At 51.8% G+C, this 141,783-nt stretch overlaps 2 protein-coding genes and 1 non-coding gene across 8 annotated transcripts in view; 1 reads left to right on the top strand and 2 right to left on the bottom strand.

Annotated features, from left to right (window-relative positions):
* The first annotated feature begins 17,366 nt into the window (after positions 1-17,366).
* On the top strand, positions 17,367-17,519 carry LOC120369596. Its single transcript, XR_005583268.1, has one exon. It is a non-coding gene; the product is annotated as a 5.8S ribosomal RNA (ribosomal RNA).
* A 21,540-nt stretch (positions 17,520-39,059) lies between these two features.
* Positions 39,060-86,699, bottom strand: LOC120368758 (TRAF interacting protein). 3 transcript variants are annotated; one of them, XM_039481263.1, is made up of 16 exons: positions 86,544-86,699; positions 85,059-85,219; positions 82,883-82,940; positions 81,420-81,503; positions 70,856-70,895; positions 67,425-67,552; positions 65,385-65,479; positions 64,572-64,685; positions 57,731-57,818; positions 54,612-54,701; positions 54,244-54,332; positions 44,735-44,890; positions 44,433-44,481; positions 42,983-43,108; positions 42,274-42,324; positions 39,060-41,559 (listed from the first exon to the last, which is right to left on the bottom strand). In XM_039481263.1, the coding sequence occupies exons 2-16, from the start codon at positions 85,154-85,156 to the stop codon at positions 41,428-41,430; spliced, it is 1,398 nt and encodes a 465-aa protein (XP_039337197.1). In that variant the 5' UTR covers positions 85,157-85,219; positions 86,544-86,699; the 3' UTR covers positions 39,060-41,427. The 3 variants fall into 3 exon arrangements, with proteins under 3 accessions (XP_039337197.1, XP_039337199.1, XP_039337200.1); XM_039481265.1 differs by lacking the exon at positions 86,544-86,699 and adding an exon at positions 86,109-86,129; XM_039481266.1 differs by lacking the exons at positions 67,425-67,552; positions 70,856-70,895.
* A 10,188-nt stretch (positions 86,700-96,887) lies between these two features.
* CAMKV (CaM kinase like vesicle associated) overlaps positions 96,888-141,783 on the bottom strand; it is a 49,028-nt gene continuing 4,132 nt past the window's right edge. The window contains exons 1-12 of one of the 4 annotated variants that reach the window (XM_039482777.1): positions 129,342-129,540; positions 127,311-127,379; positions 126,397-126,505; positions 108,709-108,840; positions 107,249-107,323; positions 106,050-106,188; positions 105,484-105,604; positions 103,730-103,805; positions 102,960-103,096; positions 99,311-99,389; positions 98,951-99,038; positions 96,888-97,185 (exon numbers count right to left, since the gene is read on the bottom strand). In XM_039482777.1, the coding sequence (XP_039338711.1) occupies positions 96,955-97,185; positions 98,951-99,038; positions 99,311-99,389; positions 102,960-103,096; positions 103,730-103,805; positions 105,484-105,604; positions 106,050-106,188; positions 107,249-107,323; positions 108,709-108,840; positions 126,397-126,491 (1,173 nt within the window). In that variant the 5' untranslated portion in view covers positions 126,492-126,505; positions 127,311-127,379; positions 129,342-129,540 and the 3' untranslated portion in view covers positions 96,888-96,954. Of the gene's footprint in view, positions 97,186-98,950; positions 99,039-99,310; positions 99,390-102,959; positions 103,097-103,729; positions 103,806-105,483; positions 105,605-106,049; positions 106,189-107,248; positions 107,324-108,708; positions 108,841-111,837; positions 112,009-126,396; positions 126,506-127,310; positions 127,380-129,341; positions 129,541-134,359; positions 134,426-141,783 lie in introns of those variants that run through there. The other 3 variants (XM_039482776.1, XM_039482775.1, XM_039482778.1) reach the window with 3 other exon arrangements.

Here is a 141,783-nt window from a genome sequence, read left to right on the forward strand (position 1 = left end):
AGGATTGGCAACAGCATAATTTGTGGGTAAGATCTGATGTGTATATTGACCTGGGTCTGGGGCTTGGTCCTTTGGGATCAAGAGAACTGTTTTCTTTTATTGGGGTGTTGGTTTTCATAACCATTCATCCCCAGGACGAGTGGCACTGGTGGTGATACTGGGAGACTGGAGTGCCTAAGGAAATTGCTTGTGTAACTTGTGGTTAGCCAGTGGGGTGAAACCGAAGTCCTCTTTGTCTGGCTGGTTTGGTTTGCCTTAGAGGTGGAAAAACCCCAGCCTAGGGCTGTAACTGCCTTGTTTAAGCAGTTGGTCCTGAATTGGCACTCTCAGTTGGGTCCCGCCAGAACCACACAGTCACACCCCCTCAAGGATTGAACTCACAATCTTGGGTTTAGCAGACCAATGCTCAAACCACTAAGCGATCCCTCCCCCCTGACAAATAGGGTGACCAGCTGTCCTGATTTTATAGAGACAGTCCAGATTTTGGGGTCTTTTTTCTTATATAAGCTCCTATTACCCCCCACCCCCATCCCGATTTTTCACATTTGCTATCTGGTCACCCTACTGCCAAGAATGCACACTGCTTTGAAGCTCCAACATGGAACCCCAGGGATTGTATCCCACCTTGGCAAGAGCCCTCTCGAGCCAGGATAGGGCTTCACCCCCCTTTTTGAAAGAGGCAGCAGGGTCCTTCTTTGCTGCATCTCCCGTGGGTCCGGCATCAGGTCCACCTGCCTCCCGTGATGCCAGCTGACCGGGCAGCTGGACTACCATGTCCGTGCTCCTGAATGCCCATTCATCTAGGTTTGAACCCATCGCTGATGCCATTGCCCACGACTGTGGGACTCCCAAGTCCATAGCTGTACCCCTCTGTTTCCTGAACATGATGTCACAATCCATCAATACAACTCTTAAGATCTGTTAATCACTTGAGATTTCACATTGCTCACGCCAGCACTGGGGCTTCCAATGTTACCCCACTGGGCCAGAGGGAGAGATGCTAAGCCTCCCTCCATATTGCTCGGCCTTCTACCACCAAGGGCCCATACACCAAATGCAAAACCCCTCCCAGGGCAGAGTGAGAAACCCTAAGTTCTCCTCTTTCCCTCAGCCCTTCTACAACTGAGGGTGTACGGACCAAGGATTCTCTCCCGGCACGAGGATCTCTAAGTCCTCCTCCTAGCACCCAGCACTTCTCCGACCGGGGGTTGAACTACCAGCACCCTTCCCCCACCGACCAGGGTGGAAAGTGGAATCTAAACCCCTCTCCGGGTCTCAGTTATGCTACAGCTGAGGTGGGGCACACCTGTAATCATAAATCCTCAACATGAAATACCAACAGTGCCGAGCAGAGCAAACATGAACTATCAAGGGCAGAACAGTTGGTGCGCAGGGCTCCCCACCTTGGCAATTCTTCACCAAAACTGTGACAGATTTTTGTTACCAATCTGCCTGAAGGCGTCAGTTGATCAGGCTAATGCCTCAGGATCTTTTCAGGGAGGAGATGACGAAGGTCTACATTTTAAAGCTTTATTGATAAAATAATAAAATAACAGCAGAGAGTTCTGGGAATACTCCCACGTCACTCAGGGGAAGAAAGAAAAGTTAATGCCCCAAGCCCTAACCCACTTTCCTACTCACACATGCACGACCCAGACTGGCCAAGTCCGGGTGTAACGTCAGAAGAAGAGAGGGGGGAGGTGAACAGGAGTGATGTCTTGGGCCCAGGCCATACAAGGATCTGCTGTGCTCTCGAAATTGCTCCAGCTCTCAGGAGGGTTTTAAGTCCTTGCTCCTCGGGGTGGGGGGTGGGTGCTCCGTTCAGGAACCTCTGGTCCTGGTGCCTTCTGTGTCTGTCCAACCTGGCCTTCCACGGTTTCTTCACCTTTCCCAGAACACGTGGTTTCAGGGCCATGAGACAGTTCTGTTTGTTCCTGGCTGGGTAAGGGATCCTATGGCTAGGCCAGCCCTAAGGTTAGAGTTTTTATGGCCACTTGGAGTTTTGATTCAGGTAGGCAAGTTGTAGTTAGTGTTAGTGCTTGTATGGGTAGAACTCCCAGCTCTTAGGGTTTCCTGCCCTAGGGTTAGAGTACCTATGCATAAGGGCTCCTCACCCTACAGTTTGGGTTCGAATGGGTAAGCCATTTGGCATTAGGGTCAGGGTCCTTATTGCTGAGGAGCCCTGCCCTAAGTTTAGGGTTCCTATGGGTAGGCCATGTGGTGTTTGGATTAGGGTTCCTTTGGGTAGGCGACTTGGCGTTAGGGTTAGTGCTCCTATGGAACGAGCTCCCCACCCTAGGCATAGGGTTCCTATGGGTAGGGCTCCCCGACCTAGGGTTAGATTTCCTATGGGTTCGGCTCCCTGCGCTAGGGTTAGGGATCCCATGGGTAGGATTCCCGACCCTAGTGTTAGCGTTCCTCTGGGTAAGCCACTCGAGTTTAGGGTAAGCGTTCCTATAGGTAGAGATCCCCGCCTAGTTTAGGTTTCCTATGGGTAGGCAACTTTGGAGTTAGAGTTACAGTTCCTATGTGTAGGTCTCTTTGAGCTAGGATTTGGCTGGAGTTAACCGAATGTTCTATAAGGAGGGCTCCCACCCTAGGGTTAGTGTTCCGATTAGATGAGTTTGTCACAAAAACTGATCAGTAATGACTATCTCGTTTGTTCTAATTTTCCCAAACCGATCTCTTCCAAACCATGAGCATACAGTTCTAAAGGCTTTAAGTTGTACATTGCATAAGAAATTTTTAATGTCCCCTCATCATTAAAGACTGTCTCTGTTATTTTGACGGAGCGCTCTATCTTAAATGCTCAGGAGAGAATCCTAATTGATTTATTTATTACCCGCAATGATGCGTTTGGCTTTGTTTGTAATTTTCACCAACCGATTTGTTCCAAATGATCAGGAAAGACTACTAATTCATATATAATGAAGACTGTACTGGCAATTCCTCACAAGCACTGATCATGAATAAGTTTTGCTTCCTTAATAATTTTCACAAAACGATTTAAAAGAGAAGCTAAGGAGAGACTGATTTAACATGAAAATTATCTGAGAAATTTGTCACTGGCAGTGATCAGTAAATTGTTTTGCTTTGTTAGTAATGTCCACGGACCAAAATCTTCCTAATTCTGAGTAAACGTTCCTTATGGCTATAAGATGTAGATTCCATGAAAAATTTGTCAGAAGACCTGATCAGTAATGACTTTCCCTGACGTAGGATTAGGGATGCTACGGGTAGGGTTTCCAGCACTAAGGTTAGAATTTTTATGGATAGGCCATTTGGAGTTTCAATTTATCAGACCTAAACCAACCCGGGCTTACCCGGCCACTTTGGTGACTCTAGATAACTTCAGGCCGATTGCATGCCCCCGAGGCAGCGACGATACACTTGGATGTCTGCTCTATCAACGTTCAATGGTACTTCCTGTGCCTACCATGGGGACCATGGGTAACAGGGGATCAGGGTTTGATTCCAGAGAGGAAGCCTGAGAAACGGCTACTACATCCAAGGGAGGCAGCAGGCACGCAAATTACCCACTCCCGACCCGGAGAGGTAGTGACAAAAAATAACAATACAGGACTCTTTCGAGGCCCTGTAACTGGAATGAGTACACTTTAAATCCTTTAACGAGGATCCATTCGTGGCATGTGTGGTGCCAGCAGCCACGGTAATTCCAGCTCCAATAGCATATATTAAATTTGCTGCAATTAAAAAGCTCACAGTTGGATCTTGGGATCTAGCTGGCGGTCTACTGCGAGGCGAGCTACCGCCTGTCCCAGCCCCTGCCTCTTGGCGCTCCCTTGAGGGTCTGAACTGAGTGTCCTGGGGGTCCGAAGTATTTACTTTGAAAAACTGAGAGTGTTCAAAGCAGGCTGGTGTGACGTTATTGATATAAATGGGGACTATATAGAACATGGGTTGCAACCAAGGTCCTGTAGTGGCTCCAAATCCTAAGTAAAGGGGGTCATATAAGGTGTCTAAGACCAGGTTCTGGGTTGCTGATTATAATTATGCTGTCTATATGTCTGTATCATTTTAGTTGAAGTTATGAATGTTGGCTCTATGCTGTCTGTATTTCAAGTTTGTGCTGTGCTTCTGGGGGAAGCCTCCCAGACAAGCTGGTGTTAGCTCTGCCTAGCCTGTTTGATGGCCCATTAAGGACCGTCAGCTACACAATGGACCCATGGAGAGAAGGCAGACACGCCTTGTGACTCAGCAAAGTATGCAGGGACTGGCCCATGTGACTCCAGGCTCCATTTTGCTGTAAATTTCCACAGTGAAGACAAAGAGATTCTTACGCCTGGAAAAGCCTATATAAGGCTGATGCTTCATCTCCATCTTGTCTTCAATCCTGCTTCTGACCTCTGGAGGAACTTTGCTACAAACTGAAGCTCTACACCAGGGACTGAGGACCCATCCCAGCGGGGGATGCATTCCAGAGACTTAAATTGAACCTGCAGTTTACTCCATCACTGCTGCAAGCCTGAACTAAGAACTTTGCCATTACTGTATGTAATTGATTCCATTTAACCAATTCTACCTCTCATCTCTACCTTTTCCCCTTTGTAAATAAACCTTTAGATTTTAGATTCTAAAGGATTGGCAACAGCATGATTTGTGGGTAAGATCTGATGTGCATATTGACCTGGGTCTGGGGCTTGATCCTTTGGGATTGAGAGAACCTTTTTCTTTTATTGGGGTGTTGGTTTTCATAACCATTCATCCCCAGGACGAGTGCACTGGTGGTGATGCTGGGAGACTGGAGTGTCTAAGGAAATTGCTTGTGTGACTTGTGGTTAGCCAGTGGGGTGAGACCAAAGTCCTTTTTGTCTGGCTGGTTTGGTTTGCCTTAGAGGTGGAAAAACCCCAGCCTAGGGCTGTAACTGCCCTGTTTGAGCAATTGGTCCTGATTTGGCACTCTCAGTTGGGTCCCGCCAGAATCGCTCCGTCACAGTGGCGTAGTCGTGCTTGGATCCACAGAACCAGGTCAATTAAGCTTTGGGTCAGAACCCCATGCTATCCAAATTTTAACTTTGGGATTGAGAGTTTGGTTGGTTAAAGATCAGTGACCATGAGACAGAAAGCATCAGGAAAAGCAAGGAAACTGCAAGCCTTGAGAGACAGCCTGCAGTTTGATTATGAGCAAGAACTGGCAAAAATTCGAATGGAAGAGAAGCAAGTCTTGGCCCAGCTGGAGAAAGAGGCGGCTGAGAGAAAGAGACAGGCAGCTGAGAGAAAGAGAGAGGCTGATGAGAGAAAGAGAGAGGCTGCTAAGAGAGAAGAAAAAGCTCGTAAGGGACGTCTGGAGCTGCTGGCTGCTGAGGAGGAGACTCGCAAGGTGCAGCAGGAGACTCACAAAATGCAACAAGAAACTGCTAGACTCCAGCTCCAAGTCAAAAAAGCAAGGGAAGAACGGCAGAGACTGTATCCTCTTGAAAATCCAGTTTGTAACAATGTTGGTATGTGGTATAACTCTGAGCAGTTGTCTGGGGGTAACCAAATGTACCCCAACAATGCCACCTTTTATGTCAATGCTGTTACTGTGTGTTCAGTAGGGGGTGGCCCCATAAATTGTGGCAGTGCTATGTATGAGAGTGTAAAAGTCAATGGTAAAAGCTGTTTAGGGCAAACTATGGCTTCTAACATCACTCTTGTTAAAGCAGATCTGGTCAAAGAGGAAGATTATTTACCAAATCAGAGTGTGAATGTTGTGATCCTCTGTGAGTTTACTGTTCGTGTGCCTTTAGCCAGAATCCACCTTGAGTGGAATGGGGCTCAGCATGAAGTGATAGCTGGCGTCAGAAAGTTATTGCCTAAAGATCTTTTAATTGGGGAAAATGTTAAAGCTTTGTTCAATCCAGGTAGCCAGTCACAGGAGAGGAATGATCTTAAACCTGTGTCTATTGTGAGCAATGATTTGCCTGAGGAGGGTTGCTCCAAAGGTTTGTCTGTGCAAAAAAGCAGTTTGTCTGGGAATGAAGTTTCTGAATGTCTGTCTAATGTCTCAGAAGTGAATCTGGAGTTAGATCAAGAGCAAAAAGATCTCATTGGGGAGGAAAATGTTTCTCAGGTTAAATCCCTAACTGAGGAGGGAGAGGGTAAATTTGTAATGGGTAATGGATTGGTGGCTAGTGCAGCTTGTAGAAGTAAACCTGAAATGGGTAACTGTGATTTGCTAAAAGTAGCTCAGTGTAGTGAAAAGAGCAGCAGCTTATCTGTTGGGAGAGGCAATGTGCCTGGTAGGGAAAGTTTGGAGGGGCCTAGGCAGCCTTGTGAGCTGATGGCTTTGTCTAATCAGCAGTTTGGGAAGGGAGGGATAGTGGAAGATGAGTGTCCATATCCCTTACCTGTTTCCTGTGTGGAGAAATGTGACAGTGGAGGGAATGTGCCTGTGTCTGTCAGGAGTATTGACTTGCCTATAAAGGAAGCTACCCCAGTCTCCAAGCAGTTGTCTGTGAACAGCCCTGTGTGCTGGGACAAGGGAAGTAAAATCCCAAGCTGTGTGTCTGGTAAAGGAGAATGTGTCTCCGGCTCTTCTGTGTCTGTGGAGCAGACAGAAGGTGCCTGTCAGCCTGTGATGGTTGAGGGTGATTCAGTTGTCTCGAAGTTGGTTGTAAATACAGCTAAAGCCCAGGAAGGGAATGGTCCTGAGTTTGGGTCTGCTGGGGAGAATGGCACTGTGACTAGGTTGCATCCAGTTAGGGCTTGTCTACACTACAGGACTATTTCGAATCTACTTAAGTCGAATTTGTGGATTCGACCTTAATAAGTCGAATTTGTGTATCCATACTAAATACACAAATTCGAACTTCTGAGTCCACATTCACGGGGCCAGCTTCGACTTTGGAAGCGGTGCACTGTGGGAAGCTATCCCACAGTTCCCGCACTCCCCGCTGCCCATTGGAATTGTGGGATTTCCCCCCAATGCATGCTGGGGGGAAAAATGTGTCGTCATTGAACCGTCAATCCCGCCCTCCCTCTCTTCCTTGAAAGCGCCGGCGGGAAATCTGTTCGCGCCCTTGTCTGGTCGGTTACAGCGCGGACGCCACAGCACTGCGAGCATGGAGCCCGCTGCGATCATCGCTGCACTTATGGCCGTTGTCAACTCCTCGCACGTTATCGTCCACCTCTTCCACAGTCAGATGCTGAGAAACCGGGCGAGGAGGCTCCGGCAGCACGGTGAGGAGAGTGGCGCAGACCTCTCACAAAGCAGGGTACGCCGGGCAGTGGAGATCATGGTGGCAATGGGTCAAGTTCATGGTGTGGAACGGCGATTCTGGGCCCGGGAAACAAGCACAGACTGGTGGGACCGCATAGTGCTGCAGGTCTGGGATGACACAGAGTGGCTGCGAAACTTCAGGATGCGTAAGGACACTTTCCTTGAACTGTGTGACTTGCTGTCCCCTGCCCTGAGGCGCCAGGACACAAGGATGCGAGCAGCCCTGACTGTGCAGAAGCGAGTGGCCATAGCCCTCTGGAAACTTGCCACGCCAGACAGCTACCGGTCAGTAGCGAACCACTTTGGCGTGGGCAAATCTACCGTGGGGATTGCTGTCATTCAAGTAGCCCACGCAATCGTTGAGCAACTGCTCTCAAAGGTAGTGACTGTCGGAAATGTCCAGGTCATCATAGATGGCTTCGCCGCGATGGGATTCCCAAACTGCGGTGGGGCTATAGATGGGACTCACATCCCTATCCTGGCACCAGCCCACCAGGCCAGCGAGTACATTAACCGAAAGGGCTACTTTTCAATGGTGCTGCAAGCTGTGGTGGACCATAGGGGACGTTTTACCAACATCAACGTCGGGTGGGCGGGCAAGGTTCATGGCGCGTGTGTTCAGGAACTCTGGTCTGTTTAGACGCCTCCAGGCAGGCACTTTCTTCCCGGACCACAAAATAACGGTTGGGGATGTGCAGATGCCTACAGTGATCCTCGGGGACCCGGCCTACCCGCTAATGCCCTGGCTCATGAAGCCCTATACAGGCGCCTTGGACACTGAAAAGGAACTCTTCAACTACCGGCTGAGCAAGTGCAGAATGGTGGTGGAGTGTGCTTTCGGACGTCTCAAGGTGAGATGGCGGACCTTACTGACTCGCTCGGACATCAGCGAGAATAATATCCCGTAGTTATTGCTGCTTGCTGTGTGCTCCACAATCTCTGTGAGAGCAAGGGCGAGACCTTTTGGCCGCTTGGGAGGTTGAGGCAAATCGCCTGGCTGCTGTTTATGATCAGCCAGACACCCGTGCTGAGAGAATATCCCAGCGGGAAGCGATATGCATCAGGGAGGCTTTGAAAGCGAGTTTCCTCGCAGAGCAGGGTAACCTGTGACTGTCCACTTGATTTTAAGAGAGCCTGATCATAAACCAAGTTTTCCCCACTTCCCAAGGACGTTTTAAAACTAAGGACATGTTTTAGTAATTAATAATAAATCTTTCGTTGACTTTGCATTTCTGTTTCTTCGTTGAAACATGGAAGCATTCTGTGCTGGTTAAGGTGTGCACTGATGGGTGGGTTTGCAGGAAGGGGCGAGGGGTGCCGTCCTTGGATAGGGGTTACCATGACGGCTGTGGGTTTGGGCGTTGGAAGGGTGAGGGTGTGGGGAAGGGTGAGTATCTGCCCCTGGATGAGGTCTCTTTTTGGGGCTTGGGGCACCGGGGAGGATCGTGACTACGGTCCAAATGCATGTGAAGGGAAGCCTGCCTTTACATTCGGGGATGTCAGGCACCAGGACCCTACACATCAAGGAAAGAGCCGGGGCAGCATACACCACACACACTGTCCCTGGTGCCTAGTGACTGCAGTCTGTGTGTGCCCTGCAGTTGACCCTGCCCCCAAGTCTGTACCCTGGTAATGTGGGCTATGCACTGTAATTAAAAATCCCCCCCCCCCACAAAGTCTTCTGACACGAGAAACGTGACGGAAACAGAGAGTAACAGCAAACCGCTTTTAATAATGTTATACACAGTGGGGGGTTGAAACTTGGATTTGGGACTGGGTGATCCTGTAACGGAAGAACTTCTACAAATTTACAGCGCGAGGTGTCTTGTACATTAGCGCTCTGCTGCGGTGCAGTGACAGTTCTCACGGCCCCTACCGCCCCTCCTTCTTGTCACTTTGGGTGAGGGGGGGACAGGACTTCTTGGCGTTGGAGGGCGGTTGCAGATGCACTGCAGGGGGGCTCTCTCCTCCTGCCTGTGGTCTTGCAGAACATCTACAAGGCGCCGGAGCGTGTCCGTTTGCTCCCTCATGAGACCAAGCAGCGTTTGAGTCGCCTGCTGGTCTTCCTGCCGCCACCTATCCTCCCGTTCCATGTGTGTGCGATGCTGCTGACACAGGCTCTCCCTCGACTGTCTCTGCTCTGCCGCCTCCGCTCTGGAGCTGGCCATCAGTTCCTGGAACATGTCGTCCCTTGTCTTTTTCTTTCGGCGTCTAATCTGAGCCAGCCTCTGCGAGGGGGATGGCGGGGCAGTCCGTGAAGGAGCCGAAGCTGTGTGATGCGAAAAAGTAGGTGATTTCCTTGAACAAATACATGTTTGCCAACAGTAAACACAGTCTAGTCATTCTCAGTTAAGAAGACCAAACAGGGAACCAAGTCTCAGGAGATCTCGGAACTAGTCCGAGATTTCGGAATACGCTCTCATTGGCGGCGCGATTGCACTGGATAGCGCACAAGCGAGGAGAGACAGCTGCATCCCTCTTGCACAAAGTCCTGGTAAGCCTTACAGTACAGACTGCTTATCAGATAGTGCTTAGCTGTGCTCTCCTGCTGGAGGCAATGTGCAAAGCAGAAAAGATGAGCGTTATGCGGCATCTCCCGCCAGTGAGCGCGAAAGACCCCTGTATGGTTTTCCTCTGAGGCCTGCAACACGTGGCTGTTAAGCGAGGGTCATTCTTATGCAAAGTAAAACTCTGTTAAGCGAGGGTCATTCTTATGCAAAGTAAAACTCTGTTAAGCGAGGGTCTTTCTTATGCAAAGTAAAAGTCTACCATGCACAATAGTAACAGTACACTAATTCCACTAATTAGATGCAGCACTTCCACAACGACATCACCCTGAGGCGTGTCAGGCGCACACAGAGAGCGCGGATGTTAATAGAAGCCCTGCACAGACCAGGACCCTACGCTGCCATGCTCGTAGAGGCGATGGTCCCCTCTACCTGAGGATGGCATGGCGCGGAAGAGTGTGCTTCAACGGAGCACCCAATAAAGCACCTCTCCCAAGAAACCTCTTGCTGAGGCTTTTCCAGCTGCTCTCTGAGAGCTTTTTTGAAATATCCCCAGAGGACTATTGCTCCATTGCTGTTTGTGTAGACCTGCTGTTTGTTTAGTTTCATATTTAAAAATGTTTATATAGTATTTCTATTTTTTATATAAATCCCTGTTTCTTAAAATAATAAATGTTTCCCTGTTTGTAGCACTTACCGCCTGATCCTTCCCCTGATTCCGAGTCCTGGTTAACGGGCGGGGACGGTTGGTAGGGGATCTCTGTGAGGGTGATGAAGAGATCCTGGCTGTCAGGGAAAGCGGGAGTGGGTTCGATGTCGCCTGCGCCGTCCTCTAAAGACCCTTCCTCATCTTCCCCATTGGCGAACAGGGAGGGGAACTGTCCCGTACACTATTCCGTCCTCGGAGTCCACCGTCACTGGTGGGGCACTGGTGGCAGACCCACCTAGAATGGCATGCAGTGCCTCGTAGAAGCGGCATGTCTGGGGCTGGGCTCCGGGCGTCCGTTTGCCGCTCTGACTTTTGATACCCTTGTCTTAGGTCCTTCACTTTCACGCGGCACTGCATCGCATCCCGGCTGTATCCTTTGTCTTTCATGGCTTTAGAGACCTTCTCGAAGGTCTTGGCGTTCCTTGTTGGAGCGCAGCTCCGAGAGCACAGACTCCTCGCCCCACACAGCGATCAGATCCTGGACTTCCCGGTCAGTCCATGCTGGGGACCTCTTTCTATTCTGGGATTGCCCGGACTCCTCTGCTGGAGAGCTCTGCATCGTTGCAGGTGCTGCGGAGCTCGCCCCGATGTGCAACCAGAACGTCAGATTCAAACCGCCCAGACAGGAAAATGAATTCAAATTTTCGCGGGTCATTTCCTGTGTGGCTGGCCAGAGAATCCAAGCTCGGACTGCTGTCCAGAGCGTCAACAGAGTGGTGCACTGTGGGATAGCTCCCGGAGCTGCTAAGTTCGATTAGCATCCACACCAAGCCTAATTCGAGCTAGCAAGTGCGAATTTAGCGTTACTCCACCTGCCGGGGTGGAGTACCAAATTCGAACTAAAGAGCCCTCTAGTTCGAATTAAATGGCTTCCTGGTGTGGACGGTTGAGCGGTTAGTTCGAATTAACGCTGATAAATTCGAATTAAAGTCCTAGTGTAGACCAGGCCTTAGTGTCTTAGCAAAATCCCAGAGAACAGACAATTCTGGTGCTTGTGGTTTGCCAGTTGCTAATGTGTGGTTGGAAAAGGGTGCAGCAACTCTGTCTGATCAGGGTGATACCCCAGCCAGGGCACAAGGAGAGCATAAAGGTGATTTAATTGTGTTACCGACTGACAGTTTGACAACTTGTAGCAAGAAGGAAAAGATTCCTGAACTTGTTCATGGCCAAGGGAAGGAGACTGCTTCTGACCTGTTATCTAGAAAGTCTGTAGCATCTGTGGTTGCTCAGGGAAGTGTTCCTTTAGAGCAAGCCCTAGGTGAAGAGGGGAAGGGCAGAATTTCTGAGAGGGGTGAATTGCTGCTTAGAGAAGCTCCTAGGGAAAGGAATCCTCATGGTAGCCTGTGCAAGCAGTTTACTGCAACTGAAGGGTGTAAAAGTGATTTAATCAAGAAAGTTTCAGTTCCTAACAGCCAGAAATTTTCTGTTGTGAATGGATCCACTGACTTTCCTTTTGAGAGATCCAGTGTGGGCAGCTTTGAAAAGGTCTCAGGTGGAGTAGAAGCTGTTAAGGAAGTTGAGCAGCCCTATAACCACCTGGCTGTGTGTGGCCAGCTTGTTGGTGGGGAGACAATGCTGTTGGGACAGGAATGTCTCCATGCTGAATCTGTAAGTGAGCAGTCTGTGCTTCAGGATCTGAGGACAGATTCAGTTACTGGTGTTTCAGAGCAGAACAGTTGTATGGCTAAATGCTTGAGGAGGCAGGGGAGAGCAAGCCAGCTCTCACCCTCAGACTCTTTGGATTTGTGTGGTATCTCTGTGAGACAAAGTCCAGCCTTGGAATCCATAGCAGCTGAAGAGTTAAAAGCTAGTGTCTGTGTTGATGCGAATTACTTGGCTGGCAGGGAGAAGACAGAATTGCTAATAGCTGTTAGCACAGAGGGCCCGCCCCATCAGCCAGTGAATTCTGTTAAGCAAGAGAAATCAGGGTTTAATCCAGAAGGAAAGAGAAGACTGAATTTTGCAAAGGGAAGCCACAGGTTAACCTTAAAATGCCCAAACTCCAATGGTATTGAGCCAAGGGTGTGGCATGACAAACATGATTGTAAATGGACACTTGCAATGAATTTGTTGTTATTGCTAATGCTAATTTTTGTAACTAATGTGTTGCTATGGCCAAGAACTGTAACAATGTACAATGTGCCTAATCTTTTGGAAAATCCCTTAAACATGTTGAAAGGAATACATGAAAACACACTTTATGTTAAAGGGCCTTGCTATACTGATGTTTCACAGTTAATGCATGTAAACAGTGTTGGAACTTTTCACAGGGGAAAATACATTCCAGGCCTGATGTGCTGTATGAAAGGGGAAACTGAGGCACACTACCATACTGCTTTCATGGCTAAATGCCAAGATTCCTGTACTATGAACAACCTCAATATCTACATTGGTTTAATGTTATTTGGGTTCAAAACATTGGCCAGAACTGGTATGGATAAAGTAGCTATTTTCTTTAGCTCTTGGCAAGATCACATGAAACATACAGGAACCATGCTGCAAAAGCTAACCAAGTTATACCTTGAGTTTGTAAAGAGATCCATTCATGTTATTGAACATGACTTTGATAAACCATTTCGGTTATACACTGGTACGGCCTCTAGCCCAACACTAGCTGTAGTGAGACAGACCCAAGGAAAGGGGGCTCTTGGGATGCAGTCAGCGATGTTTTGTCATCCCTTCCTGCATCAATTTTGCGTTGGGGGTGTGACGTTATTGATATAAATGGGGACCATATAGAACATGGGTTGCAACCAAGGTCCTGTAGTGGCTCCAAATCCTAAGTAAAGGGGGTCATATAAGGTGTCTAAGACCAGGTTCTGGGTTGCTGATTATAATTATGCTGTCTATATGTCTGTATCATTTTAGTTGAAGTTATGAATGTTGGCTCTATGCTGTCTGTATTTCAAGTTTGTGCTGTGCTTCTGGGGGAAGCCTCCCAGACAAGCTGGTGTTAGCTCTGCCTAGCCTGTTTGATGGCCCATTAAGGACCGTCAGCTACACAATGGACCCATGGAGAGAAGGCAGACACGCCTTGTGACTCAGCAAAGTATGCAGGGACTGGCCCATGTGACTCCAGGCTCCATTTTGCTGTAAATTTCCACAGTGAAGACAAAGAGATTCTTACGCCTGGAAAAGCCTATATAAGGCTGATGCTTCATCTCCATCTTGTCTTCAATCCTGCTTCTGACCTCTGGAGGAACTTTGCTACAAACTGAAGCTCTACACCAGGGACTGAGGACCCATCCCAGCGGGGGATGCATTCCAGAGACTTAAATTGAACCTGCAGTTTACTCCATCACTGCTGCAAGCCTGAACTAAGAACTTTGCCATTACTGTATGTAATTGATTCCATTTAACCAATTCTACCTCTCATCTCTACCTTTTTCCCTTTGTAAATAAACCTTTAGATTTTAGATTCTAAAGGATTGTCAACAGCGTGATTTGTGGGTAAGATCTGATGTGCATATTGACCTGGGTCTGGGGCTTGATCCTTTGGGATTGAGAGAACCTTTTTCTTTTATTGGGGTGTTGGTTTTCATAACCATTCATCCCCAGGACGAGTGCACTGGTGGTGATGCTGGGAGACTGGAGTGTCTAAGGAAATTGCTTGTGTGACTTGTGGTAAGCCAGTGGGGTGAGACCAAAGTCCTTTTTGTCTGGCTGGTTTGGTTTGCCTTAGAGGTGGAAAAACCCCAGCCTAGGGCTGTAACTGCCCTGTTTGAGCAATTGGTCCTGATTTGGCACTCTCAGTTGGGTCCCGCCAGAATCGCTCCGTCACAGCTGGTCACCGGAATACTCCAGTTAGGAATAATGGAATAGGACTCTGGTTCTATTTTGTTGGTTTTTGGAACTGGGGCCATTATTAAGAGGGATGGCTGGGGGCATTCGTATTGTGCCGCTAGAGGGGAAATTCTTGGACCAAAGCATTTGCCAAGAAAATTTTCATTAATCAGATATCTTTGTAATTCCGACCATAACAATGCCGACTACTGATCTGGCGGCGTTATCCCCATGACCCGCCGGATAGTTTACAGGAAACCTAAGTCTTTGAGTTCCGGGGGGGGTGTGGTTGCAAAGTTGAACCTTGTAGGAATTGACAGAAGGGCAGCACCAGGAGTGGAGCCTGCAGCTTAATTTGACTCAACAAGGGAAACCTCACCCGGCCCGGACACGGAAAGGATTGACAGATTGATAGCTCTTTCTCAGTTCTGTGGGTGGTGCTGCATAGCTGTTCTTAGTTGGTGGAGCGATTTGTCTGGTTAATGCCAATAATAAATGAGACTCTGGCATGCTAACTAGTTATGCGCCCCCCGCCCCCCGACTGGTCAGCGTCTAACTTCTTAGAGGGACAAGTGGCATTCAGCCACACGAGATTGAGAAATAACAGGTCTGTGATGCACTTAGATGTCCAGGGCTGCACGTGCGCTACACTGACTGGCTCAGTGTATGTCTATCCTATGCTGACAGGTGTGGGTAACCCATTGAACCCCATTTGTGATGGGGCTCGGGGATTGCAATTATTCCCCATGAACGAGGAATTCCCAGTAAGTGCAGGTCATAAGCTCGCATTGATTAAGTCCCTGCCCTTTGTACACACCTGCCATAGCTACTACCGATTGGATGGTTTAGTGAGGTCCTCAGATTGGCCCTACCCTGGGTCGGTCACGGTCCTGGTGGAGTGCTGAGAAGATGGTCGAACTTGACTATCTAGAGGAAGTAAAAGTTGTAACACGGTTTCCGTAGGTGAACGTGTGGAAGTATCATTAACGGGGTTGCACTTGGGTGGCTCAGGGTCCCCTGACAGTGGCACAGCTGATGACTGAGGCCTTGGGCACCTCCCCACATGCAGGATGGGAACCGAGTGGTGGGGTCCTGGGCCCGGGGAGGGCTGAGCGCCCCCTCCACGCTCACTCTGTCCCCCCTCCCAGGCGGCTGGGGTCAATGGAGTGCGGGTCTCCTCCAGCCTTGCTGGTCCACTGCCGAGCCACTGTCGCACCTTCCCCCACAATGTGTGTACCCGAGCTGCCCCCTCTGAGACGCTGCCCGCCTGTGCAGTCTGCCCCTGGTCACTGGTACCATCCTCCCTGTTGCTGTAGGTGACCAACCCTGGACAGGGAGCTCGACACAGGTGTGCGGCTGGGATGGCTCATGGGGTGGAAGGGGGTGCGCAAAAATGTTGGTGGCCCAAGTCACATCCTAGGCATGCCGGGAACAGAGGGAAACCCTGGATCCCTGGGAGCAGGCAAGGCCATGGCAGCAGTTTTTCAGTGCACCTTCTGTGACGATGCCCCCTGAGGTAATGCAGAGCTGGCTGGCAGGTGCCAGACACCACTCCGTGTGCTGTCCATCACTCGCCTATAGGCGATGTAGGCTGGAAGCGGTGGCAGCGGGGAGAACACCCCAGAGGGATTGGAAGCATTTCCCTCACCCGGGAGCCAGGTACCTTGCGCTCTCCACGAGCCTCACGGTCCAGGGAAGGCAGTGGTTCAAAGACTTGTGTGGCCTAAGGCAACCCGTGGATGCCCACGAGGGGGCCCGGGAGAGGGTGGAAGGTGGAATGCTGAGGAGGGAAGGACGTCTGAGGACGCCCATGCCCCCATCGGTACCCCCACACCACCCACCACCACCTCCCCGGTACACAGGAAGCCCAGGATGGAGAGGGGCTTCCCTGCCTCCCTCTCTGCGAGGGAAGGGCAAAAAGGGCTGGGGTAGGGGAGGGTCAGTCTGCACGTGGCCACGGCCGCCTGGCCTCTCTGAGCCAAGTGCCTGGACCGAACCACCTTTACTTGTGACCGTAATGTATGAAGGGCGGGCACTGAGGAGGGCTGCCCTGGCCGGGTGAGATGTCCTGGGGGACAGGTGGGCGGGCTGAGGCAGCGAGAGAAAGAGGAATCTGCGGCCCCCTCCGCTCCCACCCCAAAACCTGCCCAAGGTCCCCTTCGGGAACATCAGGCCAGAGACCCAACTGGAATACTGTGTGCAGTTCTGGTCTCCCATGTTTAAGAAGGATGAATTCAAACTGGAACAGGTACAGAGAAGGGCTACTAGGATGATCCAAGGAATGGAAAACCTGTCTTATGAAAGGAGACTCAAAGAGCTTGGCTTGTTTAGCCTAACCAAAAGAAGGCTGAGGGGAGATATGATTGCTCTTTATAAATATATCAGAGGGATAAATATCAGGGAGGGAGAGGAATTATTTAAGCTTAGTACCAATGTGGACACAAGAACAAATGGATATAAACTGGACACTAGGAAGTTTAGACTTGAAATTAGATGAAGGTTTCTAACCATTAGAGAAGTGAAGTTCTGGAACAGCCTTCCAAGGGGAGTAGTGGGGGCAAAAGACATATCTGGCTTCAAGACTAATCTTGATAAGTTTATGGAGGGGATGGTATGATGGGCTAGCCTAATTTTGGCAATTAATTGATCTTTAATTATTAGCAGGTAAATATGCCTGATGGGATGGTAGATGGGGTGGGATCTGAGTTACTACAGAGAATTTTTTCTTGGGGGCTGGCTGGTGAGTCTTGCCCACATGCTCAGGGTTTAACTGATCGCCATATTTGGGGTCAGGAAGGAATTTTCCTCCAGGGCAGACTGGCAGAGGCCCTGGAGGTTTTTTGCCTTTCTCTGCAGCGTGGGGTACGGGTCACTTGCTTGAGGATTCTCTGCACCTTGAGGTCTTTAAACCACAATTTGAGGACTTCAATAACTCAGACATAGGTTAGGGGTTTGTTACAGGAGTGAGTGGGTGAGATTCTGTGGCCTGCATTGTGCAGGAGGTCAGACTAGATGACCATAATGGTCCCTTCTGACCTTAAGTCTATGAATCTATGGTGCGGACAAGGAACGCCCCGCCACCAGCATGGCTTTGGCTGCCCAGGGGAAAAAGGCGCAAGCCTCCCAAAAATAAATGCCTCATGACAACTCTTAGCGGTGGATCACTTGGCTCATGAGTCAATGAAGAACGCAACTAGCTGCGAGAATTAAAGTGAATTGCAGGACACATTGATCATCGACACTTCGAACACACTTGCGGCCCCGGGTTCCTCCTGGGCCTACGACTGTCTGAGTGTTGCTTGAAGGTCAATCTCCCCTCGGATGCAGTGGCAGGTAACTTTTAAAAATATATATATATTATATCTAGGTTTTTTGTTTCTACTGGGGGCGCACATCCGCACATTACCTCAGACATGGCCCTCCTCCCCTGGTGGTGGAGGGACGTGAGCCACCCTGCCACTACCCTCTGTCGGGAGGGGAGCCCATGACTCTCCCCAATGTCTTCATCTCCCTAAGTTCAGACCCAATGCCCCAGAGTGCCTGCTTCAGGGAGCTTGTCCCATGCACCCTGTCACCCTATTCATTTTCCTGTTGCTCCTCTATGCCCCACTCATGCGGTGGGACAAGGGAGTTTCTGGGGGATGTTGTCTTGGGGGTCAGGGAACCAGGTCGGCTGTGGGTGCCGGCTCCCGGGTCCCGAGGGGAGATGGGCCTGCCCCATGTGGCTGTCTGTGGCAACACGGCTGCCCGCGGGGTCCTGGTTCCCTCTCCTTTCCTGGGTTACAATGGTGCCCAGGACCAGGGCGTTGTCGGAGTGAGGACGAGACTCTCCAGGAGGAGGAGGGTGACAGAAAGTCAGGGCAGAAGGAGCGGGTGGCAGGTGTGCATGACGGTGGAAGAGAAGAGGGTTTGTGAGGGAGCCCAGGTTTCGAACCCCCCCTCTATCTCCTCTGTCCGATGCCCCTGCTGGTCGTTTTCCCTCTCCCTGGCCAATGACCTCCCACATGCACTCCTGGTGCTGTCCATTCCACCTCTGCTCACCCCAGTGCCCGTGCCCATCTCGGCACATCTCTGTGCTCTCGCTCTCCTTCGCTGGGCCGTTCTTCCCCAAGCTCATTGGATCGGGCCTCCTCCAGGGCCGAAGCACGTCCACGGGGAGGGGCATCCACCATCCTCTCTGTGTCCCCAGCTGACTGTGACCTCAGATCAGACTTGGCAACTCGCTGAATTTAAGCATATTAGTCAGTGGAGGAAAAGAAACTAACCAGGATTCCCTCAGTAATGGCAAGTGAACAGGGAAGAGCCCAGCGCCAAATCCCTGTCCCGCGGTGGGGCGTGGGAAATGTGGCCTACAGAAGACCCACTCCCCACGTGCCGCTCTCAGGGGCCCAAGTCCTTCTGATCGAGGCACAGCCCGTGGACGGTGAGAGGCTAGTAGTGGCTCCCAGCGCACCAGGACCGAGTCTTCTTGGAGTCGGGTTGCTTGGGAATGCAGCCCAAAGCTGGTGGTAAACTCCATCTATGGCTAAATACTGGCACAAGACTAGTAGTCAACAAGTACCATAAGAGAAAGTTGAAAAGAACTTTTAAGAGAGAGTTCAAGAAGGCGTGAAACCGTTAAGAGGTAAACGGGTGGGGTCCGCGCAGTCTGCCCAGAGGATTCAACCCGGCAGGTTTGGTTGGCCAGCCCAGGATGATGGATCCCCCTCGCCCCCCTCCATGTGTGTGTGTGTGTGTGTGTGTGTCAGGAGGGGACCACCTCTTGGATGGCCCCGGCCCCCATCAGGTGCAGTTCCACTGAGGCAGTGTGCCGCGACCGGCTCTGGGTCAGCTGGGAAGGCCTGGCAGGAAGGTGGCTCGCTGCTTCAAGGCAGGGAGTGTTACAGCCCCCAGGCAGCAGCTCTCGCCACATCATGGGGCCGAGGGTGATGACCACTGCCACACCTTCCCCCGTGTCCCCTCTGCCCTCCCCTAATGGGTGGTGCGGTACGGGGGCTGTGAGGGGTACAGGTTTCCCTGCTCCTGGCGTGACTGTCAACCGGGGCAGACTGTCCTCAGTGTGCCCTGACTGCTCCACACCACCGGGCGGGGAGGGCCATGCCAGGGTGCCCAGGGTCTGCGGTGATATCGGCAACCCACCCAACACATCTTGAAACACAGACAAAGGAGTCTAACACATGCGTGAGTCACAGGCTCGAATGAAAGCCCATGTTGCAATGAAGGTGAGGGCCGGTGCACGCCAGCTGAGGTGGGATCCTGAGGCCGCTGAGTCACGGAGGGCGTATGACTGGCCTGTCTCGCCCACTCCGTTGGGGAGGTGAAGCATGAGCATACATGCTAGGACCTGAAAGATGGTGAGCTATGCCTGGGCAGGGCGAAGCCAGAGTAAACTCTGGTGGTGGTCTGTAGTGGTCCTGACATGCAAACCAGTTGTCTGACCTGGGTATACGGGCAAAAGACTAATTGAACCATCTAGTAGCTGGTTCCTGCTGAAGTTTTCTTCAGGATAGCTGGCACTCGTCCGTCTTCACAGTTTTATCTGGTAAAGTGAATGATTAGAGGTCTTGGGGACGAAATGATCTCAACCTAGTCTCAAACTTTAAATGGGTAAGAAGCCTGGCTCACTGGCGCGGAGCCGGGCGTGGAATGCGAGTGCCTAGCGGGCCACTTTTGGTAAGCAGAACTGGCCCTGTGGGATGAACTGAATGCCGGGTTAAGGCGCCCAATACCGATGCTCATCAGACCCCAGAAAAGGTGTTGGTTGATCTAGACAACAGGACGGTGGCCATGGAAGTTGGAATCCACTAAGGAGTGTGTAACAACTCACCTGCCAAATCAACTAGCCCTGAAAATGGATAGCACTGGAGTGTCAGGCCCATACCCGGCCGTCGCCAGCAATGAGAGCAGTGGGGGCTATGCCGTGATGAGTAGGAGGGCCGCTGTGGTGCACCTAGGAACCTAGGGCGTGGTCCCAAGTGGAGCCGCTGCAGGTGCAGATCTTGATGGTAGTAGCAAATATTCAAATGAGAACTTTGAAGGCTGAAGTAGAGGAGGCTCAACAGCAGTTGAACATGGGTCAGTCGGTCCTAAGAGATAGGTGAGCGCCATTCCGAAGGGATGGGCGATGGCCTCCGTTGCCCTCAGCTGATCAAAAGGGAGTTGGGTTCAGATCCCCAAATCCGGAGTGGCGGAGACGGGTGCCAGGAGGCGTCCAGTGCAGTAACGCAACAGATCCCAGAGAAGCCGGCGGGAGCCCTGGGGAGAGTTCTCTTTTCTTTGTGAAGGGCAGGGTGCCCTGGAATGGGTTTGCCCTAGGAGAGGGGCCCAAGCCTTGGAAAGTGTTGCGGTTCCGGCGGCATCCAGTGAGCTCTGGCTGGATAAGGAGTTCCACCTCTCCTCTTGAGGTTCACTGATTCTCTCACTAGTCTGAACCTTTTAGGGGGAAAAGGACATGCCTCCCCGCGGACAGGACCGGGCCCCTGGAAGTCTGGAAAAAAAAATTCCCAACGCCAGAGGCGGGGCTCTGATGGCCAGCCCAGGCCCCGGAGCTTGAAAAGGAAAAAAGGATTGGGCCCACGAGAGATGGGAGCAGAAGCCCTGATCAAAGTAACGACTTTCTCGTCAAAAACAATGAGGAGGCTGGTGGCACCCTAAAGAGTAACAGATTTATTTGGGCATAACCTTTCGTGGGTAAAAAAAACCATTTCTTTCTCTTTGTTCATAATTTTTTCCAACCAATCTCTTCCAAATTATGAGAATAGAACCTAAAGGCTTTAATACGTACATTCCATGTGAAATTTGTCACATGCAGTGTTTCTCTTTCATTGTAGTTTTCACAAACCAATCTTTTCCAAATGATCAGGACAGAATCCTAATTGTTCTAATTGGTATCTTAAGGCAATATATCACTGGAAAACTGATCACTCACTGCTCATTAATATTCTTGCATGATGTATATCCAGTTAATCTACAAGGATTATGCAACTATGCTGGAATTATGACTAAAATGTGTCTAAGCCAGGCATGTCGGGGCCGGGGGGGAGCATTGATAAACAGGTTTTCCAGACAAAGGACTGCAGTTCCACCTGCTTGACTGTGTCTCCCATGTAAATTGAGCAAGGTGTGATTAAAGAAAAAGAAAAGTACATTTTCATGCCAAACAAAGCCAAGGTGGGTATGTAGACTGCTTCTCCAGGAAGCCTTCCTGCCTCTTGAAGCAAGGTCAATGAAATGTGGGAGAGATACTTTTCAAAGGTTTACGTGACTATAAAGAGAGGAGCAGAGAACCCTTAAGTTAACCTTTGCCTGAGGACACAAATAAAACCAGTCCCTTGGACTCTAGTGGGATCCTTAAGATACCAATTAGAACAACAGTGAGCTGGGGTACACTGGACTGGTCAGGCCAGCTGATACTCACTGCTATATACCAGGGATCCCCTTGCCTTCTGGCATAGGAATGATCTTAGGGCCACACTGTGTGTAATTACTGGCCTGTAAGTAAGACATCAATCCCAGGCAAGATAATGGAGCATCTGATATGAGACTCAGTTAATAAAGCATGAAATAGTATACTATAATTAATGCTAAACACGACACATTTATGTAAAATAGATCCTGTCAAACTAATTTGATCTCTCTCTCTCTTTGATGAGATTACAAGTTTGGTTTATAGATATACCTTTCTAAAGATCTGCTCCAGGATTTATGTTGGGGAAGTTCTATGGTCTGTGTTATTCAGGTTGGTCTAGCAGGATGGTATCCAGTAATCCCATAGTGGAGCATACTGTGTGCTTTTAGGCTGTAGTTTAATGTGGATCCCTGCACAGTGATCACACACAACGTTCCCTCTAATTTTTTCCATCCACGTGCAGAATGAATGTTGTTATGTGCATCAATATTGAGGTAATGTGTGGATGTGCGCCCCCAGTAGAAACAAAAAACCTAGATATAATATATATATATTTTTAAAAGTTACCATACAGCTAATTACTCCAGCCAGGACAGGTTAGGCATTTTAGAACTCACTTCTCAAAGAATTAAATTTAAGTGTAAGAAAAAAATAAAAATGATGAAATGCATAGACCAGTCTAAAAACTAAAATAACACTCTAAAAGAATAAAATTACAGTGAATATATGTGCATTGCCAAGAAGTAACAACAACAATAATACAAATATGTGTTGGGAGGTGAGTGTGAAAGGCTCTATGTGTGTGACAGAGAGCAAGGGAGACACAGAGACTGTGTGTATGAGAGAGAAAGAGAGTGGGAGCATGCTGGCTGCTGGGGAAGTCTCTGAGAGACCGTGCACTGTCTCTTTAAGGCACTCACTCACTGCCAGACTGCAGCAGCTCTCCTGCTCCTGAGCCCTGTCCCCTCTTCCCCCTGCTCTGTGCAGATGGGGTACGGGGTGGGGAAGGGGGACACCCTGACATCAGCACCCATCCCCCCACTCTGCATAGCCAGCAGGAGGGTCCTAGGGGCAGCTGGCCAGGGGCTCCAAGGCAGAGGGCAGGAGTAACATGGCTACAAAGCAGAGTGCGGGGGGGGGGGGGGACACCTGAACACATGCTGCTAGATGTGCACAACTCTGCTGATGAAGTGCACGGTCCTTGATTCATTCCTGGGTGGCCGTGCAACTGCGCATCTTAGAGGGGAACACAGATCACACAACACTGCCTCACAATGAATAAGTACCATGTAACACGGTGTGTCTGGGCTCTGGGGCAAGCCCTGGGGCAGCTGAGATTAAAAGGGAAAACACCTTCACCAACTAACTGCTTTGGCTGAGTCAGGCACTCCCAACACAGGAAAGAAGCTTCTTCTTAGCTCACTTAGTTAGCAGATCAGCTGGAGTTAACTGGAGTTTGGAAGTATCATGTTCTCCTTCACGGGTTCACTGGCTCAGGGGTTTCATCATTACTGGGGAGATGGACATAAACTGACCCTCCACTGCAGCCTCCCCAACCCCCACAGCAGATCCAGGGTCAGGATGGGGCATTAATTTGATCCAGTCTCTCTCCAGAAAGCAAGTGCACAGAGCCCTATATCTAAGCCCCAGATTGCAGTTTGCAGCACTCACAGTCACTAGGTACCAAGGAACTGGGGGCACCCAGTGCCTGGGTCTGGCACCTCCCTTCACCCACATCAGTGATGGGAGAGTCTGAAATTAGGCACCTGGTGTAGCCTCAGTGAGGCTTTGTCTGTGAGCAATAGGAGAATGGGGGAGGCGAGGCAGATGGTGTGTGTGGGGGAGGACCAAGGTTTGGAGGCAGGGGCAGGGATTGGCAGCAGGGATGGGGTAGAAGGACTGTGATAGAGCCAGACCCAAATCTGGCTACAAGTGTGGAGTCAGGTGGGAAAACAATCAGCCCCTCTCAAGTTTGTGTCAGCTCAGCTCTCCTACTCTTCCTGCCTGTAGGTTTGCTATGGTTGCATACCCTGTTCCTGCTGGCCGCTACTACCTCACTGGGCTACGTGTGCTGCAGAGTGTGCGTGCTGGGGAGTCACACTGCCTCGCACACCTCAGCACACACCCAGGGTATAGGGAGAAGTTCCCATGTGGAGTCTCTGATGTTTGTTAAGGGATGAGCGCTGATTGAAGCTTTTCCCACACTTAGCACATGTGTATGGTCTCTCACCAGTGTGAATTCTCTGTTGTCTAATGCAGGTTGAGCTATCACTGAAGCTTTTCTCACACTCAGTACATGTATAGGGTCTCTCTCCTGTGTGGATTCTCTTGTGCGTGATAAGGGCTGATATCTGACTGAAGCTTTTCCCGCACTCACAGCACATGTGTGTGTGGGGGGGGGGTCTCACCTGTGTGGAGTCTCCGATGTGTGCTCATGGTTGCCTATTGAAGCTTTTCCTGCACTAAGAGCACATGTAGGCAGTGATGAGCTGCCAAACTGTTAACAACAGGTTCCCTCCTCCTCACCTCACCAGGGGGTCGTGCCTCCCCCGGGGGGTCGTGCCCCATCCAACCCCCCATGTTCCTTGACACACACCCCAGGGACCCCTGACCTATCCCCCCCTTCCCTGTCCCCTGACTGCCCCCTGCCACCTCATCCAACCCCTGCTCCTTCCTGACTCCCCCCTGGGACCCTTGCCCCCATTCAATCCCCCTGTTCCTTGCCCTCTGACCGCCCCGACCCCTATCCACCTCCCCACAATCCACTGAACACCCCCTCCCTGCTCCCTGCCCCCTTACCACACTGCCTAGGGCCCAGACCAGGTCCGCTCCCCTGGGACTGCGACTGGCAGCACGGGGCCTGACTCCCCAGGCCGGGCCGGAACCGCTTAGACGGCACCGGGACGGGTGCCGCGGGGCCTGACTCCCCGAGCCAGGCCGCCAGGCTGGAGCCGCTTGGCCGGCACCGGGACCGGCGCCGTGGGGCCTGACTCCCCGAGCCAGGCCAGAGCCGCTCAGCCGGGCCGGAGCCGCTTGGCCGGCACCGGGACCAGTGCCGTGGGGCCTGACGAGCTGGGGCCGGGGCCGGGTGGACAGCTGCCCGAGCCTTTGTTAAATTTAAAAGTTTCTTTAGAACCGGTTGTCCTGGAACAACTGGTTCTAAAAAGGCTTCTAAATTTAACAACCGGTTCCTGCGAACCGGTGCGAACCGGCTGGAGCTCACCACTGCATGTAGGGTGTCTCACCAATGTGGATTCTCCAATGGGTGATAAGGTTTGATCTGTAGTTGAAGCTTTTCCACACTCAGAGCATGTGTAGAGTGTCTCTCCCATGTTGATTCTCTCATGTCTGATAAGGTCTGAGTGGCTACTGAAGTTTTTCTCTGGCCTGAGCTGTCTCTCATAGGCATCTGACTGTGCACAACTCCAGGAAACATTCCCTTTGGATCTTCCTGGCAATGGCTCCTGTGGTTGTCAGATTCATGGGCAGAAAAAACGGTTACTTACCTTTGTAACTGTTGTTCTTCGAGATGTGTTGCTCATATCCATTCCAGTTAGGTGTGTGCGTGCCGCTTGCACTTTCGTCGGAAGACTTTTACCCTAGCAACCCCAGTGGGTCGGCTGAGCGCCCCCTGGAGTGGCGCCATAACGGCACCGCATATATACCTCAGCCGACCCACCTGACCCTCAGTTCCTTCTTGCCGGCTACTCCGACACTGGGGAAGGAGGGTGGGTGTGGAATGGATATGAGCAACACATCTCGAAGAACAACAGTTACAAAGGTAAGTAACGTTTTTTTCTTCTTCGAGTGATTGCTCATATCCATTCCAGTTAGGTGATTCCCAAGCCTTACCTAGGCGGTGGGGTCGGAGTGAGACGTGGCGGTATGCAGGACCGCAGAGCCAAAGGCTGCGTCACTTCTCGACTGTTGGACCAGGGCGTAGTGTGAGGCGAAAGTATGGACGGACAACCAGGTCGCCGCTCGGCATATCTCTTGTATTGGTACTTGCGCCAGAAAGGCAGCGGAGGACACCTGGGCCCTGGTAGAGTGGGCGGTGAGATGGCCCAAGGGAACATTAGCCAAGTTATAGCAGGTGCGAATGCACTCTGTGAGCCACGAGGAGATTCGCTGCGATGAGACAGGAAGACCTCGCATCCGGTCAGCAATTGCCACAAACAGTTGCGGGGATTTGCGGAATGGTCTTGTCTGATCAACATAGAAAGCCAACGCCCTGCGAACATTGAGGGAGTGAAGTCGTTGCTCTCTCGGAGATGCGTGAGGCTTTGGAAAGAAAACTGGCAGGAAGATATCCTGGTTATTGTGGAAGGCGGACACTACCTTCGGGAGAAACGCCGGATGTGGACGTAGCTGTACCTTGTCCTTATGGAAAACGGTGTATGGCGGGTCCACCATGAGCGCCCTGATTTCAGAGACCCACCTGGCGGATGTGATAGCCATGAGAAAAACCGTCTTCCATGAGAGGTACAGCAAGGAGCAGGTGGCCAGCGGCTAAAAGGGCGGAGACATGAGCCTGTTGAGGACCAGATTGAGGTCCCAGGTGGGAGTCGGATGACGCACCTGGGGGTAGAGACGATCAAGGCCCTTTCTGAAGCGAGTAGTCAGCGGGTGAGAGAACAGCGTATATCCCCCCTCACCGGGGTGGAAAGCGGAGATGGCTGCTAAATGCACTTTGATGGAGGACAGTGCAAGACCTTGTTGTTTTAGCGACCAGAGATAGTCAAGGACCATCGGAAGCGGGAGTTCCGAAGGAATAGCGTCACGCGTTTTGAGCCCAGCAAGCGAAGCGCTTCCACTTGGCCAGGTAGGTAGATCAAGTGGAAGGCTTTCTGCTGCTCAATAAAACACGCTGCACGGGAGCAGAGCAGAGCAACTCCATCTGGTCTAGCCACTGAGGAGCCACGCCGTGAGGTGGAGGGCCAGCAGGTCCGGGTGACGGAGATTGCCGTGATCTTGTGTTATAAGATCTGGGTGAAGCAGCAGAGGAATTGGGCTGGCTACCAATAGACAGAGCAGCGTGGTGAACCAGTGTTGCCTGGGCCACGCTGGCGCAATTAAGATGAGACGTGCCTTGTCCCATCGGAGCTTCAGCAGGACTCTGTGTATGAGGGGGAACGGGGGAAAGGCGTAGAACAGATGACGAGTCCATGGAAGGAGAAACGCGTCTGACAGAGAGCCCGGTGACAGGCCTTGAAAGGAGCAAAACTCTTGGCATTTGCGGTTTGATCGGGATGCAAACAGGTCTACATGGGGAAATCCCCACCGTTGGAAAATGGCATGAGCGATGTCCGCTCTCAGCGGCCACTCGTGGCAGAGAAAGGACCTGCTCAGGCGATCCGTGATGGTGTTCTTGATGCCAGGAAGGAACGACGCCACCAGATGTATCGAGTGGGCTATGCAGAATTCCCACAGTAGCATCGCCTCATCGCAGAGGGGGGATGAGCGGGTCCCGCCTTGCTTGTTGATATAGTACATGGCTGTTGTGTTGTCCGTAAAGACCGAGACACAACGGCCGTGGAGGCGAGTCTGGAACGCTCGGCAGGCCAGGCGTACTGCCCGGAGCTCCCTGACGTTGATGTGCATGTTCAATTCCTGCAGCGACCAAAGGCCTTGAGTCCGAAGATCGCCGAGATGGGCTCCCCATCCAAGGGACGAGGCGTCCATTGTCAGGGACAGGGAAGGCTGAGGAACCTGGAATGGGACCCCCGCACATACGTGGGAAGGGGTCAGCCACCAATCCAGGGATTGAAGGACACCCGCTGGAATGGTGAGTAGGGTATCCAGAGGGTCCCTGTGTGGGCGGTATCTGGAGTGGAGCCACAGCTGAAGTGGGCAGAGGCGGAGCCTGGCAAATGGAGTGACGTGTGTGAAAGCCGCCATGTGACTGAGGAGGCAGAGACAAGCACGGGCCGAGGTCATCCGAGAGGCCTGTAGGTCGCGGATTAGCTGCGTAAGGGCCTGGACCCGGAGCTCCGGAAGGAAGGCTCTGGCTAGAGAGGAGTCCAGGGTCGCGCCAATAAAATCCAACCTCTGAGTTGGAACTAAGGTGGACTTCTCTATGTTGAGAAGTAGGCCTAGGCGCGTGAATAAGTCCTTGATCTCTGCGACATGTTGCTGGACCGTGGCCTGCGAGTCCCCCCTGATAAGCCAGTCGTCCAGGTAGGGAAAAACGGAGATGCCGCGCTGACGGAGGTGGGCGGCGACAACGGCCATGCACTTTGTGAACACCCTTGGGGCCGTGGAGAGGCCAAAGGGGAGTACCGCAAACTGGAAGTGTAGGTGAGCGATTGTGAAACGGAGAAAGCGTCTGTGCGGTGGGAAGATGGCGATATGAAAATAAGCGTCCTTCATATCGAGGGCGGCATACCAGTCTCCTGGATCCAAAGTAGGGATAATGACCCCAAGGGATACCATGCGGAACTTCAACTTCAGCATGTATGCGTTGAGGCCTCGCAGGTCGAGAATGGGTCGAAGGCCTCCTTTGGACTTGGGGATCAAAAAATAACGGGAATAAAACCCCTTGCCCAGTTCCGCGTCCGGAACCTTCTCGACCGCTCCGATGGCTAGGAGCGAGTGCACCTCTTGTAAGAGGAGTTGCTCGTGAGAGGGGTCCCTGAAGAGGGACCGGGAAGGAGGGTGGGAAGGTGGAGGTGAAACGAATTGGAGTTGGTAACCACGTTCCACAGTGCGCAGGACCCAGGCATTGGTGGTCAACCGGGCCCACGCCGGGAGGAAATAGGAAAGGCGGTTGGAAAAAGGCAGGGAGGAATTTGGAGGAAGAGCTGGTATGCCATCCCCGGGCGCCTCTTCAAAAAGATGGTTTAGGCCCCTGTGGTTTAGAGGGGGTTCGCCCTTGGGACGGTTGGTTGCCAGGCCGTCGCCCACGGCCCCCACGACCCCGCCGCCGACCAGAGTCTTGCCTGTAGCGAGGCATATAGTAAGGGCGGTTAAACTGGGGATGGAACGGATGCCTCTGGGTAGCCGGGGTATGCATCCCCAAAGTGCGGATGATAACCCTGTTGTCCTTTAGATTTTGAAGCTTGGAGTCCGTCTTTTCTGAGAAGAGCTCCTTCGAATCAAAAGGAAGGTCCTGAATGGTGTATTGAACTTCAGGAGGAAGCGTTGAACTCTGCAGCCAAGAGATCCGGCGCATGGTAATACCCGAGGCTACAGTACGTGCCGCCGAGTCAGCCGCATCTAAGGAGGCCTGTAACGAGGTGCGGGCTACCTTTTTGTCTTCTTCTATGAAGGCTGCAAACTCCTGCCGGGAATCCTGAGGCAGGAGCTCTTTGTATTTCTCTACCTCAGCCCAAGTGTCATGGCCGTAGCGGTTTAGCAAGGCCTGCTGGTTAGCCACACGGATCTGCAGGGCACCGGCAGAGTAGACCTTGCGACCAAGCAAGTCCATGAGCTTGGCCTCCTTCGACTTAGGAGCCGGGCCTTGCTGGCCGTTGCGCTCTTTGTCGTTGACCGACTGCACCACTAAGGACGAGGGGGCAGGGTGCACATACAAATGTTCGTATCCCCTGGAAGGGACCATGTATCTGCGTTCCACCCCTCGGGCTGTGGGCGCAATAGATGACGGAGTCTGCCATAAGGTATCAGGGTTCGCCTGGATAGTCCTTATGAAGGGGAGAGCTATGCGGGTTGGAGAGTCCGCGGACAAAATGGTCACTGTTGGATCACTGACTTCCGATACCTCCTCAGCCTGCAGATCCATTCGCAGTGCCACCTTGCGAAGGAGCTCTTGGTGCGCCCGTAAGTCAATTGGCGGGGGACCCGCTGATGACGAGCCTGCCACCGCCTCATCCGGGGGAGAGGAGGAGGAAGAAGTGCCGGGCAGGATGGCGTCTTGGTCAGCATCCGGCCCCTGTGAAGGTTCCTGTCCGAGAGGTTCCTGGGCAGGCTGATTCCCTTCATCTGCACCGGATGGTACCTCAGTGTCAACTGGGGGGCGGCTTATAGTAGCCTCTGGGACGCGTGACTCGTGCGATACGGTACGCATAGGAGGCACAGGAGGACCTTGGCTTTGGTGGTAGGCCCAAGGGGTCCAATAACCCCACTGATTTGGGTCCTGGTCCGCGGGATGGGATTGCCGGAAAACTCCCGAAGGGACCTGAGAGTCATGGTCATCGACATAGTAGCTGTCGGCGTGTGAAGAGGCCGAAGCGTGTCGAGAGGGCCAAGGTGGAGCAGATAAGCCTTGCGCTGAAGTGCCCACAGATCTCATTTCCCGCCTTTGTGGTGAACGGTGCCGGGAGGCATCTCGGTATCGAGAGCAGGAGCGAGAATGGGACCTGCGACTGGCGTGGTACCGGGAGGTCGACCGGGATCTCCATGATCAGTGCCGGGAGCGACTCTGCGAGTAACGGCGGCCATATCGGTATCGAGAGCTTGATCGGTGCCGGGAGTGACAGGTCGGAGAGCGAGAGAACGACCGGTGCCGCGAGTCTGATCGGTGCCGCGTGGTTGAGCGGTGCCGTGACTGCGAGCGGCGGTGCGATCGACGCCCAGATCGGGATCGGCGCCGAGAGCGGGAACGGGTTCGGTGCTGGTCAGAGTCGGTGCCGGCACGTGGTTTAAACATGGACGGCTTGCCCATGGAGCGGGGCACCCGCACCGGCGGCGCCGGGGGCGGTGGCACAACGGGTTCTGTCATCGCGATGAGGTCCCGTGCCGCCTCGAAGGTCTCTGGAGTCAATGGCAGTGGCATCTCTACCGCGGCCGGAGCCGGGGAGGTTACAGGTGCCGGGCTCGACGGCCTCTCAGGGGCCGGAGTCGCCGGTGCCGGCAGAAGCATCTGCGGCGGAGGAACCGGTGCCGCGGCAGGTTTCGGTGCCGGGCGGTCCGGACGGGGCGCACTCTAGTGCTTCGGAGTCGGCGGTGCCGTGGAGGCAGCGGCCTTTCCCTTCTTCGCCTTCGGCGAGAGAGAGCGTCTTTGGGCCGGTTTCGGTGCCGATGGCGCTTTCGGTGGCACCGCAGAGTGGCCCGGCGCCGTGGCGGTGCTGCGAGAGTCCGTCGGGACAACGGGCGGTGCCGCGGCCGGAGGGGTTAAGGCTGCCTCCATTAGGAGCTGTTTAAGCCTAATGTCTCTTTCCCTCTTAGTGCGAGGCTTGAAAGCCTTGCAAATTGGGCACTTAGTAGATAAGTGCGACTCTCCTAAACACTTCAAACAGGAGCTATGAGGATCTCCTGTAGGCATAGACCTGCGGCAGGCCGAGCACGGCTTGAAACCCGGGGAGCCGGGCATATGCTCTGGTCCCGGGTGCGGGTGGGGCTAACCCCTGAACCCGCTAACTATCTAACACTAAACTGATTTTAAACTATCAAAAACAAGAAAACCTAAGCTAAGATAAGAACTATGTACAAATATTAACAGAGAAACTATGAGGAAGCTAGGGAAGCGGAGGTCAGACAAGCTGCACTCCGCTGTTCCAACGACCGACACGGGCGGTAAGAAGGAACTGAGGGTCGGGTGGGTCGGCTGAGGTATATATGCGGTGCCGTTATGGCGCCACTCCAGGGGGCGCTCAGCCAACCCACTGGGGTTGCTAGGGTAAAAGTCTTCCGATGAAAGTGCACACGGCGCGCACACACCTAACTGGAATGGATATGAGCAATCACTCGAAGAAGAACACCTGAAATACTTGCAAGCTGTCTTCCAGCATATAAGGGCGGCAGGATTAACCATGAAGGCCAAGAAGTGTCAAATAGGCCTGAACAGGGTACCTTGGACACCAGGTGGGTCAAGGAACTATCAATACCCTACAGGCTAAAGTAAATGCTATTCAAAATTGGCCTGTCCCTAAGTCAAAGAAGCAGGTCCAATCCTTCTTGGGCTTGGCCAGGTATTACAGATGATTTGTACCACACTACTGGTGGCACTACTGCCACCCCACTGACAAACCTAACCAGGAAAAAACAGCCAAATACAGTTCAGTGGACTGAGAAGTGTCAGAAAGCCTTTAATCAGCTTACTTCTGACCCGGTACTAAGGGCCCTGAATTTCGACCAACCTTTCATCGTAACCACAGATGCATCTGAGCAAGGTGTAGGAGCAGTTTTAATGCAGGAAGGCCCAGATTGACAATTCCATCCAGTATTACTCAAACTGTGGGTCCGGTTCCCTCTAATTTTTCCCACTTATGTGCGGAATGAATTTTTATATGTACACCAATATGGAAGTGATGTGGGTCAAGGGGTTTGGAGTGTGGGAGGGGGCTCAGGGCTGGGGCAGAAGGTTGGGGGGTGGGTTGGTGAGGGTTCCAGCTTGGGGTGTGGGCTCTGGGGTGGGGCCAGGGATGAGGGGCTCAGGGCTGGGGCAGAGGGTTGGGGTGCAGCTGGGTGCAGGCTCTGGGGTGGGGTCAGGGATGAGTGGGGTGTGGGAGGGGGCTCAGGGCTGGGGCAGAGGGTTGGGGTGCGTGGGTTGTGGGCTCTGGGGTGGGGCCCAGGATGAGGGGCTTGGGGTACAGGCTGGCCTGGGCTACAGTGGGGAAGAGAGGACTCCTCCCAGCTCTCTCTCCCTGCAGCAGCACCTGGGCTGGGGCGGGAGGGGCATGTCTCCCTGCCGTGGCAGCTCTGGCGGGGTTGGGCTAGGCCAGGCCAGAGGAAGGGCCCCTCTCTCTAGCCAATGGCTTCTAGCCCCAGCCATGGCACCTCTGGTGGGCCTGGCCTGGGCAAGGGGGCTCCTCTCCTCAGCAGCTCCACAGGAGGCTGGGCTGTGCCATGCTGGGGGACCTGCGTGACCTTAAATAGCCTGCTGCATGGCCACGCAGCTTACAGGAAACCTAGGTTCCAACCCAAAAGGGGTGGGGGCAAGTTTATTGTAAGTGGGCATGGTATATGGTACTGCCACCCTTACTTCTGTGCTGCTGCTGGGGGTGGAGCTGCCTTCAGAGCTGGGCACCCAGCCAGCAACCACCACTCTTTGGCTGCCCAGCTCTGAAGGCAGCTTCACCCCCAGCAGCACAGAAGTATGGGTAGCATGGTATTGGGGGGTGGGGCATGTCCGTTTTTCAGGGTGAGCGTCTTCAAAGCCTGAAATATTTTCAAAGGGGGTCCCAGCAAAAATGAGAACTCCAGCACTAGGCCATATAGTTGTTAGTGGCTGCTGCTTTTTTATCTCATTTCCAAGGTCCTTCCCCCAAGAGAACTTAGAGTCAAAAATTCACACAATACAGCTGTCCCAGCACCTCCCTGTTCTTTGTAAGCTACCATCCCCAATGCCACCATGCTCAGTGCTTTTTCATGGAAAAGGAGATGAGAATCTGTTGTAGGGGGTGCTGTGGAAAGAAAAGCAGCTGTCCAGCTCCACTCTGTTACCCCACACAATTTAGTGATCTCCTCCGCCCCTCGTCGTTTGGGTACTCAGGACGTAAGGGACCCAACTTTACTCCTCTGTGGGCTCCGGACTAACACCCATTCCCAGTGGGCTCTGGGCTTTATGGGTCTGCAGCGCCTTTTACCAGTGAAAAGCCATACACAGTAATATCCTTAACCTCTACTTATTAACAGTTACCAAAACAGAATGCACACACTAAGCATACAATGCTCACCACTCCCAATAAGGAAGATGAATTTTTCCTGGTGGCCAATCAGGGTCAGGTAGCTTTCGCATTATATGGTTGGCAGTGTGTTGAGGTCTGGCAGCTCTGATCTTGAGCTGTGTCCTGGAGTTAGGTTCCCAAGAACTTCCTTTTAGATCCCAGTTGAAATAGTTAAAACTTGGGTCCTACTTAGCTATACCTTAACTAATCATTTTAAACTAAAGTACTACAAAACAGTATTTTTCATCCATTATGAAACAATTATTTAACCAATCATACCCCACCACTTTAGTTGATTTAAATCTTGCAAAATTAGTTCTGCATCAGACAGAAACCATTAAAGAACCAGACAGAAACCATACAGAAAAAATAGAGAAGTAGGGACCATAAAGGCAAAACAATAGAAGTATAGATTTCACAATCACAACTGTTGATAAGTGGTTTCTTGCCAGACAGAATACTATCAAATAAAGTTTTCTTTAAACATCTTAAGATCTGTTTCTTTATCTGGTGATGGTGGGTACTCTTAGGACAGGAGCACCTTCTTAACAGCCCAATATTACATTGTTTTGGTGCAATAGACAGAATGTAAGGATGTGAATCTCTGTAACTTATCTCATGGCTGCTGCTTTTACTGCAGAAAGAGGCCTCAGACCTTACAACTGGAGCTTCAACAGCAGTTGAGGTTTGCTTGTGCATCTCTTCTTTTAACCATGTGTAAATGAAAACTGTCTTGGTTTAGGAATTTTGGTGGTGAAGTTTTGCCAGGAATGGCAGCAAGCAGGGATCATCTTGTGGTTGGCGCAAACTTGCATCACAGGGAGAAGGCAGGCAGCGTCTGATGGCCCAGAGTAGATCTGATAATGTGGACATGGCTGAAGCATGGAGGGTCTTGGAGGAGTCAACACTCTCTGACTCTTGGAACGGACCATTGTCAGCACAGAGGCCAAAGCCCTTCAAACACACGTGCCCTGTAGCGGGAGGTCTGAAGCCTCCTTCATCCCCATCTCTCCTGGCAGGAAGGCAGCAGACACAGCGTGACAGCTAGCGCTATTGACCCATGAAGATTTGAGCATACTGAGAGCATCATTTCCATTCTGCCAGCGCTCGAGGCCGTAACTGAAAAACAGGGCTCTAGGCTGTGTGCACACAGAGAAGATGCCAGCCCCTGCCCCACAGCACATAGGCATGACTCTGGGACGTAGGACTGGAAGGGACCTCCTAGGTCCTTGAGTGTAGTCCTTGTTAGCGCAGGCAGCCATGTCTCCTCAGCCTGTTCAGGAGTACATGGAGCAGACACTGACCAATGGGTTGCACAAAGGAGGGGGCAAAATGCACACAGATTTTGTCCAAAGGTGTCATTATTAATCACTGATTTGGACTGCAGTAGTGCCAGGAGCCCCACTTACGGAGCAGGACTCCACTGTGCTAGGCACTGTCCAAACATAGAACAAAAGAGATGGACTCTGCTCCAAGGAGTTTTAAGCACAAAGAATCAGGTTGTTCTAAGCCTGCTCCAAAGCCCTCTAAAGTCAGCTCCCACTGACCTCCCTGGGTGTAAGAGCAGGCCCTTAGTGCACAGGGTGTTAAGGGTTTTCCCTTCACCCCTCCCCTGGTTCTTGTTACGCAGACAGAAAGCAGAAGACCAGAAGTCTGAAGTGCAGGCAATGCGATGTTTATTGGGGTTAATTCAAGCAAGCATAGCCAAAGCTCTGATGCTGGCAGAGCCTTTTCCCAGTGTTCCAGTTCTAGTTTCCCCTTCCTTACCAGGCATAATTATACCTTGGTCCCACCCCTTAAAATGTATGGTCATGTTCCATTTTGGAGGGTCTTGGGTCAGGGGGCTTTGGTACCATCTCTTTTGTATCCTGGGGCAGGTGGGGGTAAGGAGTGAGGTTGTGCTTTGGTCAGGGACAGGCATTTCTTTGACTTTTAGTATTTCTTATACCTTTCCCCCCCCGCAACTCCCTTGACCCTCCCGACTGGTTGCTTGACCTTATCTCAGGGGAGGAGTTTGAAGCAGGACTGTCCTTCAAGTGTATGCTTGTATATTAAACTCCCACCTAGCCCAGCAACACTTTTGCTCTCTTATCTCCCCTCTCTCACCCACCATCTGCTTGTGGCAGATGTAACACACAGTGTCTTTGTTCTCACACAGTAGTAAGAATATAAAAATGCCAAAAAGTCAAATGGGCAAACAAGACCCAAAATTCTATCTCAGGCAAATATACAGGCCTGAATACTACATTGTCATCACTAATACTTCTAACACAGTGAATGAGAGTTTTGATCCTTAGCAGAGGCTGTGGCCCTTGCCTCAGATTCCAAGGCTAGAAGAGACCATTGTGATAATCTTGTCTGAACCCCTGGATGACACAGGCCTGAGACCTGCCACACAGTAATCTCTAGAGCAGAGCTTTGAATGTTTTCTTAAATCTTCATGTAAAAGTTGTCACTGATGGAAAATCCATCACAGCCCTGAGTAAATTGTTCCGATGGTTAATTCTCCTCACTGTTAAAAATGTACACCCTATTTGCAGTCTGAATTTGTCTAGGTTCAACTTCCAGCCATAGGATCGTGTTAGACTTTTCTCTGCTAGACTAAAGAGCCCCTTATTAAGTATATGTTCCGTGTGTAGGGGCTCATAGACTAATAAAATCATGCTGACCTTCTCTTTGTTAAGTTAAATAGATTGAGTTCCTTGAGTCTATTGCTAAGAGGCAGATTTTCCAATCCTTTAATGCTTCTCATTGCTCTTTGCTGACCCTTCTCCAATTTATCAACACCCTTCTTGAATTGTAGACACCAGAACTGGACACAAGATTCCAGCAGCAGTTGCACCAGTGCCAGAATACATCAGTAAAATAATCTCTCCTACTTGAGATTTATCTATGTACACATCCCAGGATCAAATTCTCTCTTTTGACCAGAGCATCACACAGGGAGTTCACATTCATCTGATTATCCATCCCCCACCCCACCCCCAATCCTTTTCAGAGTCACTGCTTCCCAGGATAGAGTCCCCCACCTGTAAATATGACTTATGTTCTTTGTTTCTAGATATATACACAACTAGAGTTTAAATTCAGCCAGAGCCAAGCTCTGGTAAATATTTTCAAACCCTCAGAGCAGAAGCCCCGAGCCCCGACACACCCCACAGAGCAGAAGCTCTGAGCCCTAGTGCACCCTATGGGGCTGATTGTGCAGATAGGAAGCTGAGACACAAAAAGACTAGTCACTTGCACAAGGCCACACAGAAAGTCTGGGGTAGAGCTGGGAATTACCCCAGCTGTACCCAATAGCAGGCTAGCATCCTAACCAGTTTAACCAGAGGCCTGGTGAAGTCTCCAGTCAAAGTCAGGACTGCATGTCTTGTCAAGAGAGCTGCTCTAGCATAAACAGCTGTTATGGGTTTGATGGAGAAGTCTCTGGGTGAGGTTCTTGGGCCTGTGCTCTGCCAGTCAGAGTAGGTCACAATGGTCCCTTTTGGCTTTAAAAGCTATTAATGAAACCACTGGATCATCTGTCCTCTAGCACACTTAGATGAAGTGGCCCTCCTTGGTCATCCAGGAGGCAATACCCACCTGCCTGTTGCAGACATTAAGTCAGGCATTGACATCCAGAGCAGCACTGTGCTGAAAAGGTTGGCGCAGAAGAACCTGACTTCACCTTCCCATGCAAAGGCCCCGTCCAGGCTAGAGTTAGGTCAATGTAAGGCAGCTTACCTTGACCTAGCTCTGTCAGCGTCTATACTACAGTGTGCCTCCTGCTGTGCTACACCAACCTAAAAACTCCACTTCTGCGAGAGGCATAGTGATTAGGTCAGCAAAGTTAGGTTGACTTAGTGTCAGTGTAGATGCTGGGTTAACTGGTCTGGCTGTCAGCCCCTAGCAGCTGAGAGCCCAAGCCCTGCCACCCCAGGGCTGACAGCACAAGCCCCACTGGGCTATGAGGTGGTGGTGGGGCTCCAACTGTCAGCTCTTGGGTGGCAAGGCTCCTGCTGTTAGTGGCCCACCTCAGTTGGTGCAAGTTCTCCTGATGAGGATGTTCACCACCAACAGAACAAGGGTAGTGTGGACATGAACAGCTGATTTCATTACTGTGGTGGCAGTAGCACCAACACAGGGTCAAGCTAACCTGCCCTCACCTGGGTTTAATTTACCTGTAATTCAGTGCTGAGCTGAGGGCCAGGTCTATCAAGCCTCTGAGGGCCTCCTTCCCAGCATTAGGAGCTGCCTGCAAGCTGAGGAAAGGAGATGGAGCCAGGCATCCTGACTCCCCACAGGACCGTTTCCAAGCTGGTGCAGAGTCCGTTTCAATTCCTGGAATGCCTGTTTGTCAGGCGCCTGCTACTGTGGGGTGAGTGCCTCAGTGCCGGCTGCACTGTGCTAAAGACTTCAGTGTCAGGCCACCCGATCCCCCTGCCTTGTAGCCAAACACCTCTCCCAGACCTGCTCCCTGGCTCCATCCCTGTGCTCCCAGTAGCTGCTCATCCTCCTCCATAGCCAGACTTGAGAGAGCAGCTGCTCAGCACCTGACTAGCCCCCATCCTTCTCCAAAGAGAGCTGGTTTGCTCCCCACCTTGATACCCTGCAGCATTTAACCTCCATGTGCCCCCCCGGGCCTCCTCATACTTCTATGTTACTCCTAATGCAGTCTTGGGATGCATCAGGTGAGGTATTTCCAGTAGAGATAAGAAGGTGTTAGTACTGTTATACAAGGCACTGGTGAGACCTCATCTGGAATAGTGTGTGCAGTTCTGGTCTCCCATGTTTAAGAAGGATAAATTCAAACTGGAACAGGTACAGAGAAGGGCTACTATAACGAGCCAAGGAATGGAAAACCTGTCTTATGAAAGCAAACTCAAAAGAGCTTGGCTTGTTTAGCCTAACCAAAAGAAGGCTGAGGGGAGATAGGATTGCTCTCTATAAATATATCTGAGGGATAAGTACCAGGGAGGGAGAGGAATTATTTAAGCTCAGTACCAATGTGGAAACAAGAACAAATTGATATAAACTGGCCCTCAGGGAGTTTAGACTTGAAATTAGACGAAGGTTTCTAACCATCAGAGGAGTGAAGTTCTGGAACAGCCTTCCAAGAGGAGCAGTGGGGGGTAAAAGACATATCTGGCTTCAAGACTAAGCTTGATAAGTTTATGGAGGAGATGGTATGATGGGATAGCCTAATTTTGGCAATTAACTGATCTTTGACTATTAGTGGTAAATATGCCCAATGGCCTGTGATGGGATGGTAGATGGGGTGGAATCTGAGTTACTACAGAGAATCCTTTCCTGAGTGTCTGGCTGGTGAGTCTTGCCCACATGCTCAGGGTTTAGCTGATTGTCCTATTTAGGGTCAGGAAGGAATTTTCCTCCAGGGCAGATTGGCAGAGGTCCTGGGTTTTTTTTGCCTTCCTCTGCAGCGTGGGGCATGGGTCACGGGTCACTTACTGGAGGATTGTCTGCATCTTGAAGTCTTTAAACCATGATTTGAGGACTTCAATGGCTCAACTATAGGTTAGGGGTTTATTGAGGGAGAGGGTGGGTGAGATTCTGTGGCCTGCGTTGTGCAGGTCAGATTAAACCATCATAAAGGTCCCTTCTGACCTTAAAGTCTATGACTCTATAATACTTTCCCGCCCTCCCTCCAGGCAAACTCCCCCACTGGTCATCTCCTCCTCACTGCCCCAGTGCTCCCTCCGCTGAGGGCGCAACCCATCAATCAGAGCTGCTGGGAGGGAGGGAAAATTAGGGAGCCATCCAGGATTCCAGCCCAATGCTCCTGTGCCACCTCATAGCCAAGGGACCGATTGCCTCCACTCCACATGTAGGGGTAGATGCTGGAAAGCCCCCCCACGCAGAGCTCCACTTCCACCCAAGGGTGCCAGACCACTCTGGAGCTGGAACGACCAACAGCTTTGAGCCTGACTTCTAGCCATTTATCTACCATGTCTCCACCACTGCAGATTCTCAGGTGCTAGCTTCATGCCCTGCCCAGTGCCCTTCTCCTGAGCAAGTCACTTCACCTTCTCCCTGCCTGCCTCTAGTGGAGCTAATGCCCACCTCTGCATTCATTGGGAACAGTGGCTGGTGTTCCATGGATGGTGGTGCTCCCCTTTCTCTGCTACTACAAACACCAGGGAGTAAGATACCAGGGCACAGCAGCTGCAATACTTTAATAGGCCCCACAGGACTTACCAGACTGGCTGAGAGCAGAGGCCCATGTAATTCAGGTCTCTGCCTCCATCAGTGGCCTGCACCAGCTGGCTCATAGGAATGTGCAAGAGTGTCTCAGCTACTTTCAAATTTTGTTCCCCAGTGAGAGCCTGGCTCCTTGAGTGCAATGGAGGGAGCAAGACCTTCGCTGAGAAGAGACAGCAGCAGCCACCTCAGGTTACAAATCAGATGGCTCCATATTGTACACCACATTTATTTAATAAAGGCACATGTTCTCAGGGACATACAGGAATCAGGGCACCCACACTGCATGGGTTGGGTACTGACACAAACAGCTGCTGATGCCGAAATCAGTGAAAAAGCTCTGCCTTTAATCCATTCATTTTGGTTTCCAGATAAGCCTGTACCAATGCTGGATCTGTCTGGCCAGCTCTCTAACTAGCCAATTCATTATAAACAGCACAATTTGAAGAGGGCTCCATTGTATCTGGGCAAGATCTGGAACAGAACCACATGGGAAATGTGAGACACCAGACTGAGCTTAAGGCCAATGACAGCAGAATAAAGCCCTCCCCTAGCAATCAGCAGCCCCATCATATTTCTTTCCCAGTAAGCATAACTGGGCTGATATTTTGTATTTAACACTCAAGCAGCAATAGGGAGGGATCCATCTCAGAGGAGCATTTGTAAACTCATCATATCATTTTAAAAAATTGATTAAATATATACAAATATAAGTTCCAAACTAAAGTTTGCAGAGCATCCAGAGAATCATACAGATGCCTGCCCCTTTAAGAGCCTGGTACAGAGACGTGAAGTTCTCAATTCTGGAAAATAAAGCTCTACAGACGTGGCAAGCTGGGAAAGGCTACCGGCTCCTGGTGCTGCTGAGCTAGAAACGCTAAGATCACCCCACCCCCACTGCCTCATTACAGACCCACCTCCTCATTAAACCTGTGCATGCCAAGCAGCTGCTTGGGGATCAGATAAAACAGTACAGTGCCGATTGCATGCCCATTGTACAGCAACAAATCACACACAGTTTTGCTCTATGGACAATCGGGAGGCTGGCTACCCGCTGGAATGGCAGAGACATCAACACAGAATGGTTGTCAGCCTGGATTCTGGCCTCGTCCCTTCCAAAGCAGTCTCCTGCTAGGCTAAGTCCCCAGCTGCCATGCCTGAGTGTGAGGTGTCAATGTGAGGTGTCTCCCCTGGCTATCAGATTAAAAACCAGATTCGTGCCTGAGGCAGACTCCTCCTTTCAGGTGAGGTTGCACGAGGCACGCTCTGGCCCAAAGACTCCAGGTTAGAGAGAGGATTGCTATGCCGCCTTACTAGCCAGGACAGCTGGAGATGAAACATCCAGCATGAGGAGACTGTGCATCCCCGCCCTGGAAATCAGCCCTGAATGCTACAGGCTAACAGACACTGGATCCCCTTCCTCCATCTTCATGTCTACGATGGTCCTGAAACCAAGCTAGAGTGCTCTGTCTCCCAAGGGGCCCATCACCACCAGAAGTGCTAAAGCCTCAGAGAACAAGGAAGCAGGGCGAGGAAATTCATTGTTTATTCTGTGCCAACAAAGGCTCCTGGGGGAAATGCAGCCTCGTAAGGCCAGGCCTGAACCAATCAGCAGCCAGGAGATTTCTAAGTCTGCTTTGTCCCACACTTTACTGCATTGCCTAGGAGTGAGGCCAAGATGAGTCAAACCAGGCGGAGTTGAGGGATCCACACACCCCACCCACAGGGAGTCCTGAGCTCTTGAGCACAAACCAGTGACCTTGCATGTCACACAAAGGCAGGCAGGTTGCTCAGTGCCAGGAGCCCCATCTCCCAGGACAGCTGGCAGCACATGGCACATCCTGCCTTGCCATGCTCACAGCGTAGTCAGCCTGGACTGGATCAACAGTGAACTACAAAAGGCCAGTTTCAGTCCATGGGAGAGTTCTGACTGACACTGCGTATTGATCCCAGCGCCTTGGTTCTGCAGAGATGTAGGTAAGCCACAAGACTTCTGCCCACGCATGCCTAAGTGACCAGGAAAACCTTCAGGTTTACTGAAGGAAGCTGTCCAGTTTTGCCTGGCTGGTGCCAGAGGAGGAAGCTGCTGCAGTTGTGGATGCTGGCCTGGAGACATTCCTCTTCCTGCTCTTTACAGCTAAGGGACGGATCTCCATTGGGTTTGTCTGAAGGGAAAACTGTCAGGGAAAACAAGTCTGAAAATGGGGAGCAGGGTGATTTATTACCAGCTCCAGGACAAGTTAGGCTAACTTTTAAATCAGGACCATGTGGAAGGGTCTCAGACCTGCCCAGAGAACATGGCCACACAAGTGACAGTCCAAGAGCTGACAATTATTACATAGTGATCAGATGACTCGATCCCCCATTCCTTGTGAATGACATGATTCACACACAGGTCAAATACAGCCCCAGGACCTGTGCCCACATACAGACAAGACCCACAGCAGCACAGTTATCTGAGCCACAAGTTCCCAGATTGATCAGGATCTTTTCAGTTTCCCTCAAGAGTTCCCAACCAATCTGTCTCCCTCCTCCTCCCCCAGTGCCTGGAAGACAAAAGAGCTGTGTAGTGGGAATACACACCAGAACAGTGTCTTTAATCAGACACGTAGTTAGATATTCTGCTCTCCCACCTGAGCCATGTTTGGTGTGCAGTTTAACTTGGTGCATAGAAAACAGATTACTTAAAATCAGCCTTTTCTGTGGGCAAAGTGCTTGCTTAAACAAGTTCCACCACGTGCTCCCTTAAAGAGTCCCCAGCCCATTCCCAAGCGAAGCCCACGCATTAATCACCCTAGATACTAGCCCCAAATGAGAGGGAAGCAAAGCAGAGCTTCCTGCCCGCTTATTTCCACAGCGCAGATGATGGGGAAGGATACGGGCTGTATGAACTTAGTTCTACCTCCTAAGCCATCATATCCCATTCTCACCTAGAAGAGAAGAGAGAAGATATAATACCATGCAAGGTCTGCCTCTTGGGCGATACTAGGTACTTCACCCAAGCTGGAAGTTTGCAGTGTACTGGAAGGGAGGGACAGTTCCAGGCACCTTATAACGTACAGAATATTTTGGCCAAAGCAGACTAGCAACTAAGGTGCCTGACCTGAGACAATAAAGAAGCCAGAGTTTCAGGAAATGCTGAGCAACTACCCTGTCAAGATCAGGACCCTTTGAGGGTCTCCAAGTTGGGTGCCCAAAGTCACTTTTGAAGAACTTGGCCATATTCTGATGGAAGCTCACACAATGGACAGAACCCCCCTTAAAGAAATAGGACCTTTAGTGGGAAATGTGGGGGAGACAGACAAGCTGCCGAGCTAGAGCAATGATGGTGGACAGGATCTCAGTGAAGGGCTATGGACATTTGACTAGCTTCACAGTCCATGAGGGAAGACAGAGGGCTCTAAAGGGAAGTCTCTAGCCACTTCTCACATCCACAAACACACAGGGAAAGCAAGAGTCTCGTTTTCATTCACTCCCACTTAGATCACTCAGGGGGCTAGGATGCCTATGACTGACCCTTGACAAGCCTCCACCACTGGTGGGCAGGGAGCAGCATCCTTGCTCTGATTGGCCAGGGCACATACTCACAGCTCCTGAGTTCTTGTGTGGCCCCAGCAGGCTGCCCACAGGTGGCTTCCTGGAAAGAACCGAGTTCCTGATGAATGCAGGAAAGAATTCTTCTAAAGGGTCCTCCTCTGGCTCACTTGCCCAGTTCTGTCCCAGGAAAGAGAGGAAAGGCAGCATGAGCAGCTTTACTCCCTGAATTTCATTTACAGAAACAGATAGCACTGAAAACTGTACCAAGCAGCTTAGGAATTATTGCTCATGTACCCATGGTTTACTCTTTTAAGGTGGACCATGGAACTGCAGCTTCTCAGCTAGTCAGTATCAATGTCTATGGTTTCTTGCTTTTAAGAACAAAGCTTAGGAGCAAGTGTTTGTGTTTCATGTGGCTAGTAAGACCAGCTCTTGTCAAAGTGTTTGCCCCCAGGATCCTTAGAGTTTAACACCACTGGTGTCATTGGCAATAGCAATAGTGTGTGTGCCAGGTGAGTGCACTGTAGAAATGCCCAGAAACTATTAAGAACAGGTGGTCTGCAAACCTAGAATAGCCCCTGGACTTGGGCAGCTGTGTTAGAGCATTTGTATGAACACTGTCTAGGCCAGTGGTTTTCAAACTTTTTTCCTCGTGACCCAGTTGAAGAAAAGTGTTGATGCCCGTGACCCCCAACATAATTATATCTTTTAAATAGAGTTTTCATAAAATCATAATATTGCAAAACATTCCAGCTTAACCCACTTTAAATAACACTAGACACTAGCCTTGGTAAGCCTATGGTAAGGAGTGTGGGAGGTGGGTGCGGGGGGTGAGGGATCTAGGGAGGTACCAAGGATGAGGAGTTTGGGCTGCAGGCAGGCTGCCCCAGGGCTGGGGCCAGAGGACTCCCCACAGCCCTCTCCCCATTGGCAGCAGCTAGCTCCGGGGGGAAGGAGCCCCTCTCTCCTTGCTGCCTGCTAGCAGGGGGAATACGGAGCTTCAGGGGAAGGGTCTCTCTCTCTCTCTCCCTGCCAGCAGGCAGCACGGAGCACAGAGCACCAGGGGAAGGGCCTCTCTCTTCCTCTGCACGGAGCTCCATGGGAAGGGTCCCTCTCTCCCAGCTGGCAGCAGCGAGCTCCAGGGCCGGGGGAGAGGCCTGTAGCAGCCCTGCAAGCCCCAACTTGCTCCTCTCCCCAGTTCCCGCCCACCCCCTACCTCTTTCCTCTCCAGGTCCCTGCTGCACGGCCCTTTAGAGCGGCTGCGCGGCAACAATCATTATAATTTGAATCAGCAGTGCCTGACATTCCGCAACCCAGTACTAGGTCGGGACCTGTACTTTGAAAAACACTGGTTTAGGTGATGCACCTTGGAGCATGTATTGCAGTACTAAGATGATGGTTGTACAGCCCAAGTGGAAGGATATTCTGGTCAATTTCTTAAGTCTATTACCAGATTGAGAAAAGCAGGGGGATCTAAGAGGCCAGTAATTGGTTACTTTACCTCCACTGTTTCCTTCAGAACTTTTTTTGCTAGGTTTGTCACAGGAGGCCTGTAAGAAATCAGATCAGTGAGTCAGACGTCTATCTGCTGTAGGTTCACTGCTTCAGAGGATTGCAGCAATTAGCAGAGAATTTGCAGGGGAGAGGAGCTGCTAGATGGAAGGCCAAACAAAGATTAATGTCTCCTAGTGCAATGAATCAAACGGGTAGAGATCCTGATGCTCAGCAGAAACGTGAGCATTAGAGTGACTGAAGCTTGGTCCCCTTGGTCCCACCTAGGACTGGAGAAAGGGGAGAACTCACGGCTTTTTATCCAGCTTGGGTTTTTTTGCAGGGGTTGTGACTGATTTGTGAGGCTGATGCTCAGGCGTCTCAACATCAAAGGTGGCATCCAGGTCGATCTTGTTGCTATGGGCCGGGCGGTGGAGCTTTGGGCTCAGCAGTTCCACAGGAGCAGGGCTGCAAGGCCATTTCAGACATGTCATCCATCACCATCAAGTTACATACCATCCACCAGACAGACAAGAGAGAGAGAGAGACCTTCACCCCAACGTTTTTAATTAGGATCCCAAAGTTGATAGATCTCCTAACAAATCTAGAGTAGTTATAATGACACTTCTCTAATGTTGGGTTACAACAGCAGCCACTAGGAGCAAAACTGGAGTTTCACTCATAACCTACCCCTTCATTTTGTTCCCTCAGAGCTTTCCAAATCACACCTGAGTCCCTCTCTTCTGGATACCTACAAACCCCTGTCCTCACATCAACCTAGTATAAGCGAGAGGGGATGAGAAAGATACAAAAACAAAAACAACAAAACCAGAGTTCTCTGAGATGGTTCTGCACATTCACACTTATGGAGACTGCAGCGCCTCCTTCTAGCAGGGTCAGCTAGGGCTCTCCCACACCATTCCGACACCACTGCAAAGCCAGAGACAGAACAAACAAGGACTCTGACAGAGAGGGGGAGGCAGATGGGAAGGGTAAGTATGCAGAGCCATCTCGAGGGATGCCGATTACAAGTAAGTTAAGGTCATTTCTTCGAGTGGCTCTGCATATTGCCCCACCTATAGTGGCAGTCTGAGGAGCAGTGCTCAAACTAACCTGGAGATGGGAGCAGAGTCCTAACTGAACAGAGACTGAAGCACTGCTTTAACAAATCCAGCATCTGCCCTAGAGACCAAGTTCAAACCATAGTGCCTGGTTACAGTGTGCACTGAAGTGCAGGTTGAAGCTCTGCAAATTTCAACGACTGGCACCTGCCTGTGACAAGCAAAGGGAATGTGATCACACTGAAGCAGGTACAGGAACTTTTGCTAATGAGTAACAATCAGCAATACACTGTTTAATCAAGGGAGAGGCTGGGGAAAAACAGTTACCTTTTCTGTAACTGGTGTTCTTTTAGATGAGTTGCTTATGTCTATTCCACAGTAGGTGTGCATGCTTGCCACATGCACCAATGCCAGATTTTCCCCAGCAGTACCCGTAGGGGGAGCGCTCCCCATGACCCCTGGAGTGGCACCTTCCTGGCACGTTATAAAGGGAGCTGCGCGCGCCCTCCACCCTGAGTTCCTTCGTGCGAGACAACTCCGACAGAGGGGAAGGAGGGTGGGATGTGGAATAGACATGAGCAACATCTCGAAGAACACCAGTTATGGAAAAGGTAACTGTCTTTTCTTCTTCGAGTGATTGCTCATCTGTATTCCACTATAGGTGATTCCAACCTATATCTGTTGGAGGTGGGTAGGAGTTCACAAGTTCCTAGGATGGAGGACAGCCCTGCCAAACCTGGTGTCGTCCCTGGGTTGGGAGACGATCGCATAGTGCGAGGTGAACATGTGAACTGAGGACCATACGGCAGCCCTACAAATGTTCTGGATGGGGATGTAGGCCACGAAGGCAGCAGACGAGGCCTGCGCCCGGGTCGAGTGTGCCCTCGCAATGGGCGGCGGGGGAATGCCCTCCAGCTCATAACAGGACTGGATGCATGAAGTGGTCCAGCTGGAAAGCCTGTGGGTAGAGATTGGCTAGCCCCTCGCCCGCTCAGCTGAGGCGACAAACAGTTATGAGGACTTTCTGAATGGCTTATTCCACTCGAGGTAGAAAGCCAAAGCCTGCTGCACATCGAGCGTGTGGAGGTAGTGTTCCTCACTGGACGCACAAGGCTTGGGGCAGAGGACCGGCAGAAAAATGTCGTGACTCATGTGGTATGCGGAGACAACCTTCGGGAGGGTTCATGTACAGGGGTTCAGAGGTCAGGGCCCTGAGCTCCGAGACTCGTCCAGCCAACGTGATAGCAACCAGAAATGCCATCTTCCACGACAGGTGAGACCAGGAGCACATGGCCAACGGCTCAAACAGGGGACCCGGTGAGACGAGCTAAGACCAGGTTTAAGTCCCACTGTGGAACCAGAGGTCTAGAGTACGGGAAGAGGCGACCGCAGAGATCCCAGTGGCAGCTTGCTTCTGGAGTGCAGGGCCGACATCTGCGGGGCTCTGAGCACTGGCATGGACATGATGTCCTGGGCTGCCTGGAGGGTTTTGAGTGTGGAAGGCATCCGGACAGGCCTGTTCCAAAGATGCCGGGCTACTCCGCTCTATGTGAGTCAGAGGCCTGGGGCCCAGTGGGGATTGAGGACTGCCCGACATGGGCTTAGCCTCTTTCCCAGACTTCCCTCGGTGCCGTTGCGAGGAGGGAGTCTTGGTCCTCTTGGCATGTCTCATGGATGGGGAGCGGTGCTGACTGGTCAAAGGCACTGGCTGATTGCCGCGTACCAACACCGTGGTGCCTGGTCAGAGCAGTGTGCTGGGATCGGTGTCAGCGCTGACTCCATCAGAATGGTCCGGAGCCTAATGTCTCTTTCCCTTTTGGTCCGCAGCTTAAACAATTTGCAAATTTTGCACCTTTCGCTGGTGTGGGTCTCTCTCAAACAGCACAGTCTATGTGCAGGTCACTCCTTGGCACAGAACACCAACAAGAACCGCACAACTTAAATCCTGGGTCTCGGGGCATGCCCCGGCCCAGGCTCACTGACTAACTAAAACTAACTAAACAGCTAATTAACTACAGGTACTAAACGAACGAACAGTTCTGGGAACAAGCTACAGCAAAGCTGGATCAGAGCCGTTCCAACACACCTTCACTGGCGGCAAGAAGGAACTGGGGGGGGGGGGGGCGTGCAGCTCCCCTTATACCGCACCAGGCAAGTGCCACTCCAGGTGTTGCGGGGGGTGCTCCCACCCCCTACGGGTACTGCTAGGGGAAAAACTTCTGGCACTGGTGCATGTAGCAAGCACGCACACCTACTGTGGAATACATATGAGCAATTACTCGAAGAAGAAACCATATAACCCATGTGGTGTTTAGCATACGGCACAATCTAGACGATTTATGACAATTTTTAGTTCTAAGTAGTAGGCGAGTGCCCGTCTGGTGCACACAGTGTGTAGGATGATTCCCCCTTATTAGAGTGCAGTTGGGGGGGGGGGGGGGGAGGGCAAATTACTTGTCTGACTGACATGAAAATCAGAGAGACAATTTCGGTGAGATAACACCTTCTATTGGACTGACTTCTGTTGGTGAGAGAGACAAGCTCATGCAGAGCTCTTTTGACCTGAAGAAGAGTTCTGTGTAAGCTTGAAAGCTTGTCTCTCTCATCAGCAAAGTAAGTCTACAAAACATATTATCTCACCCAATTTGTGTGTCTAATATTCTAGCACCAACACTGCTACAATAACACTGCCTATGAAAATCAGACACCACCTTTGGTAAGAACCTGGGATCAGGTCTGAGACCTACCTTGTCCTTATGAAAAGGAGTGGATGGTGGATCAGCCACAAGGCCATTCAATTCACTCACTTTCCTAGCTGACATGATGGCAATAACGAAAGCTGTTTTGATAGATAAATGCTAGAAAGAAACACTTAGTTAGAGGGGTATGGCCAACACCAAATTGAGATCCCAAGAACAGACAGCCTACACTTAATAAACTTTTCATAAACCTTTTGACCGAACGAAGAAACAGCAATCCACTACTAAATAAAGTATGATACACAGAATTGGCTGCCAAAGGGACTTTTAACAATGTTAGATAAGCCCCAGACTTCAAGTACATTAAGTATTCCAGAATACAAGGAATGAAAGCAGATACAGAGCAATCAGGTTTCCCCTTCTTCTATGCTTAAAATCTGGTCCTTTAAACACTAATAGCTCTAGTGGACTATTTTCTACAGTTAATTAGCCTGCCCTGAACAGACGAAGAACGTGACTACTCAAGAGCAAAGTTTGAGCACCCATGCTTTCAACTGAAGAGACGGTGGGTCTGGGTGAAAGATCTTGTCCTCCTGCTGAGATAGTAGGCTGGAGACAGAGGAAGACACTGAAAGACTTTGCCAAACAGTTGCAGAAGATCAGTAAACCACTGTTGATGGTGTCAGGCTGGGGCAATGAGAATTATCCTTGCCCTGCCCTGACATCTTTTTCACTACTTTCTGGATCAATAGCAAGGCACACATCAAATCCTTTCCCCATGCAAAAGGAAAGCATATGACAAGGATAGACTGTCCCTGCTCACTCTGCAGTGGAAGAGGTGACACTTTTTGTTGGAACTCATTGTGAACAGGTCCACCTCCAGTCAACCACACTGGAGAAAAGACAGTTACCTTTTCCATAACTGGTGTTCTTTGAGATGAGTTGCTCATGTCTATTCCACAATGGGTGTGCGTGCTCACCATATGCACTAGCAGCAAAGAATCCTGTGGCACCTTATAGACTAACAGATGTTTTGCAGCATGAGCTTTCGTGGGTGAATACCCACTTCTTCGGATGCAAGCAGATGCAAGTCTGCTTGCATCCGAAGAAGTGGGTATTCACCCACGAAAGCTCATGCTGCAAAACATCTGTTAGTCTATAAGGTGCCACAGGATTCTTTGCTGCTTCTACAGAACCAGACTAACACGGCTACCCCTCTGATACTTGACACCATATGCACTGGTGCTGGAAGTTTTTCCCCTAGCAGTACCCGTAGGAGTGCCCCTAGCGACCCCTGGAGTGGTGCCTCTATGGCACGGTATAAGGGGTGCTGCGCGCTCCCCCCACCCTCAGTTCCTTCTTGCGAGACAACTCTGACAGAGGAGAAGGAGGGTGGGATGTAGAATAGACATGAGCAACACATCTCGAAATACACCAGTTACGGAAAAGGTAACTGTCTTTTCTTCCTCAAATGATTGCTCACGTGTATTCCACAATAGGTGATTCCAAGCTATATCTGTTGGTGGTGGATAGGAGTTCACAAACTCTCAGGATGGAGCACAGCCCTGCTGAGCCCACCGGGAAAACCGAGACCACTTTGCCAAGTAGGCTCGACTCACGGGGGGTTGCCTGCTTTCCAAGAGGACGCGCTGAACCCCTTCCGAGCATGTCCTTTCTCCTGGCCTAATCATTGAGCAGCCACGCCGTGAGGTGTAGTGCCACTAGGTTGGGGTGGAGGAGGCGGCCCTGGTCCTGGGAGAGCAGGTCCAGGCGGGATGGCAATGGCCACGGTGGGGTGATCGCCAGGCTCGTGAGGGTCCCGTACCAATGTTGCCTGGGCCACGCCGGGGCAATCAGAAGGATCCGGGCCCTGTCCGTCTTTATCTTTTCCAGGACTTCACTGATCAGTGGGATCGGGGGGAAGGCACAGAGAAGCTGGCCTGACCAGGATAGAAGGAAGGCATCGGAGATAGCACCCATGCCCCTCCTCCTGCAGAGCAGAACTGGGGACACCGGCATTTCTGCCAGGTCATGAACAGGTCCACCTGGGGAGTTCCCCACTCTTGGAAAAGTCTGAGCACCACCTCTGGGTGTAGAGACCACTCGTGCTGATAGGAGAAGTCTTGGCTCAGGCGATCCATCCGTGAGTTCTGGGTGCCCAGTACATGGTAGGCCTGTAGGCAAATGTCATGGGCTATACAGAAGCCCCACAGCCTGAGGGCTTCCTGGCAGAGGAGCGGCCCCGCCTTGCCTGTTGACGTGAAATGTCAAGGCCGTGTTGTCCGTGAGAACCCTGACCTCCAGATGCAAATGGAAGGCCACGCACACCAGCCAGACTGCCCTGAGCTCCTTGACGTTTATATGCAGGGCAAGATCCTGCGTGGACCACAGACCTTGGGTCTGAATGTCCTCCACATGGGCTCCCCACCCCAGGTCTGGCTGGGATGATTTAGTTGGGGATTGGTCCTTCTTTGAGCAGGGGGTTGCACTAGATGACCTCCTGAGGTCCTTTTCAACCCTGATAGAATTATAGACTATGACCCTATACTGGAAGTGGTGTCTGGCTACCACAAAACAAAAGTATTTGTGATTACTATTATGAGTCAATATATGAAAACATGCATCTTTTAAGTCAAGAGCTGTGAACCGATCCATGACCTACAGAGAAGGGATTATGGAAGCTGAAGTCAATATACAGAACTGAAGCTTCCAAAAAAGTACTTGTTCAGATCCCTTCAGGGTAGTACTGGATGACCCCCCAACCCTCAATACTTTTTTGTACCAGAAAGTAACAGGAATAAGAGCCCTGACCCCTCACACATACAGGGATCTCCTTGACTGATCCTATCAGATGCAACTTTTCTACTTCTGCAAGAAGAATAGTCTTAAGGGTCCCCTCTAATGAGAGGGAAATGTAGGGGTAAGGGGTGTGGGGAGGCAATTTTTCGAATTATATGGCATAGGCCTTTTCTGTTTTCTCTAGCACCCATTGGTCTGATGTTATTTGCCTCCATGCATTGAGAAAGTAGGGTAGCCTGCCTCCAAAAAAGGGGGTAGATTGGTTCTTGACTCTCAATCATCTTGTCAAAACTCAGACTTGTTCTGAGCTGAAGACATGGATGAGGAAGCAGGTTGGTTAGAGCTAGACCTTGGTTTGAAAGGCCTCTTTCTAGGCTGACTCTGGAAGGCTGCTGGCTGTTGCCATGGTTGACATCTCTGATTCAATGAAAAATAAGGGGAACAAGAACTGCAATAAAGAAGCCTGTGTGCTCAATCCGCCTCTAGGTCAGCCTGTTCTTCTTTTAAGATGTCCCATACTGGAAAAAAAGGCCCAGAAGGGAATCAAACCCAGAAAATGGCTGTCAATCTCGCATCCTTTAGATTTCCAGCAGTTCACCTGTCTTTTCTCTGAAAAGACCCTCCTCTCTGAAGGGGAGATCCTCCCACTTACTCCTCGTGTCCAGAGCTAGAGAGGATAAACGAAGCCATGCATGCCTCCTAATGGCCCCAAAAGCAGCCAGTACTCTGGGAGCAAAATTTGAAGAGTCAAAGGAGGCCCAGAGGGAGTGCGTAGCTACATCTTGGCCCTCCATTAAAATGGCATTTGCTAACCTTATTCTGTCATCAGGTAAGACTTGTAAAAACAGTGTCATCTTCTCCTGTAAGTGGGCCATGACTGCCTGATAATTTGCCACCCTAATACTGAGGGACGATGGACAGAACTTTTCTCCCCAATGACTCAATCCTTTCTCCTTCCTTGTTGGCTGCAGTGGAGTGTGGCTGTCCAGATCTTGCCATGCGACCGGCAGCAGTCACCACTAGTGAATTTAGGGCTTGTCTCCACTTACTGTGATTGACACGCAGTTGATTTAGCGGGTCTTCACTAGACCCAGTAAATCAACTGCCAATCGCTCTCCTGTCAACCCACTGCAATGAGTCGACCTAAGGTACGTCGACTCCAGCTATTCATGTAGCTGGAGTCGCGTAACTTAGGTTGACTTAGCCCTGCCCTTAGGGATAGGATGGGTATGGAAGTAGGAGCTCCCCTCAGAGGGTATCTGATACAACTTGTCAGCTTTCTCAGAAACATGCTGACAAGCAGCAGACAAGGTCCACATGGATTTATCCGGCTGTAGCAGACCATCTAAGATAGGTAGGGATATTCTACTCCTTGAAGTAGCATTCAAGGATATCAAACACCAGGTGAGAAGTCTCTTCCACAGCCACTGCAGGAAGATTTACAGTGGATACCATACAATCTATTAAATTGTGGAACTGTGTAGCATCCTCAGGAGAGGAGGCTGAAGCCACCTCCACATTCATCTGGTGAAAAAATCAGGTTCATAATCTGTTTCCAAATGCTACTACTCAAAGAAGGGAGCTACCTCTTCATCTTCCTCCTCAGACAGCATTTCCAGTCTCACCATCTGTAGTGTCAGTCTGAGGATCTCTGGACTCTCAGATCCTTTGCAGAAGAAAAGTTACCTCTCTGCCTACACAGATAATAGCAGCAAAATTCCCAAGGTAGCCCCCCATAAGGCGATGGGCCCCAGGACAACAAGTTCCCCCAGCAACTAGGGTTCAGGAAGATGCCTGCAGGAGGCGGACTATAGGGTGGTATGAATTAAGCCACAGGTCTCTGCATTCTTCCTCTATTTTCCTCCTGGTAAAGATCCAGGTCTGTATCAGGTCTATGTATCAGACATAGAATGTACCAGGGATAACTGCTGATCTGGAGCAGAGAATGGAGATCCAGTTCTTTGTGGTGACCCTATAAGGCTCCTAGGAGGAGGAAGCACAAGGTGTTCACAGGAAGAACCAGCAGCGCCCTCTGATCTCTTCTTCCTATCACAAGACTGAAGCCACAGCTTTGGAACTGTAGTAGTTTTGGGAGAATCAGATGGATCTGAAAGTTTGATGCAGCGGCCATTTTGTCCCTATGCCTCTTTTCCTTCGGTAATGGGACAGACGGAAATGAAAGCATCAATGGCCCTGATTCTGACACACCAATCGAATCCATCTTCCTGGATTTGGAAGTGGAATTCAGAACTGACCCTGGTCTTGCAGCAGGAGTGCCATGGGGGTTGGGTATCTACGAGGCAGTAGGTACGGGACCTGTGAGGGTGGCCGAACTGTGTTTTGAACTCTCTTCCAGAACTGGGGCAGTCAGATCTGACCGTGTGGTCTTCAGTATGGACATGCATAGCCTCGGAGGCTTGACTGAGGGAGCTGCAGGAACCCAATCTGGCCCCAACAGTCTGTGGCCTCTTGGAAACCTTCGATCACTGGGAGCCACTGAAAGCGAGAGCCAAAATCGGTTTCTTCGACTCTGGATCTGAGGAGTGATGGGATACAAAGGGTCTAGCATTGAGAGCTTCCTTGACAAGGAGGAGTACAAACAAGTCTCCCTGTCCTTGAGGGCTCTGAGAGCGAAGGTCTGACAAGTCGAACACCCAGAAGGCGAGCACTCTTCTCCGAGGGACCACACGTGATTGTCAGATGCTGAGAAGCCAGCTGGGCAGGAAATGCACCTCCTAAATCCCAACCTCCTCTGCTTCGAGTCCACCAGATCTGTGAAACACACTCACTATAGTACAAAGCTAACACTAGCTCTCTAAAAGAGAACGACTCAGGCTCCAAAGAGCCAGGCAAGGTTCACATCCATGCAGGCCAAGAGTTGGAAGGAAGTGAGGTGGTGAGGGAGCTCCACCCCATCCAGTCTTGCCTTCAGCACATCAGTGACATAGAGGATGGGCGAGATGCAGGAGAGCTCTAGATGACCCTGCTAGAAGAAGATTCCAAGGTCAGGCATCACAGGCAGTGCAGTACGGAATATGAATGTGCAGAGCCACCTGAAGGGAACAAAGGTTAAGCTACCTCAATGCCTGCCCCACTTCACCCTCAGCTACTGCTTTCTGCTGCATCCCACACCCCAGCTTTCTGTTCCGATTTAGGCAGAAGGCTCTTTGGAGCCAAGATCTCATCCCTATCCATGTCTGTAGAGCACCCAGTATGCCTCTATATGCACTACACTGATTCCCAGGGAATGCATCCATCTAACCTTTCGAAGACCAGTCGGCTAAGCGTCTCGCTGGTTACAGACGGCACCTTCAGGGTCTCCTGCAGGATTCCAATCTTCTTCTTCAAACTCTGAAGAAAAAACAAAAAACCAATAACAGAGCACAGATGAGGAAATGGGAAGCTTGTGCCAGAGAGAGTTTGCATCCTCCTGCCCATAATACTCAGGAAAGCACACAGGCTGCAACACAGGGGACAGACAGAGTCTCAAACAGGATCAGGAGAGAGGCAACATAACAGGGACGGACAGTGAGCTAGGTGTCCAGCTAGAGCTGGCACAAGTCCTGGCTCTGCAGCTGTAGGCCATGGACTGCTACCAGCTACTGTAGGCTAAGGAGTGGAGGATCTCACCATAATCTCCTTGTCTGCGTTACTCAGATCCTTCTGGGTGCTTTTTAACTCCTCTTTCATCTTCTCCAACTCCAAGAATGTTTTCTGCAGCTGCAGAGTAAGAACAGTTCAACAGTGCAATGATAGGAAAAGATCCCAAGCACGTATCAGGTATACAGCAAGCACAAGCTATCTTTCCCAGTCAACTTTCAGGCCCTACTGTTTGAGAATTGAACTCCCTATAGTGGAGACACAGGGCAGCCACTCTAGATCGCCTAGATCAGTGTTCTTCAAAGTACGGGCTGCGAACTAGTACTGGGTTGCGGAATGTCAGGCACTGCTGATTTAAATTATAACAATTGTTGCTATGCAGCAGCTCTAAAGGGCCCCGCAGCAGGGACCTGGAGAGGAGAAAGGAAGGGTGTGGATGAGAACTGAGGAGGGGAGCAAGTTCGGGCTTGCAGGGCTGCTGCGTGCCTCTCCCCCGGCCCTGGAGCTCTGTGCCAGGCCAGGAGAGAGGGGCCCCTTCCCCCGGAGCTGTCAGCCAGGGGGGGGGGGGGGAGGAGAGTGGCAGGGGGAAGGGCAGGCCCCTCCCCTGGAGCTAACTGCCCTGCACCCCAAACTCCTCATCTGTAGCCCTGAGGATTAATCTGTTGGTCTGTATAAAATGTCTTTTTGATAAATTTAAGTATGTAATAGGCTTATAGATTTATAGATTTGCAGTAGCTGAAATGCAAGATACCTACAGGTCAGACATCCTGTATGACGCTAAGGCAACCTTTGGGACCCTTACTCAGAAAAGTAATAAGACAAAATACCTACGCAGATGTCTGGAGACCTTTAACTGAACCAATAACAGTAAAGGGTGGAAAAAGGGATTTTTGCCCACAAATCTAACAAGTACACCACAAATGCGTACATAACTGTCATTCATACGCACACACGTTAGCCTATGAGGCAGGTGTACCCTAACATTTCTGTGGGGGAAAGATGAAATTTGGGCATAGGAGGAAGGATTTCCGAATAATGCTCTATAAAAGTTGAAACAAATCACCATTAGGGAGGCGATACACCCATCTATCTGTTCCTGTCTACTTTTCATCGCCTCCACCCCCATCTACGTATCAATGCCACCCATCTACGAAGGCTATTAACTATTAATAGGCTGTAGTATTATTTCTTTTCAAAACTGTAAGTAAAAAGGAATCTAATTTCCCTTCTGCTTCATCCTCTAAAGCACCTAGTATATGTAGGGTTAAAACCAAAACGCAAACAATCTTAAAATAGCTTCCTCTATCAGAGGTGTGGAAAACACCCAAAGTGCTGCTGCACTACACAGAGTGAGCTTATAACAGTGTATTATCATAAATATATCTCTTAAAGAACTGTGATATTTTGTAACTTTGTAATCTTGAACTGTTTTAACATTTACTTATTGTTTCATTGATTTTAATAAAAGGTCTTTATGACTATATCTGTCTCAGTGTAAGCTCCTGTCACATACCCCGAAGTTCCTTTTATAAACTCTGTGAAGCCTGATTCAGGACGAACTTTATCTTCTGATCAAAACACATTGGTGAGCCAAACCCATACTAATTAATATCCAATAATTATTAATATTACTAATTAATTAAAATTAATCAAATAAAATTGAATTAAGTGGATTACGCTAACTCACCCCAAATCAGGCTACACATCCCTCACCCCAGAGCCCTCACCCCCCCATCCCAACCCTCTGCCCCAGCCCTGAGCCCCCTCCTGCACCTTGAGCCCCTCATCCCCAGCTCCACCCTAGAGCCCTCACCCCCACATCCCACCCTCTGCCCCACCCTGGGCCACCTCCCACACTCCTTACAATAGGCTTACTAAGACTAGTGTTAGTTATGTAAAGTGGAAGGTATTGCAATATTATGATTTTATGAAAACTCTAATTAAAAGATATAATTATGTTTGGTCACGGGCATCAACACTTTTCTTCAACTGGGTCACAAGAAAAAAAAAGTTTGAAAACCCCTAGCCTAGATCGCTGGCATACTCCTGTGTAAGCAAGCCATGCCTGTTCATTCCCTCAAGCTGCCTGCAGAGGGAATCCCATGGCCCAGCCTCCAGCAGAGAAGTTTCACAGGTGATTTCCTGAGCTTTCAGGCCTCATGGTGACAGCTTTTCCATGGTTTAACACATGGGTGGCAGCAGCTGCACTTTAGTTCAATCATTTGAATTTCTACAGGATTTGAGACATCAGATCAAAGGGAATCAGGACTGCCACGTTGGAGGACATTGATGATGGGGCCTCACCACTCCCACAGGGACAGCAGCTTTGCTGCATCAGCATTAGTACAACACAAACATGCCAGTCACTGCAACTTCACTAATTCAGGAAAGCAATTCTGTTTTAGGACCTTGGACTATGACATTATGGGACTTCAGTAGTACAGTGACTAAATCCCTGGCTACTCCTAGGCAAGGGCAGCTTGCATTCAATCCCTGCCACTCAAAATTACAATACAATACATCTGCTCTGCTGACATTGGAGGGCCGAGGGATTCCTATTTGGCAATGCACTCCCACCTCTAGTCTGGATCAGCAGCTACAGACCTCAACCAAATTATCAAGAGCTGCCACTGGCCAGGACAGGACCTGCCAGATCACCAGGGCTGGAAAGGCCACGACTGCTTGGATACCCAACAGCAAATTAACATTACCAATGTCACTTGAGCCCCCAAGCATACCTTGCAACAGCACCTATTTCAGACAGTGAGCTATATAGGGCAGGGATGGTAGCTTGCTGCAGGACACAAATGCCCTATACACAAGAGGGTAGAACATTCCATCGGGGTTAGTTATAGTATTTGTTCTGTTACAAGCTCTGGACTTGTAAAGAAGAGAGAGATTTACCTGGTTCCTTAACACCTTAGGATAACAGATTGGTCTATCTGTGGGGCTCTTCAAACACATGCTCCAAGCACAAGGAAGCACCAGCTGAATTTTTCAGTTTACCAAGCAGTGGCTAGAGTAACTGATACAGCTGGCTGGCAGGAGCAGCGCTTACTGTGAGCGAAGGGCAGAGGCTATAGTTGGACACGAACAGAACAGAGATCACCCAGACACCTTTGATGTGCAACTCCCTGCACTTTCCTTACCTTATTATTAGCAGAAAACAGCTCCTTTTTCAGCTTCTCAGTCATCTCACTAGATGCCTTCCGAGCCTCTTTCAGATTTTCATATTCCCTGGAAAGAGCCCAAACTACAGTCACTCTGGGCTTTTGAGATAGAGTTCTTAACTGGAGTCAGTGATCACATACTGCCTGCAGATACCTGATTCACAGCTCCACGGCTGCAGAAAAGAGTTACCTTTTCCGTAACTGGTGTTCGAGATGTGTTGCTCATGTCTATTCCACAATAGGTGTGCGCGCTCGTCACATGCACCGTTGCCAAAAAAAATTTTCCCCTAGCAGTACCTGTAGGGGAGTGCCCCTAGCATCCCCTTGAGTGGCGCCTCTATGGCGTGGTATAAGGGGCGCTGCGCGCTCCCCCCACCCTCAGTTCTTTCTTGCCAGACAACTCCGACAGAGGGGAAGAAGGGTGGGATGTGGAATAGACATGAGCAACACATCTCAAAGAACACCAGTTATGGAAAAGGTAACTGTCTTTTCTTCTGTGAGTGATTGTTCATGGGTATTCCACAATAGGTGATTCCAAGCTATATCTGTTGGAGGTGGGTAGGAGTTTCACAAACTCTCGGGATGGAGCACAGCCCTGCTGAACCCAGCGTCTTCCCTGATTTGGGAGACGATCGCATAATGCGAGCCGAACGTGTGAACTGAAGACCATGTGGCAGCCCTGCAAATGTCCTGAATGGGGACATGGGCTAAAAAGGCAGCCGACGAAGCTTGCACCCTAGTTGAGTGACCTCACAATTGACGGCAGAGGGATTCCCGTAAGGTCATAACAGGTACGGATGCACAAGGTGATCCAGTTGGAGAGCCTCTGAGTGGAGATCGGTCGACCCTTCATGCATTCAGCCAAGGCGATGAACAGCTGCAAAGACTTCCTGAAAGGCTTAGTCCATTCCAGGTAAAAGGCCAGAGCCTGTCTCACGTGAAGTGTGTGGAGGCGGCGTTTCTCATTGGACGCATAGGGCTTGGGGCAGAGGACCGGCAGGAAAATGTCCTGACCCATGTGGTAGACGGAGACCACCTTCAGGAGTAATTAAGGATGTGGGTGGAGCTGGACCTTATCCTTATGGAACACCGTGTACGGGGGCCCGGAGATCAGGGCCCTGAGTTCTGAGACCTGTCTAGCAGAAGTGATCGCCACCAGGAAGGCTACCTTCCATGAGAGGTGCGATCAGAAGCACGTAGCTAATGGCTAAAAGCGGGGACTAATGTACGGGAGGAGACGATCCAATCCCTTAAGGAATCGGCCATTCATAGCATGGGAGAATACCGTGTGCCCCTGCACCGGCAAGTGGAAGGCTGATATGGTCACCAAGTGCACCTTGACAGACGAGGGTGCCAGGCTCTTGGCTCTAAGGTGAAGGAGGTAGTCTAAAATGAGCTGGATCGGGGCAGTCACAGGGGAAACGTCTCACTCAGATGCCCATCGGGAAAACCAAGACCGCTTTGCCAAGTAGGCCTGACCCATGGAGGGTTGCCTGCTTTCCAAGAGGATGCCTGAACCCCTTCTGAGCACATCCTTTTCCCCTGGCCTAACCATTGAGCAGCCACGCCATGAGGTGGAGTGCCGCTAGGTTGGGGTGGAAGAGAGCAGGTCCTGGGAGAGCAGGTCCGGGCAGGTCAGCAACGGCAGGGTGACCGCCAGGCTCATGAGGGTTCCATACCAATGTTGCATGGGCCATGCAATGGCAATCAGGAGGACCCGGGCCCTGCGTGTCTTTAATTTTTCCAGGACCAGGCCGATCATTGGGATCGGGGGGGAAAGGCATAGAGAAGCTGGCCTGACCAGGATAGTAGGAAGGCAACAGAGCCCCCGCTTGGAGCAGAACTGGGGACACCGGTGGTTCTGCCAGGTCGCAAACAGGTTCGCCTGAGGAGATCTCCACTCTTGGAAAAGTCTGTGCACCACCTCTGGGTGTAGAGACCACTTGTGCTGAGAGGAGAAGTCTCGGCTCAGGCGATCTGCCCATGAGTTCCAGGTGTCCAGTAGGTGGTAGGCCTGTAGGCAAACATTGTGGGCTATACAGAAGTCGCACAGCTTGAGGGCTTCCTGGCAGAGGAGCGGGCCCTGTCTTCCCTTTTGATGTAAAACATTGAGGCCATGTTGTCCGCAAGAACCCTGACCACTCTGCCCTTCAGGTGCGAGCGGAAGGCCACGCACGTCAGCTGGACCGCCTTGACGTTTATATGCAGGACAAGGTCTTCCACAGACCACAGACCTTGGGTCTGATCGTCTCGCACATTGACGCATCAGACCTGGGGTGGGGAGCCCGACACTAGCTCCACCGTCGTTGGCCTGCCCCTGAATGGGACCCTGGTGAGCACATTCCCTGGGGAGGACCACCATTGTAGGGAGGCGATCATCGGCTCAGGCACAGTGAGGACCTTGTCCATCCTGTCTCTGGCCTGGGACCAACCAGAGCAGGAGGGGCCTCATCCTGAATCTGGCATTGCAAACCACATATGTGCATGCCGACATGTGACCAAGGAGCTGGAAACACGCTCTGGCTGTCGTCATGGGAAACTTTGTGACCGTGTTGATGAGTCCTTTCAGGGTCTCAAATCTGTCTGGTGGGAGGGAGGCACTGGACAACGTCACGTTCAGGACTGCCCCGATAAACTCTATGCGCTGTACCAGGACTAACGTGGACATGGGTGTCATTCACCAATAGTCCCCGGGTGGCACACGTGTGAACAGGAGCGCCACGTGATCCCGCACCTGCGACCGGGAGATGCTCTTGACCAGCAAGTCATCCAAATAGGGGAAGATCTGGACCCCCACAATGTCTGAGGTAGGCCGCCACAACAGACATGCACTTTCTGAATACCCTGGGAGCAGTGGACAGGCCAAACAGGAGGACCGTAAATTGGTAGTGCTCCTGCCCAACCGTGAAACAGAGGAAGCGCCTGTGCCCCTTGAATATATGAATATGGAAGTACGTGTCCTGCAGATCAAGGGCAGCATACCAGTCCCTGGGATCCAGGGAGGGGATGATGGAGGCCAGAGAGACCATGTGAAACTTGAGCTTTATCATGTACTGGTTCAGGCCTCGGAGGTCCAGGATGGGCCTGAGCCTCCCTTTGGCCATCAGGATAAGGAAATAGTGGGAGTAGTACCCCTTGCGTTTGAACTCCACTGGCAACACCTCCACCGCTCCTAAGCCAAGGAGCCGCCCCACCTACTGCTCTAGCAGGGCCTCGTGAGACAAGGGACGGGAGCAGAGGGTGGTTGGGTGGGGCAGAGGTAAACTGGAGGGTGTAGCTGTGGGAGACGGTGTTGAGCACCCAACAGTCCAAAGTCAGCCGCAACCACTCCGGGAGAAAAAGCACACAAGCGGTTGGAGAAGGGAAGCTTTATTGTGGGTGGATCCCTGGTGTGAACTGGTAGGTCACCCCCAGGTGTCCCATCAAAACTGATGTTTCCCTGCCTGTTTACCCTTGGAGGACCCAGGCAGAGGGGGAGAGGGGCAGACCGGGACTGCCTCTGTGGCCATTTCTTATAGTTCCGTGACTTTTTATAAGGGACCTCGTATTTAGAGTGGGTGGCCTGGGTGGGAGCCTGCTGAGGATTAAACTTGGGCCTAGCCGGAACATAGAGGCCAAGTGTCTTGAACGTAGTGCGGGAATCTTTCAGGCCGTGCAACTTCACGTCCATCTGTTCCACAAACAGGCCTTGCCATCAAATGGGAGGTCCTGCAAGGAGTTCTGCATCTCACTGGACAGTCCAGGCAGCAGGAGCCACGATGCCCTTCTCATGGACACCGTGGAGGCCACGGACCTTGCAGCTGTATCCACATCATCTGATGCTGCCTGCAGGGTTACCCTGGCAGCCGCTGTACCCTCCTCCATCAGAGCTTTGAACTCCTTCCTGTCACGCTCCTGGAGGGAGTCCTCAAATTTGGGCAGAGAGCCCCACAAATTAAACTCATACCGACTCAGGAGAGCCTGAAGGTTCACCACCCTTAACCTTTCTCAAATAAGTCCAGCCTCCTTGAGTCTTTATTTTTCAGAGTAGGGGCTGGCTGGAGCTGCCTCTCCCTGTGGTTGACTGATTCGACCATCAGGGAGTTGGGGGCAGGGTGGGTGTACAGGTATTCATGCCCCTTGGGGGGCACAAAGTATTTCCGTTCTGCCCGCTTAGAGATGGGGTGCAAGAAAGCTGGAGTTTGCCACAAGGCATTTGAAAGTTTTGCCACCCCTTTGTGGAAAGGAAGGGCCACCCTGCCCGGTACCATGGCTGATCGGATGTTGAAGAGGAAGTCCGAGGGTTCCTCCACCTCTTCAGCCTGAGGTTGAGGCTTGATGCTACCCTTTTCAATAGTTCCTGGTGGGCCTTAGAGTCCTCCTGCGGAACAGAGGGAGAAGGGGCCGTAATCGTCTCATCAGGGGAGGATGAGGATGCAGGCGCAGTACTCCGCATACCCACCGGTGCCGGAGGTCCCACAATTTGGTTGCCCTCCGGGCACGGAACCAAAGATGCATGTCCCACCGACTCCTTTCTGGGAGGCCGGGAAAGGTCATTCTGAGGTCCAGCTACTGAGCAAGCCCCTACATTGGTACTATGTTGCTGGCCAAGGAGCCCGGTGCCACTGCACTTGCTGTGGCACCGGCGGAGCAGGCTGTTCAGCCTGACTAGCCTGTTCCATCGACTGATGACTACCTGCCGCTGTCCCTGGACTGGAAGAAGCGGTGGTGTCGGGAATGGTGCCGACCATGAGACCGTGATCCTGACGTGGAGGAATGGTACCACTGGTAGCTGCTGCTCCACGATCTGCTCCGACAGGCGGATCTGCGCTAGTGAGGCACCAGTGATCAACACTCAGGACTGCAGGAGTGGTGCTGTGGTGGTGTCCTGGAGCGAGATGAAGAACGGAAACTGTGTCGACATTCGTATCGCTATGGTAGCCTCTGGGAGATGAGGACCTCCATTGCCATCTGTCTCGGTCTCGACAGGGCCTGCTCCTTTCGCAAGGTCTACGGTCCCTCGAGGTGGAGTGGTGCCTGGAACCCCTGTCAGTCGGAACCCAGCCAGACAACCTGGTGGGGGTCGACAGTGACCGGCGTGGACTACGCACGGGATGGTTGCTGAGCAGCGAACGGCATCGGGAACATTCCCTCGACCGCAAATGGTACCGACCAGGAGGTGACTGCGGCGATCCAAGCGGTGGTTTGCCTCTGGACCGGGGAGCCAACAGTGGTGGAGTCGGAGGCCAGGAGGCCAACAGGGACCGAGAACTGCCCAACATGAGTCTACTCTCTCCCCCGGTCCTGCTCCAGTGCCTCAGCAGAGAAGACCTCTTCTTAGCCTTCTTGGCGTGCCCTGCGGGCGGGGAGCAGTGCTGACTCGTGGAAGTCACTGAAGGGTCGCCGCGCACTGATGCTGCAGTACCCAGTGCCGACTTGGAGCAATGCACCGGAGTTGGGGTCAACGCAGACTCCATCAGAATGTCTCGGAGCCAAATGTCTCTTTCTTTCTTGGTCTGAGACTTGAAAGATCTGCAAATCTTGCCATGATCACTGAGATGGGTTTCCCCCAGACAGCGTAAACAGTCCATGTGAGGGTCACTCACTGGCACTGGCCACCTGCAAGTGTCACACGACTTAAAGCCCAGGGCATGGGGCATGCCCCGATCTGGGCACACTAAACTAACACTAATCTGAACTACTTCACCTACAGGTACTACTACTATGAATGAACAAGAGTTCTAGAGAAAGCTGCAGACAAGCTAGAGCAGAGCAGTTCCGATGCACCTTCGCTGGCAGCAAGAAGGAACTGAGGGTGGGGGGAGCGTGTAACTCCCCTTATACCATACCATAGAGACACCACTCCAGGGGTCGCTAGGGGTGCTCCCCTACGGGTACTGCTAGGGGAAAAACTTCCGGCACTGGTGCACATGGCGAGCACCTACTGTGGCATACACATGAGCAATCATTCGAAGAAGAACTTTAGGTGCAAGGCTGTTTTTACAAGAGTCCCCACGGGGGAGAAGCCAACGCTGGATAAACCAACACTAAACTGTAGCATGGCAACCACCAGCAGAGCACTGGGCAGGTAAGAGAACAGGCTTAGATGGAGACTGCACTCAAGTGACTGGAAGGGGCAAAAACGAAAGTCCCTGACTGCAAAATGGAAAGGGGATGTGATCTGGGGGGCCATGCAGCCTCCTTGCTGAAGGGGCGCATGTAGTACTGGTTAAGAAGTGAAGTTCAGAGGCACTTAGGGATATTTGCCATGCAAGCTTATTACCGATTACAATGCAGGTGCAATCATTCTGCCTGGCAGCACCATATAAAAGCGTGATCACTGAATTGCCATTTGATTGGAGATGGCGAAGATGCGGTGAAGACGCGTGAGCAGAAGGATCTCTTTGTAGGAGCTGGAGCCAGCGCAGAGAAGTATGGCAAAAACTTGGAAGCTGAACAATCGGAGCAATAGCAGCACTGCTATCAGGTACTACGTGCCGCATGAATGAGACATGGGATTGTGCCACCATCCCCAGGAGTATGTCAATGATTTGTTCCCTCAACTGCCATCCAATAATCACCACCTAGATGCACTGAACAGCTCTGAAAGCTGTTCCTATAGCAATGCATATGTCCACAGTATCAGTGGAAGAATTTCCGAGTGGCAGCCTCCAATCTAAGTCGCCTTGATTCTGTCAGTCGAAGCCCAGTGTAGTAACAAACAAGCAGTCACAGCAGCTAAACCATTGTACTTTTCTCCAGTACCCTGCAGAGGGAGCTCTATATATACATATCAAAGAGATGGAACAAACAAGTCTACTGCCAAGTTTTCAGCACCTACTTTTTCAGTGAGATGCAGTAGACTGCAAGCTGTTCCACTGCTGCCTGCCCTATTCCCATATCATGGATCATCTCCTCCACTTCCGGGCGCTGGCTCTGCAGGAGCATCTCAATCCTGAAACAGACACATCCTGTCAGGTTCCCACATAGCCATGAAGAGTGGAGCTGGGAAAGGAATTGGAGTGCTGTGTTGTTACCTGGGCCACTAGTGTGTTGATCCCCCACTACAATGACACACTGGGATGGAAGCGACAGCTGCCCACTAGCTGCCTCTTAGTGAGCTGGGCTGTTTGGGAGGAACAGTGGGGCAGCAATGGCTTAGCAAACGGGGGGGAGGGGGAATGGGGGGCAGTTGTGCTGTAGCGGATCGAGCACCAGGCTGGGAGTCAGAACTCCTGTGCTCTATTCCTTGTCATTGTCCCTGGGCAATTCACATCAATATCTACATGCCTTGGTTACCCCACCTGTAAGCCAAGCTCCCAGTGCTAGGGATGAAAAGCTCTAGCTAAGTGCCAAATGTTATTGTTTAGAGAGCAATAACTGCCCGGAGGTGCCAGGGGTGGGAAGAGGTGGTGATGAGTTTGGACAGGTCAGGACCAATGAGGACACACCAGCACTGATGCAGGAGGTTCCCAAACCCCAGCTCAACAGTGCAACAGCAGTGACATTTCCATCTGCACCAGGAACTGAGGCTGAACCCAAGTAGATCTGCTTTGGTAGCATTCAGACCTAAGAAAGTAAGCGACTCGGACCACTGAACAGCATGCTTGCCCCAGCCCACATATACGTACACAGCAGAGGCCCTGTATCTAACCTCTCCATGGTTTTCAGTTTATTTCTCAGCCTTCGGGCCTCCTCTTTTGCACCTTTGGTTTCTTCCTGCTGCTGCTCCAGGTACTTCATTTGTTTCTGAGACAGAGATAGGCACATTTGTGCAGTTAGCACAGCACATAGGGACTCCTATGGAGACATATAGCTAGCACGTGTACACTGAAATACCTGCACAACCTGCTCAGCAGTCAGGCTCCTCAAAACTCTCACCATCTTATCAGCCCAGAAGCAAGGTGCCCATAGGTTCCCACCCAGCTGCATCACTCACTCAGCTCCCAACACATGACAAGTTCTCAGTGCTGGCCATCAGATACTTCAGTCCATGAACTGCTTGATTCCATTGCTCCCACTAGGATTATTTGTGGAGAGTCATATGTGATCCTCTCCTTCCGTGTTCAGAAGTGACGAAGCCCCACAGGGAAGAATCTCCAGTTACCGCAGCCTTCTCCCCATTCAGACACTCCCTGTTCCCTCTGCACTAACCCTCCCATTTTGCTGAACTGCCATCTGTTACCAGATGTGAGAAGAAATCCTGCATGGGGCTTTGCTGGGAGTTCTCAGACACTTTACCAAGACAAACTCAACATGGTGCCCTCAGATTACACTGGAGGAGCATCTGGAGCTGTCTGAAGGTGCTGCCTGGTTTTCTAGGTATTCTCAAAATGACTGGCAGTAGGACATGGCCTGAGCGGGGTCAATTGAATATTACTATGTATAAGGGGCTCCCATGGGGATCACATGGTTTTTTAACACTCTTTCGGTTCACCTGTATTAATTCCCTAAGCTTTGATCTGCCTGGACAGTTTAACATATCAGCTTCAAAGGTTCCTGATGTCTTTCCTTCTTTTCATTGAGACACTGTTTGATCTGACTCCAGAGAGAAGATTGGCCAAAGACAGTGTCCTCTCCTCTTGGCAGAAGCTGGAGGGGTTTAATATGCATTCAGTCTCAGACCCTCCCACTGGCTCACCACATTACTAGATACAAAAGGAGGCCTGAGATGCCACTGTTCCTCTGCAAGGTCTCACCTTGCCTGGTTAGGATGTTTACCTTTCTCATACCAGTGACACCTTTTGCCGCTCCTGGCCAGCTCTCTCCACCACATTTGTACTACTGTTTCCACTTCCCTCACACTGCTCTAAACTGGCATGATACACTGTTCTCAGACTCCCTGGCCAGAACTGCCAACGTGACCATATTTGCCCCTCTGGCATCCAACTGTGGTCCCGAGGCACCAAGCAGGTTCATCGGTAACTGACGCAGTGCTAGCAGAAGAAAGGTCCGGCTTGAAGCTGGTGAATTTGGCCTCTGCCATGGATAGAAAGGCCTGCAACAGCATAGCAGAGGCTCCAAGGCTTATGCTTTAAACAGTCTGAGGAGAAACAGTGCACAGAACTCTGCTGGGAGATCTCAGACACTTTCAAGAGGACAAGACGCAATGAGCATGGTGCCGTTTTTAAGCAGGATTCTAACAAGCCACCCCATCCACAAATTGCTTAGGCTAAGCACAGAGAAAACCCAATGTCTTAACATGTCAAGTACCCCAACTGCTTTAGATTCATCCAATAAATGTATTGTTTCCCCAATATCTCACCCCTTCCAAGGTGCATGGGCCCAAGGGAAGTACCTCAGGAGATTACTGTCCCAGGGTGATGTGTGTTAGAACTGAAAAACATCGCCTTGAAATAGCACTGCTGCCCTAGAGAACTTTACCCCTTTGCCCCCGTGGCTCTTCTATAGCACCACCTCCTCAAGGAGCTCAGACAAGGTTAAAGGATTGTCTTAAATGAGAACGCAGCCCCACTGCTCTCCTTCCACTTCACATCTGGAGAGATGGGGCCCACACGCGTCACAGGGAGCTGGTTTCAGAGCCAGGAACAGAACTTAGACCTCCGAGCGTAGAGCCACCTGTCCTCTCTGCACAGGCCTGAGGACAGTGTGACCCAGAGGAAGAGCCAGTGAGACTGTAACCCTAGCCAGAAATGGGGAAGATCAGATGTACGCAGCCCATGGAGGAAAGTACCTTGAGAGTGGAGCACAGCATCTCTGTCTCACACAGGGCTTTCTGGAGTGACTCGATGGTGGCGTTGTGAACATCCACAGTTTCCCTCAGTGTGTCTATGATAGACTGGCAGTCTCGCTTCTCCTTCTCTGAAAGGAAATGCTCACATAGCACTTGGAATGCCTTGCCCTGGGCAGCCCTGAGACCCATGGGTCTGAGGGCAGATATGCAGCCAGAGTGACAGACAGGATACATACATTCAGACTGAGAAACTCTCAGAGACTTAGTCATTTCCCATCAGACCCTCTCCTCACTGAATGCAATGTGTCAGACAGGACCTGTGCTAAGCAATCCCTGAACCCAGCACCAGTAAACTTCAAACATTTCTTTACCAATCAAGAAATGTTCCCCTCAATGGCCTTTCAGCCCTGTCCTAGCTTTCCCAGTCAATGTGGACTGAGATAACTATCATGCACTATCCTCCAGCAGCGCCCAAAGGCAAGCTTGGGCGCAAGGAGCTGGCATCCTTGCAGGCCGAACAAAACATTTATAGAACTACAAAGTTCTGGTGAGCTGCCTCGACGCTGCTCTCCCAGCGAGAAGTCGTGTGTGCAGGGTACATGATTAGCTATGCTTGACAGCCACTGCTGTGCACAGGAACACAGTGCCTACGTGCAGAGCAATTACACTTCTGTGCAGTTATGCTGCTGTCACTCACCCTCACCACAGTCTGCGTGTCTCAGGGTGTGAGATCACAAACACACAAGCGAAGCAGCATTAAAGCACAGCTCTGCAGAATGCACTGGAGCTCTGAAAGGCCATGTGATACTTGATTAAGGCAGATTTATCACTCTGGAACATTTCCAGACCTTGCACATCACAAGGCCTTAAAATCCTGTTGTTCTGATCGCCCCTCCCCCAAACTAATATCCCCAATTCTGATGCCTTGGATGCCAGCAATAAAGCTTTTTGGCCTGGAAGGTGTATTAATGCCTGCCTTCAGCAACATAAAATAGAGGTGCACAGATCCTGCTGGAACTGAAGTGTGCTCTGGAGGGAGGCAGGAAAACCAGCTGGTGGTCAGACTGACCAGTATCATGAGCTAACAGAGCCAGCAGAGAACATTTTACATCACTGGAAAGCTCCTGTTTTGCAGCAGTATAAGGCAGTGGTCCCCACCTCTTGCAGTGCGACTACAGTCAGTCATGGACAGCACAGCAGCACTATTTTTGAGCACTGTTTAAATCCACTCATCCTCCCGGTTTCCATCAGCTCTCTGGTAGTAGCTGACCATTACTGGAGAGGGCCTCAAGGGCTTGCTCACCTTCCCAGCCCTGCAGCTTCAATCCCCGCCAGGGCCTGAGGCATTGCTGGCTTTGTGACATTGCCACCATCCCAAAAAAACAACTGAGCTGGAAACAGGATTATGGCCTCCCTGGGAAAGGAGGCAGAAGATGCCCAGCTGGGGCCAGGGGAAAGAAAGGGAGAAACTGGTGTGCGTACGTACCCTCACACAAACAAATCAGTGACAGCCACAAGATGGCCATAGGAAGTGGCTGGGTAAGTAGGCTGGTTTGTAAGTAAAGTGTTTTCCCACACTTGTTTGGGTGGTCATACTTATCCAGGAGCAGCATACCTTGGGGGGGGGGGGGGGGGAAGGGAGATGCATCCCACTGCACACACTTTCAGGCAGGACTTCCCCTGGTGCGGTGGCAGGAGGCTAGCTCTGCAGGACTGAAGCTTTCAGGGCCAACAAATGTTTAATTTCTGGTATTTGTGATGTGAAGAAAATGTTCCAATGTGACCATGGTGCAGCGATGCTTCCTGGGCTCTGCAGACAGATCCAGCACCTCAGCTACTGGTCTATGGTCTGTATAAGACTCTTCTCAACTACACATCTGCTCTTTAGAACCCCCTGTGACAGCTGTGAAACTGACAAGGCTATTTTCATTCTGCTGCTGGGGAAAGCTACAAGTAGAGGCAGATTCTTGAAAAAGGAGGAATGGAAGCTGGAGGCAGTGGGGGCAGAGTCCCTGAGGCTAGCAGGGCAGAAGGAATAGACTACACACAGTCAGGACACAGGACAGAAGAAAGCTTCTCCTTCTCAGCAGGGAGACCTCCAAGTCCAGCACCTCCTAGCTAACACAAAAAAGCAAATCTGCAAAGCAATTCCTTTGGAGAGCATTCTGGTAGGAGTCCCAGCACTCTTCTCCAGAAGGTGGGGCTCAGCTACTCAATATGTCACTGCCCCGGACTGCTTGCAAGGAGGGGACTTGATATAGGCATCTGATAGATTTTCTAACTTTTATCAGGCTAATAAATAGATCTAGTCAACTATTTCTGTCTGCCTTGCACGTGTGAGAGGGCAGAGAACCCAATAGGAAAGCAGACTCTTTGGAAATGGCTGAAACTCTCCCCACTCCAAGCTCCCTTTAAAGGTCTTTTTTGCTTATTGCAAACTCATGTCTCAGGATTTCTATCACTCAGACTGACTGACATTTTCCTTTGGCTGCTCATGACTCATATTCTGATGACAGGCTGCCTACAGACAATGCTTAAAACACATCGACAACATCCCCAGGGTTTTCGCTTTCCTGTCTCCATCAAACAGGCTCTAAAATTAAAGACCCCGAGCTCTTTAAAGAAATGAGAAAATAGAAATGCACATATCAAATTGCGCCTGCTCTTTTGGGGATGCAGTATCGCAGCAGCTGAATAAGTGCCAAAAGTTCTCCCATTTCCGTTTGGGCCCCAATTATACGCCCTCTTCTGCCACTTTACACTTGAAGAAATGAGCTACTAACATCTGGCTGTTGAATCTCCTGATAAACAGGCCTAACTCAATGAAACAATCTTTGCTTGCTGTTGATTCCCACCTGGAATAAGGGCTACACTGAGCCGTCAGTGGTATGTCAGCTAGGACAATCTTGCAAGGGACATAATTACAGAACAGCGGGGTGGGGGGGGATAGCTCAGAGGTTTGAGCACTGACCTGCTAAACCCAGGGTTGTGAGCTCAATCCTAAAGGGGGCCCATTTAGGAATCTGGGGCAAAAATCTGTCTGGGGATTGGTCCTGCTTTGAGCAGGGAGTTGGACTAGATGACCTCCTGAAGTCCCTTCCAACCCTGAGATTCTATGATTCTGTGTCACATAAATGCCCTAGCACTGAACAAAGTCTACAGGTCTCTCTACTCACTGGCCCAGCAAACTTAAGACTCATGATCCCCAGTTTGCTCTGTCCGACCGGTTTCGTATAGGCAGACCCAACTTGTACTGTAGGCTCAGACAGCACCCTCATATACTCAACTTTTCTGCTGCAAACTGACCTGAAAGCATCAGCACAAAACAAAACAGTAGCTTGAGAAAGTCCAGAGCCTGCCAATCCTATCTTCCTTCTCTCCACGCCCTTACTGCTGGGCAGAACACTCTTCTGTTTCCTTTCTGAACTCACCTTTCATGGACAGCTGTGCTTTCACCTTGTCCAGTTCATTCTGAAATGCAACAAAAAGAACCGGATGAGGAGCAGCACGACCCAGTAACCTTCACCTAATCTTAGAGGAAAGTTCTATGATTCCTAAATGCTTTCTCCTGGTGAGTTACATGACCAGGTGCTGAGAGCAGAACAAAATAGTGAGGAATGCCCTTGTTATATGCAACATTCCCAAGTGCTACTGCAGGACACACGGGAAGCACCTCAAACTGGTAGAGCTTCAGGGGAAGAACAAGACTGCCATAGAGAACATCCCAGTCTTATTTTATCCTTGTCACTCTCTCATTTCTCAGTGTCAATCATTTTTACTGAGTTGAACAACTCAGGAAGGCCTCTCGGGAAAACATTTGAAGTCAGAGGAAGAATTTTCATAACATCTTAACTAAACAAGGCAATAAGGCAAGGATCTCGCCAGACAGAACTAGATTGCTGATTATTTTTAACTAGAATTATGAGTTCAGTGGTTGAAGGGAATGAAATAGATGTAATGAAACTGGGCCACAGACACAGAACAATGGGTAGATTTGAACATGCCCAGCTAGACAGAAAATGAAGTGGGTGAGCAAGTGTCTAACAAAACCATATTCAGTGTTCATTCATATCAGCTTGGATATGGATGCTTATGTGAACTGACAATTAGCTTGCAGCACCATAAATAAAGGGCAACTATAAACTGATCAGTATCAAGTCAGGGGAGGTGGTGTCTGGCAAGTACCATAGGGATCCGGGGAAGATCACGTCTTATTAAATACCTTCATTAGCAATCTGGAGAAAATAGCATGTTAATTAAATTAACAAATATTAAATTGGTAGATGCTGTAAACCCAGTGAGGATACAACGGGGACCTACAAGGGGGTTGGAAAAGTGGGCAGAGAATAATGAAGTGAAGCCAATACATTTGGGGAAAAATCTGAAACATACTTAATGGGAAAAAGAAACCTAAAAAGCAGTAATATTGAGACACCTGCAGGGGACAGCAGACAGCAAGCTGGACAGGAGTTGCAATATAACTAGACAGCAAGAAATGCCAACACAACACAGAAGCTGCATATGCAGAGGCATCCTGTCAGAGGTAATAGCCCCTCTCTCTCTCTCTACATGGTACCTGGAATAGTGTGTTCAATTCTGTCATCTGTTTGCCAGAAAGATAGCGACAAACAGAGGAATTCAGAGAACAGCAACAAAAATGATCAGGGAGCTGGAGGGATGAGACTGACATTTGGCTAAGTGACAGCTAAGGGACGGGGAACAGAAGCCACAGGATTTACAGTTTATACCTATTTGAAAGGCGTAAACATCCTGGATGGAAAGAGGCTAGTTACTGTGAGGCACATGGCTATAATTAAGGGCTTGTCTGCACATGGAAATTGAGCAGATTTAACTATTGCAGAAGAGCTCCCCATGTGGACCCTATTTTGGAATAATTAGTGTGCTCAAACAGTGCACTAATTATTCCAGAATAAAGTGACTTATTCTAAAATAGAATGTCCCCTTTGGGAACTATTCTGGTCAATTTCTCATAAAGACAAGACCTAAGATAGGACTAGGAAAATTTAGGCTGAACAACAGGATAAGTGAGATATGTTGGGCTTTAGAATAGTCTCCAAAGGAAAAAGGAAACCCTGCCATCTTGGCTCCTCCTGCATTGACACAAAGATGAAACTGCGTAACCAAGGCTTTTCCCATCACCCAGTACCGACGGTTTACCATTCTGTACATGATAGTTGTACACAGGGGTTCTCAAACTGGGGGTCGGGACCCCTCGGGGGTCACAAGGTTATTACATGGGGGGTTGTAAGCTGTCAGCCTCCACCCCAAACCCTGATTTGCATCCAGCATTTATAATGGTGTTAAATATATATTAAAAAAGTGTTTTAATGTATAAGGGGGGTTGCACTTGCTATGTGAAAGGGGTCACCAGTACAAAAGTTTGAGAACTACTGGTCATACATATAAGCACTGCAAGTTAACCTTCCTCCAGAAGATCAACATTATACTTTTAAACTATTCTGAAAACATCACAGGGCAACAGGAAGCATTCAATGTGATGATATTGCTCAGCTTGCCCCTGTGCCCTGTTATTATAAACAGTAAACTGAGTTTAAACACTATGTGAAACAAATTAAACTATTTGCATACAAAGACATGCAGTTCTCTCCTGGTACTAAAGGGCCCTGCTTCTTGCTAATTAGCCAAGATGCATGCTGGGGAACAGATGGCTTGCTCCTGTAGTTGCAAGATTCGTTCTGTATGGGCATAGCACATTAATCTCAAGTATCTGTGTCTAGGTCAGAAAGAGTGCCCTCACATCAATACCTAGAAGCACAGGAGCAAGACTTCACTGAAGAATCAAGCAGGAAGAGAAAGCTAGGTGGAAAGAGAATGAGACCCCAGAAAGAGCTGCAAAAGTGTTTAAGAAACATGAAAGAGAAAAAAGTCAGTGGCAAGAAAAATTGCTTTTCTAGAGAGATCTTTTTTCTAGCCAGCCCACAGTGAGAGTGCCACTCATCTATTTAGCATGCATTCAAACCAGTTCTTGCAAGCATAAAGGCAGAATTTATCAGCTCCAAGTCATAGTTTTAGGTAGCTATGGGTAGTTAGACGTGTTTTATAGGATGTCTTCATCTCTTCTGCACATGCATTATAGCCCACAATATATGTTAGTTGTTTCTGAAGATGACACTGTTACCTATGTTAATGTCTTGCATTCCCCCCCACCCCACACACACGAAATACACAGCAGTTACCATGACGATGTTAATTATGGTAATCGCTGCACATGCTAATTTTAAACACAAGAGGGTATAAGAATCCCATTATACCAAGGTCAAGGCGATTTTCTTCTTTTTAAACAGTTGACTCAGACATGCAGAAGTAGGACTTTGCCAATGCTAAACTACTGACTTGAAGACAGAGCACCATAATATCTTGATTTAACTCTTTGCATTCAGAGTTTTCCAAAGCTAAACACCATACACACACTGCTATCATCAAGAGATTTGTTTACATACATCCCTAATCAAAGCAGTTTTCCTGCAGTTACCAGTGTGTCAGTGTTACTCATTTTAAGAGAGAAAGCATAAAAGGTACAGATTTCCCTATGCTGCTTTGTTTAAAGGCATTTCTGGTCAATTTCAATGAGTTAAAAGTAGGTTGGCATACCAGACCTGCTCCCATGTCAAATGTGGGTTTTTGAGGGGCGGGGGGGGGGGGAATCAGATGAGGTAGTCATACCAATTTGATAATGCTTTTTCCATTCCACTAGAATCTCAGGAGGATGTTAAATAGCTACTAAAGTTAGACATTTTTAAATCAGCAGGCACAGATAATTTGCATCCAAGAGTTTTGAAAGAGTTGGCTGAGGAGCTCACTGAACCGTTAATGTTGATTTTCAATAAGTCTCGGAACTCCAGGGAAATTCCAGAAGACTGGAAGAAAGCTAATGTGCCAATTTTTTAAAAGGGTAAATGGGATGGCCTGGGTAATTACACGCCTGTCGGTCTGACATTGTTCCAGGACAACATAACAGAGCAGCTGATAACGGGATTAAAGGAGGGAAGTATAATTAAATGCCAATCAACCTCAGTTTATGGAAAACAGATCCTATCAAACTAACTTGATTTTTTTTTTTTTGACGAGATTATAAATTTGGTTGATAAAGGTAACAGCATTGATGGAAACAACTTCTGTAAGGCATTTGACTTTGTATTGCATGACATTTTGATGAACTAGAACAAGGGTAGGCAACCTATGGCACGCGTGCCGAAGGCGGCACTCGAGCCGATTTTCAGCGGCACTCACACTGCCCGGGTCCTGGTCACTGGTCCGGGGGGTTCTGCATTTTAATTTAATTTTAAATGAAGCTTCTTAAACATTTTAAAAACCTTAGTTACTTTACATACAACAATAGTTTAGTTACATATTATAGACTTTTAGAAAGAGAGCTTCTAAAAATGTTACAATGTATTACTGGCACACGAAACCTTAAATTAGAGTGAATAAATGAAGACTTGGCACAGCACTTCTAAAAGGTTGCCGACCCCTGAACTAGAACATAAAATTAACATGGCACACATTAAATGGATTAAAAACTGATTTAACTGATAGGTCTCCAAATGTAACTGTAAACAGGGAATCAGCATCTAACAGGTGTGTTTCCAGTAGAGTCCTGCAGGGATTGGTTCTTGGCACTATGTTATTTAACATTTTTATTAATGACCTAGAAGAAAATGTAAAATCCTCACTGAAAATGTTTGCAGATGATACAAAAATTGGGGGAGTGGTAAATAGTGATGAGGACAGGTCACTGACACAGAGTGATCTGGATTGCTTGGTAAACAGTGTGCATTTTAATACGACTAAATGTAATGTATACATCTAGGAACAAAGAATGTAGGCCATGCTCGCAGGATGGGGGACTCTATCCTGGGATGCAGTGACTCTAAAAAAAAAAAAAAAAAAAAAAGACTTGGGGGTAGTGGTGATAATCAGCTGAACATGAGCTCCCAGTACAACAGAGTGGTCAAAAGGGCTACCGTGATTCTTGGATGCATAAAACAGAAGAATCTCAAGTAGGAGCAGAGAGGTTAATTTATTTCCGTATTTGGCACTGATGCAACTGCTGCTATGGTTCTGGTGTTCACAATTCAAGAAGGATGTTGATAAATTGGAGAGGGCCCGGACAAGAGACATGAAAAGGATTAAAGGATTACAAAACCTGCCTTATATAAATGCAAGGAGCTCCATCTCTTTATCTTAACAAAGAAAAGATTAAGGGGTAACTTGATCAGTCTATCAGGGAACAAATATTTAATAATGGGCTCTTCAATCTAGTAGAGAAAGGTCTAACACAATACAATGGCTGGAAGTTGAAGCTCAACAGATTCTGACAGGAAATAAGGTGTACATTTTTAATGGTGAAAATAACTAACCATTCCAACAATTTACCCAAGGCCATGGTGGAGTCAGTGAAAAGTTTTAAATCAAGATTGGATGTTTTTCCTCAAAGATCTGCTCTAGGAATTATTCTGGGGAAGTTCTCTGGTCTCTGAGACACAGGAAGTCACGCTAGATGATCACAATGATCTTTTCTGACCTTGGAACCTATGAATCACTCCACTCTCATTTTTGGGTCTTGCACACAGTAACAGGGAAAAAATGCCTGAATATACATGGAAACTGTGACTCACTATGACGAAGTGTGTGGGGGGGGGGATTGTTTTTTTCAATGGTTTGCATGTCGAAGGGGTGGGACACAGTTTCCCTGGGTGTTACTGGTTTAATGAGATGATGGGAGAGGGAGTTTGTTGTTACAGAGGACCAGCAACAGAACTTGGGACCCCAGCCAATGGCCTGGAGAATTGATACCCCAACGACTGGTGACCTGGAGGCCCAGTTTGGGAGTCACAGCCAGTTCTGGCCAGTGGGAGGACAATGGGCTGTGAAGAGAGGACCCCAGTTATCTGACCAGCCAGTTCCAGCCAGAGGGGAAGAAAGGATGGCTGAGAGTAGAGGAAGCCCAGGAGACCCAGTTTACCTGGACAGAAGACAATGGACAGAGGCGGGGCTTGGGGGAGGTGTTATCAGATGCCCAGCTCGAAAGCATGGGGGCTCGGGACTGGAGAGAGAGAGAGAGCGCGCGCGCCCCCACCTGGATGCAGGAGAGACTTGGATGTACTGTGCTGAGGGAGGCCATGCCTGAGGGCCCTGAGAGTTTCCTATGCTATGTTCAGACACTCAATAAACCCTCCTGTTTTACGCTGGCTCAGAGTCACTCCGATCTAGAGAACAGGATTGCATTATTCCTTCTGGGAGTGGAGGCCCCGGGGGTCCAGAGTGAGTGGACTCCCTGTGGGGGCCCACGGCAAGAGACAGGTGTGCTAAGACTCAGAGAGGTGCAGTTCCAGGAGGCAGAGCGGCTTAACCCCTGAGAGAGAGCGGACCCCCGAGAAGGGCTGTTACACTGAAGGGATTTCCCCCCAGGGACGGTATGGGGCCAAGAGTGGGCACAGCCTGTGAATCCGTGGTAGCAGAGGACGGTTTGTGGACACACCCTGTAGACTGTTGGCTTTGCAGTGAGTGACTGCCAGTGATAAAACGAGGGAATTGAAGGAACCAGTGCGGAAATGGCCTATAAGCAGTTCCGCAAGAGGGACCTGGCACATCTGTGCAGAGAGAGAGGGCTGAGCATGGGGAGGCTCACTAAAGAGCAGCTGATGGCTCAGCTTGTAGAGAATGACTAGTCTCAGAAACAGGCTCCAGACCCCAGGGGCGCTCCTGGAATGCCCAGAGAGCCAGGGAGTAGCCATGGGGGCAATCTGTGTAGCAGTCGGGAGTCTATCAGACCTGACTCCCCAGTCAGCACAGGGGGGCCCCAGTCAGGTTTCTCCCTGGAGGAGCTGCCGAGGCTGGAACTGAAAACAAAGGAGCTGGAGGAGTGGAGGCTGGCGGACTGTGCAGAACAGAGAAAGCATGAGAAGTTGGAGGAGAGGTGGGCCAAGAGGGCCTGCCGTGAGGTAAGTGGGGAAGGGCCCCGAGACACCAGATTCCTGGGCTGGTTCAGTGCAAACTGAACCTTGGAAAGCCAGTAGGTAGTTGGTGGTTCCCCAGAGGTACCACCGCAGACAGTTGTTCTTGGCCCACAATATTATCCTTGAAGGACATCAGGGCATCAGCAGGGTGACCTGGTTGGGGAAGAAATACACTCTGGTGGTGGTAGATTTAGCTATGCGCTACCCCGAGTCGGTGGCCTTGTCCTCGATCGAGGCAGACGCGCTGCTTACCATTTTCAACAGAGTGGGGTTCCCCAAGGAGGTCCTTACAGACCAGGGGTCCAACTTCACATCAGCCCTGCCCCAGTGCTTGTGAGAGAAGTGTGAGGTCTGACACACTGGGGCCTCGGCAGATCACCCTCAGTCCAATGGCCTGGTGGAGTTCAATGGGACCCTAAAGATGATGCTGAAAACCTTTATGGAACAGCACCTGCAGGACTGGGACAAATATTTACCCCACCTGCTGTTCGCATACAGGGAAGTGCCCCAGGAATCCAAAGGGAGGAGAGTGAGGGGACCCCTAGACTTGATGAGGGACGAGGAGGAGGGGAAGGCCTCTCCCAATGGAGAATCAGTGGTGGAGTTTGTACTGACCTTCTGGGAAAAACTCAGAGCTCATGGGCTTGGCCAAGGGAAACCTAGCCAGGGCATAGAGGAAGCAGAAGGTCTGGTACGACCGCTCAGCACGTGCCCGCTCCTATGCTACTGGGGAGTAGGTGATGCTTCTCATCCCCGTGCGGAACAACAAGCTGCAAGCTGCCTGGGATGGCCCTTCAAGGTCATCAGACAGGTAAACGAGGTGAACTATGTAGTGGAACTGTCCAACAGAGCCACCGGGTGTACCACGTCAACATGATGAAGCCATACTGGGACAGGGAGAAGTTGGTGCTGGCTGTGTGTGGGCAGTGGGTGAAGGGAGAGGATCCCCTGGTGGGCCTCCTCCCTGAGGCAGGGGCTGACCCCTCGCTGGAATTAATTTCCCTCTCAATCCAGCTAACCCCTGCCCAGCAAGCTGAGATCAGAGATGTGCTGCATTCATACTGGCAGCTGTTCTCCAGCTGGCCTGGGCTCACTAACCTGGCTGTTCACTGGGTGGAGATGGGAGCCAACCTTCCCATCAGGTGTTCACCATTCAGGTTCACTGGGAAGACAGATTGGAGACATGCTGGTTTTAGGGGTGATCCAGACATCCTCCAGCCCCTGGCCTCTCCCGTGGTGCTGGTCCCCAAGAAGGATGGATTGATCCGATAGCCCACACAGAACCAGAAGCTCAATGCCATCACCGTGTCCGATGCTTAACCCATGCCTTGAACCGATAAGATCCTAGACACTTGGGGTGCCTCGTACCTCGCTACCATGGATCCCACCAAAGGCTACTGACAGGTGCCTTTGGACCCAGAGGCCAGGGTGAAGTCTTCACCATCCCAGTAGGGCTCTTTGAGTTACTGGTCCTGCCTTCTGCCTACTGGTCCTGCCTTCTGGCCTCAAAGGGGCACCTGCCACCTTCCAGCACATGGTGGACCAGTTACTAAGGGGATGGAGGACTTTGCTCTAGCGTATATTGATGATACCTGTGTCTTTAGCCAGACCTAGGAAGAACGTGTGGTCCCAGGTGAAGAGGGTGCTGGGTCGCCTCCAGGATGCAGGACTGACCATAAAAGCTGGAAAGTGCCTGGTGAGGATTGCAGAGGTGTCATACTGGGCCACAAGGTGGGGAGTGGCCACCTGAAGCTGGAGCCGGCCAAAGTGGAAAAAAAATCAAGGATTAGCCCGTATCCCAAGCTAAGAAGCAGGTCCAGGCTTTCATTGGGATGGCGGGGTACTACTGGAGGTTTGTGCCACACTTTAGCAACCTGGCAGCTCCCCTCATGGAGCTTTGTAGGAAGGGAAAGCTGGACAAGGTGGTCTGGATTGGGCAGTGCCAGAGGGCTCTCTGTGCGCTAAAGGGGGCATTCATCCAAAGCCTGGTGCTCGTAAACCCAGATTTTAGCAAACCCTTCCCGGTGTTCATCGATGCCTCAGACCGGGCTGGGTGCGGTGCTGATGCAAACTGATACTAAGGGGGGGGAAGAGACTCCATTGTGTACCTGAGCAAGAAGTTGCTGCGCTGGGAGCAGCACTATGCGGCCATAGAGAAGGAATGCCTGGCCATGGTGTGGGCCCTTAAAAAGCTGCAGCCATATCTATTTGGGTGGCGCTTCACTGTGTACACCGACCATACACCTATGATGTGGCTGCACCAAATGAAAGGGGCTAATGCCAAGCTCTTGAGATGGAGCCTGCTCCTCCAGGGTTATGACATGGAGTTGGTTCATTGAGGAGTACCACCAATGTTATAGTCGATGCATTATCACAGGGCGGGGGCCCTGAACTTGAGTTGGGGGAAAGGGGGGTGGGGGAAGAGATGTGACAAAGTGCGGGGGGGGGTGGGTCTTGTTTTTTTCCCAATGCTGAGGGGGTGGGATGCAGTTTCCCTGGGTGTTACTGGTTTAACAAAGTGATGGGAGAGGGAGTTTGTTGTTACAGAGGACCAGCAACAGAACTTGGGACTCCAGCCAATGGCCTGGAGAATGGATACCCCAGCAACTGGTCACCGGGAGGCCCAACTTGGGAGTCACAGACAGTTTTGGCCAGTGGGAGGACGATGGGCTGCGAAGAGAGGACCCCGGTGACCTGGCCAGCCGGTTCCAGACAGAGGGGAACAAAGGACGGCTGAAAAGAGAGGAGGCCCAGGCAACCCTGGTTACCTGGACAGAAGAAAATGGACAGAGGTGGGGCTTTAGGAAGGTGATATCAGATGTCCAGGGGGAAAGCACGGGGGCTCTGGACTGGAGAGAGAGAGAGCGAGCAGGCAGAGCCCACCTGGATGCAGGAGAGACTTAGAGTAAGGCCAGCCTGAGGGCCCTGAGAATTTCCTATGCTGTGTTCAGAAGCTCAATAAACCCTTCTGTTTTACGCTGGCTGAGAGTTACCCCGGTCTAGAAAACAGGGTTGCATTATTCCCTCTGGGAGTGGAGGCCCCGGGGGTCATGGAATCATAGAATATCAGGGTTGGATGGGACCTCAGGAGGTCATCTAGTCCAACCCCCTGCTTAAAGCAGGACCAATCCCCAGACAGATCTTTACCCCAGTTCCCTAAATGGCCCCCTCAAGGATTGAACTCACAACCCTGGGTTTAGCAGGCCAATGCTCAAACCACTGAGCTATCCCTCCCTGCCCCAAACTGCGTGTTTCTGCCTGGCCCAGAGTGAGTGGACTCCCTGAGGGGGCCCACAGCGAGAGACAGCGTGCTAAGGTTCAGAGAGGTGTGGTTCCAGGAGGCAGAGGGGCTTAATCACTGAGAGAGAGCGGACCTCAGAGAAGGGCTGTCACACTGACGGGGTCCCACCCCCCGCCCAGGGACCGTACATGGCCAAGAATGGGCACAACCTGTGAGTCCATGACACTCACCTAAACACAGAGGGCTGTTAAACGGATAAAGTGAACAAATTGAATGTACCTTTAATAGGCCCTTCCCCAAGAGAGTTAGAGGATCATCCTCCTATGCCCAGGTTCTCTAGGGTTTGCCGATTGGCTCGATAGAACTTGGGACTCCCTCCACCCCAGGCTGAAGGAAAGCTTTGTCTCCCAGCCTTCCCGACAACGAAGGAGCCTCAAGAACAAAAAGAGTTTGAACAGTTATAACAAATGGGAAGGGCTTCAGGGAAGATAAGAAGTGAGGGGGAAGGAGCCAAGGGGTGGAGATTTGAGAGAAAAGCATGGACCATTGTGAAGCACCACATGAAGGTGTTCTGCAGAAAGAGCTGAGCTCATGGCGAGGACAGGGACAGAAAGCAGAGAGGCAAACAGGAGAAAGAACAGCAACATTCAGCTTTGAATCCCAGGACTTTATTTAGAGACCCCACCAGTGACTGAAAGAAGCTGTTAGGACAGACTGTGGCTCCAGGCTGCTAAGAGAACAGAGTCAGAATACCTGTATGCTTTCTGCATCCAGTGACGTCTGCTCCTCCAGGGCAACATCAAAGAACAGCTTATTGATGATGTGTCTTTTGCTGACCTAGATGAGACATGGAAGAGGAGTGTGAAAATGCAGGGAGAGCCTTTTCTGCTAGGCAGACAGCTACAATGGGAGCGGGTTACTGTCCCATCACAAGATAGTAATGTGTGGTATGGCTGATGGGAGTCAGTTCACACAGCTGGCATCTCTATGGTAAGATCCTGGATCTGTCACCCAAGCAACAAACTTGAGATTTACAGTCGTCAATCCAAGCATGATCCTGGAATTTTGACAGAAAGATTCAGGCATTTGAGTCAAGAGCAGCTTGTTCTCTGGCAGCTCAGGCCCAGCAGCTGATGCTGAGCTCACCCAGTGCCAAATCCAAACACAGAAGTACGTGCTGCTCTCTGTATGCAAAGGGTGCTGTAATTGAGTGCAATAGCTCTCCTCACCTCCCCCATGCCGTTACAGCTTTGTGTTTTAAGTATTATATGCAGTCATGACACCAACTAATTGCATAGTTACTGCTACATAAGATGTTATTTCGCAAGAACTCCATGGTAACCCAGAGATGTAAGAGGTGGTGAAGAATACAGGGAATCAACAAGTCAGGGAAGAAACAAGGGCCAAGACCTTGAAAGGAAAGAAAAAGACAGGAGCACACCTACAGAATTAACATGCTGGCTGCGAACTGACACCTCCGTGTAACTCAGCTCAGAGTATAGCCAATACAGCCTAGTACAAGCCAAGACCCCCAGCCTTGACTATTACTGTAATGTGAGGCACAAGAACCAGACTAACTTAAGAAATATGGTCTTGGGTTCAGGCACCAGACTGGGACTCAGAAGAGCTGGGTTCAGCTCCTGGTTCTGCCCAGACTCCCTGGGTGACCTTGAGTGAGTCACTGAATCTCTGTGCCTTGGTTCCTAAACTGTAGAAGAGAAATGATCCTTCCTGTCTCCCACCCTCTGTCTTTTTTCCCTATTTAGGCTGAGTGCTCCAGAGCAGGAACTGTCTCTCACGATGTGTATGTGCAGTGTCCTGATCTCAGCTGGGGAAGCTAGATTATTTCCTAGCTCCCCCCGCCCCTGTTCTTTTCCAGCAGGACAATTTAGCGCTAGTGAAGTTTTGCCACAGTAAAAGCCCTGAAGGCCTGGCAGTAGCAAAACATGCTTCCCCATGTGCCCCAATCTGGCCTGGAGAGGCTTAGAGGGAGGATTTCAGTCTCCACTGCCCATTCACTCCTTAGCCTCTCTGCTAGAGTGTAAGTAGTGACGTCCAGCACAGTCTGATGGTGACTGAGAGGTGACAGCCAATCTCTGCATGCCATCAACACCTCTGTGAGCCACCACTGTGCCCTCAGGCCTGAGCTCTGACAGTGCTGGTAGACAGCATTGGGATGTAGAAATACAGTGTTTTGTTCAGGATTAAGGATTTACCTGGATTCTACACTGCGGACAAGTCCGACTCGGTGCAGTGTGAAACCACTGGATGAGACTGAGGGAGAAAGAGAAAAAAATATACAGTGAATTGTTACAATTTAAGATAATCTATTCTAAAGGTTGCCAACCAAGGGCTATATTGCTAACCTACCAGGAGGCAGAGGAATAAGTTGTATCAAATGGAGGATGTTTGGGACATGCTTAAAGCTCCGCAGGAGCTTAAAGCTCCTGCGGAGCTTTGCATGTGGAGGAGAATGTCCAGTCTCATGTTAGGAATTGGGTCTTCAGAGCACCTTAAGAATTGTGTGATTATTGGCAGCAAAACAATTAGCTTAGCCAGTCAGATCCAAAGAGCACTGTTCCCCTCACCCCTCCTCTAAAACCATTACTGAGCAAAGCGAGCCCCAGATGTTACTTTCATTGAAGTCAGTGACCATCCCCAGGGTGATTCATTTTGGCGTGGATGAGTGCGCCCTGGTATACACGTCCCCTCTGCCCCCCTCCCCTCCCCCCACACTCAGTTGATCCCATAGGAAGAGCACATGCCTCCAGCTCAAATACACTTGCAAAGGAACTCCAGCAAAAACGTGGAGTTGATTAGGATTGTTTCATCTTTAGCTTGTTCCTGCTGGAGCATATGGACAAGCACTTTCTGATGGAGAGGGCAAGGAAACCAAGACCACAGATGGGGAGGGAGCTGCACTGCATCAGAGTTCAAGAGCATTGCAAGTTGAAGCCCCATTTCACTCTACCACATTCCTCCAGCAAAGTGAAAAATCAACGGAGGAAGCCCAAGCACTACACCCTTAGCCAGAAGAAGGGTCACTCTGACAAGGATGTTTGGGGAGAGAGTGGGAATCATGGAAGATAGAGGGAAGAGACAAAACATGAAAAGGTGGAAGGAAGAAATGAGACAAGAAAGCCTTGAACAGCAGAGGTGTTTTCTACAAGAGAAGGAAGGTGCTAAGAGGAAAGAGGATATTCAGTTACCAGAGTTATTTGTCTGGCAGTTAAGAGAAACTCAGAAATAAGACTTCCCAGGTAGAACCAAATGAGCCAACAAGTGACACTAGGCCCTGGTACAGAATCTTACTTTGGGTCACCACGAAAAAAGCTCCTTTAACACATGGCTCAGAAGGGGAGAGCCTGTGGCATACAGACATATTTCATGTGTTTGGCATTTCTCCATTTTAATGAAAAAATGAGTTTCAATTTAACACCTAACAATCAAGATGGGCAAAAAAAAGTATCTTGAAATCTGTATATTGATGGGCCTAATCCCCATTTCCTTTAGTCTCAGAGTGTTAAAAGCACAGGACTAGGATTTGATTCCTATTCCCAAATCTGATACTGGTTTACTGTGAGCTTGGACAAGTTAACTTCTGCTCTGCCTCAGTTTCCTAATCACTAAAATGGGAAGGTGAGATATCTACCCACCTCACAGTGGCATTGTGTGACTTTAATATTCAAAAAGCACTCAGAGAGCCTTCAATCAAAGATACCATGTTACGAAATACATTAAGACAAATTAAGTACTTTTTACTGCTTTTGAGTATAAGGCACTCAATCTGGCTCCAATCAGCACTAACTAGTCAAGAACCGTGCAGGATTATCCACATTGCTCAGTTTTGCATTGCATTGGCAGAACTGCACCCCCCTTCCCCTACTACAGTCCTCAGCCTCACTACAACTCTGCCAAGGCACTTCAATGATGATCTGCAGCCCCCCTGCAATTCCAGTGCTCCCAACACACAACTATACCAATGCAACTCAATGCCAACCCACAGAACCTCCTGTTATTTTAGTTCTGCATATCTCCAAAACAGGAAAAGCCCAACTTTTAGAAGCCTGTACTACAATGATGGCCAACTAACAATCTGTCAACCCACCCCTTCAAAAAGCAAGAAGGGTCAGCCAGGCACAAGGTGCATGGTTTTTAATGTCTGTCTTCTTCCTTATCCCCCTTAACTATAACATTTGCAAACAGCAGGACTAGAAAAGAGGAGGCTGAAATGCAGAAAGACAAGAGATTATCACAAGAAAAAAAAAAAACTGGAGATGCACTTCCTCTGTTTCTCCAGAGATACTGACATCATCATAAGACACATCAACTCAGCAGTTAAAGGAGATGCATGTTTTTACCACTACCTGTCATGTGTTCATGTCTACTCACCACTCCTGATGGAAGGTGTGCCCACAGTGGATAGCTGCCACATCCTTGTGATTGTCAAAGAAATCCGAGCAGATGGTACAGTGGGCCCGGATAGGCATCCTCTATGGTTCCGACATTCAGGAGGCTGCCACAGCACAACCAGGGAAGCACCTCTCCTTGGCCTATGCAAGGGGAGATGAACGGACCAGTCTCGGGGGGCTGTCTCCAGAACGAACACCAAACACAGCCTCACAAGTTTGGATCTTTGCCTGGCATGCTATACACAGGGCATAACCTGACATTTAGGATAGCACGGGGGCACCCACTATGAGCTACAGGCAGGCCAGAGGGAAGGTACAGAGGGCACTGTAGGGTATAATACACAGGACACGTTGCTATTCAGGGTACTCATGGCCAGGCATGGGTGGGGATTAAGAAGGTGTTGCACGGCTGTCAAACATATGGTCCCTGGGATGCATCCAGCCCACATGATGTATTTGTGCCCAACCTGATACACCAGAGATGAGCAAACTACATCCCACAGACCACATCCGGCCCACCGGACCGTCCTGCCCAGCCCCTGGGCTCCTGACCCGGGAAGCTAGCTCCCCCGCAGCCTCAGCTCGCTCACTCTGCCGCGGGCATAATGCTCTGGACGGCGGGACTGTGAGCTCCTGGGGCAGCCTGACCCGGTGCTCTGAGCTGCGTGGTGGAAGCAGCGGCGTGGCCCAGGTGTAGTGCCACCAGCCACCGGCAACATGGTAAGGGGGCAGGGAAGTTCAGGGTGGTGGTCAGGGGGCAAGGGTGTGGATAGGGGGCTGAATGGGGGCAGGGGTCCTGGGGGGGCAGTCAGGAAGCGGGGGGTTGGATGGGGTGGCAGGGGGCAGTCAGGGGCAGGGGTTCCAGGAGCAGTTAGGGGACATGGAGCAGGGGTGGTTAGAGGGGGCAGGAGTCCCGGGGGGGGGAAGGCGGCAGATAGGAGGTGGGGGATGGGCCACTACCCCCTCCCCTAAGCAGCCCTCCATAAAATTTCCAAAACCCGATGCAGCTCTTAGGCCAAAGTGTGCCCACCCTGTGATACACCCAGATGGGGCAAAATCTCGACTTTGTGCTGGTGGCTGTAGGGACTTGTCCCACCGGGAGCTACGTCCCGTCCCACCCCACCCCACCCCCTCCTCCTCCCCTCCCCAGACTGCAGCCAGCCTGGAAGGGGGACGCTAGCTCCGAGCGCGAGCCGGGGTCCGATCCCAGCGACCCTTCGGGGCCGCAGCAGGGAACGAGCCGGGGACTCGCGCCAAGCACAGGCTGGGGGCTGCCCGGGACGGGGCCCGCCGGCTGGGCGGACACGCGGGTTATAGTCGGCGGCCTCTCCGGGACAGGGCGCGGCAGCCCGAAGGGGGGGAGGCACTCGGGCCAGCTCCCGCCCCCGGCTCCCCCTCAGCCTCCCTCGGTGCGGGGGGGCCCACCGCCAGGTCCCGGGGGCAGGTCCCGTTTACATCGCGTTACCCGTTCAAATTTGGTTCCTTCCGAGGCGGCTTCCGGCATGAGCCGGAAATGACAAACAGGAGAAAGGCGCGGGACCCGCCACGCCGCGCTACATGGCGGAGGAGGGGGCGGGGCCAGGGCCTGCTTCCCCGAGTCTCTCCTCCGCTTGGCCCCAGCGGGCTCTCTGGGGCGGGGCTAACGGGAGCATGGGCTCCTAGCGCCGCCCCAGCCTGACGGCCGGAGCGCACAGTTGGGGGGTGGGCCGGGACTCTCACACTCAGGGGCACAGTGTGTAAAGCAGGGCCTGTGTGCTCATGGGGTGGGGCATGTGGGGTGGGGCGGGGCCAGCAGGCTCATGGGGTGGGGCACGGGCTGCAGACGCAAGGGGTAGGGCCTGCAGAATGGCGCTTGGCTTGTCTCCTGTGAGGGAGCTGGGTGCAGTCTCACCTTCCTTGAAACAATCCTGTTTCCAGCCCACCACATTGTGAGGAAAACCTGGCAAACGTGGCCTGAGTGTCATTGACACTGCTGTGTGTTCCCAGGGCTGCAGAAAGCCCAACACCATTGTTCTGGGAGGTGGGAGCTGCTCCATCCATCTTTGTGGAAGTGTTAGATCTGAAACCTAATGATGGTGATATGGTTATCAACTCCAACTGTCCCACTGCCAATCGTTAGCATATAATCATGTGCTCACAAGGACTCCCCTGGCTTTGTGGGCACCTGAAATCCCAGCTGACTCTTATCAGAGGGGTAGCCATGTTACTCTGGATCTGTAAAAGCAGCAAAGAGTCCTGTGGCACCTTATAGACTAACAGATGTATTGGAGCATGAGCTTTCATGGGTGAAAGCTTTGTCAGATGCATGTAGTGGAAATTTCCAGGGGCAGGTATATATATGCAAGCAAGAAGCAGGCTAGAGATAACAAGGTTAGTTCAATCAGAGAGGATGAGGCCTTCTTCTAGCAGTTGAGGTGTGAAAACCAAGGGAGGAGAAACTGCTTTTGTAGTTGGCTAGCCATTCACAGTCTTTGTGACTCTTACTCACCCACCAAAATCTCCAGCTACCCCTGACACACTATCCAGCTCTCTTACATTTGTAATGATGTACCATTTGTTTAACAGCCCCATAAGTGTGCAGGCCCTAAATTGCTGACCTAACAGCCTAAAGCATCAGTCCTGCAGTTGGATCTGCTAGCATGGACCCGTTCATTGGCCATGGGTCTGCACAAGTGGAGCTGATTGAAGGATCAGGGGCACAAGGCAAAGAGGACAGGGCCAGAACCCAAATAGCATGAGTTGTGCAGAGAGTAATGGACGTCTCAGCATGGACTGTTGAGTGTGATATTTTGTCTTCACTTTCATGAAGACAGCAAGGCAGAGAGAAAACAAAGTGCAATAGGCAGGGAGGCTGAGGTTGGTCATCCAGGCACAGCAAGGCAGCAAGCAGAATCCCAGACTGTGAGCAGCAAAGACAGCGTTAGCGGACCTTACTGTGGGAGGGGGACCAGTGTGGCAGGGGGCTCTGGGATGGGCTACCAAGGGAGGAAAGCAGAGAAGATGCTTGCAGGAGAGGGGATGCATTGGTGGGCAGAATGCTGGTGAAGCTGTTAGATCTGCATGATAAATGCAATGTATCACATGTGTATGGAGCCCGCTGAGGCTACATTTGGCCCTGGTTAGTCTCAGGGGCTGAACTGAACCAGTATGGGCTGCTGCACACTCCTGCCATTTCTCTGGCTTCTCCAGCAATTACTGGGCATCTTCATTTTAATTCATCAAGTTTATGGCCTTTCTGGCTGGGAAGAAAAGCTTCCAATGTGACTTGGTGCAGAACTGGCTGCATGGGTCTGTTCCATGGGCTCTTACATCACTGTGGTGTCATTAAGTTTCAGAGTTAATGGTTTAATTACTTAACATTTTAGCAGGAACTTGAGTATGGTGAATGGAATATGCAGGAATCACATCACCCAGTACTGGAATGCAGCCATCTTGGGTGGAACACAGCTGTTGTTGAACAGCACACAGCAAAACTATAAAACAGTGAGACAGTAAGAGCAGAATACCATGTCCCATTGAAACTCGGGGTGGGGGGGGGAATTGGGGGAGGTAGAATGAAGCTACCTAATTGGAAGTTGGCCAGCTCAGCCCTGTTTATATCCTTCTTCCTGTGAACAGTGCCGTGGGATCTATAGTGACCACAGATGATCAGGACTTTAGCTTTACATCTCTAACAGAGATCACTTCAGTACCTAATAGAACCACATTCAGGCAGTGGGGCTTGGTAGGAACTCCCGCACTAGCTCCTGGGATTTTCTCAGAAGTCATTCATCCATGTTTCAATCATACTCAAAACTGCTTAGCCACGCAGAGCCCAGCCTTGGCTCAAAGGACAGCAGACTATGAATGTGCCCTTACTTGAACCTAGCAGCCAGGTGCTGCCTGTGTGCTTTGTCCTCTGAAGAGCACATGTACAAATGGACATGCTTACAGGCACGATGCAGTGAATGGCAATCCCAGTAGGCCCGTGGGGAGTTATACTGGGCTTTGCATGGAGCAGAAGGATGGGGTCACGGGATTAGGAGAGCTTCAGAGGTCAGCCTCCTTCGTCCATGTGTCATCTCAACCGTTTGCCCTGTGCAGAATCAGGCATTACTTACCACATCAGCATTCTCCCAAAGACAGGGCTTAAAAGGTCCAGTTGCCCTGCCTGTGTGGGTCTCGCCCTATCCATCAATGGGACCTCAGCTGTCAGCTTTTCCAAGTCTTCCAACATCACCTGAGCACCTGCCCCCATCTGTCCACAGTCGACTCCTGCTGTAGCATGCCGTCTCAATCATTGGGGCCATTGTCTCCTTAGATGCCAGGAGAACCCAACAAACCATCCTGCTTCCCACAGACCTTCCAATGAAGCATCGTGGGGGCCAGTGCAAAGGATTTTGCGAAACATCTGAACCATCAGCTTGGGAGTAGCCGATGATTGGATCATGATCCTCCTTTTTTATCCCATTTCCTTGCCCATTCATAAGGACTGTGGGCCCCATTGCATGAGATCAGTGATGGCTAGGGGATCTGCTCCTCATTCCTGGAGCATGCAATGGCTGTTAGATGGGGTCCCCTCTCCAGGGCCACACCCTGTCCCAGGGCTGTGGGAAGAATGTCTGGGGAGTTGCTACCATGCCAGACATGCTGGTGCTCTGAGGCTTGCTCCCAGCAATTTCCCAACCCCTTTTGGAGCAGACTGTGCTGCAGCCAGACAAGTTTAGGGCCATAGCAACCAGAGGGAGCGCTGTGCCTGCCCACAGGACAGCAGAGATCAGATTAGCTGGATTTTAGAGGGGGGAGGATCCCCAAGACTCGGTGATTAACCTCCTCTTAGCTGCACCTCTACCTACCCCACCCCTTGTTCCTTCCAGCTCCCAGAGCATGTGTCCCACCCAGTCTTCCCCCAGCTCACCTCTGAGGCACAGAGGCATGCATGGCAGCTGGCTGGGGGATCTGTTCCTGGCACCAGCCTGGTGGGTGAACTGGCCTCTAGAAGGGCAGAACTCATCGGCAGGGCAGACAAAGAGACAGAGTAGGTGTGGCTGGTGCTTTCTCGGTTTGTCCTCAGAAGGTCTTTATTTGCCAGTAGTACAGTGCAGCGATCACACAGGAGCTTCTGGGTGGTCGTGATGGAAATAAAAGTTTCATAGATGGAACTCAACCCTACAAACATGCAGCTGCGAATCAAGGAGAAGGGAAAAGTAAAGCCGAAGTGGTGGGACCATAGCCCAGAAAGCTGTAGGCTGGGAGGGCCCTGGGGCAGGCAGCTGTGGAGAAGGCCCCATTGATGGCAGGTCAGCCCCCCAGGCCCTTCACAGCGGGACTCGGTCTTCCTTCCTGTGTTTAGTTTGGGGCCAGGGAAAGGGGGCACAGGGGGCTGATGGGCCAGGCCTGACCCTGGGGAGTAGCTGAGGGGCTCTGGTCAAGTGAGCAGAGCTCACAGGCCTCTCATCTGGACTGCTCGCCCCTACCCTCCGAAGAACTGATAGCTAGTGCTGCAATCACCCTGCACCTAGGAACAGGCAGGCAAATGCCTCCAAATGTCTACTTCTAGGCCTTGAGCTAGAGCATGGGGAGGGATTGTTCAGGCTCCCACAGTTGTGACCACATGGTGGAGGGGATCTAACCAGCACCCAATAGCTCATTCACTAGAGCACTAGATCAGGCTGCACCCTAAACTGGGGGAGGGGGTGGGGGTGGAGTGATCCTGATCCAAGCTCTAGACTGTGCATTCCACCAGAATGTAATATTTCTGGAGCACTCTATGGCCCCTATGAGGTTTCATGTTGGATACTCTGGAACCTAAACAGGGTGGTGGCACTCTAGACCACTTATTGGCAGGCATGTGGTGTGATCTATGACAAGACCTTCACAAGCTGGATGCCTAAGATGCCCTAGAGCTGCCAGGAGCTCTCCTCGAGGATGATCTATAACCTTCACAAGTGCAGAGTGCTTTAGAACACTTGGCTGTAAAACACATTTTTGTCAATGGGAAATGACTCAGAAAACAAGGAAAATCTTCTCTTGTGCTAGAGTAGGACCCTGGACTCTGCCTACCAGCAGCTAAAACCAATCCATTTCCACTGCCATATCCCCAGACTGCCCAGCACAAAGCAAGCCCAGAGCAAGTCTCCTTGGGCAGGGCTGGCTCCATGGGCTGGACACTAACATGGGGCTGGAGACTGGAGCGGACCATGTGCCCCAAAGCCCCCTGCAGCTACAGTTCTGCACAGGGCCAGCATTATGGGTGGGTACCGTGGGTAAGAGGCAAAGAATGGGGCAGGGCTGGGGTGTGAAGCCACAGAACGGAGCTCGAGGCAATGGGGGAGAAGCGCAATTGGTGGTGGGAGCAGAAGAGTGGCTCGACCAGGGCCGGCTCCAGGCACCAGCAGAGAAAGCCGGTGCTTAGGGCAGCCAATTGAAAGGGGTGGCACGTCCAGGTCTTCGGCGGCAATTTGACAGAGGGTCCCTCACTGCCTCTTGGCGCGAAGGACCCACCGCCAAATTGCCGCCAAAGAATGAAGTGGCACGGTAGAGCTGCCGCCAAAGTGCCACCGCTCGCGGCTTTTTTTTTTTTCCCCTCCTGCTTCACCGCTTGGGGCAGCAGAAAAGCTGGAGCCGGCCCTGGGCTCAATGAGCCATGCGCCGAACCTCTCATCGCCTTGGATCCACTCTGTTCCAGAGGCCACATTTGTATCAAGCCATCCTGATTGACAACCTTACTGTCCAATCAGTGCTCATCCCCACCCTAAAATGGTAAAATGTACACTGCTAGTGGCTGATCCAGGGGTGATGGGGGGAAAGGGGCTGGGGGAGGCAGCAGGGCTCAGGAGGATGGGTGGGGGGCCGGGGAGGTAGCAGGGGCCAGGGAGGATGGGTTAGGGGCAAGAGGAGGCAGCAGGGACTAGGGTGCCATTTTCCCTAAGGCCAGCCCTAGTTTTGCAAACTGTCAGTTCAGGGTTGGGGCAAAGGAACACTACTCTGCAAGGGGCCACCATCTAGAGCTACAGTCAAGAAAGCCCCACTTGGACTGGATGGGCTCAGGCCTCAACCTCCACAGTACAGAGTCTCTATGTGCCCCAGGTTTAGCCTTTGGGAGGAAACAAGACTACACAGTGCTGAACAGGGCACATGAGGGTTACCATGTATGCACATCCACACAGTGAGAGTATATATGTACATACACCACTCCCACCCCCAGATCCTCCATAAACACACCCAGCAGGGGCTGAATCTCACACAGCCAAAGCTAGGACCAGATCTCTGCCATGTAAGTCTCACGCATACACCATACTGCTCCCATAGACATGCTGTGTGCTGTCACACGTGGACTGCAAACACCACAATCAGCCTGGACAATGGCAAAGCTATTGTAGGAAGAGGCATAGGACAGTGCTTTGGCGATGAGCCAACCCCTCCCTGCTCCCCCTTGTTCTGACAGGCCAACCCAGGGTTCCTGCATGCCTTTCGATCAGCACACACAGGGACTGGGGGACCACCTCTCAGCAGGGCTGCAGTTCTAGCCCCCAGCCATGCGGGATTTGTGATGGCCACTGGACAGCTAGAGAGGCACCTCTTGTGAGGGGTCTGCAGCCCCTTGGACGTTCCCAGCAGCCCCTTTGTTCCTCCCAGGGCTGCTACAGCGGGGACTGTGATGCACAAATGCTGGGCTCCTCCACACACTGAGCCACCACAGGCATCCCTGATGCCCACAGCTCCTGGTAGTAGGGCCATTGCTGTCAGTGACACCAGTGAGCCTGCAGGGGCAGCAGTGAGACCAAAAGTGTCACGCTGGGAGGATGCCACTGTGAGTGAGAGGAGTCTGGTCTGTATCTGCCTTGGGTTCAGGCTCTAAAGCAGCAGAGCAGAGTGCAGAGCTGGTGTGTCTCACCCCATGTGGATCCAGGCTCTCCTGGAGCCTGCTGTGGATGCAGACTAGAGAGGTACAGGACATCCCCAGTGCCTACTGGCCAGGGTGAGGCAGCGCTGGTGCTCAGGCATTTCCCTCACTCACAGGGAGGAAGGCAGGTCTGCAGTCCAAGGGGCCAGATGCCACCCTTACACCCAGGCTACTTGCTCTCTGCACATCTCCCAAAGCTCCAAGCAAGCCAATGAGGGTGGCGAAGCACTGGACTGGGTTACCTAGGGAGGTGGTGGAATCTCCATCATAAGAACATAAGAAAGGCCTTACCGGGTCAGACCAAAGGTCCATCTAGCCCAGTATCTGTCTACCGACAGTGGCCAATGCCAGGTGCCCCTGAGGGAGTGAACCTAACAGGCAATGATCAAGTGATCTCTCTCCTGCCATCCATCTCCATCCTCTGATGAACAGAGGCTAGGGACACCATTCTTATCCATCCTGGCTAATAGCCATTTATGGACTTAGCCACCATGAATTTATCCAGTCCCCTTTTAAACATTGTTATAGTCCTAGCCTTCACAACCTCCTCAGGTAAGGAGTTCCACAAGTTGACTGTGCGCTGCATGAAGAAGAACTTCCTTTTATTTGTTTTAAACCTGCTGCCTATTAATTTCATTTGGTGACCCCTAGTTCTTGTATTATGGGAATAAGTAAATAACTTTTCCTTATCCACTTTCTCAACATCACTCATGATTTTATATACCTCTATCATGTCCCCCCTTAGTCTTCTCTTTTCCAAACTGAAGAGTCCTAGCCTCTTTAATCTTTCCTCATATGGGACCCTTTCTAAACCCCTAATCATTTTAGTTGCTCTTTTCTGAACCTTTTCTAGTGCTAGAATATCTTTTTTGAGGTGAGGAGACCACATCTGTACACAGTATTCGAGATGTGGGCGTACCATGGATTTATATAAGGGCAATAATATATTCTCAGTCTTATTCTCTATCCCCTTTTTAATGATTCCTAACATCCTGTTTGCTTTTTTGACCGCCTCTGCACACTGCGTGGACATCTTTAGAGAACTATCCACGATAACTCCAAGATCTTTTTCCTGACTCGTTGTAGCTAAATTAGCCCCCATCATGTTGTATGTATAGTTAGGGTTATTTTTTCCAATGTGCATTACTTTACATTTATCCACATTAAATTTCATTTGCCATTTTGCCGCCCAATCACTTAGTTTTGTGAGATCTTTTTGAAGTTCTTCACAATCTGCTTTGGTCTTAACTATCTTGAGTAGTTTAGTATCATCTGCAAACTTTGCCACCTCACTGTTTACCCCTTTCTCCAGATCATTTATGAATAAATTGAATAGGATTGGTCCTAGGACTGACCCTTGGGGAACACCACTAGTCACCCCTCTCCATTCTGAGAATTTACCATTAATTCCTACCCTTTGTTCCCTGTCCTTTAACCAGTTCTCAATCCATGAAAGGACCTTTCCTTTTATCCCATGACAGCTTAATTTACGTAAGAGCCTTTGGTGAGGGACCTTGTCAAAGGCTTTCTGAAATCTAAGTACACTATGTCCACGGATCCCCTTGTCCACATGTTTGTTGACCCTTCAAAGAACTCTAATAGATTAGTAAGACACGATTTCCCTTTACAGAAACCATGTTGACTATTGCTCAAGAGTTTATGTTTTTCTATGTGTCTGACAATTTTATTCTTTACTATTGTTTCAACTAATTTGCCCGGTACCGACGTTAGACTTACCGGTCTGTAATTGCCGGGATCACCCCTAGAGCCCTTTTTAAATATTGGCGTTACATTAGCTAACTTCCAGTCATTGGGTACCGCCGATTTAAAGGACAGGTTACAAACCTTAGTTAATAGTTCATAACTTCACATTAGAGTTCTTTCAGAACTCTTGGGTGAATGCCATCTGGTCCCGGTGACTTGTTAATGTTGAGTTTATCAATTAATTCCAAAACCTCCTCTAGTGACACTTCAATCTGTGACAGTTCCTCAGATTTGTCACCTACAAAAGCCAGCTCAGGTTTGGGAATCTCCCTAACATCCTCATCCGTGAAGACTGAAGCAAAGATTCCATTTAGTTTCTCCGCAATGACTTTATCGTCTTTAAGCGCTCCTTTTGAATTTTGATCATCAAGGGGCCCCACTGGTTGTTTAGCAGGCTTCCTGCTTCTGATGTACTTAAAAAACATTTTGTTATTACCTTTGGAGTTTTTGGCTAGCCGTTCTTCAAACTCCTCTTTGGCTTTTCTTATTACACTCTTGCATTTAAGTTGGCAGTGTTTGTGCTCCTTTCTATTTGCCTCACTAGGATTTGACTTCCACTTTTTAAAGGGAGTCTTTTTATCTCTCACTGCTTCTTTTACATGGTTGTTAAGCCACGGTGGCTCTTTTTTAGTTCTTTTACTGTTTTTCTTAATTTGGGGTATACATTGAAGTTGGGCCTCTATTATGGTGTCTTTAAAAAGGGCCCACGCGACTTGCAGGGATTTCACTTTAGTCACTGTACCTTTTAACTTTTGTCTAACTAACCCCCTCATTTTTGTATAGTTCCCCCTTTTGAAATTAAAGGCCACAGTGTTGGGCAGTTGAGATGTTCTTCCCACCACAGGAATGTTGAATGCTATTGTATTATGGTCACTATTTCCAAGCGGTCCTGCTATAGTTACCTCTTGGACCAGCTCCTGTGCTCCACTCAGGATTAAATCTAGAGTCGCCTCTCCCCTTGTGGGTTCCCGTACCAGCTGCTCCATGAAGCAGTCATTTAAAGTATCGAGAAATTTTATCTCTGCATTTCGTCCTGAAGTGAAATGTTCCCAGTCAATATGGGGATAATTGAAATCCCCCACTATTATTGGGTTCTTAATTTTGATAGCCTCTCTAATTTCCCTTAGCATTTCATCATCGCTATTACTGTCCTGGTCAGGTGGTCGATAATAGATCCCTACTGTTATATTTTTTTAAGGTTTTTAAGGCCCAGCTTGACAAAGCCCTGGCTGTGATGATTTAGTTGGGGTTGGTCCTGCTTTGGGCAGGGGGTTGGACTAGATGACCTCCTGAGGTCTCTTCCAACTCTAATCTTCTATGATTCAACAGGAACCTGCCGGCATGGGAAGGGGAGTCCCACCGGTGCCAGCAATTGCATGGGAAGCTTTATCTCGGATCTAAGTGCAGCGTCCCTGCCCTAGGCCACTTGAATCTCTAGCCCTCCCCACCTCCCTGTCACACCATCCCTCCAGCCAGCTCAGCTCAGCTGCTGCTCTCCAGACTGGTGCTCAAATCCTTCCCTAAATGCCTCGGGGTTGCTTCTCTCCCCACTCCCAGGTGAATGCACCCAATACACGCACACTTGTTCACCCCTGGATACACATATGGACATACCCACCCACCCAGAGACCTATACACACACACAAATGCATAATCACAGACACCCAGATACACACTAATTCATATGGACACCCACACAAACGCCCCATGTCTGGAGACACACATACTGCAATAGACACACAGCACATACATGCAGCTGTATGTAAATGCGCGCACACACACACATGCTGAGTATGGAAACAATTGGATCTGGAACTCCGGAGGGTGGTTGTGTTTGATCCTGATGTGCCAGCTTCCCCTCACTTGGCCCAGCGATGGGGGGAATCAGGTGAGTGAGTGGGCAGACTGAGAGAGCAGCCTCCAGTGGGGAAAGGAAACCAACAAAGCCACCAAAGGAGACAGAAGAAAGAAAAGCAAAGGAGAGAGAGAAAACTCCATGCAAGGGGCTCTGCTTCTGCCTCTGTCTGTCCACCTGGGCCTATCGGGTCGCTCCAGGCTCAGGAACATAGAAAACAGAAGCTCTCTGCAGCAGCCCAGCTGGGGGTAAACAGAGTCAGACAGACAGGCACACAGCAGGGACAGACAGAGAGCCAGGGGAGGTTTGGATACCATGCCAGCGACTATGTACAATGAGAGATCCAGTGCTTCCCCACCCCATCCCTCCTGCTCAGCCGGTCTCCTCGGTCCAGGCCTCGGGGGTAGCACTGGGGGCAGTGGCTTCTTCTCCATTACACGTAGCCAGGGCTCCCGCCGTCGGGGTGGTGTTGTCAGGTGCGGCGGCGGTGGCCGGCGAGGCGGCATTGTCTGGCATGGCGGCAGCTGGCAGGGTTGGCTTTGCCGGCTCAGCCTGCTCGGGTGCACGGAGTCGCTTCATGAGTGTGGTCACTCGCACAGCTTTCTGCGGGGAGGGGAGGAATCCCGTCGGTCACTACAGCATGGGTGGCCTTTCACCATCACAACAGCCCTCTGCCCTCGCACTGAGCTCCCACCTCCCCCTCCATCCTGCCCACTGCTCTGTTCCCCTCTGCCTGTCTCCGGCATTCCCAACCCTGCATCTCCCCAAACAAGTGCAGTGTGCAGGGGCGAGAGCCAAGCTATATGATCAGTGACTCAGGGGATGGATGCACCATGAGTGCTCCAATGGTACAGCTGCAGCACTGCTGCTGATTGCCCTAGTGTAGACACTTCCTCCATTGATGGAAAGGGTTTTTCCCCTGCTGCAGGGAACCTCCCCAGCCAGTGCTAGCCAGGTTAATGGAAGGGTCTCCTCTGGGGGTTGGGTCGGCTTAGCTACAGCCCTTGGGGGTGAATTTTTTCACATCTCTGAGCACTGCTACATTTTAAGTGTAGACCAGGCCTAAAAGGGAACAGACATTATGGGGATGCTGCAGTTACCCCAGAATCATATTGTGTCATACTGCCTGTTTGCCTTGGTCTTGCATACAGCCACCCATCACCACAGTATCAGGGCTCCAACCATGCAAATCAATAGCAACAGTGAAGCCCTTAGTGGACTTTGAGGAGCCTCCTTTCAGGGTCAATGCTCTGCTTGGGGAGGTGTCCTAGGGTGAGCTGGCCCTTTAAGGAGGCTGGGGCTCAGCTGAGCCAAACCCAGCTCACCCTCCCAGGTGGAGGAGAGGTGCAGGCCTGTGGTCCAGGCAGACTGGAGAAGATCCCAAGGACAGCAGCCCTGGCTGGCCAGGGGTGGGTGGGAGCATAGGGAGAGGTTCTGAGATGGACACAGGGTAGTTTGGACTAAGGGGGCTGACAGCCCAGTTGTTAGGGCCCTGGATACCCTCAGCAGGGAGTGCACACAGATTCTCCGTAGGCTGCCGCCCTGGGTGTGGCAGGTGCAGTGACCCCTGCTGTTAAGGGGCAATGGACAGACTCTGATTACCCTGGAAGTGGAGGCTCTTTCAGACTTCTCCAGAGGGCTAGGTCACCGCAATGATGGGCCAGCCCTGGGAGACAGTGACTGACTGACACTCTAGGGAAACTGAAGCAGTGTCCAATGCTGGCTATTACAGGACTTTGCTATCGGAGGGTTTGTGTGAGACCTGAGCATTACAAAGCCAGGAAATACAGAGTGAAGGTTAAACAAGAAAGAAACCCAGTGGCAACTAGGTCTGGAAATGCCCAGTTCAAGTCTCCTCTGGGCGCACTAATCCCCTGCCTTCCTCTGGGGCCCTTCACCTGACAGATCTCTTCCTGGCAGCTCCCCAGACAGCCACAGCAGCGGGGCTGGGGCCTCAGCAGAAGCAACTTTGCCTGCTGACAGGCTGGTTTCTTAGCCCTGCCTGAGAGCAGGACACCAGAGATCTCTCTGTCTCAGTACTCACCTGGCCCTCCTGTCTTCTCTGCACCTGTCGCTGCAAGATCCTCTCACCACACAGAACTCTATGGTCCAGAGCAGGACTGAGACCCAGGGTAGGTTCAGTGACTGGCCCAGGGAGTCGGTGGCTTAGCTGGGAACTGACCGCTGATCTGTGCAATCCCAGGCCAGTTCCCTACCTCCGTATCACCCTTCCTATCCTGACTGGGGAGAACACAGTGCAGGAAGAGGCTGAGATCTCCTCTCTGCTCTGCTCAGGGCTCCCTATGGGTGGGAGGGACTCTGCTGTGGTGGAGCACCTAAGCTGCAGCACAGAGCGAGGGTCATGTACCTTCCACTTCGCTCTGGCAAAGTTCTTCTCGATCTGAGCACAGACGCCATCTTTGATGTTCTTATCTGAGGCGGCGTTGCCAGAAATCCTGGAAGTGGAAACACACATCAATGACCAGCTTTCTACAGCTGCCCTCCTGGCACCATGCACTTGCACTCTGCTTCCACCCCTAAACCGGGGGGCCCATAGGGCGCTCCACCTACCCAGTCCCCACCCAGCCCTTCCCCTGGCACCAGTAAGTGGAGCTGGGCTCTCATGTCCCTCCCAACTCCCATGATGCTAGCCAGTGTCCCCTCTATCCCTCCAGGGTCCTCCTGCCAGGAGAAGGCCCCTCGCTTGGAGTCACCAGCGCTGCCTTACCACTCGTGGGAGATGGCTTCTTCAGCTGTGATCCTCTGGTCCTGGTCCACCTCCATCAGACGTGTCACCAGCTCCTTAGCTGCGGAGACAGCAAGTGGGAAGAAGGCGGTTAGCGCTCAGGCTGGCCATGCACCTGGGCACGGCCCGAAAGGGGATGGTGGCAGGTAGTGGACGCTCAAGCTCCCTGTTTTTATCCCCAGAGGAGCTGGGGCTGGCACAGAATGGAGCAGAATGAAAGCCCCCCCACAGCTGGCTGCTCTGCTGGAGGAAAGGGTGATGTGGGGCTCTCCTGACCGGTCACCAGGAAAGGTCTGTGCAGGGCAGGGAGCATGCACCCACCACGGCTGGTCACTGCTCTCCCCAGGGCCAAGCTCGCACAGACAGCTCTTATCTGACTCCTCTCCCCCAGGGCAGTTTGGGATGAGGACTGGGCCTTCACTCCTGGAGCAGGCCCCATCCCACCATGCCCTGCCTCCCACACGCCCCCCACTCCAGTGACAGCACTCCCTGGACAGCCACCAACCCCCATAGAACAGGACTGGGGGATGGGAAGAGGATGGGGTTAGGACCCCGTAGAACAGGACTGGCTGGGACGAGGACGGGATTGGGGCCCCATAGAACAGGCCTGGTGTGTGGGGATGAGGACAGGGTTGGGATCCCATACAATAGGACTAGCGGGGGCGGAAAGAGGATGGGGCTGGGGTCATGTACAACAGGAATGTCAGGGGTGGGACGAAGATGAGGTTGTGATCCCGTGGAACAGGACTGGCGGCAGTGGGATGAGGATGGGGTTGGGATCCCATAGAATGGGAATGGCAGGGGTAGGTTGAGGTCAGGGTTGGGGTCCCACAGAACAGGATTGGCAGAGGTAGGACGAGGACGGGGTTGGGGTCATGTAGAACAGGACTGGTGGAGGTGGGATGAGGACAGGGTTAGCTGGGATCCCACAGAACAGGACTGGCAGGGGCACGACAAGGATGGGGTTGGAATCCTGTAGAACAGGGCTGGGGGAGGTGGGACGAGGACGGGGTTGGGTACTACAGAACGAGACTGGCGGGAGCGGGACGAGGACAGGTTTGAGGCCCTATAAAACAGGGCTGGTGAAGGCGGGATGAGGACAGGGTGGGGGCCCTGTAGAACAGGACTGGCGGAGGGACAAGGAGAGGGTTGGGGGTCCCCATAGAATGGGACTGGTGGCAGGGACAAGGATGTGGTAGGACATGACTGATGGAATGGGACAAGGATGGAGTTGTGGTCCCCAGAATGGGAAGGGTGGGGTGGGACGAGGACAGGCTGGGGTCCCGCAGAACAGGACTGGCAGGGGAAGGATGAGGATGGGGTTTGGGTCCCAGACAGAGGTGAAAGTAAGCTGGTAAGAGCCAGTACGCTGTACTGGCAAGAGCCGGTATGCTGTGCCGGACTGGACCAGCTTCCCCGGCGGTGATTTAAAGGGCCCAGGGCAGCAGCCCCAGGCCCTTTAAATCACTGCCGGAGTTCCAGCAGCCAGGCTTGATCAGGGATTTAAAGAGCCTGGAGCTCCGGCTGCTGCGGGGAGCCCGGGCCCTTTAAAGCACCGCCGGAGCTCTGGCAGCGGGGCTCAGGCAGCGTTTTAAAGGGCCCGGGGCTCCCCGCAGTGGCAGGAGCTCTGGGCCCTTTAATTCACCCCTGAGCCCCAGGGCTCCCAGCTGCCTCTTCAGCTGGTGGCTCCAGGGCGATTTAAAGGCCCTGGGGCTCCCAGCCACAGCCGGAGGCCTTTAAATATTGAAGGGCCCCACCTCTTCTGGTTGAGGCCATGCCCCCACTCAGGACTCCAACGTACCGGTAAGTCGTTTACGTTACTTTCACCCCGGTCCCAGAGAACAGGACTGGTGGGGGCGGGAGGAGGACAGGGTTGGGGTCCCACAGAACAGGGCTGGTGGGGGCGGTACGAGGACAGGGCTGGGTTACCATAGAACATGACTGGTGGAGTTGGGATGAGGATGGGGTTGGCCGACGTCCCAGAGAATGGGACTGGCGGGGGGTGGGACGAGGACCAGGTTGGGGTCTCACAATACAGAACTGGCTGGGGCAGGATGAGGAGGGGGTTGGGGTCCCGTGGATACAGGACTGGCAGGGGTGGGACAAGGACAGGGTTGGGATCCTATAGAACAGGACTGGAGGGCGTGGGACGAGGATGTGGTTGGGGTCCCCATAGAAGGGGACTGGCAGGGGGAATGAGGACAGGGTTGGGGTCCTGTAGAACAGGACTGGTGGGAGCACAACGAGGATGGGGTTGTGGTCCCTATAGAACAGGGATGAGGACAGGGTTGGGGTCCCATAGAACAGGAATGGCGGACAGGATGGGGTCCCGTAGAGACAGGACTGGCAGTGGTGGGACAAGGATGTGGTTGGGATCCCATAGAACAGGACTGGAGGGCGTGGGACAAGGATGTGGTTGGGGTCCCCATAGAAAGGGACTAGAAGTGGGGGACAAGGACGGGGTTGGAACTCTGTAGAAAAGGCCTGGTGGTTGGGGGAGGATGGGGTTGCGGTCCCATAGAACAGGGCTGGCAGGGGCGGGATGAGGCAGAGTTGGAGCCCCGTCCAAAAGGGCTGACATGAGGTTGGGGGAGGGGATGGGGATAAGGTTGGGATCACGTAGAACAGGGCTGGCAGGGGCGGGATGAGGACAGGTTGGGGTCCCATAGAACAGGCTGGTAGGTGTGGGATGAGGATGGTGTTGGGGTGGCACAGAAGAGGACTGGTGGATGGGGACGAGGTCAGGGTCGGGATCCCGTACAACGTGGCTTGCGGGGATGGGACGAGGATGGAGTTGGGGTCCCATAGAAGTGAACTGGCGTGGGTGGGACAAGGACTGACTGCGATCTCGTAGAACAGGGGGGATGGGACGGGGTTGGGGGAAGGCGAGGACAGAGTTGGAGTCCCACAGAACAGGACTGGTGGGGGCGGGATGGTGACGGGGTTGGCGTCCCGTAGAACAGGACTGGCGGGCACAGGACAAGGACAGGGTTGGGGCCCAGTAGAAAATGACTGGTGGTGGTGGAACGAGGATGGTGTTGGGGGTCCCATATAACAGGGCTGGTGGGGGTGGGATGAGGATGGGGTTGGCCAGTGTCCCACAGAACAGGACTGGCAGGTCAGGATGAGGATGGAGTTGGGGTCCCATAGAACAGGGCTGCTGTGGGGAGGGGATGAGGATGGAGTAGGGGCCCCATAGAACAGGGCTGGCAGATGCAGAATGAGGACAGGGTTGGGATCCCATACAACAGGGCTGGGGAAGGGGGAGGGAGACAGGGTTGGGGTCCCACAGAACAGGGCTGGCAGGGGACGGATGAGGACAGTTTGGGATTAAGTAGAACAGGGCGGAGGGGCAGGTGACGAGGACTGGGTCGGGGTTGCCATAGAGCAAGACTGGCAGGAACTATTGTTTTTGTCTCTCCCACTGAGCGGTCTCTCATGGGAGTGTGGGAGTGCGTGAGGTCTGTGCAGCGGGGGCTCTGCAGGGGCTGCGTGAGGGTGAGTCTTGCCCACATGGGCTCCTCCATTCCATTGGCTCTCAGGAGTGGGTTTGTGAGTGGGACTCTGAGCGAGCATCACGCTGGTTCTGGAGCCAGGTGCCCAGCGGTGCCCCCAGACGAGCAAGCCTCACCCGCCTGGGAGATGTCATCCCAATAAGGCGGGTCGAATTCGTAGTCGCCAGCCAGGATCTTGCGGAAGAGATTTTTGTCATGGTTCTCATAGTCGTCCTCTTCCACCTCCTCATAAAAGGGTGGGTTCCCTGACAGCCTGCATAGGGTGAGAACATCAGGGCAGTGAGCACGCCTGGCCTGGCCCAGCGCTGACTACACCACAGCTCCACTTACCCCATCACTGCCACCTTGTGGGCAGGCTGTGCTGCTGTGTAAGGGACAAAGGGCCCAGGGCACTGAGTATCTGACCCCCTTCCCCAGGGCCCCTCTGGCTGCCTTCCCTGGGACCCCTTGGTCTCCAGCCCCCTTCCCCAGGGCCCCTCCAGCTCCCCTCCCTGGGGTCTGGGGACCCTTGGTCTCCGGCCCTCTTCCCCAGGGCCCCCTTAGTCTCCAGCCCTCTTCCCCAGAGTCCAGGTCCAGGCCCTGGTTGTTGGCTCACTCTCTCAGCTAGTTTCCTGGATGTGGCCTCTAGCTGTCACCCCTCCACCATGTCCTTGACTCTACAGCCCAGTCTGTGTCAATCGTCCCTGTCCCCCCACAATATCAGCTTCCTGGCCCAGCCTCTAGCTCCACCCCATACTCATCTCTCCAACCACAAGCCCCGCCACAAGCCCATCTTCTGTTCCCTGGCCCAGTCTCTGGCCGGCCCCATCCTCAGCCAGCCCCCAACCCCTGCAAGTCAGGCTCAGAATTCCAGGACCCCACTCTGCATTCCCCTCCCCATACTTACAAGATGTACATGATGACACCAATAGCCCAGCAGTCCACAGGCCGTCCATACCGCTGCCGTCCCACCACCTCCGGAGCTGCAACGGCCCAACAGCAAGGTGAGCCCTGTGCAGTGCTGCCGGCGGGTGCCCAGACCATTACGCATAGCAGCCCCCACCTTGGATGTTCCCATGGCAGCAGTGGTCCAAGTGCCAGTCGGGATCTGGCTAGCTAGGGCTATGTCTCATTTCCCTGCTCCCTTCTGCCTGCCATTTTGGGCCTCACCTTGGGCATGTCCGCACCGCAGCTGGCAGCGAACCTCCTGGCCCAGGAAGATTCTCTCTGGCCACGAGACTGTGCCTGGACTCTCCCTCTGTGGGCTAGCGCGGGCACCCAGCCTCAGCTCCTGGCTCCCCGGCCATCGTCTCTCTTGGGTGGAGACCCATGTCTCTCTCTTCTCACCGGGGTATTTCCAGGCTGTTCAGCTCTCTGCCTACATGGTGATCTCCCCAGCAAGAGACAGGCTGCCTCAGCAGGCCTGCCTCACTCCTCTCCCCAAGCTGGTACACAGTATAACTGCCACGGTGACGTTACCACCTGGCCCTTGTGAAGCAAGCCCATTGATTCTTGAGGGAAAAGCATCACAGAGAGGAAAAGAACCTACACTCGAGCTACTAAGCTTACCAGTGGTCCCCAAGCTCCAGCATGGGCTTGGGCAGGTGAGCGGCCCTTCCAACGCCATCACGGGATTTTCTTGTGCTTCCCAGTTCATAACACCCTTTGCTCAGAACAAGCCCACAGTTGTGTGGGGCCTCAGTGAGCCAAAGTCCTTCCAGCCCTAGCTAAGGATCAGGGTCTGCCATAGACCAGAGGTCCTTCCCGTTAGTGGAGTCAGGAGGAAGGCTCTAGGTCCAGTGTAACTCAGGCTATTTAACCAAAAACCCTCCTGTGTCTCTTGGTCCCTGGAGAATCCGGTTTGAGCCTCTCTCCTGGTAGGGGAAGCTCGCTGGAGGTGTTACAACCTGAGTGAATTTGCCTGATCACCCCCAGTGCTCTTAGCTCCTGGAGGGCTCTGGCCTTGCTCCTTTTTCTGGGAAGCTGCCCCCTTTCTGAGCAGCCCATCAATGCTCCCGGGTTACTGTGCCCATGCTCTCTGTGGACTGTGGGAACCTCTTCCATCAAGAAGAGGGAGCTCAAAACTTTCCAGGGAGAAAGCCCCTGCCAGCGCCATGCCCAGGACGGCCCTGTGTGCATGCAGAGCCAGTGACTTCTCCCCTGGAGGAGGGTGAAGGGGCCAGAACAGCTGCGGAGGGCACAGGATGGCATGTGAAAGGAGGCCTGGCTGGAGCAATCCTGGGCTGAGCACGCTGGTAGGAGGGTTGTGGAGAAGGAAGGGGGCAGGCAGGTGAGGAAGAGCTCAGGAGAATGTGCATGGATCCCATTTAGCCACCACTTCCAGGTCAGAAATTCTGCTCTTAGGTGGTAGAAGCAAAAGGCTGGAAGGGATCTCTACCCTCATGGTTCAGGACACAATCCAGCCTTTAACTATTCCTGGGGGCAGCCCCTGGGCCAGGGTGGGTGAGGGAGGATGGGGGGGAGGAGGACCGGCCTGGATTACTGAGCCCCTGGAATGGGCTCTGGGGGCAGCTTCTCACTCTGTGGCTCACCCTTAGTTTCTGAGCAAAAAATATTTAATTTTTGTGCCCTCTCTTGCCTAGCCTGTCCCTTGCTGCCCTTTGCCAAATGCCCCCTGATGGCCACCTCACTGTTTCTTACCTAGATACTCTGGGGTGCCACAGGGCTCCTTGATGAGGCCGTTCTCTAGCTTTGCCAGGTGGAAGTCACTGATCACAATCTTGGAGTTCTTCAGACGGTTGTAATACACCAGGTTCTCCAGCTGCAGGTCCGCATGCCAAAAGAAGGGCAGGAGTGGAAGGAGAGAGCACAACTCATCCCAGGGATGGGCACACAGCTGTGTGTGTGGGTGTCAGTGATCCCTGGGCACCAAGGGGGTGTCTCTCCCCTAGGGCTCTGTGGGTCAGCCAGCACCCCGTTCTACCCCAGGGGAGAATGGCTCAGAGAAAAGGCCATTTGCCATATAGAGAAGCTACACTGCAGGGCACACCAGGCCGTGGAGCCACCAACCAGCCTGCAGGAGGGAGTCAGGCTATGGAGCCAAGCAGCACCTACTGGGGAGCACAGTGAGGTGCGCCCCCAGAGCTGCTTCCCTGGAGAAGAATGAGAGTGGGGAGCCCCATTAGAGCTCGATTGCTCATGATGGCTGGGGACTGCAAGGGCAGATGGGGCCTGCAGGTAAAAGACCATCCTGGGGCATAACTGACCTTGAGGTTCCTGTGCACAATCTTGAGTGAATGCAGGTAAGCGACGGCCTCCAGCACTTGTCGGATGACATTGCTGGTGTCCCGCTCAGAGTAATAACCCTGATCCAGGATCCAGTCAAACACCTCCCGGCCCGTGGCCCTGCAGTAGGGGAAAAAGCCCACACCTGAGAGAGCAGTAGGGTCAGGCCTTTGCCCTGAGGGGCAGGCCTTGTACCCAACACCCCCCAAGCTATGGCTGGAGCACCCCAAGACCCGCATGAGCACCCCAGATGCTGCAGGATCTCAGAACCTTCCCCATTCATCAATAGCAGCTGCCCCAGGCTGCAGAGGCAGCTGGGTCCCGGACTTGATTAGGAAAGGCAGGAGGCATGGCAAGGGAAGAGGAACTGTCCGGGGTCCAGCCCAGCCAGAGGCAGGACACAGCACATGTCTCATCAGAGTGCCAGATCTTAGAGCTGCAGGTAATACTATGGAGCAGCCCCTGAATTTCTGGGTGCTCAGCTGAAACGCCCAAGTGCCTGCTGTCAAGAGTTTCAGTGAAGTTGGCCAATCCTCGCCCACCCAAGAAGCACGCTCACAGCAGGGACTTGACCATTCCTGACAGCTCCCCACAGCAGGCTGCAGCTGAATTTGTCGAGGAGCACGAATCAGCCTCCCGAGTGAGTCACCACAGATCCTCTGACCTTCCCAGCATGGTTCTTTCTCCTGTATTGCCCGTGGGATAATGAAGGATCCCAGACCTGGGTTAATTGAGGGCTCCAGCCCTCTGTACATGGAGATCAGCAAGTCCTGTGCTGCCGGCCATAAGCTGCCCTGGCTGTGGCACATAGCCAATCCTTGGCCCAGAGCTGAGCTGCAGTTCTAAGCAGAAGCTGCCTCTAAACTAACCTGCTAACGAGTGAAGCATCTGGCCATGGGGCAAGATCAGGCCCAGAAGTGGAGCCAGGCCGGCTTAGCGGGGCAGTCTGCATGGAGACAGCCTCCCAGAAGGAGAAAGGGGCTTCTGGGAATTACCCAGGGGGTGTTTGGTGTGGCTGCCCCAGACACGTGCCTGGGGAACAGCAGTGGAGGGGTTACAGCCATAGCAAGCTCCCACTGGGACCCCAGAGCCAGGGTCTCTCTGGGGAGGGGGAGGGGCCCTGTCAGAGCCAGCTGGGGCCAATCTTGCAGCTGCCGGGTACCAGGCAGCACTGACTTACAGTTCAAGGAAGATGAAGTACTCTTTGCGAGTGACGTACACGTCCACCAGCTGCAAGATGTTGGGGTGCTTCACCCTGGTGGCACACAGTGAGAGAAAATGGGGTTAGCAGACTCTGCCCAGCGCAGCACCACATCCCTGGGGTACCTGCCTGTGCCAGGACACAGACTCTGCTCCCTACTCTGCTCCCACTAGGGCAGGGCAGTCACTGGAGGCTCTTGGGGGAGCTGTGCAGGTCAGAGGGGAGAGAAGGCTGGGGAGGCTGAGCCACGGGAGAGCTGGGTACGACAGTGGACAGGGCAGAGAGAGCGCCTAGCTCCGCACAGGCTGGGCAAGATCCCTCGCTCAGCTGTGGCTGGCTCCCTCTGCCAGCTGCTCAGAACCCCTTCCTCTGGCTCCCCCCACAGTCCCTCAGGGTCTCCCATTGGAGGAAGGGGAGGAGCTGGAGACAGAGGCTGACTGATTGGTTGTGAGGGAAGGTGTCAACAACTGACCGCCCGGCTGCTGGGTGGGTGGGGAGACTGGTGGGTGGGGACCAGGGATCCCGCCGCAGCCCAAGCTCTTCCAGGACTCCCTGGTGCCCCCACCTCTGAGTCAGGCTGGCCTGGGGGCTGTGGCACCAGCTGGACTCTGCCTCAAACTGGCCAAGGACCTAGGCCAGACCCTCCCCTCTGTGCCCACCTTAACCCAACCCAGAGCCTGGCACCATGCCTGCCCATGCCTTCTGGGGAGCTGGGGCTAGGCAACATGCATTGCATGTCCAGCAGAAGGGGGCATGGGGATGAAGCCGACTGCCAGCACCTAAGAGGGGGGCATTGGATATGCCTCGCCACATAGCCACATGGGCAGGGCTGCGGGGATAGGGGAAACTCAGGCTACCCTCTGTGTCTAGCCTCATCTCCCACTGTAATACACACCGTCTCCCCTCTCAGTCCTCACTATACTGCCTGCAGTGGGGGGAGGCAAAGAGTACCCATTGACTGGCAAAGGGTAGGGCTCTTCTGTAAGTTGGCACTGGTCACACATGGAGGTCAGCTTGTGAGTGAGATGCAGTGCTAGGTCAGCCTAGCCCAAGGGACCAGAGGCACAACAAAAGGTGTCATAGGGCTGCCCTACCCAGCCTTCCCAGCATCGAAGCAGGCAACATTGGGGGCCCACAGTCGGAAAAGTGCAGTTACATGTAGAAAAGGCCTGTTGTCAGTAGGTATGCCCTGAGCAGGGGGCCTGTTAGGGGGAGACCAGGTTAGCAGAGCCTGGTCAGGTCATGTCATGGCTTCAGCAGACGTAGCTCCCACTGGTACATTTGTCCCCCTCTGTTGGCTGGTCCGCAAAAGAGGATAGGAGTCTACTACAGCTGCTAGCTAACAGAGTTACTCCTGTAGTATGCACAGCAGGGACTCATGCTGTTAATGCTGAGAGCTTCAGGCTCAAACCCTGGGATGGGAAGCTACAGTGACTCACATTTTCAGGATGATGATCTCATTCTTGGCTGCCTTCCGCACCTTCCGACCATCTCTCTTCAGGAACTTCTTGCATGTGTAGAGCTTTCCCGTCGTCTTCTCTTTGGCCCTGAATATTTCACAGAATTCCTCCCTGAGGAACGAATCAGCATGGGCCCTGTTAGGACTGTTACAGATTGCCCCATGTGGGGCTAGTGCTGGCAAGAAGCCCTGTGTGTTACCTTCTGGGAGGGAGGTGCAAGGATCGGCTTCCCTAACTGCTACCTTGGTGCCCAAATCATGCTGTCAGAGCACAGGTCAGTGTGGTGGCATGCATCAAACCTAGCATTAAAGTGCTATCTGTGTGCCACCAGCTACCCAACCAATGCTGCAAGGGGCATACACTATGGGATGCAGGGCAAGTGGGAGCATGCACATGTGGGGGGAGGGAGGAGAAGAGTTAAGGTTACTTGGGTGCCACCTCCACATTGCACCTGCGGTTGTCATGGCTCTCAGCAGCACACTCGCCCTGCCATGGTGGGAGGAGCCTCCCTACACTTGGAGAAATTCCAGCACCAGACAGAATTGCTGCAATGTGAAAGTGAGGCTGCGACTCCTCCCTCCAGCACAGGAGCCCCCACCTGGGCTGAGGCTCCTATAGGACACTGCCTCTCTTACGGAGAAGGAGCTCTGGACCTCAGTCCTGCTTCTCCAGGCTTTGCCATCATCTTCTGGGAAGGAGAGCTTTTTTTTTTTTTTTTTTTTTTTGTTAAAAACAGCTGAAACTCACATGCTACATTGGAAGTGCTGTCTCCCCCGCACCCCCGGAAAGCCAGCTAAGAGCAGCAAGGAAATGGGTGTCTAATGCCATGAACTCCCCTCCTCTGCTTGGAATGGACTCTGCCTAGCATCATGCTTGCAGCACACCCACCACTACTCCCAGGACTGACTGCTCCAGTTCCACCCACTCCCAGGACTCAACCAGGCCTTAGCACCAAAAGGTATCCAAGCGCCCCAGTGAGTCAGACCACCTCTTCTCCACTTGGAGTGTCCCATGGCACAGCCCGATATTTCACCTATCCCACCCCACGTTGGGAGGAACTGTCCCAGGAACCGGCAGAGCAGACCTAAGAAATCAGATTCCAACCATCTACCACCTCTCCACTGCCTGGGAACATTAGCTAGGCATGGGCCCAAAGCAGGCAGCACAGAGCTACCTGAACTAATATTGACACTAATCAATGCAAGCTCCATCTCCAACACCCATGACCTTGCCACTGATCTAGCCTGCATCTCCAAGGCTGGATGACGCTGGGAGACCTGTGCTAGCCCACCTAACCCCTCAGGACAGAACACACCCCTGAATTCACACCCTTTAATCTTCATACAGAGGAAGCCTTTTAAGGTATCATTTGAAAAGTCATAATTTGATGGGCAGTATTTTCCTGGTAAAATATGTGTGGCAACATTGTATGTGAAGTTATAACATTCTACTGTATGGTTTTGTTAACAAAGGTTCCAATCCCCATAGCCCTGCCCCAAGAGAAGTCTGCAAACAGGCCTGTCCTAAACAAAGGAATGAGTGCTCTACTTAATTTGCATTGAACCAGTAAACAGAGTTATCAAGCAGTAAGGTAAGACAAAGAAGTTCAAACAGGTGCAAAAACCATAAGAAGGAGGGACAAACACTCCTTTCCCATCACATTCTCTACACGTGAAGAGACAAAGGAAGCAGGCTTTAGACTCTGGGGAGGGGTCCTGACCTGAGAGTTTGGTCAGTAAGATAGCTAGAGCGTGTGGTGAGAAACTTTGCTTGAATCTATGATAGTTTGTTAAATTACGCGTTAGTAAATGTCTTATGTTTATTTTTTTTGTAACCATTTCTGACTTTTATGACTCATTAATTGTACTCACTTAAAATCTCTCTCTTTGTAGTTAATCACCTTGTTTTACTGTTTTATCTAATCTAGTGTTTTTAAATCAAAGTGTCTGAATAACTATTTGAGATAATAAACTGGCATATTATTCCCTTAAAGGAATAATAAACTTAAAATATTTGTACTGTCCAGGAGAGGGCTTGGCGGTACAGGACATATATTTCTGGGGGAAATCCGGGACTGGGGGTATGTTGGGGTCACTCTGCAATATAACCCAGGATGGTAAGAGCTGGAATAAAACCCAAGTGTGGCTGGTGGGCTGCAGTTACATACAGACATTCAGGGTGTGGCTTGCATACTGTTAGGCTGTTTGTGAGCTGTCCAGATGGGACCTACTTCAGCAAGGCATTGTGAGGCACCCAAGGTTGCAGGGCAGGGGTGACACAGCCCCCCAACTTGTCTGCACTGTACCCTGGTATGTCACCCTCACACCCCTAGAAGACTTGGTACATCACAGACCCAGACAGGAAAAGAAGGCAAACAGCACTGCATCCATCTCCTCTGCAAACATCAAATCCAAGAAAGGTGCCTCAGATAAGACAAGGTCATTCAAATTAATTAATCTAACAATAGAAACAAGAGCCAAAGCTAACACAGATGTTATGCTCATTTACAGACCAAATACAAAAGGGTTCATGAAGGAACTCACTGACAATGGTGGTCATTCTGGGAGATTTCAACATTCATGTCAAAAAGGCAGCAAAGACAACCCCTCCCACAAACGTCTGTCCTCATCTCTGGTGAGCCCACCCAGCCTGGACCTGCTCTTTTGTCTAGATGTCAATATTAAGGACATGACAACCCAGCCACTGCTTTGGGCAGATCATCAGTACATTAAGGCAGTGAACAGCACTCTTCCAGGACCCAGCATCAGAAAGGCTCATGGACTCTGCCAAGTTCAGCAAGACTCCACAGGACAAGGAGTCCAGGACCCAGTGACTCATCGTCATTCTACACTTGCCTCAGCCATTGGCCCCAAGTGGACCCTTGCTCCCGATCACCCAAACAGGTCTCCATGGTTTTGACACCCTGCACTGGATGAAGAGAGAAAGTCAGAAACTTGTGCGCCGATAGCAGAAAACAAAGGCTGATACAGGCAGGATGAAACAGAATGAATTCCTCCATGCCTATGCTAAGACTTTAGTAATCACCAGGAGAACCTTCCTATCAGCCTGCACTGAAATGGCCAGCTAGATCCTATCCCAAGGAGTTACCTGGGTGGTAGATCACTTCATCAGTCCTGAGCCCACACCCTGCATCTGAGCCAAGCCCCAAGTGCTAGGAAGAACTATCATCCTATGGTGCGTGTAAGCGGGGTGGTTACCCGCTCCTGCCCTTTGGGGCTTAAAACAGCCCAGGAGAGGGCTGTGGCTGGGGCAAGAAGGGCTTAAAAGCTGCAGCTCTAAAAGCTGGGCTGATTGACTGGGGCGTGGCCCAGCTGCATCCACTTCCCCAGAGCCCAGCTGGCCCTATAAAGAGGCTGGGAGCCAGGAGCTCAGCACTCTCCCTCTGCCTCTGCCTGTAGAGGGAGAAGGGCCTGGCTGCAGGGAGCTAGACACAGGGTACTTGGGTGAAGCAGGGCTGGGGAAAGGCAGAGGAGCTGGGCAGCTCCTGCCTGGAAAGCCCCAGGCTGCGGCCTAGCAGAAGGCCAAGAGATACTGGGGGTTGCAGGGGGCAGCCCAGGGATAGGCAAAGGCAGCAGGTCCAAACCCCTTTGCTGATGATGAGTGGCTTATACTGCAGTCTGCCCCAGGGAATGGGGGCTAGATGGAGACTGGGCAGTAGCCAATACTGAGGCAAAGTGGGGATAGTGGGGTGGGGGTTCCCCTGGGAGGGGGAGACCCAGTTAAAGGGGCACCGGGGTCCTGAGAGGTACACAGGGGCCAGTAGCTGGAAGGCAGATCACCGGCCTGCAGAGGATGCTCCGGATGCTGGAATGAGCTAATTCCCGAGGATGACCAGCAGAGGAGGCACCGCAGGGGTGAGTCCACTCGTCTACAGTGCTGAAAAGATCACGTGTATTCGGGAAGGTTTCTTACACAGCCTAGATCTGCTCTGTCTGTACCGGACAACGAAGAGCCCACCTGCATTCCCGGAGTTCAGTCCAGTAGCTCCTCACAAAGTACTGGACTCCCTAAAGGAGTCTGGACCCGAGACTCTGACTCGCCCCTTTCCTTGCTGGTGGCAGATAACATGGAGCAATGGGTGCTGCTCCTGCCAAGACTAGCCAACATCTCCATCAGAGGAGGAATCTTCCCTCCCTCCTTCCGACCTGCAATAGTGCTAGCAACACTGAAGAAACCTGCTCAGAATGCTTCGATTCTAGTCACTGCCACCTGGTATCAAACCGTCTGCTCCTAAGCAAGCTCACAGAAAAGCAGACAATGGCCAACTACAGACTCACCGAATTTAAGCTAATATCCTAGACCCAGCAGAGTCAGGCTCCAGGCCAGAACATGGGACAGAAATGATAGTAATGGCACAGATGAATGACTCCTGGTGTCTACAAATGGAGGGCACATATAGGATGAGAATGGATGAGACCTCTCTGCAGCACTGGATACTGCCAACCAGGAGAGAGTGCTGACCTCCCTAAAGGAGGTAGCAGGAGTGCTAGAATGGCTTAAGTCCGTCCTGGAGGGATTCACCATGAGGCAAAGAGAAGAGTTTCAGAGGGCTTAGCTGTGGACTCCGTGCTAAGAAGGTAAATAATTGTCATTAGTGACTCCCTAGTAAGACCAGTGGGCAGAGAATTCAGCAACGGCCATACAGATAACAGTGCAGTGTACCCAGAGAATGAAAATGCAAGATGTTACTGCAAGATTGGGCAGGTTATTTGACTAATAACACAGCATCACATGGAACTACACAGGCCACAGAAGATGTCAGGGACCTTTGAAGGGAGCTGATGAAGAGGAAAGTTCCAGTGATCTCAGAAGTTCTTCTGGTCCCACAAGTGAGAGAAAGCAGAAAATACTGGAGGTGAACCACTGGCTGCATGACTGATATGAAGCAGAAGGGTTTAGTTTTGTGGAACATTGCATCGCACCCTCTCACCATGGAATGTGGCCCAAATTGGACAGCCTGCATTTTGTAAGTGGGAGAGATGCTAATCTTCTCAGCTGAAGACTAACTGGAGCAGCCAGGAGAGCATTACACTAGCAATGCGAGGGGAGAGTGCCTCAGGGGCAAATACACTGAGTTTGAGCAGGCACTGTATCACAAACAAACTGAACCAATGGGATGAAGAATGTGCAGAGAAGAAATTTTCCCATTGCTTCTGTACCAAAGCTGGTAGTCTGAGTAACAAGCAAGAAAACTTTGAAATTCTCATTGATGAGAAGAAATTTGATATAATTGGCATTGCTGAAACTGGGCGGGATGAGTGGCATGTTCAAATCCCTGGTTCTAACCTGTTCCGGAAGGATAGCGTGGGTAAAAGAGGTGAGGGGGTGGCATTCTACATTAAAGATGCCATTACCTGGTTTAGAGATATCAGAAGCTGAATAAAATAGACAGGCCAAGCTCTTGTGTGGAATGAAACTGTGGCCGCAGGCACTGCAGTTGTGATGAGCCTGCTGACCATCGCTGTTGCTCACCATGGGGCGCCTCTCCCCTGCCTGCTCCTGCTGCCGGAGTAGAGCTGCTCCCAGCAGAACTGCTGTCTGCTGCCCCTAGCGCCTGCCCTCCACTAATGGCAAGGCAGGCTGCCCTTACCCTGCCCTTCCGCTCTAGCCTTGAGCCCTCATCCCCCCCGCACCCTAATCCTCAGCCCCAGCCAGAGCCCTCACCCCCCTGCACCCTAATCCTCTGCTCCAGCCAGAGCCCTGACACTGTCTCTATGTTTGTTCTGTTACAGTCTCTGTTTCTGTTCCCATGGCGCTGCTCCCTGTGATTGAATAGCACTGTTGCCAGTCCCACTGGGTCACCAACACAGGCTGTGCAAAACCATTGCCAATCGCACCATCACTCGTCAAGCCAGGAAGGTGCTCCAGGGCAGGGTTCCTGCCAGTGGAAGGATGGCTCCAGTGAGCCGCTGCTCAGCCTCCTCCGCCTTCTGGGGAGGCGTGTGCCAAGGGCGTTCACCATGGGTGGCAAGTTTGTAGAAATTTTGGTGGTGCCCAGAACCCGCCCCCCACTTCTGCCCCCCCCAAACTCTGCCCCCACCTGCCTAAGGCTCTGGGAGGGGACTTGGGGGGGGGTCTGGGGTGCAGATCCTGGGCTGGGGATTAGGGTGTAGGAGGGGTGCAGGGTGCAGACTTTGGGATGGAGTTTGGGTGCTGGGTGCAGGCTCCGGGCTGGGGCAGGGGATGGGTGTGCAGGAGGGGGTGAGGGGTGCAGGCTTTGGGACGGAGTTTGGGTGCAGGCTCTGGACTGGGGGTGGGGGCATAGGAAAGGGTGAGGGTGCAGGCTCTGGGAGGGAGTTTGGGGTGGAAAGGGGTGTGTGGGAAGGAGGAGTGCACCCTCTGGGAGGGAGTTTGGGGATAGGAGGGAGTGCAGGGGTGAGGGCTGTGGATGAGGGGTTCATGATGTGGGGGGGCTCAGGTCTGGGGCAGAGGATTAGGGTGCGGGGGGGTGAGGGCTCTGGCTGGAGCAGAGGATTAGGGTGCAGGGGGGTGAGGGCTCTGGCTGGGGCTGAGGATTAGGGTGCGGGGGGGGGATGAGGGCTCAAGGCTAGAGCGGGGGGGGGGATGAGGGCTCAAGGCTAGAGCGGAAGGGCAGGGTAAGGGCAGCCTGCCTTGCCATTAGTGGAGGGCAGGCGCTAGGGGCAGCAGACAGCAGTTCTGCTGGGAGCAGCTCTACTCCGGCAGCAGGAGCAGGCAGGGGAGAGGCGCGTGCTGCTTTTTGTCAGGCAGGGACGCGGCACGACGGGGGGGACATGCAGGGGGACGGGTGGCAGGCGGGGGCTGGGACCTGCTCCAGGCAGGGACGTGGCGGGGCAGGGTGGGGGCGGAGACCCGCGGGGGCCGGGGCCCGATCCAGGCAGGGCTGGGGGAGAGACCCAGCTCCAAATATTGCTGGAGCAGGGCACCCGGCCCTGAATATTCCTGGAGCCTGAGCACCGCACATGTATATAACCTGCCGCCTATGCGTTCATTGACAGTGTTCCAGATCCTTGTGCTAACACATTCCCAAGAGCTCCTGCTGGGAGGGGCTAGTGGACATCATGGGAGAGCTGTGCAGGCTTGAAAAATCTCCAGTCAGGGAGCAGAAGCAGTCTCCCCCGACACAGGTCACCAAAGACACAGCACAATGGACAGAGACTTTCCACAGTGGCAACGGACGTCATTTGGCAGCCATCTCGCTGCGATACAGTCACATACACCAGCCAGCTGAGAGCAGCCAGCTGAGAGCAACCAGCTAAGGGAACTCAAAGCCTGGTGACTCCCATGGGGGTGGCAAACTGGAGCAGGGGTCCTTAGAGAGACTCCTGGAATATTCTGCCCCAGCTTCCACCAGCAGCCATCCCTGGTGTCAGTCAGCATCAGAGGCAACGACACCACTACCATTAACATCACTGCCACATTGTTACCAATCTCGCCCCTGCACTGGCACCGTCACCCAGTCAACCCCTACACTAGCACCAATGTCACTATGGCCCTGCTCCTGCTCCCAGCACTGCGGCGAGGTCCATGCTATCACCCCTTTTCCCACTGGGCAGGCTCCACTGCTTCGGTGTCCCTGCTCCCGCCCCATGCTCTGGATCACACCGACTGGCGGGCAAGGCACACAGAAAAAGGAGAGTGTTGTGTCTTTTACGTGTCACACAATGACTGTAACATGCAGGAACCGCATGGGCACAGTAGGGTCCAAATAACCATGGTTACCAACCACACACAATACAAGCCTAGTCACACATTCACACTACAGCTCTGGCAGGGGGCATGTGGGCTCAAACACAGAAGACAGCAAGGGCTACTACGCACAGGCACTTAATTTTGTTTTTGTCAGTGGGTGCTTGCTCCTCTCTGACCCCACCCCCTCTGTAGGAGCAGTGGGCGGGGCCTCAGGGAAGAGGCTGAGTGGAGCAGGGCCTCAGGGCAGAGCTTGGGTAGGGCTTTGGGAACAGAGGCCAAGTGGGGGCAGGGCCTCAGGGTGGAGTGGCAGGCAGGGATTAATCCAGCCCTGCAGGTGCTGAGCACCCCCTATTTTTTCCATCCATGGAGTCGGTGCCTATGATACCACAGTATTACTGCCCAATATATTCTCTCTCTCTCCCCCACTTCAGTCTGAAAGAGAACATAACGTAGTTACTAATGCAGGACTATCTAAGCTACTCTCATTCCATAGACAGCATGCTGCACGTCCAGTCTGAGTGGAGGATGATGACTTCTCTCTAGCTAGCAGCTCACAGGCAGCGCAGCAGGATCTGGAACAGCAACTGTATTTCTTGTGCAGCTGTCTCAGCAACATCTCCCTGCTCTGTAGAGCCAGGGTTACCTGCAGGCTCACTGGTGCTATCACAAGTCACCATCTGTGGTTGTACTGTAGGTTCAGTATTTTCAACAGGTGTCACAGGTGTAAAACATCCTGCTGAACCTGTGCTCAAAAGCATTTCTGTATCTTCTCCAGGACGTGTTTGGTGTCACTTCTACCCATTAAGGCAGGGGGGACCAGTCTGTGACACAATCACTCCAGTTTTCCACCAATTTATCTTGATTGTCTCTTACTACTACTTTTTCTCCCATGTGAAAGCTGTGCAGTCAGGTGTGACCATCTGATCACAGTTTCCTGTGAACTCGCTCTATAGATCAGGCTTTAAGAAGTCCAGGTGTTATCTTAAATTATGTCCCCAAAACATCCTTGCTGGTGTCTGATTTGTAGCAGCATGAGGTGCATTCCTATAGGCAAATAGAAAATTTGCAGTCTTGTGTTGTAAGCTACCCTTACGGATCATAGCTGGGGTGAAAGTGAGCCAGTACGGCGTACCAGTAAGAACCCGCACTGGCCCATACCCAGCCCACATTAAAGTGCTGCAGTGGCAGCACTTAAATGTCCCTGCCCCTTTTACTTCCCCTGTCGTCAGCCCTGCTGGTGGTGGGGGGGTGAGGTGTGAGGGGGGGAGAAAAGGGGCAGCAAACTTAAAGCACTGCTCTGTACTGTGGCAGCACTTTAAGGATCCTCAAAGTGCTGCCATGGCAAAGGACCGTCCTTAAAGTGGTCGCTGCCCCTTCACCTTGTTGGCGGCCCTGCTGGTAGGGTCCGTATCGGCAGGTCCACCGACAGGGGAAGCGACATTAAAGTGCTGCTGCGGCAGCACTTTAAGGACTGCCCTATGCCATGGCAATGCTTTAACATTCCTGCTGGGGGGGGGGGGGAGAGAAAGGGAGCAGTTGTCCTGGGGCCAGTGATTTAAAAGGGCCCAGGGCTCCGGATGCCGCTGGCCCTGGGCCCTTTAAATCAACATGGAAGCCCCGGGCAGCATGGGCCAGGTGGCCTGGAAGGGCTGGCTGGGGGATGCTGACCCCACCCCAGCCCCACCCTTTCTGCCCAAGGCCCTTCCAGGGGCCAGGGGCCAGAGCCCGCCCCCCCCAGCCCCGTACCGGTAAGTGTCCTGACTTACTTTCACCCCTAGCCATAGCATGGGTTACTTGCTAGAATGTCTAAAGAAACCTTTCCACTAATCCATCTGTGGCAGGCTGGGAAGGAGCTAATGCGGCATGTTTGTTCTTTTGACAAACAACTGAAACTCTTTGGATGTGAACAGAGTTCTGTTGTCACTCACAATCTCCCAGCCTTGACAACAAGCTGGGTCATCATCTGAGACTGCTATAACATGAAATATATGGCATAATGCAGGTAAAACAGAGCAAGGGACATACAATTCTTCCCCAAGGACTTCAGTCACAAATTTAATTAACACATTTTTTTAATGTCCTCTGGAATGGTGGCTGAAACATGAAGGGGCATACAAATGTTTAGCTGACACTTTAAATGCCGGCTACAGAAGTGCCATGCAAATGCCTATTCTCACTTTCTGGGCATTTAAAATGTAAATAAGAAGAGAGCAGCATTATCCCCTGTAAATGTGAACAAACTTGCTTGTCTTAGTGATTGGCTGAAAGAGAAGTAGAGCTGAGTGGATTTGTAGGCTCTGAAGGTTTACATTGTTTTGTTTTTGAGTGCAGTTATGTAACAAAAAAAATTAAAAAAAAAATCTGCAAAGAGATTGCACTATAGTACTTGAATGAGGTGACTTGAAAAATACTATTTTATCATTTTTACAGTGCAAATATTTACAATAAAAATATACACTTTGATTTCAATTACAACACAGAATACAATATATATGAAAATGTAGAAAAACATCCAAAATATTTAATAAATTTTAATTGGTATTCTGTTTAACAGTGCAATTAAAACTGTGATTAATCATGATTCCTTTTTTAATCACGGTTAATTTTTTTTGAGTTTATCACATGAGTTAACTGCAATTAATCAACAGCCCTACTTAAAACTTGTCTTGTGATTTAAGCAAACCAGCTTTGTCCATATCACTGTAACGATCACGTCCAGGACGTGGGTGATTGGGCCTTATGGTCAGAGCCATAGGGGTGGCCAAGCCTAGAGGTTAGAGCGAAGATGGGCTGGCATGAAGAATTAGGACCACAGGATGCTCGGGGACATCGTTGAAAGTAGAGACATAGGTTGGAGCCAGGGTCCAGAAACCAAAAAACAAAGCTGATGGGTGAGCTGGAGATGTGACCAGGGAGAGGAGCCGGAGGCCAGAGCCAGGGGTGTCAAATACAGAGAAGGGCAGGACGGGGCTGGCCTTAGTCTGGCACCTGAGGCAGCCGCTTCATTTTGCCTCATGGTGGGAGGGGGGGCACCCCTAGGACCCAGAGTGTAGAAAATTGTGTCTCCTGCTGGTGCACATGTATTCTCTCTGCTTTAGATGCACAGAGATGGTGGAGTGCTTTGCTGGAGGAAGGAGGGCACAAGACACAACAGGCAGGCAGGAGAAAAGGTGAGAGGGGTTAACAGAAAGCAGCAGGAGCTGCAGGGAGAGAGAGAGAGAGAGGAGGAAGAGGAGCCTCTCTAGCACCCCCAGGAGCCTGGACTGATTAACACCAGCTTCTCAGGGAGCTTCCTGTTTCCTGCTGCTTCCCTGAACCCACTTGAGGAGAACAGGCAGTCAACTGAAGTAGCAGGAGCCAGTTAGGCCCTTAAGATGCTGATATCTTCCCTCACTCAGGCCCTGCTACCAGCCTGCTTATTTGTCCCCTTCAACTGAGTGTTGAGAGCCACTACAGCTGGCACAGAACAGCAACCATGAAAGAAAGAAGAAAACACGCCTCTGGGGCAGCATTCAGAAAAAGAAAGAAGCAAAGGAAGCTTTTCTATCTAAGCAGGAAGGAGCTCTCCTGAGATACATAGAAACAAATGTTCACAGTGAGCCTTCCGGCCCCAGTGAGGATGTGAGTGGTGAGGAGATGCCTGATCTTCCAGTTAGTCAGAGTGCAGGTGACCTGGCAGCTACTGCAGCATCCATATCTCCATCTCAAATGGATGAAATGAACATTCCTGAAGAAAAGTGTAGATCACAGAAGAGTGTGGTAGAGGCATAAGAAACAGCCGCTGTTGAGTTTAGTTCCTTATGTCTAGATGATCCAGGACTGTGGACCCACTTGAGCAGTAGCCTGAGGGACTTCCTTGTATTGCATCGGCCACACCAAGTGTCATAAACTATAAAGGGAAGGTTTCAGAGTAGCAGCCGTGTTAGTCTGTATCCGGGAGAAACTGCTGAGGTGGAATTGATATGCAAACTAGATACAATCAATTTAGGCTTAAATAAGGACTGGGAATGGCTGAGCTATTACAAACATTGAATCTATCTCCCCTTGTAAGTATTCTCACACTTTTTATCAAACTGTCTGTACTGGGCTATCTTGATTATCACTTCAAAGTTTTTTTCTCTTGATTAATTGGCCTCTCAGAGTTGGTAAGACAATTCCCACCTTTTCATGCTCTCTGTACGTATATCTGTTCCATTCTATGCATCCGAAGAAGTGGGCTGTATCCCATGAAAGCTTATGCTCAAATAAATTTGTTAGTCTTTAAGGTGCCACAAAGTACTCCTGTTCTTTATAAAGGGAAGAGTAACAACGCTCCTGTATACAATACTATAAAATCCCTCCTGGCTAGAGGCACCAAAATCCTTTTACCTGCAAAGGGTTAAGAAGCTCAGGTAACTTGGCTGACACTTGACCCAAAGGGCCAATAAGGGGACAAGATACTTTCAAATCTTCAGGGGTGGGGGGAAGGAGAGGCTTTTGTTTGTGCTTCCCCCCCCCCCCCCAGCAGTGTTTGAGAACATCAATCCACGTTCTCCAAATCTTTCTGCACAAGTCTCTCATATTTCAAACTTGTAAGTAACAGCCAGGCAAGGCGTATTAGTTTATCTTTGTTTTCTCAACTTGTGAATGTTCCCTTGCTAGAGGGAGGTTTATCCCTGTTTTGTTGTAACTTTGAAACTAAGGCTAGAGGGGGTTCCTCGAATCTGATTACCCTGTAAAGTTATTTTCCATCCTGATTTTACAGAGATGATTTTTACCTCTCTTTAATTAAAAGCCTTTTTAAGAGCCTGACTGATTTTTCCATTGTCAAAAGACCCAGGGGTTTGGGTCTTTGATCACTTTGTAACCAATTGGTAAGGATATTATTCTCAAGCCTCCCCAGGAAAGGGGACGCAAGGACTGGGGGGGGGAGGGGAATATTTTAGGGGAAGAGGAACGCCAAGTGGTCCTTTCCCTGTTTCTTGTTAAAATCACTTGGTGGTGGCAGCATACCAGGTTTTAACCTAAGCTGGTAGAAATAAACTTAGGGGGCTTTCATGCATGTCCCCACATCTGTGCCCTAGAGTTCAGAGTAGGGAAGGAATCCTGACAGCAAGTGAAAAACTTCATGTTCCCCAAAGACAATGAAAATAGAAGTTTCCATCCAACACATTATTGGCATGAAATCCCCAGTGGTGACAAACTGGAGAGACCATGGCTTATGTACTGTGACAAGGCACCTTGTCGGGCTCACCAGCCTCATCTGCTTTTTGCCTTGGCAAGACAGGCTTGGGTAAAATAGTCCCTCTTGGTGGCACAGGGGAAGTCCGTTCCTTCTCTCCACCAATCTTTTTAGCTTGTTTTTCTCCCTTATGGGAGGGAATGCAGTCTCCCTTCCTGGAGAGGCTCGCTGTCTTGCTACTCCTGACCTATTGGCAGCAGGACCCCTCCTCTCTCCCTCTCCTCCCAAAATGGGAGAGTTTAGAAAGGACTCAGGCAGCCCTTAGTTGGAATCAGCTGATCCTAATTTAACCTTAGGTAACTTCCTCTCAGCTGATCCTAACTGAGTTTCTGGTAGCCCCTTCTCAGCTGAATCTGATTGACCTGTAGTTACCCCTCCTCAGTTGATAGGAAGGAGGGCCTTTTAACTCTCTGAGACTGTTTTCTACCCCCCCCCCCCTTGCAGCTGTCAGTCCTGAGTTTATCACAGTACTCAACCCAGAATGCTGCATACTGTTTTTGTTGCAAACTCTTCCAGTCTAATGTTCCAGCCACATTGGCTTCTACAAGAACAAAGGACTGGAAAAATCTGGCTAGAAATCTGGCATGCCATGAGAAGGCAACAAATCACCAGAGAGCATTCCATAGGTGGAAAGAGCTTGAGATGAGACTAAGGTTAAAGGCCACCATAGATGATCAGCATCAAGAGAAGATTGCATCAGAGTCTCTTTACTGGCAAAATGTTCTGAAAAGGCTTGTTGCCATTGTGAGAATGCTTGCTACCCAAAACCTAGCACTGCGTGGCACTTCAGACCAGCTGTATGTGCCAAACAATGGAAACTTCCTTAAAATTGTGGTGCTGATGGCGAAGTTTGATGCTGTACTCCAGGAGCATCTAAGAAGAGTCACCACCCAAGAAATGTACACACACACCACTACCTTAGAAAAACAATTCAAAATGAGATCATACAGTTAATGGCATTAAAAGTCAAACAGAAGATTGTGGCAGATCTGAAATCAGCAAGATATTACTCTGTTATTCTGGACTGCACAGCTGATATCAGCCATATGGAACAAATGACTTTAATGGTGCGTTTTATAACAAAATATCCCTGCAATGGTGACTGTCAGAGAACATTTATTGATATTGAGGATATTACAGGAACTGGTATGACAAATGTGCTTCTTAAAAAGCTGGAAGATATGGGAATTGCGATAGCTGACATGCAGTTCTCATTCATTGAACTTGGTGGTCAGTGATGCAGCAACAGCTTCTAGTGAGGCTGCTGAATTTTTTAATGTAATTCAAAGCATCTATATATTTTTCTCTGCATCAACTCAATGGCAAATTTTGAAGCAACATCTGGGAACATCCTCTCTGACACTGAAACCACTGAGTGCCACACGATGGGAAAGTCGAGTGGAGGTGATAAAGCCTATCAAACACCAAATTGGGAAGATGGATGATGCCATAGTTGCCATTATGGAGGATAATGCTATGACAAGATCTGTTTGTGGGAGAACAGTGGCAGAGGGAAATGGAATCACCAGAAATATACATAACTTCAAATTTCTGTATGGCTTAGTGTTGTGGTATGACATACTGTTTGAAATAAATGTTGTAAGCAAGAGACTCCAAGGTGTTGACCTTGATATATCTGGAGCAATGGAACAACTGGACAAAGAAAAGTCAGACCTACAGTCTTACTGGTCAGATGAGGGATTTCAAAACGTTCTGAAGGAGTGCACAGAAGCTGGCAGAGGAACTTCACACTGAAGCTATTTTCCCACCCATTCAAGAGTCACTAAAGAAGAAGGCATTTTGATTATGAGGCACAGCATAATCCCACAAGAGACCCCAAACAACAATTCAAAGTTGAATTCTTTAACTAGGTGCTAGATTATGCAATACAGTCAGTTGAAGAATGTTTCATGCAGCTCCAGGAACACAGCAGTATATTTGGGATGTTGTATGATATTCCAAAACTCCTCACTATACCTGAAGAAGACCTACACCAGCAATGCAGGGCACTAGAGACAGTGTTGACACATGATGTCATGTGCGGTATTGATGCAAGTGATTTAGGTGATGAACTGAAAGCCCTTTCAAGATACATTTCAGCAGGATCAACTCCAAAGGCTGTTCTGGAATATGTGTGCACAAATATGACGACCACCTTCTTTCCAAATGCTTTTGTTGCTCTGCGCATACTTCTAACACTTTCTGTAACAGTTGCCAGTGGAGAACGTAGCTTCTTCAAGCTGAAGTTAATAAAAAACACATCTACGCTCCACAATGGACACAGGAAAGGCTGGTCGGCCTTGCAACCATCTCAATAGAGCATAGACTGTGGACCTTCAGGAAGCAGTTCAAATCTTTGCAACCAAGAAGGCATGGAAAGCACCACTTTGATTATTCAAACAGATAAAAATGCCAGTGTTTACTATGCAGACAAGAAAAATTAACTTTCAAATGCCTGAACAGCAAATATAAGTGTTACTTAAAATTTTTGAACACAGCATTTTAAGTTGTTAGTTCTCCTTTATTGGGGTAGGTAACAGAGCAGTACCATGAGAGGAGAAGAACAGGAAGAAGGCAGAATTGAGACCTTTCAAAGTTTTGGCCCAAGCGAGGGGGTGTCATTTGAGCTCCCCACCTCAGGTGCCAAAATGTTGTGGGCTGGCCCTGGGGCAGGAACAGGCTGCGGTGGGGTCAAGCAGTAGCTAGCTCCACCCCACCACCAGTCGTGAAGGGCTGTCAACTGGTCAGCCCCTGCTAGGGTCTGCTGTGTCCAGTGTCTTGACTGACTCTGCTGCAGCTGGCTCCCTGTCAGATGCGTCCATGCCGTGCAGCTGAATCTTGGAAAGGTTCCATTTGCTCCCTGTTTGCTCTCAGCCTTTGCCCAGCCAGCATCACACGGGGCTTTGGGAGGGTCCCATCATCTCATGAGGACGAGAGTGAGTGCCAGCCGTGCCCCATGGCACCTGCTCCAGGGCTCCCTGCTAAACAGCAGGTGCGGCCATTATCGCAAACACCAGCCAGTTAGACTGAAATAAGCTCGTGTGTGATAATTGAGGTTCTTCTTGGCACTGCCTCCAGCCTCCATTTGTAGGCAGGCTTGAATGAGGTCGGTCCTGAAGAAATGCTTCTCATCGGCTAACGAGGCCAACACAGCCTCCATTCGAGGCCAAGGACACTTATCTGCATGCAGCAATGGCGAAGGATAATCTTGAAATCACACCGGTTCTAGACACCCCATTCATTTCACTGCTGGCTCTCTTGGGGGCTCCTTGGCTAGAACTCCAGAGCCCTCAAAGAGTGGAAATTCTGCCTCTCCCTTTGGCTGTGTCACCAAAGATACTGGGTGAGCTTTGCACAACTTCCAGATCACTCACTCTCTTCCAGCATCCTCGTTTGTTTTCCAATGCCATCAGCTTCCTTGTCCCAAAGTTCCACTTGTTTACGTGTCAGTCCGCAATTCTTTAATGCTGCAGGGGTGTGTGTGTATTGCCATGGCAAGCCAGCTGAATCTCTCAAACAATGCAGAACCCTCACACTTCACAACAGAGATTTAGCAGCTGCTGCTTACAGTTAGATGTTACCTTCCAGGTAATAATGCCCAGGAGAGAGGGTTTCTCCTTATATTTCTAGTAACACAGAGACCTTGTGCTCTCTGATAACCACACTGAAATCCTAGTCACAGCAGAGCCTCAATCCAGCTCCATTTTATATCTTACCCTTCCCATTGGAAAGAAATCCAAATAACCCTTCATTTATTGTCTTCTAAATGTAACTAACTATAGAGATGCTGCAGTGGTTGTCATATTGTGGGTCAGGACCCCAAAGTGGGTCCTCACCCCATTTTAATGGGGTCGCCAGGGCCAGCATTAGACTCACTGCAGCCTGGTACTGAAGCCTAAGTCCAAGGGCTTCAGCCTGGGGCAGCAGGGCTGGGGCTTTGGCCCCACATGCTGGGGTGGTGGGGCTCAGGTTTGGGCTCCGGCTCCACTCCATCCAGAGTGGTGGTGGTTGGGCTCCGGTCCCCACCCAGGGTCAGCCAGTAATTTTTGTTATCAGAAGGGGATTGTGGTGCAATTAAGTTTAATACAACATTCTCAACGGACTCCCTGTTGTCATCTGCAATGCTGAACTCCAAGGGGATGGCCCTTAGAGCAGCGGTTCCCAAACTATGGTTCGTGAACCCCGGGGGGGTTGCAAAATGTTACAGGGGATTCTCAGGAAAAAAAATCCCTAATGGCAGACAGAACTGTCCCTAGGGAGCACAAGGCCAGCAGCCCAGAGCCCTTGGACTTCCAAGAGCTAAGCAAATCAAAACAAGCATATCTGTTACACTGAGGAGATTTAAACTTCAAGACTCCTTATAAGAAATGGAAAGGGAGGTGGATTTTTTTTTTGCTGTTTTTTAAATTAAATAGGCAGCTAGTATTTTTAAATTATTATGAAGAACAAGTTTAAGCTTTGTTGTAATGTGCGTTCTTTGCCTGGACTTTCTCTATGGGGTTAGTAGGGGCTGGTAAGCTGCACAGCCGGTCCTACATTTTAGCCCCCTTTACACTTAGTAAATCTGCCACCTCTGTCTCCCCAGTGATACTGTTATAGATGATCTACTATTCCAGTCTCTCAATATAGGTGAGCCATAGAGGAATACCACCCACTTCCCACACATTGCACAAGGAATGGGAGAGTGTAAACGACAGTGAGAGCACAGCAGGAGGTGTGGAGGAGAGGGCAGGTAGCATCCGGTCCAGACTCACGTTTTGATGACCTGTCCCAGGTCATATCTGTCAGTCACCTCGGATGGCTGGTTGTAATCTTTCTTGTCTCCCAGGGTGACGCAGCCAAACGGCATTGCCGGGTCTGGTGCTGGAAGGCAAAGAAGCAGAGAGTTAGATTTCTGTATTTTGAGGGAGTTTTGTGTGAACCTGCAACTTGGCCCTGTTGCTTTACTCCTTGCCTTCCTGGTTCTAGGCATGCTCAGGGACACACATGGCTGCAGGGATGGAGTCTCAGGTTATTTAAGTAGCATTCATGCCACTGCTAAGGATTTACTCCCTTTGCATTAGCCTCCTTATTTCATTGACATTTCCCTTTCTGAAGCTCAGCATCAAGGTCACCTTCTGATGTCCTCCCCACCCCTTAGGGTGTCAAACCTAATTCTGTTGTGTGGTCACTGTAACTTTGTGGCTCTGCTACTGTCACCTCTTGAATTAACTCCTCTGTGTTAGCAAGATCAGCCGCTCTGATCAGTGTGTGCTTTAGCTAGTCCATGAAGCGACTACTTAACACGTTGAGAAATGGTTCTCCTAATCTTGGTTCCATTTCCCCAGTTGCTAAGTGGGTAGCTGAGATCCTCTTTGTTCCCATTTTGTCAGACTTTGCTGCCTTATTGATCTCTCTCAGCACTGTGCACTCAATTTCCTGTTCTTGGTGCTAGCACCATTACAATTAAAGCTCAGACTAAACTTACTGCATAACAACTGATTTTTTTTGAGTACTCAAAAATCCATATCCAAACTCTGATTGCCTAGAAATGTGCTATGCCTCAGCACTGCTTGTGGCAGGTGGTCCAAATCCAGGCTAAAGTTGAGCCCGGGGTTCCTAAGACATGGCTGAAATTATCACATTACAGCAAAGTGTTTATGGTTTTTATAACATTTTTTGCACCCACCTGGGGCTCAAACTATTGCCCTGATCCTGCCTCGTATTGATCATAGCTGGCGTCTGGCACCTCCTGCCCCTTGGAAAAGCAACATTTCCAATGTGTTGTGGGGTGATAGATTCCCCCAGGCAGCTCATGTCTGGGGGACGAGCCAAGGAGAGTGGTTGGAGTGCAGGCCGGATGACTGCTGGTCGGCAGGGGACAATGGACACAGCTGCCCTAGAGTCACAGAGCAGCTCACGGCAAAAGGTGATAGCCATGCTCAGCCCCTACATGTTGGCAGGAAGTTCAAGTCCTGCCCTCTGCAGATTTCTGAGCTTGTCAGCTGTTCTAGTTCCATCTGTGTGTGTATGGGGCGGGGGGGGTCCGCAGGGCTTCTTTCACTTAGGAGCAAAGCTTTTTCATTAAGGACTGATCTTTCCCAGCGCTCTAAAATCCACACACAAAGTCAGATTGTTCTGAAAGCTGCCTCCTCAGGGCCAGAGGTGGAGCAAGTGCTGCCAAGTGAAGGCTGGCCTGGCCTGGCGCTGGTTTTGAGGCTGGCTGCACTCAGCGATCCGGAAGGGCACTGTACACTGCCACCCCCCTGTGAGTGGGCATTAATGCAGATTTGGGGCAGTGGCTGTAGTTCTATTCTCAGCCCTGGGACTCGTGTCCCAGGCAGATCCAGCAACATGAGCCTCTGCTCTCTGAATGTTGGTCACGCGAGCTTCTATGGCACCCTTTAGGCACAGCGCTGCTCCCCCACACTCCAGGGGTGTGGGAAGCTGAAAGGCTGAAGTATCCCCTGTCCCATGCTCTCTGGCTTTGCTGCCCTCTACTGCCCTCACCCTCCATCCCCCAGCTGCCCTGGATTAGAATTTTGGCCTCCCGAGCATGCCAGGCCCCACTACCAGTGCTGTCAAGGGGCTCCAGCCCAGTGGATTCAGCACCCCCTAACCCTGTTTTTTTGGCCCTGCCTGCCCTCCCATCACTGATCATGGCTGGCGCTACACAGACAGGGCCTGCAGAAATCCCACTGAAGCAAATGGGCAGCAATTGTGCCACCTCCAACTGCTACTGGCCACCCCCCACACGCAGCATTTCTCTAGTCGAGTCCAAGATCCCCCCCAAATCCTGCAGCAGGTGCTGGGCAGGGAGAGGGGCTATAGACGGAGGCTCTGCCATATGAACCCCACCAGGCCCTGTCAGATCCCAGCAGGTGATACCATACAGTCATTTGAACAAGCTTTATATCCTCCCATTGGGATGAGCAGCATGCCCCCGCAGACCCACAGCAAGATCGTCCCCACGACCCACAGCGAGATCCTCCAGCCCCCAGACACCAGCAAGATCCCTCCACAGACCCATTGCGAGATCCTCCAGCTCCCAGCAGACCCACAGCGAGATTTCCCCCTCCCCCCCACAGACCCACAGCGAGATCCTCCCTGCAGACCCACAGCAAGATCCCCCTCCGAAGACACATAGGGAGATCCCCCCTCCCCTCCAGACCTGCGAGTACTCACAGGGAACAGCCACCACGGCAACCAAAAGGGAAGCTATGCTGTGTCTAGGTGCATGGTCACAGCTGTGCACCCTCCATCAGTCTTATGGGGTCCCCCTCTGGGCCTGGTCCATGAAGCCAGGACTCTGTCAGGCCCCAGTTCAATCACCTGTGTTGCCCAGATGGCGGATGACCTATCAACAGGGGCTGGGGGCATGATGGGCCAGGGCAGCACCCACGGCTCTGGCTGTGATGGGCCTTGCCACTTGGGGGCCTTGCCATCTCAGGGGCTGCGGTTCAAACCCGGGCCAAGTCCCCACTTAACATGATGGGCTCCACCTTGGGGGATTGAACGAGGGGTCTCTGGAGCTCCCAACCAGAGCTGAAGAGCCGGGGGTTGTATCCGACTCACATCCTCTGGGGCTGAGGCGCAGAGGGGGATGCATCACCTACACAGACTCCCAGGGGGCTTATGTACCCCAGGCTCTATTCTAAGGCGACTGCAGCCCCTCTGGGATTGCAGCTGAAGGAGCAGCTGGCCATGTGTCCTTGCTCACCATGTGCCAGCAGCCCCACATAGGAATCTGTGTAGGTAAACACACTGGGGAGAATGTGGGATTAAAACCAGCAACACCCTGGCTAACGAGGGACAGATGAGGGGGGAAGGCCCAGAAGGGGCAGGACTGAAACGTATCCAAATCAGTTCTTCTCCCTAGGATCTCCACAGCCTCTGGATCTCCAGGCCACTCCCTCTGGTCCCTAGGGTGAAACCGCAGCACAGTGCCCTGCTGCTGGGCTGTGCTGGTGTGCCCCACAGCAGGGCCCTGCAGCAGGGATGTGTCACTGTGCCTCACAGCAGGGCAGGGCTGTGTCACAGAGGGCCCAGGAGCTGCTGCTGGGCTGGGATCAGAGCCGCAGGGGGATTGGGACGCAGGCACTGGCTACAGCTCTTGCTGCGTCACATGCTGTCATGAATATAGAGGGAATGGTAGCAACCTTTATGTATGCAGTAGCATAAAATACCTCCTTGGCCACTGTACTGGATTGCCTTACCTGTAAGGGGTTAAGGAGTTCAAATAACCTAGTTGGCACCTGAGCAGAAGGACCAATGAGGAAAGAAGATATCTTCCCCCCAGATTTGAAAGTGTGCTTGTTGTTTTCTCTCTGGATGGAGGGAGGAGCCAAGCAGGTACAATGTCTCCTGAAAATATACCTGAAATAATCCATCTGAAACCACAGAAACTGTGAGTAGGGCAAGGAAATGCTTTAGGTTATCTTTTGTTTTGGCTTGTATGAATTTTCCTGTACTACAGAGGTAGTTTTATTCCTGTTTTTCTAACTGTGAAGCTGAGCCCAGAGGGGAATCTTCTGTGTTTTAATCTTTTTATTACCCTGTAAAGTTACCTTCCATCCAGATTTTGCAGGTGTGATTTTTTTTTTACTTTTTTCTTTATTATAAAGTTCTTCTTTTAAAGAACCTGATTGTCTTCAGTGTCCTGAAAACAAAGGGTCTGCTCTGTGCTCACATTGCTAAGGCAATTGATTGGTATATTATTCTCAAGCTTCCCCAGGAAAGGGAGTGAAAGGGCTTGGGGGTATATTTAGGGGGAATAGGGATGCCAAGTGACCCTTCTGTGAATATTTTGTGTAAATCACTTGGTGGTAGCAGCAATACCAGTCCAAGGACAAGGAAAGGGATTTATGCCTTGGAAAAGTTTTAACCTAAGCTGGTAAGATATCAGCTTAGGGGGTTATTTCATTTGGGTCCCCACATCTGTACCCCAGAGTTCAGAGTTGGGGGCGGGAACCCTGACACATGCACATTGCAGGAGTGACTAGAGCCCTGCCAGGATCCAGGCCCCACGTGGCCAGGTGCTGCACAGACACAAGGAGACCCAGCCTGGCCCTGCAATGCTCCCAATCCAAGTGACATGCTAAGGATGCACAGAGAGGGACCAGCCCCCAGCCCCACCATGGGGCAGGCAGGGCGAGGGACAGAGAGCTACATAAAGAACTCAGGAGTGGGGCTGCAGTCCAGAGGAACTCTGAAATCCAGGCCATGGTTTCCCTCTGACTGTCCAGCTCCAGCAACTAGTCATTTAAAATATGGATAATACAAACTGGACCTGGATTCATGAGCCCCTGGATTGGGCACGGGGGGGGGGGGGGGGGCAGCTCCAGAGGGAAGGCCAGGCCTAGATTCCTGAGCCCCTGGAATGGGCGCTGGGTGCTGTACAGTGAGCACTGGCTCAAGGATGGGCAGAGTGGCCTGCACAGGGTGAGGCAGCTGTTCCATTAGCTGTGCCCAGGCTGTGTCAGGACCCCAGAGCTGGCACAGTGGACGGGGACTGCACTCCAGGGAAGTGACCAACAGTGCAGCACAGACACAATGGGATTTCAGGCACCATGGGTCTCTGGAGGCACTGGGGGAGGGGGAGGGCAGGGACAGCCCTGCAGGCTGGCTGGTCCTAAGGCTCCTGGCACAGTGATTCCCAGCCCAGAGCCCCAGGAGGGGGCACTGCTCACCTGGGGGCCCAGAGCCCTGGATACATTGGTGGCAGGGGGCCCTTGCCCTGTGGGCCTGAGGCACAAGCTGGGGGTTGCTGCAGTTACTGCTGGGCTGCAGCTGCCCCGGGGCTGCCTCCAGCCATGGTCAACCTGATCCCCTCCCCCCAGTCTATCATCTATCTCACACCAGAGGAGCAAGGAGGGGGATGGGGCCCCAGGCTTGGGCTGCCTCCTGCTTCTATTGAAACCAACAGCAAAGCCCAGCAGATCAGCAAGAGGGCTGGACTGAGCCTCTGTGTACAAGAACCACTTTGCCTGCCACAGAAATGCGGCCACTGCTAGGGTGGGGCATGCCACTGTCGGTAGCCACACAGCACAGCAGCTCAGGCCAGGAAGGGCAGAGGAGCCCATATCCAATGAGCAGGGGGAATTCAGGATTCACACCATCACCCAGATTGACTGTGGTCTGGACACCACAGCTTTGGAAAACAGCAACCCCTTGCTGCCCAGCAATGGGGTCAGCCACACCTGAGGGGAGAGCCCCACTCAGCAGAGCCACCTGTCCTCTCCCTCCCCCTCCCTGCAGCACTGCTCCCCCCAGTGCGGTGCAGTGGGATCAGTGTCGACACAAGCCCCCCAGTTCTCTGCTGCCCCTCAACGCACTGTGGTTCCACCCTGCTCCCCGCACCATGAGAGGGCTGCTAGCTGACACCTACATGCAGAGCCATTGCAATGGCCCACAACATGGCAGGATCATATGCCCAGGGTTAGGGGGGCATTTTGTCCTGCAGAGCTGCACTGCCCCAGTTGCTGGGATAAGCAGCGTGCCTGAGCCCAGCCCTGCTGACGGCCCCGCCCAGTACGAGCCCCAGGTGCAGCATGCCTGAGCCCTGCCCTGTGGATGGCCATGCCCAGTGTGAATCCCAGGGGCAGTGTGCCCAAACCCTGCCCTGGGAATGGCCATGCAGAGTCCAAGAGGGCTGCATGCACAAAGCCCAGGGGCAGCACCCACCCCACACCCTGCACAATCTGAGTGTCCCTGGGGGCAGGGACTCTCACTGGGAACACCCCTAATCAAGGGGTTGGGATCCCTTGTGCTCTCACTTCCCCCTCTCCTGCACACAACAGGCCCAAGAACTGAGAGGAGCTGGGCTGGGTTCTCTACACCTATTAGCTGGAGGCGGGGAGGAGGAGGGGGAAAAGAGTGCAGAGCTCGCTGCTCTGGGTACCAGGCACTGAGCCTGTTGCTATGGAAATGGGAGTTGTACAAGCAGGATAAAGGCAAGTCCGTGAGGAAGGCGCGAGGCCAGTCTGAAACACCCTGTTAACAGGGGTGGTGGTGGGGGTCTGAAATGCTCTGTTGGCAGGCAGAGGTGCCTGTGTCAGGGGTCCAAGCGAGGCCCCTGGGCCTTTCCCTGCAGCAGGATGGGCCAGGTGACAGAGGGCCCTGGTCATAATGTGCAAGATCGTCTCCAAGTCCATTGCACCCCCTCCCCTGCCCATGGAGGGCCCCAGGCACAGATCCTGCTGTCTGAAAGCCTTATGCCCCTCAGCTGCCACTGCCCAGAGTCCTGGGCTGAGCAGGGCAGTGCGAGCATTTCAGTGCCCAGACAGGGCATCTGGTGGTGCAGGGAATGGCACCAAGGGCACCAGAGGTCGCTGCAAGACAGAGTCCCCCCACAACTTCCTCCAGCCAGAGCCAGGCACCACAGGGAATGAGGTGGGACAGGGTGGGGAACTGGTCCCCATCTATGCCGAGAGCCAGGGGTTGACTCAGAGCACAAGGGGCCTGGCCTGGCCAGCCGGCCTGCTGTAGAGGCAGTGCAGCTGGGTCTCACCCCTAGACGCTGTTGGGGTAGCAGCATTGGGGGCCACCAGGCCCCCAGAGACTCAAAGCCATGGGGGGAAGCCAGCAAGGCTGCAGGGGAGGGGGTTGGACACATGCATAACTGGCCCAAGGAGCTGCGACTCCCCCCAAGCGGTACAGGAGAGGGAAGGTGAGGGCTGCTGGATGGGGAGGGGTTGAAAAGGGAAGGCAGAGAGGAGGGCTGGCAGAGAGGCTCTAATTCCCCAGGTGGGGCTCTCTGCAGTATCCAGGCAGCCCACTCTCCCACGGGACTGGGCTTTGTGCCTGCACCCCGGCTCCTCGCGCTGAAGGAAAGCGTCAGCAGAGAGAGGCTAGAGCCTCCCACTCAGAGGGCCGAGCTGCGCTGCAGCAGGCCCAGCCGGAATGGGGTGGTGTTTGCAGGGCTCAGGGCTGGGCCAAGCCTCCTCATCCGTCCCAGCCACAGCACAGATTTGGGGAAGTCAGGGGCGACAGGAGTTTGTCTGGGTTTGTAGGTGCCCACATCGCCACCCCACAGGCAGCTGGCTGGGAGGGCATGTGCAGTGGCCCCCTTCTCAGCCCTCAGAGGGCACCCCAAAGAGCACATGGATAGCTAGCCTGGCTCGCCCAGACTCACAGGGCATTACCCGCTCTGCTAGAGCTCCTCAACTTGTGGGAATCCAACAGCAATTCCAGCGCCTGGAAGGATCCAGGGCAGGATCCAAGCTCCCCAGTGAGGCTCCCACTCTCTGGGGCAGGTGGAGAATCCAGGGGAAGATCGGACCAATGTGGAGCGAGGAGGCTGGGACTGAATGGAAGGTGCAGCCATGTGAACCAACCATAGGTTCCAATCTGGGGTAGCTGAGCCTCTTTGGTTCCTCTCTGCTGTGACAAGGGGGGGGGGGGAAGAGTTTCTTGGCTTTTTCAATGGTTTGCATGCAGAGGGAGTGGGACGCAGTTTCCCTGGGTGTTACTGCTTTAACGAGGGGATGAGAGAGGGAGTTTGTTATTACAGAGGACCGGCAATGGAACTTGGGACCCCAGCCAAAGGCCAGGAGAATGGATACCCCAGCGACTGGTGACCCGGTGACCAGGAGGCCCACTCAGGACTCACAGCTGGTTCTGCCAGTGGGAGGACAATGGGCTGCAAAGAGAGGACCCCAGTGACCTGGCTGGAACCAGCCGGTCAGAGGGGTACAAAGGATGGCTGAGGGGAGAGGAGGCCCAGGCAACCCTGCTTACCTGGATAGAAGACAGTGGACAGAGGCAGGGCTTGCGGGGGAAGTGATATCAGATGCCCAGCTGGAAAGCACGTGGCTCAGGACTGGAGAGAGAGAGAGAGAGAGAGAGAGAGCAGAGCCCACTTGGATGCAGGACAGACCTAGATGTACTGTACTGAGGGCCCAGAGAGTTTTCTGTGCTGGGTTCAGATGTTCAATAAACCCTCCTGTTTTACACTGGAGGAGAGTTGCTCCAGTCTAGAGAACAGGGTTGCATTATTCCCTCTGAGCATTGAGGCCCCGGGGGTCCAGAGCAAGTGGACTACCTGAGGGGGCCCACAGCAAGAAACAGGCATGCTGAGGGCTCAGAGAGGTGCATTTCCAGGAGGCAGAGGAGCCTACAGCTTAACCCCCAAGAGAGAGAGTGGTCCTCTGAGAAGGGCTGTGACACTGAAGGGGGTTCCTCCCAGGGACTGCATGGGGCCAAGAGAGAGCACGAGTCCTGTGACAGGCCACAGGGAGGAATTTGTTGCCAAGGGAGCAGGGGACATGACGTCACTCACTCCTGTCCTGGGGAGCAAAGGAGGCTCAGGGAGATCTCGCTGTTCCATCTCGGCACATCCCAAACCAAGGCACAGTTGGCAGGATGTACACCAGGGAGCCCAGGCCTGAGATAACAGGGAAGCTGCTAGTCAGGAATGAAGAGCATCAGCAGAGCTCAGGGTCGAGCCCAGGGCTGGGCCAGCAGGTGACTGCAGGGCAGGAGTGAGGGGCACTGGCAGAACTGTGCAGGAGGAGCTTTCCTTTTCCTTTGTCAGTGACTAACAAGTACCAGATTCATGCCCATTAAACAGTTTAAACTCCATCTTGGTGCCCTGTTCTTAGCGGGTGCTGGGGGAGGTGGGGTACAGACAGCATGCAATGGAAAAGCAGGGAGGCCAGGGGTTGACTAGTTGAGGGAGGGGTGCTGACAGCTGGCTTCCCCAGGAAGGGACAGCAGGTTTCACTGGCCGATGAATGGGGAGGGGAGGTTACATGTCATGCAGAAAGTGGGGCTGTTACAGAGTCTGGCTCAAGCACAAGCCATAAAAACTCAGGTGTCCAGCCCTCAAATTCCCTGGTGTTGGCCATGTTGGCAGCTGACGCGGCAGCAAAAGCTGGACCCAGGATGGGCCCCCCTCAGCCTGGGCCAATTGCTTTTCTCTTCCCTCCCATTCTTCTCAGCCTGCCCCAGGCCCTCTCAGGAGCTCCCTGCTCCGTAGATAGGAGAAGCCAGGATGGACCATCTTGTGCCTGCTACATTCAGCATCCCATGGACCCCTCCCATCCTTTCTGGGGAATCAGAGCCTCCCTTGCGTTCACCTGTCCACCATCAGCAACGAAGAGAAGAGCAAGGTGGCAGAGCCCTGAGCTGCTTGCGTGTGGAAGGCGCAGGAGCCCTGTGTCATGGGGGGAGGGGGGGCGAGATTCTCTTCTCCCTGCCACATTCCATGGGGGTTATGTGGATGTGCCGCATTAACACCCCTAAAGAGCAGGGATGGCATTAGGCACTGAGGTGGGGCCCCAGAGGCTTGGACACAGTGGCACACATGGCAGGGTGTGTGCGAGATGCAGCGTGTTGGAATGGCACCGGAGGGAGCTGTGCATGGTAGCGCTCGCTCACATTGCCTGCTGCTCGCAGGCCCATAATAAAGTAGCAAAGCATTTCATGGGTCTAATAAGGAGTAGGGAAGCCAGAATTAGCAACTCAGCCTCGTGCCCTGTCAGGGGAGCGCAGCACCAGTCCACTTCCAAGGCACTCTGGTGGGCTGAGCCGGCACCCAGAGCCTGCCTTCTCTGGTTAGTCACAGGGGCAGCGCCAGCAGCGGCGCAGATTTGGCAACCATCTGCTCGCCAGGGCCCAAGCTGCAGGAGCCAGGCAGTGGCGAAACTGGGACAGCGACCTTCCAGGGCAACACCAAGGGAGCCCCACCCAGGCACGGGAGGATGCAGGCCATGAGCCAGAAGAGAACAGGTGTGTGTGGGAGTATCTGAATTGGACAAGAGCAGGACAGGACAGAACTGAGTTCGGTGCACCGCTGGGCCAGGGTGCTGAATGCTGAAAGACACAAGTCTAGTGAGAGGGAGACAACAGGGGGAACAAGACAATGCAGCCTGGTAATCCTCATCTGGCTTAGGGACTTCTCTGGCCTCCATCACTTCAGTATGTGGGCACCTCACCGTCCGTCTCATCTGTATCGCCACAGCCCCCTGGGCAGCCAAGCAGGGCTGTTGTCCCCATGGGAGAGAGATGACACGACTGGCCCAAGCTCACACAGAGTCTGCAGTGCACACAGAAACTAAACCCAGGTCTTAAGTCCCAGTGAGCACCCTAACCACTGGGCTATCCTTCCCCATGAGTGCAAGCCCCCACCATTCCTCTGGAGCCCATGTGGGTCCAGCAGGGGCTGCTCAGAGCCAGGGCTAGATGCTAGAACCAGGCCAGGAGCTGAGATGGAACCCAGAATCAGCTGAGGTGGCATAGCAAAGAGACAAAGACAAACAAAACCCAAGGGGGCCAGGGAATGAAAGGAACTTTTTCCAGAAAGATAACATGACTCTGGAAACTGGGGCTATAAGAAAAACAACCAACATGGGACATACAATAAAATTCACAAGAACTGGTGACTGAAATATTTTTGACCCCTGAGTAATCTGACCTCCTTTTAAAAAACTCATTGACAACGAAAAAGAAGGGGAGATAACTGGGAAATCTGAACCTAGTTTTCAGGGCCCTGTGCATCTCCAGGCCACAGAATTTGCTCCGAAATCCACCCTTTGCAACCATAAGCGCTGACTTCACCTCTGCCCCGTGGGTACTCAACCCCACTCCTGGCCCTGCCCCTACCCCACCTCTTTACCACCTCCACCACCGCACGCTGCATCCCCACTCCTCCCCCTCCCTCCCAGAAAGTCCTGAGCACTGCCAAACAGCTGTTAGGTGGCAGGCAGGAAGTGATGGGAAGGGGAGGAGCAGGGATGTGGCGCGTTTGGGGAAGGAGGAGGCGAGAAGCGGGTGGGGGCAGTGGGAGCTTGTCTGCTGTTGGGTATAGGTCACCCGCTAATTTTTCCCTGTGAGTGCTCCAGTCCCACAGCACCCACGGAGTCAGCACCTAGGTTCGCAACTGAATCATGCTCCAGAATTAATTTTGCTTTAAAAAAAATCCTCATCCTTATATAGTCACAAAGAAAACCCTTAAAACATGACCCAGCCTTATGGTGTCTGCCTGAGTTTGCAGAGAGCCCCAAGCGATAGCTGTTCACACATGCCCCTTTACCTCACCAGATATTAACTCTGAAACATGTCTACTAGTTCACACGTTCAGCAGAAACAGCCAACTAATGTGCTTATCCCAATATCTCAAAATTCCCCTCCACCTTCACACCACCATTGTTCTCCCCATGCACACACCCTAACAATTTTGTCACTGCAGGTGGATATTGTCAACACAATCTGCACCATATTAAAAAGGTGGGGGCCATGTAAAATTCAGAATAGTGAAAACACCATCTACGTCTGATGAAGTGGGTTCTAGTCCATGAAAGCTTATGCCCAAATAAAATTGTTAGTCTCCAAGGTGCCTTGTTGTTTTTGCTGATACAGACTAACATGGCTATCACTCAGAGAATAGTGAGACACACCAGCGGTATTTCCTGGCTGTATCTGTCATTGTACTACTAGAATTCAAAAGCAATAAAGCAAAGACCTCAAGTTTTTAATATTACCTAAGTGGATGCTGCGTTTTCAGTCTGCTTCACCAGGGGGCAGTGTCATGCACATTAGGTTGGACTTGCACAGCCACAGATCAGGTGGCATTCCCATGCACTTGGATATGGAGGGAATTGGCACATGTGCTTGGGGCAGCACATTTTCAGGGACGGCATTCCAGCCATCTTTTTTGGGGGGGGGGGGGGGGAAGGGCTTTGGGTGGCAAAAGCCTAGAGCCAGCCCTGGCAGCAGCAGCGCGTCGTGTGCGGGGGGGCTCCCTGGGGCCACTGCGCTTCGCACCATGGGGGAGCAGCACCCGCACCTTGTGGCTGGACCAGGCAGGCTCCGAACGGGGGACACTCAGGCTGGGGGCCACCTCACAGGGCACACAGAGCCACCTGCAGGTGCTGCAGGGCAGCTGCCCCCCCAGCACCGCAGCCGGGGCTGAGCAAAGTGGCCCGAGCTGCCCAGGGATTGCAGCAGGGTGGCCAGAAGCAGCAGAGGGGCCATAGAGGGTGGGGCGCTGCCGTGGGGGGCCCACGTCCCACTATCCAGGGCTCCACTCCCTCTGGGGCTACCCTCCCGGGTCCCGGCCACTCCTGGAGGCAGGAGCCCTGGCTGGAGGGACCCTGGGCTGAGGTGTGGCCTGGGAGCCCCACTGCTTCCCCCGACCCTGCCAGTGCTGGACTAGCTGGAGGTGGGGGGGGAGCGGGAGGAGTCAGCACTAGTGGCGGGGTGCCCAGCACTGGGGCAGCAGGGGATGCGGGTGGGGGAAGAGAAAGCCCAAGGCTGGGGTGGGGGGCAGCCAAAAATTTTTTTGCTTGGGGCAGCAAAAAACCTAGAGCTGGCCCTGGTCACTGCCACACCAATGGCAGCTTTAGGGACAGTGGGGGGGGGGGGAAGGAAGAGAGGCAGAAGAGTGAATGCAGAGCCAGGCCCTCACACAGCAAAGGAGAGTGTCACCAGCCAGGTCTGACTGTCTCAGCCAGGCAGAGTGGGCACTGACCAGGAAAGAACCTGGCAGCTGTTCGAGGAGAATGGAATCAGGAACAATAGGCAGCACTTGGCATTCTAAAGGAAGAGGCTGTGCCAAGGAAACGTGACAGCTTTTGGGAGAGCCGGGGCAGGATAACTCGGATTTTACAGCAGCATTCCAGACCATCCAGCAACACCTCACATGGCTTGGCTGGGCCCGATTCTGTACATCCTGAGCACCCCCTAAAAGGGGTCACATGCCTTCCACTCCTATTGAGTTCAGTGAGCACGACCAGGCCCCATGGATGGCCTGGGGCAGAAACCCACATCCATATACCCAGCTGGGGAAAAGGGGCCATGTGGGGATTGGGCGTGGGTCCAGTCTTGCTAACATCCTCGTTAAGGCTCTGTGGGAAGGTCACTGTGTGAATGCACAGACAAGACCACACAGGGCAGTGTCCCAGAGAGCAGGGGAGGCAGAGCTAATTCAAAGGAGCTGGAGGAAATGCCAGGGGATTCGCCCTGGGGCAGCTGCAGCCGACACAGCGGGAGCATACTTCTGGCCCGGGTGATGCCAGCAGAGACCTGGGGGCGGCAAGGGGAGCAGGCAAGTTAGGAATTTGTTGATGTTCTTCTGTCTGTTACAGCAGACCCCCAACCAGACTGGGGAAGGGCTGCTATGCACACACACGTACACACAGCCCCTGCCCCCAATCGCTTAGCATCTAATTTAAGACAAGACGCAACAGCGTAAGACACAATAGCTGGGGAAGGGGGAGGCAGGGCATGGATGGCATGAGGAGATGACGCAGCTTTCACAAGCCAAGGAGCCCGATTCAACGTAAACATCCCTCCTGCTGTACTGTGGCTTTAAATTAGCTTCCCAGCCCATACCTGTCCTCAGCCCATACACATAGCCCCAGCCTGTTAGACTCTCACCCCCACCCGACTTGTTTTGCACCTTCCAGCCCGCTGTCATAGCCTGAGCCCAACTTTGGGTGTTAACAAGCAGCCGCCTCTGCCTAGAGCTTTCTGGAGCTCTGCTTCCATTTCCAACTAGGTGAGTGGCTGCCAGAGACTGGAGCAGCGAGCAGGGCAATTTTGCTCACTCAGGGGCACTGGCATCATGTACCCAGGAGGTGACAGCCTGCTCTGGGTGGCACTTGGGCTACCTCTCCAGAAACAGTGGCTTCTCTTCTGACACTGTCTGACTAAAGAGCAACAGCCACTGATCAGGCCCCCAAGATGGACCTAAATAATAGGGCTGTGATATCAACCCCCAAAACTGCCTAAAAGGGATTGTTCATGGTGGTGCAAGGAGTAACAGACAGAGACCACAGGGGCACTAAGTCAGGATTGAGTGGCACTAGCAGAGCTGGGATGGGATAGAAGCACAGGGCTGGCATAGCAGGGGGCTGCAGGTTGGGACTAAGGGGCACTGGCAGAGGTCCATGCAGGGAACCCAACAGAGCTCTTCCAACCAAGTATCAAGCAGGGACCAACCCTACTTAGCTTGTGAGATCTGAGAACAGAGCTCAAGTGAGATGGCTGCAGATCATAAAGAAACCCCAGGAAAGAGCCTTTATTGAATCTAATAGCCTCAACATCAATCACGGCAGCAGAAAAAAGGAAACTCGGCTGCTGGGCTGTATTAAAAGAATGGGGAAGGGGAAATGCTGTTTTATAAATCAGTGGTTTGTTCACACTTCAAACCCTGCGCTCGCATCCTGTCCTTGTAGATGTGAACGTTGAGAACAAATGAGGAAAAGGCAGTGGGGATGGGTGGGGAGGGGGGAAATCAGGGTGGGGACATTACATATAGAGTTGGGGGTTGCTGGGGTCAGTGCATCTGGAACTGCAAATTATTCGGAGTGGAATTTGGCTGAGGTTTGCAAGGGTCCTGAAGGGTCTAGTGGAAATGACATGGTTCCTCCCTATCCCATAACAGGAGAATAGGAGGGAGTCTCAGCTGATAGCCTGTGGAACTCACTGCCACATGACACTTATGAGTCACATGCTGGAAAGGGAGTTAAAGGGACAGAGACATTTTGGGAGTCTGAGTAACACTGCAGAGCCTCCAAGGTGTATTAGGAGGCATTTTTAAGGGGGCCAAGGATGCTTTTGGTCACAACAAATCCTGCATCTTGGCAGGGGGGTAGATTAGATGATCCTTGCGGTCCCTTCTAACCCCATGGGTCTATGATTGGCTGAAGCAGAGGCAGGAGCCCAGCCTGTAGGCACTGATGGCTCTTCAGCAAGGTATCAGGGAGTCTGACTCCTGCTCTCACACCTGAAACCAACTGCCTTTGCACATGGAGCTTTGCAAACCCCTCCAGCAGCTGTCCCAAACCAGGGCAAGGCCTGTGCTGAGCAACAGACCAGCCCCAGCCAGCCAGTCTCTGACTTCAGTGAGCACTCCTGCCCCCTGCAGTCTAGCAGGGTGCTGGGGCTACTGGGAGGGAAAACCCAGCCCATGAACTCTGACAGGAACAATACATCCAAGCCATCACTGGCTCCCAACAACCACCCAACCACTCACAATATCCTAAGGGAATTCACCAGCCCCATCCACCAGCTGCTCCCCGTGAGAGACAAGCTGGGACACGGTGCCCCAGGAAGCAAGAGGGGAGACTGAGTCCACATGCTGCTTCCTGCCAAGTGGCCTGCAGCCTAGCACTGGCTCTGCAGCATCCCGGGCAGCTCAGACATGCCTCCCCAAAGTC

Source organism: Mauremys reevesii, linkage group 7, assembly GCF_016161935.1.
Source record: "Mauremys reevesii isolate NIE-2019 linkage group 7, ASM1616193v1, whole genome shotgun sequence".
Lineage (NCBI taxonomy): Eukaryota > Metazoa > Chordata > Testudines > Geoemydidae > Mauremys > Mauremys reevesii.

What these genes read in the sequence shown, in the direction of transcription:
- LOC120368758 (XM_039481263.1), bottom strand. Translation starts at nt 85,156, where the DNA reads ATGCCTATCCGGGCCCACTGTACCATCTGCTCGGATTTCTTTGACAAT. An exon ending in AGCCGACTGGTCTTCGAAAG is followed by an intron (nt 44,891 to 54,243) that starts GTTAGATGGATG and finishes ATGGCCTTGCAG; the next exon opens with CCCTGCTCCTGTGGAACTGC. An exon ending in CCCAAGCTGGATAAAAAGCC is followed by an intron (nt 44,482 to 44,734) that starts GTGAGTTCTCCC and finishes GATTTCTTACAG; the next exon opens with GCCTCCTGTGACAAACCTAG.